The 144179-nt window shown below is 40.1% G+C and overlaps 1 protein-coding gene across 1 annotated transcript; it reads left to right on the top strand.

Annotated features, from left to right (window-relative positions):
- The first annotated feature begins 23959 nt into the window (after positions 1-23959).
- On the top strand, positions 23960-93107 carry HERC2 (HECT and RLD domain containing E3 ubiquitin protein ligase 2). The gene is made up of 93 exons (XM_053455196.1): positions 23960-24132; positions 29939-30032; positions 33677-33791; positions 34812-34949; positions 39653-39872; positions 40504-40604; positions 41842-41995; positions 42301-42411; positions 43033-43204; positions 43689-43862; positions 44028-44216; positions 44636-44787; positions 44916-45073; positions 45327-45440; positions 45953-46204; positions 46566-46759; positions 47048-47248; positions 47401-47629; positions 47942-48066; positions 48156-48334; positions 48629-48813; positions 48892-49047; positions 49163-49348; positions 49468-49638; positions 49768-49871; positions 50306-50456; positions 50714-50928; positions 53188-53320; positions 53403-53530; positions 53621-53816; positions 54315-54445; positions 54989-55162; positions 55718-55854; positions 55945-56096; positions 56210-56401; positions 57129-57316; positions 57498-57690; positions 57855-58037; positions 58283-58467; positions 59268-59415; positions 59503-59699; positions 60014-60244; positions 60777-60915; positions 61349-61492; positions 62054-62196; positions 62291-62561; positions 63025-63164; positions 63820-63918; positions 64223-64391; positions 64482-64607; positions 65549-65657; positions 65765-65904; positions 66018-66208; positions 66574-66679; positions 66766-66857; positions 66969-67144; positions 67540-67651; positions 68295-68376; positions 68545-68688; positions 68808-68898; positions 69544-69721; positions 70239-70320; positions 70401-70572; positions 70819-70963; positions 71046-71271; positions 71461-71638; positions 72344-72530; positions 72783-72920; positions 73367-73558; positions 73910-74063; positions 74445-74552; positions 75580-75711; positions 76601-76759; positions 76917-77035; positions 77699-77824; positions 78642-78797; positions 78903-79018; positions 79106-79304; positions 79399-79613; positions 79755-79932; positions 80829-80990; positions 82695-82786; positions 83295-83434; positions 83719-83906; positions 84276-84473; positions 85044-85127; positions 85520-85661; positions 86154-86348; positions 87110-87222; positions 87672-87862; positions 90559-90664; positions 91542-91754; positions 92256-93107. Exons 2-93 carry the CDS (start codon positions 29958-29960, stop codon positions 92526-92528), a joined length of 14520 nt encoding a protein of 4839 aa, XP_053311171.1. The 5' UTR covers positions 23960-24132; positions 29939-29957; the 3' UTR covers positions 92529-93107.
- Positions 93108-144179: the final 51072 nt, after the last annotated feature.

Raw genomic sequence — 144179 nt, 5'->3', positions numbered from 1 at the left:
GAAATGGCAGGTGACAGCAGACTGGGGGGGCAGGCAGGGGGTAGCAGCAGAAAGGTGGAAACCAGGCAGGTGAAAGTACACTTGGGATCATCAGGTAGGCAGCAGACTAGGAAGGAGAACAGGCAGGAAGTCGTAGGGGAAAAGGGGGAACAGTAGACTGGGGGGGTATAGGCATGCATAATCAGACTGGGAGGAACAGACAGGTAAAAACTGGGAGGCAGGAACAGACAGGCAGCGACAGACTAGGAGGAGAACAGGAAGGTGAGAAAAGGCAGGCAGCAAAATTGGTTGGCAGGAAGATGGCAAACTATCAGGGGAACTGGCAGACAGCAGAGTGAAGGGGGAATACAGGCAGGTGGCAGCAGAGTGAAGGGGAAGAATAGGGGACAGCAAAATGGTAGATGCAAGCATCAGACTCGGTAGGGGAACAGGCGGGTGGGAGTAGATGGGACGGGAGGCGACAGCAGTGTTGAGAGTTAAGTGGCAGCAGGATGGTGCAACTGGCAGGCAGCAGACTAGGAGGGGAAAGGGAAGGCAGGAACAGACGGCAGCAAACTGGGGAGGTTGCAAGCAGGCAGCAGACTGGGGAGACCATAAAGAAAGGAAAAGGCTGGCAGCAGATGGCGGTGAAACAGACAGGCAGCGGCAGGAGACTGAAGGGGAAACTGGCAGTAGGTATGAGCAGAAATGTGTGGAAGAGTCTGGGAGTACACTGTAGGGGGAACGGGCAGGCAAAAAATTGGGAAGAATAGGCAGCATAAAGGGAAGAAGAACAATAAGGCAGCATTAGACTGGGATTGAACTGGCAGGTGGCAGTAGATACAGAAAAAGGGGGAGGCAGCAGCAGACTGGGAAGGAGAACAGGAGTTGCGGTAGAAGTGGGGGAACAGTCAGGTTGCAGTACACTGGAGATGTATAGGCATGCGGACGCATACTGGGGAAGCAGGCAGGTAGCAGACTGGAAGAGGGGAACAGACAGTCAGCAGACTAGGAGGGAAACAGGAAGATGGCAATAGGCAGGCAGCAAATTACTAGGGGTCTTGGCAGAGAGAAGGGAGAACAGACAGTCAGGCATTAGCAGAGGGAAGGGGGAAATAGTCAGAGGACAGCAGACTGGAGGGAAGAGGCAAGAAGGTGGTAGCTGATGGTAAGGGAACAGGCAGGCAACATCAAACTTTACAGGGACATAGAGAATCAGATTTTGTGGGGAACAGGCAAGTGGCAGCCAGGGAGTGAACAGACAGGTGGCGTTAAACTGGGTAGGAGACAGGTGGCAGTAGACTGGGGTGGTAGTTGGTAGCAGACTAGGGAAGAGCAGTTATGTGGCACCATTGAGGGAGCAGGAATGCAGGTTACTGCAGACTCAAGCTGGAATAGGCAGTCCAGAGCAAACTGGGTAAGAGAACAAGCAGGGACAGCAGACAGAGGAACTGGCAGTGAGAAAAGGCAGATGGCAGTAGACTGGGGGCAACAGACTAGGGAAATAGCTAGGCAGCGATAGACCAGATCGATCATAGGCATGGGGCAGCACAAGAGGAACATGCAAGAATGGTCAGTAATCAAACAGGGGGATGAGTAGGCAGTCAGCAATTGGCTGGTGGAAGGGGGCAGCCAGCAGCAGCTTTGAAAGGGAAAACAAGCAGGCAATATCTGATTTAGAAAAGTACAGAAAGGTGACATTAAACTGAAGGATGTACAACCATGCAGCAACAGACATGGGGGAAGTTAGGCAGGAAGTAGCAGATTGAAATGGGGAACAGGCAGGCGGTATCACACTGGAAAGGGTAGAGGAAAGCGGTATTAAACTGAGGGAGGTAAAGGCAGGCAGCAGCCAACTGGTTTAGTAACAGGCAGGCAGCAGAGTGAAGGGTTTGAATAGTTAGGTGACAACCAACGGGTTGATAAGGCAGGTGGCAAAATATTGTGTGAAGTAACAGGCAACAACAGACTAGGGCATGGGACAGACACGCAGTAGTAGCAGTAGAGAGGACCAGGCTGGTAGCAGCAGACTACGGGAGAATAGAAAGGCAGCCGCAGACTGGGTGAGGGAACATGCAAGCAGTAGTAGCAGAAGGGGGGGCATGCAGGTAGCAGGAGGGAAGATAAAAGCATCAGCAGACTGGACAGGGGAACAGGCTGAAGGAACAGGCAGACAGGGGAAAACAGGCAGGTGGCATCACTGGGAGAGGGGAAAGACAGCAACAAAATAGCAAGGGGAAAGGTATGCAGGAATATTTATTCAGCAAAGTCCAGGAGGCAAGTAGCAGACTTGTGGGGTACATGTAGCAAAGAATAGGCAGGCAACAGATTGGGGACAGCCAGGCACCAAAAAGAGTGGAGCGGGAGAACAGGCAGCCAGCAGCAGACTGGGGTGGACAGTGCGATGGGAACAAACTTAGGAGATAGGCAGGTGGTAATAGAACAAAGGGGTTTTAGCCATGGGGCAGCATACTAGAGGGCAAACAAAATGTGGTAGCTTACTAGGGGGAGGAGGAGAGGGAGATAGCAGATTTGTGGGAACATGCAAGAAGAAATAGGCAATCAGCTGATTAAGTGGGAACATGCAGTAATAAATAGTCAGAGGGAAGCAGGCAGTCAGCCATAGATTGGGGGGATAGGCAGGCAACAAACTAGGGAGGAAGAAGGTCCCATCTAGGGTGAAAGCACAAAATAATACGCAGACAGGGAAGAGAACAAGCAGGCAGCAGAGTGAAGTGGAGAGAACATGTAGGTAGCAGCGGACTTGGAGGGGGAGGAGGCAGGCAGCAGCAAAATGGGTAGAACAGTTAAGCGGCTTCAGACGGGGAACAGGCAGTCAGCAACAGACTGAGGGAAAGGCTGGCAGCAGCAGACTAGGAAGGGAAACAAGCAGGCAGCAGCAGATAGGAAGGGTACAGGAATGTGGGATTAGAGAGAGGAAGGTACAGCCAGGCAGCAACAAACTGCCGTGGGGATTAGATAGGCATTATCAGACTAGGAAGGGGAATAGCGATGCAAGGAGGAATCCCGCTCCACAAAAATTGGAGTTTAAAATGTCACATTTTAATTAGATCAGTTAAAACATAATAAACAAAAGAAGAAAAAAATATTTGGATTAACCGGGAATATGGCTCGGCTTTCTATCCCGTGCTCCCTGGTGAGCTGAAGTTATTTTTGTTTCTTGTTACATGTTTAGGAAGGGGAATAAGCAGGTGATGTCAGACTGGGAAGGATAGAGGAAAGCAGCATTAGTCTGAAGAAAATTAAACCAGGCAACAGCAGTCTGCAGGGGGTTAATAGGCAGGTGACAACTGATAGTTTGATCTGAACTGTGGCAAAATATTGTGAGTTAGGTAGGTGGCAGCGGAGTGTGGGGGGGTAATTGTCAGCAGACTTTTGCAACTGGCAAGCAGCAGACTAGGAGGCGAAAAAGGTAGGTGGAAATAGGTAGAGAGCAAACAGGCGGCAGACTGGAGGGGGGCAGCCAGACAGTAACAGAATAAGGGGAAAGGGAAAGTGGCCACATGTATGTATGTGGAAGCAACAGAAAGGGGGATAGCATGTCACAGTTGACTAGGGGTAGCACACAAGTGGGAATATTCAGGCAGTTGATGGGGGGCAGTCAGGCTGTAGAGTGAAGGGGGAGATAACAAGCAGGTTGCACCAAACAGGGAGGGTTAGGAAGCAGGCAGCAGCAGACTGGGACCAGATAGGGAGGCAACAGACTGTGAGTGGAAGCAAGCAGAAAAAATAAGCAAACATAAAGAATGAAATAGCAAAAATGGCATGCAGCAAAGAAACAGACAGGGGGACACAGGCAGGTGTCAAAAGATTTGGCAGATGTCAATAGAAACAGGCAGGTGGAAGTAGACTGAAGGGGGAACAGTCAGGCAGCATGCTGGGTGGACTGGGAGGTGGGAATAGACAGGTGTTCGCAGACTAGGGAAGGGAACAGGCAGGCAGCAGCAGGCTAGAGTGGGGGCATCAGCATCCACATTATTCGGGGAACAGGCAGATGGCAGTAGACTGAGGGAGAACAGACAGGCAGCAGACTGGGGGGACTGGCAGATGGGAGCAGATTGGCAGGGGAAAAAGAGAGAGTCGCCATCAGAGTGAGGAGCAGGCAGACAGGAGCACCATAAAAGGGAGAAAGGCAGGAGGCCGGATATTGGGTCAGGCAGGTGAAAATAGGCAGGCAGGTGAAAACATGCAGAATGTAGAGTGAATTGAGGAGAAAGGGCAGTGGAAAGGTAGGGAACAGGCAGATGGCATTATGCTAGAAAAGGATTTTTCCTCTCATGAGTGCTGAAGGATAACTCCTCTTGAATCCAGAGGTAGCATTTTGTCGGAACTTGTAACTTAAAATATTTGAAATCTGTTTGAGCTTTGAAGGTTTTCGCTATGGAAGAAAATGGTTGTAGCTACTCCCATACCCTTTCTTGGAGATCGATGCTTCTACATGACTACCATCCTTGCATGCTGCTTTGAGAGCGACAGAAACAAGATGATAATTTATGTGTTAAAAGTAAGTATATTTATAGACTTTGTGTTTGCCTCTTAGTGCCCAGAGGGAGGGCAGTCCTTCAAACCATGGTCCCTTGGAGGTTTCCCCCTCAGGGGGTTTTTCCTCTCCTGAGTGCTGAAGGATGACTCTTCGTGAGTCCAGAGGTAACCTTTTGTCAACACTGTGATTATTATGTTAGGCGGAAGTCTCTGCACAAGGACAGGTTGTTACAGACAGACGGCAGCAGACTGGGGGGGCAAGCAGGCAGCATACTTTGGGGGAACATGCAGACAATGTGGGAAACAGGCAGGCAGCAGAATTAAGTAGGGAGAACGGGTAGGAGACAGCAGACTGGCAGGAAGAAGAGGCAGGGTGCAGACTAGGTAGGGTGAAAGTCAGACGGCAGCAGACAGGAGAACACGCAGGAAAGAATAATAGGGAGCAGACGGAAGAGGCAGGTGGGAGCAGATCGTGAGGGGGAGCAGGTGGGCAGCAGCAGACTGGGGCAACATGCAGAAAGGAATAGGCAGATAGCATGAGGAAATCATGCAAGTGTGGCAGGCAGAAGGCTTGTGGAAAACATGCAGGAAGGAATAGGCAAGCACCTAACATGGAGACACAGGCAAGCATGTGAGTGAAGTAAGCAGATCAAGTAGACAGCAGACTGTGTAATAGACAGGCATCAACAGACTGGGGGGTAGACTAGTGAAAATAGACCAAGGTGGGGCAATAAACAGGTGTCAGCAGATTTGGTGGGAACAGGCAGGTGCTAGCATACTGGTATGGAAAAAGAGGCAGCAAGCAAAAGACTGAGGAGACTGAGCAGCAAACTGGGATGGGCAATATGCAGGAAGTAATAGACAGGCAGCAGAAATGGAGGGGAACAGGCGGGTAGCAAACTTGGAGGCAGAACTGGGAGGCAGTGTAGTGGATAAGAGAAAAGTCAGACTGCAGAGGGGGGGCAGGCAGGTATCTGGGAGGGATAGGAAGGCAGGAATAGACAGGGGGAACAAGTTGGAACAAGTAGGTGCTAGCAGACTGTTAAAGGAAAACAGGCAGGTGCCAAAAGACTAGGGGATTATGTATTTGGTTATAAGAAGTCAGGAGCAGATGAGGGACCAGGCAAGCGGGTAGCACCAGATGGGGAACAGGCAGGTGGTGACAGACTGGGAGAATAGGCAGGAAGCAGTAGAATGGGAGTGGGAACAGACAGACAACAACTGACTAGGAGGGGAAAACCTAGGTGGGATTAGGCAAGCAGCAAACCTGGGACAGGCAGGCAACAGACTCAGGGGGCAGGCGGGAATACTCAGGTAGCAGAGTGAACAAGGAGAACAAGCAGGCAACAGCAGACTGGGTAGGAGAACAGTTAGGCTGCAGCAGATGGTGGCAACAGACTGGAGACATAGGGACACTGCAATAGACCTAGAAGGGTGGGGGATAGGCAGTTGGCAGCAGACTGGGATGAACATGCATGAAGTAATAGGCAGGCAGCAAATGTTAGAAACAGGCAAGCAGCAGAGTGAAAGAGGAGAACATGCAGGAAGCAGACTAGTAGGGTGAAAAAGCCAGCGGCAGCAGACTGGTTAGGGAAAAGCCTGGCCCATAGATCTCTTATCTCCCTATCCAAAACACGAAAGGGTTTGTGTATAGTGAGCTTTCTGGCCATATATAATAAAGTGAACATCTATTTTTATATACTGTATATTGCCTCATGGTTTTATTTTGTTTCATATGTTGTCTGAAACAGCATTTAAAAAAATTTAGGATGTTGTGTACAAGTGTGAAAGTGAGCATGTGTGTGATAATCTGAGTGTGTTTGCATAGAAACCCGGGTAAATCTTTGATACATTTAATTGAAAAAAAAGTGTAGTTGCTGGATATGAGAGAAAAATGTACAGCTAGCTATAGTCAATCCACCCCTGAGGGAACAACAACAATTTAGTATTTGGTAATTACCACATTGTATTTCAACTGGGAGATCCCTAATGGAAAAAAAATCAGTCCCCCAAAATAAGGAATGAGCAGGACTACTAAGGAAAGGAAATTGTAATTTAGAAGCTCAGTAGTAAGAGGCAGTGGCAGTTATTTAAGGTAGGCTTTGATCATGTCAGAAGTGCAAGTCTGACTAATGAACTTAGGTGGTATCCACCAAAGAATCAAGGACATCTGCCCTGGATCTAGGACTGCTGTCCTGCATGGGTGCCATTTGGCTTATCTCTCCAGCAACATCAACCCTGTTTCTTTGTGTCATCAGAAAAAAAGACATACCTTACCATCAAGACCTGATGCAATATCACTCATAAAATATTAAAGATACCGATTCCAACTTCATATCCCTGACGTATACCACTGGTAACAAGACCTTCTTCTGAATATACTTTATTGACTACAACCCTCTGTTGTCTCACTTAGCCACTGTGTAATCCATTCAACATTATTGGAGTCTAAACTCAAAGATTGCAGTATATTGTGGTCTTTTATGTGGGACAGTGTCAAAAGCCTCATTGAAATCTAGAAATGCAATATCTGCTGCACCACTTTGATCTATTATTTTAATCACCCAATAAAAAAGTCAATAAGATTAGTTTGGCACGATCTCACTAATTCTTTCTGATCTTGAAACCTATGTGATTTTAGATGTTCAACAATCTTATCCTTTAACATAGTTTCCATTTTTGTCAATGGGCACCACAACACAACAATAGTTTTGCCTGTGCAGCACTAAGCTATTTTAATAACTTTGTGTGTATTCCATCAGGTCCCATTGACTTATTTGTACTTACTTTAGACAGCTGAAGTAGAACCTCTTCCTCACATGTATCAAAGGACGGATTAGTCTTTTTTCCTGTGATCCCTTTTGTTTATTTTCGTGTGTAAAAAGAACAGACTACAACCATTCAGCAGCATCTTCCGAGTACAGTGATACCACCCATGCATGGCTCTGTCAGGGCTGTTTAGGAGGTAAAAGGGCACATTTGAGAAGTGCGTATTTTCACCTTGGAACATCTGGTCATCCTACCTGCATGTCCTATTTGGGACATCTTTGAAGCCAGCCAATTTAATTTATCCCATCTACCCCAACCATATATTTCTGTAAACTAGACAGACTAATTGTGGTGTTTTAACTCTTTTGAAGCACTAATTCTACTATGAGCCATTGCAAAGTTTGTGGTAGTCATTTTTTTTAACATACATTGTATTTTAGGTATGAATTGATAGCTTCTAGTATACTCCACAGCCAAACAACACCCCAAGATGTGCTCAGCAATATCACCTGAGTACAGTGATGCCACCCATGCATAGGTTTGACTGTTTGGTGTATAAAAGGCCACATTTGGGAGGTGGGCATTTTTCTTTTAGTTTTGACATCTGGTCAGTCTGTGCTTATGTCCAATTTGGGACATCTTTGAACCTGGCCAATTCAATTTACACCTTCAAACCATACAATGTTTTAAATTCGACACCCCATGTTTTTTTTTAAATTCTAGTATTTTAACTCTTCCCATGCCAGGATTTTTTGGAAGATACAGTTGCTCATAAAAATAAACTTGTTTATTTTAAACTATTTTTAATTTTTCTATTTTTATTATTATTTTTGTATATATTATAATTAGAAAGCTGAGCTCCATTGATTTTTTATGATTGAATCCAGTACCTGTATTCAACCTGCAGGGAGAGCCCAGCGTTCTCTTGGAAACTTTATTTTTGAATGGGTGCCACCATTAAATGTTTTAACATTTTTATTGCTTTTGCTGTTTTTTTTGACTAGATTAGATTATTTTTTTATGGAAGAGAACAGCACCTTCCTTTTTTTAAGAATGAATATTAGATAAGATATCAAGAAATGTATTCCAATATAGTGATTTAGATGCCTTCCCTAAATAGTGCAGCAAGCACAGTAAGTGTACTTCCCAGCTATATAGCTATATACCGTGACAATCATCCAGCTCTGTTAGACTTTATGGGTATAGAAAAAATTAAAACCCCCTGGAGAGGAGGAGACAAAGAAATACTTTTAGATCAAACTGGAGAGGAGGAGACAAAGAAATAATTTTAGATCAAACAGAAACATTAAATTAAGATTTTGATCATGTTTGATAAAAAAAAGTAGGGGAGACAGATATATTAAAAAATAGAATCGGACTATAAATAAAGCCAGCTTCAATTTCAAGGTCATTACTATAGAGTAGCCTAAGATTGGTGAAACGTGTTGTGCGTGAGTGAAGTGGGAGTATTCAGCTTGCTGTGACTGCCCTGAGATCCTGAGATAGAGGGCAACCTCGTAGCTTGAGCAAAACAGAATACTACTGACGAGACTCTCTCTCGTTTTGGACTATTTTAAAGTAAGCCTCACTATAGAGAGGCCAATAGATCGATAAAAACATATAAAATTGATAAGAGACTTTTGCTGGATAACAAAATAAAACATTTACATAATTGCAAAATGTATTTCTCCTGGACTCCATGCAAATATTTAATTACCTTAGACTTAAATCTTACCTTAACCCCTTAAGGACAATGGGCTGTCCTTAAACCCATTGAAAACAATGCATTTTGAGCCCGTACATGTACGGGCTTTGTCATTAAGGGGTTAAAGATCAAGAATCTATTTTTAATTTTTGTAATTCTATAAAATCTTTGATACCTGTACAAAAATAAAATTAACAAACAAATTAATCAAACTAAAGATATATTTCTTATGCATTATGTACAGTAACAAAAATAATTGGGTAGACAATTTGAGACTAAAGAACTCCTTAAGCTTATTTAAAAAAAAGTCCTTCATGTCATGCACAGCGAGGTTGGAGACACTGATGCAGGTAGGACACAAGGAGCAGACAGGTACAAGGTAAAGCCGAGGTCGGGGTACCAGAGGTCGGGAAATACGATAAACAAGCCGAGGCCAAGAATCCAGAAGCCAGAATAAACAGGAACAAGCCAAGGTCAAACACTGAAGACGAAAACCAGAACACGCACTGAGGAGTAGCACTATGAAATATAGGCACTGTGATGGAACCCTCCATCAATGGGGCCACTGGAGAGGCCTGACAGCCAGCCACTACCCTATTGGGCCCTTGCTTTGTAAACACTTCTGTGTCTACCCCAGCAGTATATCATCCTATCCCTTGCTGAGGGCATTATCTCTGGCAGACAGCCAGGATATGTAACCAGGGAGTGACTGCCATTATTTTAGTTTAATGTCAGACACCCCACCCCATGGTGCACTACAATGTTGTATAAGCCCCCCCCCCCCAGTTCTACCACTACAGACATTTACCCCAGCCATGCCATCCCTGGAACTGATTTTGTCCAGTAATATATAGTGGAGGTTGGGACCCCATTGTATTGTTAATCCCTTTACTGACCCTGATGTCTATGGGAGGCATATTAAGTGGGCGGTTGTGTACCTATTGTATCCCAATATCTTGATTTATGTTACTGTGTGCTTTGCAGGCTATATCAAGCCATGTGTGTGAAAAATAAAGTAGTCTTCATTTTAGTTATACCCTACACTGAGTCTCGGCTAGTGACTGGGAAACCGGGGAAAGAGTGTGTTGTTCCAGGCTAAGGGAGCACAAGTCAGCGGAGGTAGTGAGTCAGACTATCCAGCTCCGTGACAGGCATCACCATCAGAGGGCAAGGTCTTGATGTCCACTATGGGGTTTATAAAGGATGGGAAGTTACATAGACACCAATTAGAGGTTTTGGCACCAAAATATGAAAAGTCTGACGTCACTTCCCGTTTGGTGGAATCCGGCAGCCATCTTGAGTGTGGAAAGACCGTAGCCTATAAGTATAGGTGCTCTTACCACCATAGGGCGCACAGAGGTGAATGGAGGTCTTCCTCTCCTCCGTAACGGCTGCTGCGGCTGCTGGCTGATGGAGAGGGGGTCTCCCTCTCCTCCGTGGTGGCGGCTGTGGCTGCTGGCTGACGGAGGGAGATCTCCCTCTCATCCGTGGCGGCTGTGGTTGCTGATTGACGGAGGGAGGTCTCCCTCTCCTCAGTACCGGCAGTTAAGACTGCTGGCTGCTGGAGGGAGGTGTCCCTCTCCTCCGCGGCGGAAGCTGAGACTGCTGGCTGCCGGAGGGAGGTCTCCCTCTCTCCTCCATACCCGCGGCTGCCGATTCAGGTAGGTGACACTTCGTTGTCTAAATCTAGTCTAATTACATTATAAGATACTTAATAGTTGGCACCTAGTTTCAACTATTTTACATAGAATGTACCCCAAACATGTACAACAAATATATGTTGGCGATGCAATACCACAACTGTAAAAAAATATATATATTTTATATCATTGGAAATATTTGAGACAATCTGGAAACCTTGGAGAAAAAAATGAGAGCTGATTATCCCTATAACAAAAAATGTAAACAATATTTTTCCAATTTGGTTCCAATACACTCATTCTTAAAAAATCTTAACTAAGATTAATAAGTAGCCTAACTATCTTTTATGTTATGTATTTGATTTATGTTGTTTCGTGAATAAAGCATTCTTGTCGCTATTCGCTGGTCTCTAAGGGAGGTCTTCACCGCAGAAGTTCTTCTGCCCAAGCTACTGCTGCTGAGAGAGGAGCTCCCGGCAACAGTAGTCCAGGACTTAGATGATCCCAATAGTGGAAAACCTCCCGCCAGCTGGAGATAAGCTTTGAGCAAAAGCAGTAAGGCGCAGCACGCAACAGGAACACGATGCAGGTAGTCAGACGAGCCAGGAGTCAGGTACACGATACAGGTAGTCAGACGAGCCAGGGATCAGGTACACGATACAGGTAGTCAGACGAGCCAGGGGTCAGATTCACTAAGCGGATAGTCAGACGAGCCAGGGGTCAGATTCACTAAGCGGGTAGTCAGACGAGCCGGGACGGTAAACAGAAGTCACAGGCAACGGTACCAAATCGTGGAGCAAAGGAGTGTCAGGCAAGCAAGGGTCAAAACACAATAAGGGACAGCAAGAGCAGTAATACACAAACTGTAAAGACCACAACAGGGTGCCTGTGAGAAGCACAACCGGCGTTTTAAATCTGGCGCCATATCACAAGCCCCTCCCTGACAATAACCAAAACCACGCCCCCTGGCCGTCCAACAATTCCCCAGCAGCACGCAGCGTGCCCGAGAGGCAGACCGACGACCAGAGGACAGGTAAAAACTTAAGCTCCGGGAACTGCTGTTCCCTGAGCTGGTTCTCCCCTTCCTGGGACGACGATCCGGGGAACGGACCGATTCCCCAGATCGTCGTGTACCTCGGGCGGAGGGTTGTCCGCTGCCCAGGGAGATGGTTTCCTGGGACCTGCGGCCAACCCTCCTCCCGGTAATACCAAATGTGCCGCGGGCGGAGGACCGCCCACCGTCCCGAACAGCCGGCATTCGTGAACCGCGGCCGGTCCTCCTCTCGGCGGCATCAGGAGCCGGAGGAGTGACAATTCTTTATGTTTATGACAAAATTAGAAGAAGAAAAATTAACTTTACAGCTCCCTTAGCCAAGGATTGGTGACCAAATGGTTGCATGACAAGTATCGAAATTGTCTTCTCTTCAAAAATATGTACTTTAGTGGGGGTATTTTGAGCTGCTAAGCTGCTAAACAGTCCCAAACAAGATATAGGCTTCAGAAAATTTCAAGTTTGAAAAAAGGGAATGTGGGGTATTTCTGTGATCTAGAGATGCAGCTGAATATTTTTTTTTTGGGGGGGGGTTGCAGTTAAATGTAATCTATGCAAATAATCCTAAGAAATAGGGAAAATTTAGAGGAAAAAAAACAGCACAAAATAACATTATGACTCCCTTTCTCAGGGGTTGGTGACCGACTGGTTGCATGGCAAGTGTCCAAATGCTCCTAGTAAAATACTCTTGCATGTCTTCTCTCCAAAAACAGACAGTATCTCACAAAAGTGAGTACACCCCTCACGTTTTTGTAAATATTGTATTACATATTTTCATGTGACAACACTGAAGAAATAACACTCTGCTATAATGTAAAGTAGTGAGTGTACAGCCTCCAAATAACTCAACACACAGCCATTAATGTCTAAACCTTGGCAACAAAAGTGAGTACACCCCTAAGTGGAAATGTCCAAATTGGGCCCAGAGTGTCAACATTTTGTGTGGCCAGCATTATTTTCCAGCACTGCCTTAGCCCTCTTGGGCATGGAGTTCACCAGAGCTTCACAGGTTGCCACTGGAGTCGTCTTCCACTCCTCCATGACGACATCATGGTGGATGTTAGAGACCTTGCGCTCCCCCACCTTCCGTTTAAGGATACCCTACAGATGCTCAATAGGGTTTAGGTCTGGAGACATGCTTGGCCAGTCCATCACCTTTACCCTCAGCTTCTTTAGAAAGGCAGTGGTCGGCTTGGAGGTGTGTTTGAATTCATGTTGGAATACTGCCCTGCCGCCCAGTCTCCGAAGGGAGGGGATCATGCTCTACTTCAGTAAGTCACAGTACATGATGGGATTCATGGTTCCCTCAATGAACTGTAGCTCCCCAGTGCCGGGAGCACTCATGTAGGCCCAGACCATGACACTCCCACCACCATGCTTGACTGTAGACAAGACACACTTGTGTTTGTACTCTTCACCTGGTTGCCGCCACACATGCTTGACACCATCTGAACCAAATAAGTTTATCTTGGTCTCATCGGACCACAGGACATGGTTCCAGTAATCCATGTCTGTAGTCTGCTTGTCTTCAACAAACTGTTTGCAGACTTTCTTGTGCAGCATCTTTAGAAGAGGCTTCCTTCTGGGACCACAGCCCTGCAGACCAATTTGATGCAGTGTGCATATGGTCTGAGCACTGACAGGCTGACTCCCCACACCTTTAACCTCTGCAGCAATGCTGGCAGCACTCATATGTCTTTTTCCCAAAGACAACCTCTGGACACTGAGCACGTGCACTCAACTTCTTTGGTCGACCATGGCGAGGCCTGTTCTGAGTGGAACCTGTCCTGTGAAACTGCTGTATGGTCTTGCCCACCGTGCTGCAGCTCAGTTTCAATCTTCTTATAGCCTAGGCCATCTTTATGTAGAGCAACAATTCTTTTTTTCAGATCCTCAGAGAGTTCTTTGCAATTAGGTGCCATGTTGAACTTCCAGTGACCAGTATGAGAGAGTTTGAGAGCGATAACACCAAATTTATTCACACCTGAGACCTTGTAACACTAACGAGTCACATGAACTCCATGCCCAAGACGGTTAAGGCGCCGCTGGAAAATAATTCTGGCCACACAAAATGTTGACACTTTGGGCCCAATTTGGACATTTCCACTTTGGGATGTACTCACTTTTGTTGCCAAGGTTTAGACATTAATGGCTGTGTGTTGAGTTATTTTGAGGGAATAGCAAATTTACACTGTTATACAGGCTGTACACTCACTTCTTTACATTGTAGCAGAGTGTCATTTCTGCAGTGTTGTCACATGAAAAGAAAATTTTAATATTTATAAAAATATGAGGGGTGTACTCACTTTTGTGAGATACTGTATATACACCTGTTCTCCTCAGAGTCTCCAGCACCATTGAACAAAGTTGTGGAGAAATACAGATAAGGGTTGGGTTATAAAATAATTTACATAACTTTGAACATCCATGAAGCACCATTAAATCCATTATTAAGAAATGGAAAGAATGTGACACCACAACAAACCTGCCATGAGAGGGCCGCCCACCAAAGCTCATAGACCAGGTAAGTAGGGCATTAATCAGAGAGGCAAAAAGAGACCAAAAATGACTCTGAAGGAGCTGCAGAGCTCCACAGTGGAGATTGGATTATCTGTCCATATGACTGCTTTAAGCGATACACTCCATAGAGCTGGGCTTTACAGAAGAGTGGTCACGTCATTTCACATCATTTCACTAAACAAGCTTAGAAAGTGATCTATCGGCATCAAGGGCCATGTCTGGCCCCTCCCCATGGGCGTCAATCTCCGCCACACACTGTATGGCGGCAGACGCACGTTTTAAAAGTTTAGGAGGCGATCAGCAATCACCTCTTAAACTTCAATGGTGTTGCTGAAATGCTTTGATCACTAGGTATTCAGCGACACAGAACATTCACCCCAGGACGCGCCGGAGAGCAGTCATAACCGGCACTGCGAGTGATTTTGCCACTCGCAAGATGGCGGCGTTATTTTTACAAATAACAAAGTTGGAACGGTTCGTCAGAGGGTCTCCAGGTTGCAGGTTGAATATAGGTAAAACAAAAAAAAAACATAAAAACATTGGGTATTTCTGAACAAATAGTAGAATCTATTTTGCAGGTTTTTTGTTAGCTTTTTTGGATGAGTAAAATATTTTTTGGGTAAAAGAAAAGGTTTTTTTAAAAATTTTTCATCATATTTTGTCATTTTTTTAATGGAAAATTAGATACTATGATCAAAAAAATGGTATCAGAAGAAAGCCCTTCTTGTCCTGAAAGAACAACATATAACTTGCGTGGGTACACCAAATGAGTGAGGAGAAAATTACATCTAAACACGAGCCACGGAAAAGTGTTAAAACAGCCTTGGTCCCAAAGGGTACAAAAAGTAAAAAACAGCCTGGTCCTTGAGGGGTTAATTAGTATGATAGCTGCGTATAAAACAAATATCAAGCAGATCCCCAAACCAGTGGTTAGTTAAAGTACCGAAGCTATGTTTAACAAAGCCATAGAAATGGCTGTTGAAAGTAGAGAAATGTTTTTCAACAATCATTATTTACTCTTGCAGTGAGTAACAGAATTGATACAAGAGAGATACAGGGGAGCTCCCTACGCCTCTGACCATGTGTAAAGTACGGACTGTGATTTCCTACTCTTGGGTAAACCCCAAATTTGGGCCCATCATTTACTACACACCAACAATTCTGTTCTGAACTCATAGGCCATCTCTGCACAAGCTGCCATACGTGCTTCACGTCAGGGGAAGAGACCTGCGGAAGAATATGTTACTGAATTTCGAAGCCTGGCTTTTGAAAGCAAGTGGAACGAACCAGCACTTCTGGATCAATTTCGTCTAGGTCTCTCCGAGGGGTTGAAAGATAAACTGGCCCACGTGGGCATCCCTGACTCACTGGAAGACCTTATATATCTGGTCATACAGTTGGACCGCAGACTAAAAGGCGTCTGGAGCGCGCTGCCTCGTCCTTCCCTACCCCGAGGCGCCACTTCCCTACCGCCGTTCCAGTGATCCAACCTCCTGTTACCATGCCCACGGAAGAACCAAAGCAGATCGGGTTGGCACGTGGCCCACTGTCTGAGACCGAGAAAGAACAACTTGTGCCTTTACTGTGGTCAACCCGGGCATCTGATCTACTCCTGCCCAAGATGCCTTCCTAGGGGTAAGACCACATACAATAAAGTTTGCCTAAGTTAATTTCCTAAAACAAAGAAATAAAGTGCTGCGCAAAATTTACAAACAACACCACAATATGTGCGGAAATTAAATAATACTTAAATTCATTAAAGTGGATTCTTCGATAGGTTCCTCTGTTGGGAAGCCCATAGAGCCCCTTCTGGGGAATGGAGTTTCTTATATAAGAATACTTTAACGCTCCTGTGGAAAGGAGCGGAATAATGCTGTGTTGTAGCAGTAACAGCTTGGTTCTCACAAGATTCCTCTGTGTCCGCTTCCTCAATGGGCGTATTTAATTTCCTAAAGGCCGTTCTCCTTTCCATCTCCTTGTTTTTACAGTGGACCAATAACTCTACTAACGTTTCTGCCATCATCGACTCTGGAGACAGCAGTTGTTTTATTGATCAGGACTTCGCCAATCAACTGCACATTGACCAAGTCAGCTCCAATACATATTCAAGTGTTAGACGGTTCTCCTTTATCCTCCGGACCCATCACACAAGAAACATCATCACTTCATGCACTATTGGGGAATAATCATACGAAGCATCTGAACTTTGACCTGATCCCATCACCTATGTTTCCGATTATTCTTGGCCTACCCTGGCTAAGACTTCATTATCCTAGGATAGACTGGGCCAAGGGCATCCTCTCCTTCCAATCTCTTTTTTGTCGTAATCATTGTCTTTCCGATCATCCATCACTCCTGCTGCTTCCTGATAATTTGTCCTCTCCTCCTGATCCACGTCTTCCTAAACAATACGCAGAATTCAGTGATGTGTTCGACAAGAAGGGAGCTGACACTCTTCCTCCTCAAAGGACTTATGATTGCCCCATTGACCTTCTCCCAGGGGCTCCCATTCCTTTTGGCAGAATATTTCCACTATCCGAACCTGAATTGCGTCACCTCAAGGACTACATCCAGGAAAATATAGCCAAGGGTTTCATCCGGCCATCCACTTCTCCAGCAGGTGCAGGAATCTTCTTCGTGGAGAAAAAAGATGGAAGTTTACGCCCCTGCATAGACTATCGAGAACTAAATAAAATTACCATAAAAAACAGATACCCATTGCCTCTCATTCCCGAACTCTTGGATCGACTCCAAAATACGAGAATGCTTGTATTTTTACTAAAATTGATCTCCGGGGGCCTACAATCTAGTTCTCATATGTGAAGGAGACGAATGGAAGACCACTTTCCGAAGCCGTTACGGACACGTCGAGTACCTCATAATGCCCTTCGGGCTATGCAATGCCCCTGCTACGCTTTACGGGACGATAAAATAGATATCTCGATATCTTCCTGGTGGTCTATCTGGATGATATTCTCATATACTCTTCAACACTATCTGACCATCGTGATCAGGTCAGATTGGTCCTAGAACGCCTACGCACACACCACCCCTATGCTAAACTAGAGAAATCCTCTCGGGTGGGGTTCATCATCACGCCTGGAAATTTAAGAAGGTCCATCCTGAAACAAAACCTGATCAAGGCTCGTAAGGCCTATAAGCTTTATGCGGATCATCATCGGTCCAGTCCACCTACTTACCGCTGCAGTGACAAAGTCTGGTTGTCCACAAGTAATCTGCGTCTGCAGGTCTCATCGAAAAATAACTGGGACCTACGTTTATTGGCCCCTACAGCATCACAAGGATCATCAATCCAGTAACAGTACAGTTGAAACTGCCCACCACCACATGTATTCCATGTGTCGCTAGTCAAGCCATGGGTGGCTAACCCCTTTCCTGATCGGATACCTCCTCCACCTGCTCCAGTTGTCATCAACAGAGTTGAAGAATATGTGGTACAAAAAATCGTTGATTCCAGGATCTGTTGAGGGCATCTAGAATATCTAATACAATGGAAGGGGTATAGCCCGGAAGAAAGAACCTGGGAACATGCAAACCAAGTTCACGCCCCTATATGTGTTCAAAAGTTTCACAGACTGCATCCTCTCAAGCCAGGTCATCCACGCACCCGGAGGTCGCGTCTTGCGGGGGGATCCTGTAAGGCACTTACCTTAACCGATCCGCGGACGTCCTCTTCTTCCTCCCGGCAGAAACTCCAGCAGCGCTCGCTGTCACATGAAGCAGCCGATCGCATGCGCAGCCGCTTCATGAATATTTATGAGGCTGACCGCCGACTGGATTCCGCTGCATCACTATGGCGATGCAGGACGCGGTTACATCCCGGACGTCAGGGAACGCCCCCACCCGGGCCATTTAAACCTCGTTTCTCCCTTCTACCAGTGCTCAGTTATACTGGTGCTTCCTGTAGCTCATGAGCCCCTCCGTTTATCAAGTTATTTGTATCCTGTGTATCCTGGTATCTGACCCTGGTCTGCTTAACGGTTCTCGTGTATTTCTGACATCCTGACTCCGGCTATCCTAACTACTCTGAGTACCTCTGGTTTCCTGACCCCGGCTTCCTCAACGGCTCCTGTGTACCTCTGGCATCCTGACCCTGGTCTACTAAACGGCTCCGCCCTGACCACCCGTGATTACAGCTACACTGCCAAGCGCCCTGTTACCCTCATCAGGCCCCTTGTGCGTGTTCTGTACTGAGCAAGTGTGTTCCATTCCTGCGTTCCGGATTCCTCCTGGTAAGACAAACCTCACACAGTCCCAATGGACCCCCTGTACCTCCCTCACTCAAAAAGAACCCCTTCCAAGGCCAGGCCCCATAGTCTGAAAGAAGGAAGCTGGCCCTCAGGCCCCTCTAGGAGCCCACGGCATGTTGTCCACCACAAGCATAGTGTAACCCCAAAGGAGCGACGTGGTGGGACAACAGGTGTCCTTAGTAACGCAGTTGTAATTGTCGGCAGCATCTCCACGGTTCCTAGCCACCACACAGTTCCACGGATTTGCAGCAAGGTTTCGTCCAGGCGTATGAAGCATTTTCCGCCATGTAGAGCCCCCATAGCTGGCTAGTTCATGTGGTTTCCCGTTCACCCTGTGACCCCCAATGATAACTGGGTCACTTAAACCGAAGAGGGGGCTGGGCAGACAGGCAAGGAGTATCCCCCTCCCAAACTCAAATCTACCCTATGTGTCAGCCTCAGGGGGTTACCGTGACAATAATACTACACTATTACACTATTCCCTATCAGAGAACAGTGCACAATGTAAAGAGATCAACTTGGGGTCCTTTTATGATCCCAGAGATATCTATTAGCACAGGGGAACCACTGTGATGTTACTTGTGGCTTAACCTGTTAAGGTTTTCCAAAACAGCAATCAGGGGGTTTCCCTGTAGGGATTCCCTCTACAGCAGAGGCTTCCTCTGTGTAGTTTCCCTCTATAGGAGTCAAGGGAATCCTACACGGAACCCCTCTGTAAAGCCATGTGATAGCGATCAGTCAGTGATTTACAGTGGCAGGGGATCTGATCGAGGTCTTGAGTCCCTGCCACATCACGGGGATTCCCCAAACATCCATCAAATGGTTAATGGCTGTCAGGTACAGCGAGGTACCTGGAGTGTAAATGAGGGAGGAGTCCAACATGCAGGGGCGTATTGAGAAGAGTCCCACAAATAGAGAGAGAGCGTTGGTAGGCAAACCAAGGTCTAGGCAGGCGGCAATTAATAAGCAGGGTCAGAGAACAATCAGAGGTCAGGTCCAGGCAGCAAACAATAGGCAGGGTCAGAGAACAATCTGTGGTTAGGTTCAGGCAGTCTGCAATCAATAAGCAGGGTCAGACAATCTGTGATCAGGTAGGTAAAGCAGCAAAAAGGGTCACAGAAGGGATAGGACCGCAGAACAAGGGACGCACTGCAACAGACAGAGCGTCTCAGAATATCTGAGCACTGCTATGAGAGTGCTCAGAGGTTTTATAGGGATCTGGGACATGACGTAAGTGCTGCCCCTTCAACCAGACTCTGGGCTGTCCCTTCCTCCTTCCCCTTGAACGTACAGTCTGCAGGAGAAGGCAGCGCTGGAACAGCTTGGAGAAGCTGTTCCAGCTTGCCTATGTACCCCTCCTCCTCTTGCTCCTGACTCCGGCTCCCCGCATGGATGCAGGAAGCAAAGACCAGGACGACAAAGCGGGCGACGGATGGAGCCGCGAAGACGACCGGTGTCCCGTCGCGCCGCCACGTGCCCCCCCCCGCGGAGGAAGTAAGGTACGTGCCTGACAATGGCCGCTATAACCAGGGAGTAAACTGACCAAAGATGCTCTGACTGAACTGTATCTATCTATTAGATCTCTGTTAGGCCTGCTAATTTACTGCTGAGCAAATTCCCCAATACCTTTGTGTTTATTTTAACTTTTTGTTAACCTGTGAACTGTGCTTTTGTATTTAGAAAAATCTGTTTTAGCTTCATTAATACCTGAGGAAGGGACCTAACAACTCTTGAAAGCTTGCAATTAAACTCTCAGTTAGCCAATAAATGGTATCATTTGACTACACTTTTCTCCTGTTTTTCAAAGGCTACAAAGTACAAACATGTTTAATGTCATTTCTAGTAGTAAGCCACAGTATGAATGTCACAACCACATTTGTCAAGCTTTGTAGGTGTAAATATGCCGGAAAAAGTTACCTTGACACATGTGTACAATTTTACAGAAACCAGTTGTTAAAACTGTATTATGCAGCTGTATCCAATGTGCTGAACCTCATGACCTATCAGGGCCGTCATCAGATATTTTGGGGCCCCTTTCACAACAAATGGTCTGGCATCCCTCTCCCCAGATAAATTCGATCTGCACCACCAGGATTTTCTCTCCTAGTAATCTTTTTTGGTGGCAAAGACAAATCGTTTGGGGGTACTTACAAGCCATTTGTGGAGTTGGAAAGTCTCTCCTGAATGGCTGAGACCTACTTCACCTTAGTGAGGGCTCCTCCAGCCCACTCTAATTAGTGGTCCGGTGCAGAGTTTTTTTAAAGTTTTAAATGAAGGGAGACTGTCCCCCTATGCAAGCCCCCGGGAATGGCAGGCCCCTTACTGTAATGGTTGTATCCCCCTGATGGGAGCCCTGTGACCTAAAACAAAAGGCCATTACTCACTACTTATACTCTTGGACCTCTCAAGTATGCAAGGTTGTAGGGGCAACAATACACAAGAATGGGCTGCCTGAGCCATCGCATAAGCCAATACTGGGGGGGGGGTGTTATAAATACACAATGTGGGGCTGGTGGCATTAATACACAAGGGGACAGCTGCAGTCATCTCATAAATCAATACTGAATGGAGGAGCAGGCTGGGGGCGATACACAAGGGGCAAAAACACATAAAGGGGTGTGTGTATGTTTGGGTGTCGGTGTAGCAGAGCATGTCCTAGTGTGTGTTTAGGTGTTGGAGTCTGTGTGGCAGAGCCTGTCCTGGTGTGTGTGTTTGGGCGTTGGTGTGGCAGAGCCTGTCCTGGTGTGTGTTTGGTCATTGGTTTCATGGGACTTTACTTACTGTAGGAATAAATCTAGAGATAAAACACCCTCCTGAATTTATAGTCAATTCAGAGGACAACATTTTCTAGGCTCAGCGCACTGATGTACTCCCAATCCCATCACATAAGATTCTATCCTATATTATCTGCCTAGCACTGATGTCATCTTTATGCAGTACACATGGATGTTGAGGAGTTAAGATTCTGTCTATTTTATTTATTTCCATAAAAAGGCCCACCAAAATCCTCAAGAGCAGACCCATGATGCTCTTAATCCGCCCATACCACTATCTGATAGTGTTCCTCAGGGCTCAGTTATTGGGACTCTACTCTTCTCCATCTATACCTTTTAACTTGGACAACTCATATCTTTATTTGGTTTCAAATACCACCTATATGCAGATGACACCCTAACCTACACTCACTGGCCACTGGTACACACTGCTAGTCCCTGGTTGCACCCCCCTGCCTTCATTCTTCGCTGCATACTTTCTACAAGGTGCTGGAAACATTCCTTGGAGATTTTGGACCGTATGAACATGATGGCATCTGCACATCCATGATGCAAATCTCTCATTCCACCACATCCCAAAAGTGGATTTAGATCTGGTGCCATTGGAGTACAGTGATCTCATTATCATGTTCAAGAAATCAGTTTGAGATGATGTGAGCTTTGTGACATTGTGCATTATCCTGCTGGAAGTAGCCATCAGAAGATGAGTACACTGTGGTCATAAAGGGATGGACATGGTCAGCAACAATACTCAGGCTGTCACATTTAAACTATGGTCAGTTGATACTAAGGGGCCCAAAGTGTGCCAAGAAAATGTCCCCTACACCATTACACCACCAGCCTGATCCGTTGATACAAGGCAGGATGGATCCATGCTTTCATGTTGTTTATGGCAAAGTCTGACCTTGCCATCTGAATGTCGCAGCTCCCTCATGTGCAGATTAGGGCTGCAACTAATGATTATTTTCATAATCAATTAGTTGGCAGATTATTTTTTCGATTAATCGGAATAAAAAATAAATGTAATTTTTTTATTTATTTAAGATAATTTAATAAACAAACAGGCTGTTTAAAACAAACCGCAGAATAAAAAAACTTGAGAAAAATGCATTTCTTGTTTTTATTTCCCAGTTATGCACATTTGAGCCAGATATGCCTTATATAACCTAATATGCCTTATACCCCGTGATATGCCTTATACCCCCCATATGCCATAGTGCCCTCTGATATGCCTTATACCCCAGACATGCCACTGTGCCCCCCTGAATATGCCTTATACCCCTCATATGCCACTGTGCCCCCCTGATATGCAGTATAAACCCCTATATCCCACTCTGCCCCCAGATATGCCTTATACCCCAGATATGCCCCCCAAATATGCCACTGTGCCCCCTGATCTGCCACTCTCCCCCCAAATATGCCTTATAACCCCCTATATACCACTGTGCCCTTGATACCCCCCCCCCAGACTCCTTGGTGTCAAAGTAAGGGCAGCCGGTGAGCATCTGCGCGATGCACGTAGACAACCTCTGCTTCTGGCCGGTACATTCGCTGGTGCTTCTATGACTGAGCACCGGAAGGTCATGTGACACCAATGCTCCATGCCGGCCGGCAAACGTTACCCAATGCGCGCATACCACCTCGGCTGTCCTGGCCGATACTTCCGCCGGGGTTTCTATGGTGGAGCACCGGAAAGGTCACGTCACGTTGGTGCTCCATCATAGAAGCCCCGTGCAGAAGTGGAGAACAGTAGCGAAGAATGTCTGTGCGCATCGCACAGACACTGGCTGTCAGAGAGAAGGATCCGGGTCCCTTGCAGCGCTGCGTGGGATCTGGATCGTAGTGTTATTATACGACCTCTGTTTGAGGTCGGATTATAAAACGAGTGGTATTTTTCAGAGCATTTGCTCTAAAAAACCCTAGTCTTATAATTGATCAAATCGATTCAACTAATCGATAATGAAACTCATTGGCAACGATTTTCATTATCGATTATTATCGATTAGTTGTTGCAGCCCTAGTGCAAATTTAAAAAGCTCTCTGAAAACCCATCTATTTCGTAATGCATACAAACTGTCCTCATAACACTCAGCCAGCATCCTGTTTCAAGCCATCTGAACAACAAAGACAGCTCATCCAGACTCAACCAAATGACTAGATTGTAAGCTCCCAAGAGCAGGGCCCTTTTGTTTGTTATTGTTTGCAACTTCAAATTTATGCTACTGTCTCTGATTGTAAAGCTCTAGGTAATGTGCAAGACAAAGGGCCTCGCCGTGCTGGGGTCCTGACACCAACCACCATGTATGTTTATGATAAATCATATAGTGACAATATTTATCACAGATGCATACATTGCTGTTACTTTAAAGAGTTGCATTAGAATTAGTATTTCCGCCCTGGAAATTATTTTTATATTTTATAGAGCTTCTCCATCAATAGACTAAAGATTGTGCGGAATGAGCGACATTTATTTTCAGCTTATTGTTTAAAATAACGCATCTATTGCAGATACGATATAATCTATTTACCGCATGGACATGTACTGTAACAACATAATAAACAGCACATTGAATCGAGTGGAAGCGACACCCAGACCTCAGATCGGTACATAAAATCGGTCCCTGGCACGTCACGTGATCCCCTCTGATATGACATCACCCCCCCTTCTCCCGTTCCTTTGCATCCTAGCAAAACGAAAAGGATGTCCCGCCCCCTGGTTCGCTGGGATTTGCCGAGGTCAACGAAAGCTGCAAGCTGATTGGACACACAGCTAAAGGCTACATTTTGTGCTTCCTGTGTTGCCCGCAGCGGGCGTTTGATCCTGACGGGTGTATTGGTACCTGCAGTGCCCGGTTTTGTGTGTGTGACCCGCAGGGGGTGGGCGCTTCGCCCACAGTGGGCAGCTGCACGGTCGTAGCAGGTGAGAGGTGGTGTTATTACTACATAAAGGGGAGGGAGAGGCGTTCTGCTATTTCTGTGTGTGTTCGTTATGTGTACGAAAACACACACACATTGACAACCAACCGGGGTATGTGTAAATATATGCGCACGGGTCTGTTGTTAATTGTATTTGCCAAATATACCTACACATAACGGGCCTAGGGAGACGGCTTAATACATACACTTGATTATTAGACGCGGATATACGTTTATGTGTGTAACCAATAATAATAATAATTAATAAATAAAATGTTGATTTGGGTGTTACTAGAACTCGGTTTCTGTCCTGATCTACATGCTTTCCTTCCTATATCTAGTGTGCTGTAAAATGTAAGGATATGGAAGCAGGTGTAATGAGTATTATTATGTATGCTATCCTGTATATGTGTGAGTGCATGCTTATGCATGTATACAGTGCTTTAGCCATGCAAATTGTATACAATAGGGACGGTTGGGGTATCCTTTTGTATGTAAAATATACACATGATTTTTTAATACCTTGATTTATAGTCTGGCTGCTTTGTATTAGATTTATTTTGTTAAGTTGATTTAGTGTTAAAAGGATGTAACACACTATCTATATTTTATCTGTCTTTTGTATAACCTTGCAAGTAAAGGCATATAAATCTGTATTTTTCTGTATGTCTATATCAATTAGTGTGCCATAAATAAACGTACAGCTTTATATTGTGTCTGCTTATACAGGTCCTGCAGTCATTGGCTAGTTCATAGTTTTCGTGTCCCTTTTCTGGAATTAATCAGGTCCTTAGATTTTGTTTTTTCAGTTTATAACGTAAAAGTAACAAGTTTGTTTTGTCAAGGAAATCATTGTCGGGACCCTGTATTATTATTATTATTATTATTATTTATTATTATTTGTTTATTTAGCACCATTATATTCCATAGGGCTGACATGGCATTGCTTTCTAAATGTGTGTGCAACTATTGTTGCTTTGAATACGTATTAATTTACGGATTTATTTGCTTTATCTGTAGTTTGTTTTTGCATTGTTTACTTCTTTGTTGCATCCTAGTGTGTTTGTATACTGTACAATTATGATAGTCCTATTGTATGTGTCCAAGCTATACATTACAAGAGGCATCCCTGGCTCTCTCCTAGAAAACATTGATGTGCCCTTTCGTGATAATGAATAGAAAGAGTTGAAATTATATATTGCACTACATCACATTGTTTTAGTAATACAGGGTTAGCACTTTGTTTTATAACCAACTTTGTTACATAGTTTTGCTGTTTCGGTGGTCCCTGCACAGTTTCTGTAATGTTCTATACTAACGGTGAAGGTGAAATAGTTTCAGTAAGTTGCAATACTACTACTACTACATTATGAAAATATGTGCAAGTTACCGTATTTGCTCGATTATAAGACGACGACCCCCCAAATCTGAATATTAATTTAGGAAAAAAAGAAAAAGCCTTAATATAAGACGACCCTATAGGAAAAAAGTTTTACAAGTAAATGTTAATTCATGTAAACTATTTTTTTTTTTAACCCCTTAAGGACCGGGCTCATTTTTCGTTTTCTACCCTGTGGGACCGAGGCTGTTTTGACACTTTTGTGGTGCTTGTGTTCAGGTGTAATTTTCTCCTCACCCATTTAGTGTACCCACATAAGTTATATATTGTTTTTTTCAGGACAAGATGGGCTTTCTTCAGATACCATTATTTTGATCGTATCATCTTATTTACTATAAAAAAAAATAAAAAAAACATGGTGAAAAATTGAAAAAAAAGACATTTTATGACTTTTATTTGAAAAATCTTTTACTCACCTAAAAAAGCAAGTAAAAAAACTAGCTAAATAGATTCTACTACTTGTCCTGAGTTTAGAGATACCCAATGTTTTTATGTTTTTTTGCTGTTTTTTGTACGTTATAGGGCAATAAGTACAAGCAGCGTTTTATGATTTCCAAATCTTTTTTAACAAATCTGGTAATTCTGCCTCCATCTCCTCTTTGGAACATCTTTGAAGCCGGTTAACTCAATTTAACCCCCTCAAACCATATATTTTTGAAAACTAGACACCCCAGGGTATTCCAAATGCTGTTATTTTAACCCTTTCCATGCACCAATTATACAACTACACTTTGTCAAACTTTGTAATAGTAATTTTTTTTATTTTTTTTTTCCACACAAATTGTACTTTAGTTATAGATATACAGGTTCTGGTATATGTCACTATCAAACAACACCCCAATGTGTGTTCAGCAACATCTCCTGAGTACAGCGATACCCCACATGCATGGGTTTGTCAGATTGTTTGGCTGGTAAAAGGCTACTTTTGGGGCATGCGTAATCCAGGTGGTCATTTGGTCATTCTGCCTCCATCTCCTCTTTGGAATATCTTTGAAGCCGGTTAACTCAATTTAACCCATTCAAACCATATATTTTGGAAAACTAGACACCCCAGGGTATTCCGAATGCTGTTATTTTAACCCTTTCCATGCACCAATTATAGAACTACACTTTGTCAAACTTTGTAATAGTAATTTTTTTTCACACAAATTGTACTTTAGTTATAGATATACAGGTTCTGGTATATGTCACTGTCAAACAACCCCCCAATATGTGTTCAGGAACATCTCCTGAGTGCAGTGATACCCGACATGCATGGGTTTGTCGGGTTGTTTGAGATTTAAAATGCCACATTTGGGAAGTGGGCTTTTTTTCTCCATTTTGGTCAGTCTGTACCTATGCCCTATCTGTGAGCTAGGCCACTCCAATTTACCCCATCAGCCATTTTTTTTATATATTAGACACCCCTTGGGTATTTGAAGTGCTTTTATTTTAACTCTGAGATTTTTGAGAAATTTTAGCACTTGCTCAAAATAATAAACTTTATTTTTTTATTTTTTTTATTTTTTTAATACTTTTTTATATTTTTTTTACACATTGTGCTGGTACTGGATGGTTCATCTAGTGACATCACTGCATAATTATTTTTAAATGTTAGCACATTTTTTTTTTTTCCATTTTTTTATTTTTTATTTTTTTTTTGAATATTTTACTAATCACATAGTGATTAGAAAGCTGGGCTCCATTGACTTGCATGGTTGAATGCAGTACCTGTATTCAACCAGCAAGTGGAGCCAGTTCTCTAGAGGGTCTGGAGACCCTCTAGCGAACTTTTTCGTCTTTATTGTTGTAGTTCCCGGGCCGCCGCCATCTTACTTGATGGCGAAGATCACCGGCAGCTGCGGCTGTGACCGCTCTCCGGAGCGGTCACAGCCCACCTAAAGGTAAGTGTTTGGTGTCGCTGGATGCCTCCTGATCGAGGCATTCCAGCGACACCATTTAAGTTTAGGAGGCGATCGTTGATCGCCTCCTAAACGCTTTTAAAACGGGCGTCCGCCGCCATACAATGTATGGCGGCTGTTGACGCCCCGGGGAGGGGCCAGACATGGCCCCCGATGCCGATCTCGGCCTTGCTGAATGCCTCGACATCGAGGCATTGCAGCAAGGCCGTTTAAGCGAAGAAAGTGATCCTTGATCACTTTCTAAGCTTATTTAACTTTTTGACGGTTCAGGACCGTCAAAGGTCATTTAGTGACCTTCTTGTCATGACGGTCCTGAACCGGCAAAGGTCGCGAAGGGGTTAATACAAGCTATGATTGAGAAAAATATTTTGGTTTTATTTCCTTCTATTTTCCAACCTGTCCCCCCCCCCCTGTTATGCACATCTGCCCCAGAAATGCCTTATACCCCCTATATGCCACTGTGCCCTGTGATATGCCTTTTAACCCTATATGCCACTGTGCCCCACGATATGCCTTTTGATCCCCTATGTGCCACTCTGCCTCCAGAAATGCCTTATACCCCTATATGCCACTCTGGCATTAAGGGGGTTAAAAGGCATATTATGGGGCAGAGTGCCATATGTTTAAGGCATTTCAGGAGGCAGAGTGGCGTATAGAGGGTTAAAAAGGCATTTCTGGAGGCAGAGTGGCGTATAGAGGGTTAAAAAAGGCATTTCTGGAGGCAGAGTGGCATTAAGGGGGTTAAAAGGCATTTCATAGAACACTCTGCCTCCAGAAATGCCTTATGCCCCCCCATTTAACACTCCCCTGCCCCCCCCCAAACTTACCGGTGCTTCTGACTCCCCTGTCATGCAGCCGGGGCAGCGTGTAGATATCTACCCCTCGTCTTATAATTGGGGTCGTCTTATAATCAGACCTCAAATAGGTCTGACTATTACCAGTGCATCTGGGCCCCCGGTGTGCAGCCGGGGCAGCGTGTAGATGTCTACGCGATTCGCGCAGACAACTTACGCTGCAGCCGGAAGGAGGTGTGGCTAGCAGCAGGGTTGTCTGCGTCCATCGCGCCGACAACCCCCGACTGTCAGAGAGAATTCCCCGGGTGCGGGGAACTCTGATCTCTGACAGCCGGCTGCACACCGGGGACTCAGATGCACTGGTAAGTGGGGCCGGGGGACAGGAGGATCCAGGTCCCTTGCAGCTGCGGGGGATCTGGATCTTAGTCGTCTCATAGACGGACCTATTTGAGGTCTGATTATAAGACGACCCCAATTATATTTTGCTCTGAAAAAAACCTCGTCTTATAATCGAGCAAATACGGTATTTAATTAAATAAGATATGTTGGCTAGTATTTCACATCAAATCAGAGTAAAGCATTAGTAAAAATTATGTCCATGCAAACGTAGGTATGCTGGAGCATACCAAAAATATTAATTGTGTCGAATACCCAAAATGCTAACCTAATTTCTTTTTGTTCCTTTATGGGAAAAAAAAATATTTATGCAAGTTTAGCATCCGCAAAAAAAGTTATGTAGCTGCGAGGAGAACGGTGTGTGTGCCTGTGTGTTGGTGAGAGTAACCCGTCGATAAGAGTATTTGGAGGAGAGAAGGGAGGAAACAAAATGTTGGCTCTGCTCTAAGTATATAATTGCGCATCATTTAAAAATTGTTTAATTAAAAAAATATATATTTGCATTTACTGAAAGTGTAACTGTATGTGTAGGCCCTGGAGGCTTCTTACTTGAGAATGTGTATTGTGACTTTTTCTGATCAGCACTGGGACCCCTCAGCCTGATGTTTAATGAAATCTAGGGCAATCAGATTGTTGATGCTGTTGTGCTGATGTTAGAAATGCCTGTTGAGCAATTTACCATGGTTCTTTGCGTTTTGAAATATACACAAACTGGTACAATATTGCCATAATGTGCACAAACAAATCATTTGTTACAATTCAACTGTACCCATTGTGTCTAAATTCTGGGGTCTGTAACACACGTTACATATAATTTAGTAAGATCTCATTTCAGGCTTTGCGCATCTGGCAAGTGTGACCTCTTTGTATCTTATTTGACGTTCTGGTAATTGTTCCTGTCCAGTCTCTTCTTCCCTAGTAATGGTACATGGGTTGGCTTGTGGGAGAGAAACAGATGCACATATTGCTCTTGCATAATTAAATAGTGCTTTAAAGTACTCCATTTGGTTTGCAGTGAGGAGGATAAAAAGCATCATTTAAAAAAAAATGACTTTGCCCCTTACTGAAAGATTTGTATGTTGCAAGTACTTATATTTTATTGTAAAGTTATATTTACTGCAAATACCAGATTTATACAGATTTAACCTTATGGCCTTAGACAGGCTGACTACCAAGAATTAACAAAATGAATACACACATATGAAATCCGGGTATTGCTAACATGGAACATGTGTTTTTCTTTAGGAAACCATCAAACACCTGATCTTTAAAAGTGTTGTTGAAATTGTCTTATCCAAATCTTTCTTTTCTTAATTCTAGGCTGGCAACATCAAACAAAATGTCGTCTTCTGATACATTCAGCCTGGTTGCGCAATCAAGGTTTGATTCAAAATGGCTGAAAACAGACTTGCAGGTAAACATGAATTGTACATTTCTTAGTCATTTTTACTTCACATGGCTGTCTCCTCATGAAAACATTTCATGTATATTTACAGAAGCCTCTGAAGTTGATGTAAACATCACTTGCCACTTGCACTGTTGACATTCCAATAGCATTGAACTAGTTTTTTTGAAATATTAATATGATTTGGCAGAAATGTATAAGACTCTCTTCCTGTAGACTTGTATTATTACATTACTTGACCTCTAAACGATAAATCTTAATAGCTTGTTACGTTTTCTGTGGTTTTCACTTGTGGAAGATGTTGTGGTTGATGGCCTCTGGTTATTTTGCTAGGACTAAAATGATTTAATATTAAGTCCACCTGACTTGACTTTATACTGTGCCATCTTCAAGCTCCAGACATACCAAGGAGGCCACATTCGCTAAAGCGGATAATGATCTGTCCCCTGCTAAATAATAGGTTCACAGCTCTCAACTTTATTACCTAGCATCTCTTGGCTGCTTACGGCACTGTGCAACATTGACTTCATTAAATTATATTCCCTCTGTTTCTGGCACACATGTCTGCCATGCCATGCTGCTTTTTTATTCTTCTAATGCTTACCTCTTTTATCCGGGCTGCTAGAAGACGTTTTCTGTTGTCACAACTTTTAGACTAAGTAATTTTTTAAAATCTACTTATATTGGTGTTTTTTGTTTGTCAGTGCAGCTATTTTCCAATATATCAATATAAAGGTTCATTTAATGGAAGCTGAGATAGGTAGCAGCCTATGCGTTTAGGGAGAACTCACAGATCTGCTTTAATTATGGGGAAACAAGTTCCCTGTGTTACCTCAATAACAGGGCTGAGCCTAGGGTCACTGACGCCTGGGTGCAACCATTTTTTGGCACCACCCCTCTGTCGGTGTGGCAATATTCCTAACTCCTCACCTTAACAAACATAAACCCTCTAACCACATCCTTTTTCTACTCTACCACTTTGGGCCCCTGACTTCACCATGTAACATGTCACTCACTCACCACAGCTTTGTCGCTAAACAGCTTGTCAGTGCCATTTTGGGCCCAAACAGGTCATCAGTGATACCTTTACTTTCCAAACAGCATTACACTAAATTTGTAAAGAGGTAGCTGAGCAAGAGGGGCAAATCAGTAGCTAGCTCTTTTTGCGCAACTGTGCCCCCACTATATGTATACAGAGGTAATTTTGAGGAAAAAATGATATTAGCACCGCAGAGTAAAAAAAATAAATATAATAAATATGAAACATTCTTCCCCAAACACAGTCATTTATTCACATTTTGACACTGAGGGTGGTATAGCACAAATCCCATCAATGTACTGAGCCTGATATATATTATACTCTGAACCTGATGGTGATATACCTCAACAGTTTAGTTCCTATCATTATCGTTAGTGATCCAGACACCCAGGGGTGTACAGTGTATCATCATTATAGCAAGATAGATGGTGGTACTGCATATCTCCCATCACTATATACTGAGCCAGACACTGACGGTGGTGCAGCATAACTCCCAATACCACATCAGTATATAAATATTTTTAATTTTATGTGCTGGGTTATTTGTTCAAGCTTTCCTAATTTTTACACCAGTAGCTGTATTGTGTCCAATAATGAAACATTATGAAGGGTCAATTTAAGTATGTAAAAGAACCAGGTAGAAGAAACTATGAAAGGTTGGCCTTTCAGAATGCAGAATTAAGGTTATGAACATTGATTCATGGTATTAACAAAGAATAAAAAAACAAACAGAAAACTACCTGAGTGCAATCAAGTGACAATGCACATAATACCATGAGTACCATGGTTGCAAACCCAAGGCCAGCCGTAGCACCCATATTGCACTCACAGGACTTGCTCCAGCACCCAGATTGCACATATGGGAAATGCCACCTTTATTTCTCCTCCTCATTAAATCTCCCCTATATGTTTCTTTTTATTTCAATATTCTTACTACCTCCCTCCTCACTATCTACCCCCTCTCCTTGCTGAAAAAGTTAATGCTGATTCTGATAGAAAGGTGTCAGAACACGCAGTGCATTGTGGTTTATTGTGTATGGGGCTGCGTCGCTTACCTGGAGTATCCATGGATTCCCCACCTTGCAGCTTACAGGACTTAAAGGATCTGCTACTAGTGTCTTGGTGTCGGATACCACAGCACACCTTCACAGGTATAGGAACCATAAGCATTGAGTCTGTGTCATCCGGTATTCTTTTAAACTAAAAACTTGGAGTAGTAAAGCAATGAAAAGTTGAAATGAAATGTTTGATTATGGCTTAGTTACCCCCTTTGTCTGTTTATGGACTAAAAAAGGGTGTAAAAATGTCTGTAAAGACTTTTTTATGGTGCTAGTAAAGCACAAACATGCCATTGATCTGCATGGTAACTATACCGTGTTTATCATTTTGCACAAGGATTTCTATGTAATCACAGTTGGTCTGTAAGACTATCTAGCTTTGCTTAGCTTATAAAGATATCTAATGCTTATAGTGACCAGCGATATTGGTATCGGTTTTCCAAAACATACTACAAATAAAATTGTTTGGAAACCTAATATGCAGTGTTCCTTAAGTTTGTTTTGCTTCAGCTCAGCTAAGGAGTTTGTAAACAGTATTCTTAGTTACTTCCTTTTTACTTTCTTAGTTTTGTGCCAAGGGACCTTTGTTACAGGGGGTTGAAAGCACCCTGATATTCATTCGCAAGGCAATACCCTACCAGATGTTGATTTTTAATTTTTTTTACTTTACATAGATCTATAGTTCAGTTTGCTATAAGTTGTGCTTGTATTGTTGGTAAAAAAAAAACCCCCAAAAAATCATGTCTCGTTAGGAGCTTGTGATGTCTGCACTAAGTGCCTCTGTTTGTTGTGAATGTAGTTGAACGTATACATTAACGTTATCTTGTATTGAGGACCAATAGTTATACTATTTGCCGTGGCGTTGAAGAAGTGAGTTACATGATGCTTCTAAAGTACCGGCAGTGGCTTCATATTGAGAATGGACATGTGCAGCAGCTATAGCGGAACACTTTCTGATCTGTTATTCCTTCTTGGCAGAGAGATCAGTCGAAAAGTATTGATGTTTGAAAATGCTCTAGCTTTATACTAAGCCGTTCCTAACTGTTTTAAGGCCCACTGACACTTGATTCTTGACACTTATCCTGTCAATGCCAAGTTTGGAAAATGTCCCTTTGTTGGAACGTTACGTTAAGCAGAGTTCTTTTCTCTACGAGAGAAAGATAAATGGAAACTAATACTATATGTGATCTTAGTCTTTTAACTATTTTAGCTAGGTATCTTGGTTTCATAATATGTTGGTTGGCGGTGGTTTCTCTTTATAAAACACATAGTAACTTCTAGTTTTCTTCTTGTTGAACCTAGTTGCTAACATACAATATAAATAAATCTACAAAATAATGGGTCCCTCTCTGTTTTCCAAGAAGCTTTCACTTAGGAAGATGGCAATTGTGTATATTTGGTGATTTTACTAATATTTAATAAAACTGTTTTGCTTATAATGCATACGTATAATATATAAGGCTTATCAAGGACTATAAAAAGCCACATATTTTTCCAGGAAAAATGTACTTAATGCCATGCTTTTCATAGTTCACTTGGATTTTGTTTTCCCACAGCTTGCATTTACACGAGATGGGTTTTGCAGCCTATGGAACGAAATGGTGAAAGATGGTGAGATTGTTTATTCTGGGAACGACTTGTCACAAAGTGTAGAACCTGCTTCAAGGAAAGGTAAAGGCAGGCCTTCTTATTTGCTTTTTCTCCTATTTCTTAGAATTGTCCTCTTTATTTCTGAAACAGGATGTATTTGCTCATAACCCTTGATCCTTTTTTCACTTTGCAATCATGAAAGTTCTAGGCTTAGAAAAACAAAGCACAAACTTTTTTTTCCTGTTTGTAAAAGTTTGATGTAATGGTGGTCTCATACATAATGGAACTGGTATCACAGTTGTGAAAATCTCACAATCAATTTCCTCACAGGAAAAATAACTAAAACTGCCATAAGCACTCCTATCAACACACAGAAGGCAAACCTTTAGCAGGGTGGTATGGTCCCATGCTACTAGCACAACAGTAACAGGAAAAGACACTTAGAATATCGCATTCAGATCCAGGTGTGCAGATAAAGGCCATTTATTGGAGCAAAATGAACCAAAACCAAGTTAATCTGTTATTGTATGTTCTGCTTCTTCTATGGGATTTCACTTTTAAGGCATGAGCCTGTGTTTCGTACTGTCTCACATGTATGTGTTTCAACTTTTGCTTAGCCTTGAGTGCTATTTGGTTGAAAGTGATATGTGAGTGTCCATATTATCAACTTTTCTTAAGCTTGGTTGTTTTTGAGATTGTTTCAGTTTGACTGAAAGAGATCAGTGTGCCAGCTTATTTTCTGTCCTGGCATCATTACATGTGCTGTTCCTCTTTGGGTGTTTGCTAATACACATAGTGGTTTTAGCATCTATATATATCAAACTACTTGCTTTCATCAATATACTACACTCTTGATAAAAATATATCTCTAGTCAGCCCCCTTGTTAAGTGGACAAACAGCTGTTATCTCTTCTTACATGGAACAATATTTTTGCTTTTATTCCTTTTTTGTCTTCGTTTTCCTTTTATGTCCCTTTTGAGGAGCTGGCTTTGGAGCCTTAATTTTTTTTTTGTTAACATATGGACAATGGTGTGTGTCTTACTCTGTTGTTGGTAAATATGTAATCATCTTCATTGTGTATGTATGTATATGTTTTGTAGACGACATTAATGATCCTCAAAGCAGCACAAAAAAGGAAGATCAGAACGACAAAGAGAAAAAAGAGGAAGATGATGTACCAGCACCAAACTATAAGGCCAAAACTATTATGGACAGCTGGGTGTGGGGCAGACAACCAGGTAATCCACATGTTCTTTTTTTGGAAAAGCACTTCAAACCTTGTATATCAGTGGAGACATGCTGCCCTACACATACTCTAATAAAATAATAAACTTATACTGCTGAATTGCTCTGTTAATCCTTTTAAATTGTATCTGTCAATTTTCCAAAATCCCACACTTTACAACTCATTATAGAATGGCCACTTTAATACGCTTTTCATTGGAGCAACCATATTTACTCCTGTTCTCTGCATCTATGTGGTTATTCCTTGTCTTTAGGTTGCCTCTCCCCTATTGATAAGTAGCTAATTGTTGATATATAGGTTTTGGGTTGTGCTTGCTGATGAAGGGAAGAAGTGAGAATTCAAAAAAAACAAAAAACAAAAAGCAGCATTGCTGTTTTTTGCATTCGCTGTCACAGTACCATACTCACTTATAGGATTAAGCTGGCCATAAACACAGATCTGTTTAGCAATGCCAAACAGGCACAGGATATCCCTTTCATGTGGCACTTGAAATTATACCTAGACAGATGCTTGCTCAGCTGAAGAGAATCTTCACACTTTCTTCAGTTTGGAGAGTTATCAGACAGTTTCTGTGCAAAGTATCGAGCACACCCGGTGCAGTTGGCCTGTTATCAGTCTCCCAATATCCATTATCATTGTTACTATGATATTGAATGATGAGTTAATTTGTATTAAATTGTATACTGTATTAGATGTAAGAGAAATGCTATGTGTGCTATGATATTTAGGCCAACTCTTAATGGAAATTTTAATAATAATAGCTATCTGTGCATCATATGTGCTTAAATACAGGGTAATTATCAATGAAGGCAAAATACCATACTTGCATGTAGGTTTATGAGAAATTGTATAGACTGAAGATGAAGAAGAAAAAGCCAATGTGTTTTACACCAGAGCAATTACATTCCATTTATTTATAGAGCACCTAGAGATTTCCATAGTGAAAAATCACTATAACATGACAGGTGGCAGACTCGATGTGCCAAAATGTTCTTATCTGCCATCAAATTCTATGTTTCTATAAGGTTAGGTCTGCTGGTGCAAAAGAAGAAGAGGCCTAAGATCTTGCACACTTACAAGGTTAACGCTGGTGTAAGAAAGAGTGCTTTGGGTTTTTAGAGCGCTGGGCGGATTTTGCTTTGGGGTATATCTATAGTCATGATGGATTGCACCTGAATGCAAGAGGGTCAGCTTTGCTCAGGGAGAGAATGACCAGATGGTTGGAGGAAATTTTAAACTAGGACTGGGGGGGGGGTAAATACTGGGCTAGACGGTATAGAAGGGGAAGGTGCCTTAGTTAGTAACCAGGTGGGTGGATCTGGGGGCTTAGTCTGTACAGATATTAGATGTTTTGGCCCCCAAAACAAGGACAGAAAGCACTTGCAGCATGTGTGTTAAATGACAAGCTAAAGGTTATGTCTACAAATGCTTGCAGTTTAGGAAATAAGATCCATGAACTTGTAACAGTAGTGGCAACTGAGAATGTTGATATAGTGGCTGTTCCTGAGACATGGTTTACTGAGAAAAATGATTGGGACATAGCAATACCGGGGTACTCTTTTTATATAGAAAGGGCAAGGAAGGGGGGGTGGCCCTATATGTGAAAAATAACACAAAATCTAACCTAATGCAAGTTGGTGAGGAGAACATAGTCAGTTTGGGTTACATTATAACTTGGAAAAAGTACAGTGATTTATAGACCCCCAGGACAAGTAGAAGGGGTAGATAATCTACCAATTGAGGGAATAGCTAAAATGACTGTGAAAAGGGAAGTTATAGTTACGGGTGACTTTAATCTTCCTGATGTAAACTGTAAAACTAAAATAGCTGGTTGTGCCCGGAGAGCAGATCTTCTAAACTCCCTACTGGGATTATCTCTAAAACTAGTAGTTGTAGAGCCAACTCGTAAGGAGGCCATATTGGATTTAGTGTTAACTGATATTTCTGTAGGTGAAAGTTTGGGATCTAGTGATCATCAGTCTGTGTGGTTAAATATTGGTAACGGAAGTCGTCCCAGGGGATTGGAAATTAGAAAATGTTGTGCCCATTCACAAGAAAGGCGGTAGGAAGGAGCCGGGCAACTACAGGACCGTAAGTCCTACATCTGTAGTGGGGAAATTAATGGAAACTGTTAAAGGATATGATTATGGTACATCTAAGGTCACATGGATTTCAAGATCAAAAACAACATGGGTTTACCTCAGTAATTGATCAAGGTGGTGCAGTAGACATTGCGTATCTGTATACACATAGACTTATAAATAAACTGAGATCTCTGCAATCACAATATTGTTGAATGGATTAGGCAGTGACTGAGTGACAGTGGGTTGTAGTCAATGGAGTGTATTCGGAGCAAGGTCTTGTTACTAGTGGGGTACCTCAGAGATCCGTAAAACAAGAGGACATGGTCTTAAGCTAGAGGGGCAAAGGTTTAAAGGTCACATCAGGAAATATTACTTTACTGAAAGGATAGTGGATGCATAAAATAGCCTTCCAGTAGAATACAGTGCTTAAAAGTCTTCACTGTATTAACAAGCATGGGATAGGCATAAACTAAATGTAGGATAAGACCAGGGACTAAGGAAAGTATTCAGAAGTTGGGCAGACTGGATGGGCCGATTTGTTCTTATCTGCTGTCACTTTCTCTGTTTCGAAGTCTTACTAAAAACGATGCAAATAATAATGTAGGTTTTTTAGTTACATGCAAATAAAGACATAAGCATAATATACTCACAATGCGCTTAGTGGCTGATCTTGCAGCAGATCCCATACAATAAAATACAATAATGTAGTTACATGCATAATGAAGTGCACACTGTGCACGGATTTATTGTACACTACCATTACGCATTAAAATATTTTATATACTAAAGTCTGGTGTGATGAAAATGTTCGTTTGACATTTCTGTGTTACGGTGTGGATGCAAAGCAGTCTAGCATGTAGGTAGTTTAGACTTTCCCGATTTATAAGATTGATTGTAGTTACTGAAAGGTTCCTGCACAAACTGTTAAGTGATGCACTACTTTTGTAGGTCTCACTTGGACAATGTAGAGCTCTATGTAATGTAATGGCATGATGTAAATCAGTGATTAATAATAGTAACAGCCAAAATTGTAAGAAGCATGTTGTGTTTTATAGAATACACACCAACACTTTACATGCCCTAAAATAGAGGATTTGTTAGTATAATACTTTCAAATGTCTTGTTGACTGTGTGTTGTGCCATTGCTGTACTCTTTCCTGGAGGGCATTATTTATAGATCAGTGTGACGGGGTGCCACAACATGTCTTTTTATGTCTCTGGACCTTTGCCATATTTTTTCTCCCCGGAAGTCATTCTGAGATTTGCATGCCGATATTATTATGTCGGCTCGAACGATTCCTTACTAATTCATATGAATGATTATTCAGGCTGGATCAGCCATAAGATCAGTTTTGTTGTGTGATGTCTCAGATCTGTAGAGAGTAACTAACCTTTAATTACTTTACAATGGCCTTGATTAGCATCTTAATTATAAACTTTTTTGAGGAGCAGTGTATATAAGAACAATTATGCTACTTATGATTTGCTTATTTTTATATATTTGATTAGTTATATAGTTATAACGTATGTTGAAACTTGTAACAGATAGTGTTTAGAGAACTAGAGACTTATTTACGTCTGGTGTTGCCCACTCCACGTACGCCATCCTCCAACGCAGTGCTCCGTCTCTTAAAGGCACAGCACATGTGGCCATACTGTAACTGGGTCAGATGGTCAGGTTAAAGGTCTCCCCTGTAACAGGCCCAATTATGCTGTAGGGGATATGGGCCCCCATGGTCTTGCTTCCCTACATCAGAATACATTGCTGCATTCAACATTCTGCTGGATTTATGGCCAAAACTCTTGGTGAGTTTAACTCTATTGGTGAGACCTGTCTTACAATACTTTATGCAGCCCTGGAGACCATTGCTTCAGAAAGACATTAAATAAAATGGCCAACGCAGGTAAGCTCATCTGTCACGGCAACACACCTGCATGTGGCAGATGACCTTATGTGCTTTGATCCAAATAAAGTAGTACAGCCGCATGTTTATTTAAAGTATATATATCTAGGTTTGGATTTGATGGAATATATCAGTATCTCTACATCTAAATAGTGTCAACTGATTTAATGATTTCTGTGAGTTAAGAACTGTACAGGAAGCCTGTTTTTTACTTGAAAGGGTGTTCTGTCAGTGTGTGGTCATTGTAGAAAAATTCATAGAAATGCCATGTTATTGATGAGATGCTTTTAAGTAAAAGTGGGAAGGTTTATCCCTATAACTGTAATATGTGGAAGCATTGACTACGATCATGACACAGCACAACAGTCATTTATAAATTGATGTAAAAGAGTACAACGAAGCAACAATAGTCCTGACAGACAGCAAAAAAGTGAATGGAAGGGGAGTGAGACGAGAGCATTGTAACAGGTCTGGACATCTAGACACTGAACATTTATACTGAAAAAGTGCCTGGTGCAAATGTCTATATGTAACAAATTGTATGTAATTTACACTAATGAAGATGTATATGTGTGTGTGAAATATATATATAGTGCATACTATATATTAATGCGGTTATTTGCTTTGTGTTCCCAACTGTAATTTCTTTGTTACATTTTGGAAAATGGTTCTAATAAAGATTGATGTGTGTATCTCTTTAATTACAGATGTGAATGAGCTGAAAGAATGCCTCTCTGTACTTGTGAAGGAGCAACAATCGCTTGCAGTGCAGACAGCCACAACCACACTATCTGCAATTAGGTTAAAGCAAAGACTGGTGATTCTAGAACGCTATTTTATTGCACTGAACAGGACAGTATTTCAGTACAATGTCAAAGCAAAATGGAAAAGTACCAGTGTCCCTGTGCCTTCTGCTGAAAAGAAAAGGTAATGAAATTGAAAGGGAATTTTCCATATTGTCCGCTCCCAGACATCCTTTTTGTGCTGTAATTTTTTACTATGCTTAAATTTAGAAAGAGTTGTGACTCGTAATCAGCGGAAAACGCTAGGCCTGACCCAACTACTATTCTCTGGGTTCTGTACAGATACCACATGCTTTGCAGGCTAGACATAGCTCTCCATACATATGTATTAGGCCACTTACAAGTGAGGTCTCTGATCTCTTCAGCCGGGCCTTTAAGTAAGGAGTGCACTCTGATATTTGGGAACTGATTGTCGACCCCCCCCCTCCCTTGTTTTGTGCTGCCCTCTTGGACCTACCATCCTATGCTTAGTTGGCCTAGGCCAGCATAGGCCACTGCCTGTAATGCTGTTAATGAATTTCAAAATACAGAATAGCAATGCAAGTTCTATATTTTTAGTAGTTTAATATTAAGTGTAATCAACAATTCTATGCCATGATGTAGAAACATGCGGCTAGAGCCTTTATTGTTACCGTATATTGCGAGTGCCGTTGTCTCTCTTTCCAATTTTCTTGTCCCTTATCCTTTGTTTCTGAAATAAGTGACTTCATCCTTTGCAGTGAGGACAATTCTGAGCATACCTTTCATGTACACAGCTCACGTCCAGTTGGCCAGGGTGTTGAAGGACTTGCCAGGGTTGGCTCCAGAGCTGCGCTTTCCTTTGCATTTGCATTCCTGCGCAGGGCATGGAGATCTGGTAATGATTTTTTATTTTATTTTTAATATTCTTTGATACGGAACATTGCGTGGCAATAGATACTGTACAGTTATAGTATGTGATTACTGCAAAAACTAAAACCATGCTAACGTAGACTGAGAAATCCCAGCAAGCTAAGACGAAGCATGAGTTTGAAAACTTTTCTTCAAAAAGTGCTCTGTTCCTGGAAAATATTACTTTCATAGTACTGAGGTCTACACAATATCATCCCAACAGCGCAAAAAGATTTTCCCTTCATAAAATCTGTTTGTCTACCATATAACTATAGCTATAACATCTATGCATACTTGGGTAAGAAGAGTCCCTTGCATCCACCGGCAAATATTGCTTAGCAGCTCTGCTCCAAAAGACAGAATGACTATTGAATCAGATGAAAGTGATTCATTTTGTGTTTTCACATGAAATGGTCAATTTTAGTCTTTTTTATATATATATCTATATAACCAATTCAAAAAGTATATGCTTTTGTGTAACATGTTTGAGTACCCTGTAAATAGTTCAGGTGGAACAGCATCTTGCTTATTTGATTGGGTCATTTTACTTCTGAAAGGTCAATGAAACGTTTGTATAACTGATCTTGACAAGTGAGTGTTCATTGCCCTTGCAGCACAAGTGGAGCAAACATTAGATAATGTTTATCATGTTGCACCAGCAGTGTGTGCTGCACTGGGGATTAGGCACACATACACAGAGATGTCCATGTGTCCTTTGAGTTAAAAATTGGTCCTGAACATTTAACCATACAATTTTGTCTTAAGGTAGCAACCTTTATTCAGGATTAGTAATTTCCAAATTAACAGATAAGGGAATATTAACTCTTAAGGCTGCCATCTCATAAAAAATAAATTTGACGCCAGGTCAACCACGCCAGGTTGTAATTCAGATATGTTTGTAGCAAAACTTGTAAACTTGTTTATGTTTCGTCCATTACTTTGTCGTCTCCTCCCTGGCAAACATAATTTCAGGAAAGGAGATAAGAAATATTATCACAATTTAAATATGCATTAGAAAGGCATAAAGCTATCAATCTATGGCAAGACCAAGGACTGATTAAGGTTTGAGTCTTTACATCAGGAAAAGTGCCCAGACTAGATAGGCTGGTGGTTTCTTAATTCATGATATGGCATGATATGGCAACTATTGGCATGATATGTTCAGCTGTATTCTTGCATAATACTAGCGCTTATTCTTTCCATACTGATCTCTTGTTTACCAGGTGAGGATGCTGATCTTTGCAGTGAACTGTTACAAGAATCCCTTGATGCACTGAGAGCGCTTCCAGAGGCCACACTGTTTGATGAGGGCACCGTTTCATCTGTCTGGCTAGAAGTTGTAGAGAGGGCTACCAAATTTTTAAGGTCTGTTACAGGGTGAGTCGGTGTGTTTAAGGGTGTGATTGGATTAAAACTATTTTGCTTATGTGTTGGAAAACAATATGAAGCCGTTAAAGATTCAACGATCAAGATGTTTGTATGTAAAGTGTTTTTTTTTGTTTGTTTGTTAGCATTTCCTTATGTAATTTTATTTGAATATACATGTTCATGAACTATCCAGAGTATTGGTTTGTGGTCACAGCAGCCTAGGGACTGAATAACTAGTTGTCTATACATGTTACTTATGTTACCTGATCACATGTAGCAAACATCCTTCTTTGTAACTCCTGTCTTTACTACAGTGATGTCCATGGTGCTCAGAGCCCCCGGAGTCCTGGAAACATTCCACTGCAAGATCAGCACTTGGCACTTGCAATTTTACTTGAGCTAGCTGTCCAGAGGGGTACCTTAAGGTACGTATTTTCTGACCTTGAAGGTTATTGCTTTTGTCTATTAAATGTGTACTCCCTTGAGTATTTTCATGGTACTACCAGTTGCAGTAGGAAGTATTAACTGATAAAAAGATTCTAGGAAAATGGTCCTCACAAATCGTTTTGAATATGTTTTCTGACGTTTTTAACTGCATGTGTTAATGTACCAGACACTTTGGACTACCTAAATTTCTTCATACCTATATTTCTCTGCATTTATTTGTTATTCGTTTTACTAGTGGCCTCTGACATTGAGTGTTATGAAGTTTGTGTTATATGCACCAATGTAGCAGTTATGGTGCCAATTTAGCATGCATTTTGAGGGTGAAACCGGCACTCCTGGTAAGACAGGATTTCCTTCAGGAGTCCGAGTGCATTTTTTACCATAGATAAACGGCTTTATTGCATAGATAATTCTATATAGTGCTGTTCCGTTTTATGGAGCCAGATCGCTACAGCATCATATATGTTGCTGCTAGAAAAAAACTTTTTAAAACTCCAGTTGGCTCCTAAAATGTTGTCTGGTTCCTGAATACACACTTGTCCATCTGCAAATTTCCTTAAACGTTTGTGTAACTATTTCATGTATCTCTTGTTCGCTAGCCAAATGTTATCTGCTGTTATGCTGCTGCTTCAGCTTTGGGACAATGGAACTAGGGAGACTGACAATGAAAGGTCAGCCCAGGGAACCAGCGCTCCTCTCCTCCCATTGTTACAAAGGTTTCAGAGCATTGTGTGCAATAAAGAGACCCATAACCTGGAGAAAGAAGCACAGGTAATCGATAGATCATTTTAGAAACCCTTTGATTCCCTTTAGATGAACCATTTTCTCTTAGAATAAGAATTCTTAAAGCAAGATTATTAACCCCTTAAGGACAATGGGCAGTCCCAAAACCCATTGAAAACAATGCGTACATGTACGGGCTTTGTCATTAAGGGGTTAAACCTTTTTTATTTGTTTAGTTTGTTTAGGGGAACAATGTAGTTTTCTGATTTCTGCTATACAACTCTTTAAAAGGATAAACACCTCAATGTTAGTCTTAAACAGACAGACAAATGTCCCTGACACCCCAACTATAGAAGAATGCATATTAAAGTAATCTGTTTATTATTGGAAGGGAATTACATCCAAAAACAGTAAACATAACTTTATTAGCTAAAGATTAAAACAACAAAAAAAAATGAAATAAAAATGTGAGACCTGTCAGAGACTCACTGATCCACTTGTGCATTTCTATTCTTTCCTATGTGTGGTTTAGATACTGTCTTGCCCTCTGAGCCCAAATGAAAGCTTTCTGAGGTATCTGATCTTGCCTCAAGACAATGACCTGGCTATTGATTTGAGGCAAACAGCAGTTGTGGTCATGGCTCATCTGGACCGCTTGGCTGCTCCTTGTATGCCTCCTCAATGCAGCTCGCCAACATCACACAAGGTTTGTTTTCCTATGAACCCATTACCAGGTCAACTGGTGCTTGTAGTAAAATACATTCTTATGCTTGTTGGTTAGTGTTGTTTTGTAAGATTACCATATTTCCAACAAGTATGAAATTCCTTCTAAATAAATTACTTGTCAAACCTTGTTTTTTCTTTCCCGTAGGGTTCACTGCAGGAGGTGATCAGCTGGGGTTTATTAGGATGGAAATATTATGCCAATGTGAATGGCCCGATTCAATGTGAAGCTCTGGCTAATCTTGGAGTTACGCATATTGCCTGTGCTGAGAAATGCTTTCTCATACTCTCCAGGAATGGGAAAGTATACACTCAGGCTTACAATAATAATACACTGGTATGTTGACAGATGCATATATGCATTTAGAAATGTTATATTGTATTGTAAAATGTTTCCGGTCGTCACATGTGCTCTCTGAATGGCATCCGTCAGCTGTGTGTGCGCATTATGCTGCCTATGCTTATTAAATGAGTGATCGGACAATATTTCCGTGTATCTTTGCCCCCTCCTGACATGTATAGTTTGTTTTTGTGATTAATATTGCTTTTGACTTGTAGATTCTTACAGGCAATATTCTCAACAGAGATTGTAAGAAGTAATTGTAAAAGTATTCCTGCGTACTATAATATCCTTCTCTATCTTGATTCTAGGAAGCTGTGGCAACTATTTTTTTGCTGTTCATTTTCACTTTCTATGTTTCCTTATAATTTCACATCTATATATTTTACGCATTTATGGGCTTCCTCTTCTGCTAGGGACCACAGTTGGTGCAAGGTCTTGCTTCCCGCAATATTGTGAAGATTGCCTCACACTCTGATGGACAGCATTACCTGGCCTTATCTGCAGCTGGTGAGGTCTTTTCATGGGGCTGCGGTGATGGTGGGAGACTAGGCCATGGAGACACTGTGTAAGTTATACCATGAGTCATTGATTCTATTGTTTTCATAAATAACCTTCTATAATTTGTTTTCTTTCCTATCTTTTATTCCATATCTATTGCTTTGTGCTCAAAAAAGTCTGTATTCTCCCAATCAGGTCCATAGAAGAGCCCAAGTTAATATCTGCATTGTGTGGCAAGCAGACAGGAAAACATATTGTGCACATTGCATGTGGGAGCACATATAGCGCGGCTATCACTGCAGATGGAGAGCTGTATACATGGGGTCGTGGCAATTATGGGCGGCTGGGTCATGGTAAGTATACACAGTCCTAACGTTTTGTAAACTTGTACAGATGCCTCTATATCATCCTTTGGAAATAGCATGTCTGTTAGAGGATGCTGGTACACACGCAAGCAGAAATATTTATTTAAACGTTGTTTGAGAGCTCTGTGGCCAAAATTTTATTTTGTTAGGGTTATTCTTTAATTTGTCGAATGCATGTGAATGGTTAAATTAATCAGTTTTAATAGTATATTCCATATTTTTTAATTTTTACTTGCTTTAGGTTCTAGTGAAGATCAGACCGTCCCTATGATAGTAACAGGACTTAAAGGGCTTAAGGTTGTGGATGTATCATGTGGGAGTGGAGATGCTCAAACACTGGCAGTAACTGAGAATGGTGAGTGCAAGTGTCCGAGCTAATCCGGTACTAGTTGCATTTTTTTATGTGATTCTTGATGTTAATTATTGTTGTGTCTTCGTGTAAGACAAGTTTGTCCTGGTTGCCTTCACTCATACGTTACTTTTTGTAGGATAATTACCAGCGATATGGAGTGTTTTTTCTCTGATCTTGCATTTGTTTACTCTATATGCTAAATAATACTATGTAATGGTGTTAAAGTAGAAAAAGCAATACCCATCTTATAGGTATGCCACGAGAAAATGGATGTTAACATTCTGTTAGGGCAGGAAATTTCATACATTGTGCTAGATAAATACTTTTTTGGGCCCTTCTTTGGTTGCACTATTGATTCATATTTAGCCATATGTTTTAATGTAGGTTAGTTCACATACACACAATTCTATCAACTAAGGCAAATTTATCTAAGCGGTTTGAGAAGCTGTGGTTTATATAAATATATTGTATTATCCAGTATTTATTTATAATATGTGTTGCTCTTGTCTTTTAAGGTCAGGTATGGTCTTGGGGCGATGGCGACTATGGAAAATTAGGAAGAGGTGGCAGTGATGGCTGCAAAACCCCCAAACTCATTGACAAGTTGCAAGACCTGGATATTGTGAAAGTGCGATGTGGCAGTCAGTTTTCCATAGCCATTACCAAAGATGGACAGGTATACTCCTGGGGAAAAGGAGACAATCAGAGGCTGGGCCATGGAACAGAAGAGCATGTCAGATACCCCAAGATCTTGGATGGCTTACAAGGTCAGGGACGGATACCTTATGACAATTTAATTACATTACTTTGTTACATTGGTTTTATTAATTCAACCCTTTGATTTGTGTGTCATAGTTATCAAAGCTAATATGATTACAAGAAAATCTAAACATACAGTGTAACTTATACTTTACAAAAGGCCAACAATTGGCAGCATTCAGTTTCAGTGAAGCATCTGAATTTTGAAGAATTTTTGCCTGTCATTTTGACAGTATGTGACTGACAACACACCTTCAAATGAACAGAGCTGCACTTTAGATACCTGCGTTGTTCTTGAAGCCTGTATACCTTCATGTTTAGAACCAAAGTAGGGTCCCTGAAGTATTTGTGTTCTTTTGTATCCTTCAGGCAAAAAAGTGGTTGATGTAGCAGTGGGCTCCACGCATTGCTTAGCTTTAACGGAATCTGGTGAAGTCTATAGTTGGGGGAGCAATGACCAGTGCCAGCATTTTGACACCCTAAGAATTGCTAAACCTGAGCCTTCGGTGCTTCCAGGATTGGACTCCAAACACATAGTTGGAATTTCATGTGGCCCGGCACAGGTATGTATCCTGTATTCAGTTCTGCCATTCTCTTGTCTGACCCAGTTCTCACCAGTTTGAAGTGGTTTCATATGAATACATTATGTATTCTTATCACAGATACTAACTTTCTATAGTAAATACTGAAAATTGTCAGATTTTATGCAAAAGCACTAACTTAGGTGTTTATTATGTAAATTTTGAGCTATATGCGAGTTGTGATATTTCATTTCACAAAAACTGCGACTTAAAAGAAATATCCGCAGTTTTGGTAAAGAAAAAATATGTATTACTGTTTTTACAATGCAGAGTTTCACCTGGTCATCTTGTTCTGAATGGTCAATTGGTCTACGTGTGCCCTTTGTGGTCGACGTCTGCCCGATGACTTTTGAACAGCTTGACCTTTTGCTACGCCAAGTCAGTGAAGGAATGGATGGGAGTTCAGACTGGCCACCTCCGCAGGAGAAGGAGTGCATGGCAGTGGCAACGCTGAATCTGCTGCGGTTGCAGGTACTGCTCACAAGCCTCTGGGTTTTAGGTTTACTCTTTGTATTGTGAACCATTTCAAAATGTGGATTGTAATGTCACTGAGATACACTGTGTACTTGTTCTCACAACAGTAAATTCTAAATTATGCAACTTGTATCGCCTCTTCCATGTAGCTACATGCAGCCATTAGCCACCAAGTTGATCCAGAATGCCTGAGCCTTGGTCTTGGCAGTACCTTGTTAAATAGTTTGAAGCAGACAGTAGTCACATTGGCCAGCAATGCCGGGGTGCTCAATACAGTGCAGACAGCTGCCCAAGCTGTATTACAAAGTGGATGGTCTGTCCTCTTGCCAACGGCCGAAGAGAGAGCCAGGGCCCTCTCTGCCCTTCTTCCAAATGCAGGTATGACGTCTATCCCTACGTATTTATCAATATTACCAAAGCGATGTGTATGATCAGTGTGTTTAAGCTCAATAACTTTTAAACACATTTATTTGATTAGGTTACAACTGCAAATATAGGTCATCCACATGTTACATATGAAATGTATTAATTTATTTCAATATTTAGGCTCTAAAGGATGTTAGGTTTTGCAGGGTTCCTTTTAAAATTATACAAAGTTGACTAGGGCTTAATTTCATCTGTTTTACCAGATTTTGCCATTATTTTCACAAGTTCCCCTTTGGTATATTTCTTTTTGTATGTGCTGATCAGCTTCTGGAAATGAAATGACCATAAGCCCTGGCCGGCGCTTTATGATTGATCTGCTAGTGAGCAGTTTGATGGCAGATGGGGGCCTGGAGTGTGCTTTAAAAACTGCAATAACTGCTGAGATTCAGGTAATTAATATTTTAATTATGAAACCATTTTCATTTTTAGTTGGAAATGGTCACGCTCTTTTCATATTTTTTTAATTCACATTTTTTAGGATATAGAAGCCAAAAAGGAAGCACAGAAGGAGAAGGAAATTGATGAACAGGAAGCTAATGCATCAACGCTGCACAGGAGCAGCACCCCTCTGGATAAGGATTTAATTAATACTGGTATATATGAGTCAGCTGGGAAGCAGACTCTCCCTCTAGTGCAGCTCATACAGCAGTTACTAAGGTTAGTGCGGAGCTCGTACTACATGAATCATTGTTATTCCAGCGCTAAGCTTAAATTCCTCAGTTGTTTTAATAACAATTTTAGCATTTATCTTGGTTTATATTTGTTCTTTAAATAATTTGCATTGAGCTAGGAAAATGATTTTGCAAATATTTGAATGTCTGGCCTAAAGTGTATCACACGATAAGTGACGCAGCACTGATCTTGAAAAATGCAATGAAAACTTTGTATGCCGAGTTTTTTCTCTTTGTGTTGCTGTCATTACATTCTCCCATTACTTGTTTGCTTTCGCAGGAACATTGCTTCCCAAACAATCGCTAAACTGAAAGATATGGCCAGGCACCTTTCTTCTTGCCTGGAACAGGAGCTTTACAGTAAGGAGAGGTCAGCATCGATGGATCTGCTGTTACGTTTTCAGAGATTGCTTATCAGCAAGCTGTACCCTGGCACTGGCATTGACCAAACTACGAACACACATGGTATGTTGTTTTGGTGTATTTCAATGAACAATGGAGTTTTTTGTTTGTGCACTGATTTCTTCTTCTTTTTTTATTCAGCCCCTGAACTCCTAGGTGTTGGTTCCCTCTTAAAGAAGTACACAGCTTTGTTATGCACACACATTGGAGATATACTTCCTGTTGCAACTAACATTGCCTCAACCTCACACAGACATTTTGCAGAAGTGTCCCGTATTGTGGCAGGTGATCTAACAGGTAATGCTAGTATTGAGAGACAATTATAATGGTGATCGACTAGTGCATACTAGTCTAATAGTCTGAACACTTTGTGTGCCTGATTATTTTTCTTTTTTTGTTTTGCATCTGCAAGGTGTTCTTCTTCCAGAACTTGTGGCGTCAACAGTGCTGCTCCTCTCCAAAAATGCTTGGCTCATGCAGGAAGCTGGAGCTATCCCTCTTCTCGCCAGTCTTCTAGAGCCTCTCGATAGATTCAATCATTTGGCACCAGGAAAGGAAAGGGATGACAACGAGGACTTAGCCTGGCCAGGAATAATGAGTAATTTAGTTTTTTTTGGCGTGGTTACATTTTCTTAAGGACAGAAAAATCTCTTGTGTTGCAGATGATGCTTGTGTGTGTATTAAGTCATTCTGACATTGTTTCTCATTTGCAAAAAGACTCGTTTTTTAGTGGCCAGAGCTCTAGAAACAATGAGGAGGTGACATTGATACGTAAAGCTGATCTGGAGAACCACAACAAAGATGGAGGTTTCTGGACTGTAATAGATGGAAAAGTTTATGACATAAAGGATTTCCAAGCCCAGTCTCTGCATGCAAACACAATACTTGGTATGAATGCTTGCTTAAAAAATGTAACTACTAAATAAATCTTTTTGTGTAATTAGTCTTTAAGGGGTTAAATCAAGACTTGCTGCAACGATTTCTATTTGACACGTATTTTGTGTCTCTTCTATTAAGCTCATTTTGCTGGTGAGGACCCAGTAGTTGCTCTTGAGGCTGCCCTACAGTTTGAGGACACCAGAGAGTCAATGCAAGCATTCTGTGTTGGTCATTACATGGAGGTAAGATGCAATGCGGTCAGGTACTGAGTCAAAAACAATGAGATTTTCTGTAAGTTAATTTGAAAAGAAAAAAAAACAAATAAAGCACTCTTTGTGGAAACCATATCATTGTCCCTTTCTGTAAGCATGAAAGCCTTGTACTTACTATTTGCACAAGGCTCTGTTTGTTGTACAGAGAATGCTGCTGATCAGCCAAAGCTTCTCAATGTGTCTAATGGTATTAAAAATAACTAGGTTCCTTCAAGTACTGAAGCACCCACCCATCTATCTTACCAGCATTAAAATATATCTACAAATATTTACTTTGTATACCTCTGATCTAATAGGCTTTGTAGGCTTCCTCTTGATATTCTTGTCCCCAAAAAATAAATATCCAAATGCATTGTTTATGATGTAGGTTTAATTGACATGTTTTTTTATAATTGTACAAACAGCCAGATCAAGAAGTGATTACTGCGCCAGACCTTAGCACCTTGTCTTCCCCTCTCATGGACACAGAGAGAAATCTGGGCCTTCTTCTTGGACTTCATGCATCCTACCTCGCATTAAGTACACCCTTGTCTCCTGTGGAGGTTGAGTGTGCCAGTAAGCAGCTTTTTAAACCCTTATAGTATTTAAAATGTATGCTGGAATTAATTTTCACAATTTACATTTGATCCCACTTTGTAGTTTTTATAAACTGTTTTAGGTCCTTAGAAACTACACAAATCTGCAAACTGAATGCATGTCTCATAAGAGTATGGTATATTTTGTTGTAAAAGTTTTTGGTATTATCATTTTCACAGTAAAATATTGGGTTGAATTTGTTGCCAAATATGTGATATGACATATTTTGTTCTTAGAATGGTTGAAGTCCTCCATTTTTTCTGGGGGTCTGCAGACCAGTCAGATTCACTACAGTTACAACGAAGAGAAAGATGAGGACCATTGCAGCTCCCCTGGAAATGCAGCAGCCAACAAAGCCAAGCTTTACTCACATCGGCTCTCAATGAGTGATCATTCTCAGCCTTTCCTACAGGCAATTGCTGATAACAATATCCAAGACCACAATGTGAAGGTGGGTTCCTAGAGAAACAAGTCAAATTAGTTCTTATTTGGAAAGCTTTTTTGTGACTGTATGTAAAGTAACCAATCACAGTAAACTCTGATCTAAAATACTATTGAGGGTATGATAAGAATATTTTTCTACACCATTGGTCAATATACATCAGAGTAAGTTTGACAATTGTGGCCTAACATATTTTGGAGTACATCTATAATACATTCCTTACTATGGTCAAAATAGTGCAGGGTGGGGCTGTCAGGTTATAGTAAGATTTAGAAATTGCTTATCATTAGCATAAAATAAGCATTTCAAAGAGTTGACTATCCCAGACTACCTTTCAGACAACTATGGACTTCTACATCTCCCTTAAAGGTATAGAGTTGTACCGTGATAGCAATAGAAAGAGAGAAAGCATATTTAGTAAAGATCAATAAATAATACAAAGACGTGCTTTTTTTCCCCATAAAAAGTCAAGTTATTACTGATCAAGTATGTGATGTAGTCTGATATAAATATGAGTTTATATAATCTCTAATACTGTTCCTCAACTTCCTAACGATCATAATTTTGACGAGAAAAGTAATCCCAACAGGTTTTGAAATTTACAAACATTCTTATGGCTAGTTCAAAAGTATTTCTCCATGCTGCATACTTTGGGCATTGCCACCATAAATGCAACATCTTCCCAATTACCCTACATTGTCTCCAGCATTGGGTCTTATTGCACAATTTGTGTATTCTTGACAGTGTTTAATACCATTGAAATATCTGGTGATTTGCTTACCTTGTCGTTTCCACAAGATAAAATAAAGCCTTATCCCAGGTGTCTTGTGGGAATTTCTTTTGTAATTCTGCTTCCTATTTTAAAATATACATATGTTTAGGTAGATGCTTAATTTGTTAAATATGATTCTAACACATAAAAATAGCCCCGTATTGCAATCATAGTAATGAAAACTGCCCTTAAAGAGAAAACGTCAGCCCGCCATTGCTGACTCTTAAGTGTAGAGACATTGTATATTACAAAGTAGTTACTTGTGACACCTTCCAGTGTGTGGGAAAATCCTTTAAGAGAATCCGGAGGAAATAAAATAGATAAATAACCCTCCCAAGGCTTCCTCAAGAAAATGATGTGGGTCTGATAATGGTACCCCTCGGAGAGTCCCTCTTTAATCCTTAAGGTTTAAGGAGCCTGTGTGTTTGATCTAACACACAATCTCATCTGCAGTTGCATCTCGTAATAGGCAGGCAGATCCGCTATTGTGACATCCTCAGGTATACCAGAGATCTTAACTATTATTTCACCTGGTGCAATCCTCAAGAATCCATTAGCTTTCCTGATAGTTGCTGGACTTCATTTTTAAGAGAGATATGCTGGTCGGCTAAATCATTGTAGGGTCCCACTTATCTTGTCCACCTTGTGATCCACCGCGCCCAGTCTCTCCTCAAGGCTGCAAAGTTCTTGCTTGATCTCCAGTGTGGATGATTCAATATCCATCTTGATTTGATCATGCAGCTTGTGGTGTTTTCTTAATTTCATTTATTGAAGACTTTGGGATGGTAACCACTGCCAAGTCTTCTCCACTCCTCAGGTTTAGATTTTCCAGGCTTCAGGAGGGCTAACAGGCAGTGACACCTCTCACTCACCAAGGCACTCCACTTGCCTCTGTTTGGGGGTGAAGTATCGCCTTCCTTGATCTTTGGGAAGTCATTTTAGCTTAACTTAGTTGTCGACAGCAGTGTTTTTGGCTAAGAATTTCCCCACCGTCAGGTCAGACTCAGTCCTTCTATTTGTTAAAACAATTTAGCCGCAAGACTGGTTCTTTAGAAGGCACTATAGGCATAAAAAAGTATTAAATTTAAAAATATAATTTTACTATAGTGTTAATTTATTGGGGTTGCTTGAGCCTAGTGCAAAGGAGCAAATCAAAAATGTTTGTATGGGAGTTTTAAGTTATTAGAAACTTACCTGTTAGGGACAGAAAATGCAAAATTTTATGTTCTAGGAAGACTTAAGCCAATTAAATCTTCAAAAATAACTATTTTAGTAATGTATGGGTGCTGTTTATTGTGTTTACAAGCGGAAGAAATTAGGGTTAATTCATAATGCCATCAAAAGTGGATACAAGAAAAACATTCACCAGACAATGAGCTTTTCCTAGGTTCTCTTATAAAAATTCAATATCCTGAAAATGTTTTTTACTAATCTGTATAAATGCTTATTGGTCTCCTGTTTTGTGCATGCGACTTATATTTTTCCCCCATTCACAGGACTTCTTGTGTCAAATAGAAAGGTATTGTAAGCAGTGTCACTTGATCACGCCAATAACATTTCCCCCAGAGCATCCTGTGGAAGAGGTTGGGCGCTTGTTGCTGTGTTGTCTTTTGAAACATGAGGATTTAGGTATGTTTTCCATGCACGTCAGATAAAAGAGTAAAATGTTTGTGAAAGTGGTTTATAGTAACCCTATTCCTCTCTCCTTTAGGTACCATAGCTCTTTCTCTGGTTCACCATGCCGCTCTGAATGTGGATCACATTAAACAAAAAGCGCTTCCCAAATCTGTAGCGGATGTTTGTCGTGTTGTTTACCAAGCCAAATGCTCTCTTATTAAGGTTAGTGTTAAATTCCTAGTTTAGTATCTGGAGGAAAACTGAATCTAGTACCTGTCTAATTGCATTTTGTTGTTTGACCGCTGTCTATAGACTCATCAGGAACAAGGACGCTCCTACAAGGAAGTGTGCGCCCCTGTCATTGAGCGCTTGAGGTTTTTGTTCAATGAACTTCGCCCTGCAGTATGCAATGACTTGTCTATCTTGTCAAAGCTAAAACTCTTGAGCTCAGCACCTCGCTGGAAGAGAGTTGTTCAAAAAATCATCCGCGAGAAAAGGAAAAAGAAAGGTATGGTTTATTTAATTTGCCTAATTGTTCAGTACAAGGGACCAGTGTAAATGTTGGATAACGTTTAAAGTCTTATTCTGTTTGAAAAATATTGGCCAGCTAAATAGTTCAGTGACAATCTGCATGGCCTTATCCCCCGTAAGTTGTTGTTAATGTTATGTTTTATTAAGCACCAACACGTTATGCAGCACGTTAAGTAGGACAGGTAACACGCATAACAAATATACATTAATGCATCAGGAGAAGAGAACCCTGCCTGTGAGGTTGCCATCTAGCCTTATGGTAGTTCCAGTCAGGAATGGTGGGCTTTTTGAGGGCCCTGCTCGGAAGCTTACAATCTAAAGTAAAATTTTACTTTGACTTAATAAGCTCTGTCCTCCCCAAAATAATTTATCTATGCAGCAGAACAGCACCCAAAAAAGTTACTAAGGACAATAACAATTTATAAATGTATTTTGTCTTTACACACTCATTTTAACGCTGATCTTTTTTTTTTAGTATCCAAAAAATCTTCAGATGTCGAAGACACAAAAATTGTAAACGAAGAAGGTGAATTGGAGGAGCCTTGTGTCCTCCCATCCAGCCCTGTGTCTCTGGATAAGAAACCCATAACTCTGAAATCTCCTAAGGTAAACACCTGTTGTTTCTCCAACTTGTGCCATGCTCTGTGCATTTTTGAAACAATTCTGTGTATTTGGCTTCTGCTACAACATCAAATGGAAATTAGTAACTCCAAGTTGGTAGTATTTTTTTTTATTTTTGCTTTCTGTATGTCACCATAAGGCCTGCATCCTGTGCAGATGTGTATTTTTATTTACATTAGTCTTGTGCATTCGTGTTCGGGCGAACATGAAAACGATAACGAAGGGTCCGTTTCCGTTGTTCAGCCCCAATACCGAAGAAACAAGTTCCGCGCCAGGAGTTAAAGATCTGTACGAGCCACTCCCATTGGCTGCTAGCAGGGGGCTCCTCTGCCAGATCAAAAATATTAGCTGTTTCTCAGTGTACATTTTTAATGTGTAATAATTGTACTGGATATTTTGAATGGCTGATATATGTTTAGGGTGGTTCTACAGTCTTCTTGGTAGTAGACGGCATATGGATTGTTGGCCAACAAATAATGTGTTATGATTATTCGGAAGGTTAAACAATTTTTTGTTTGTCCCCCACAGGATAAATTGCAGCCTATTTTGAGTACTGTCACTGGGGTTCACAAATATAAGTGGCTAAAACATACCGTGCAGGGCACTTATCCACAGTCTGCATTGTTATCCACCATTGTTGAATTTGCATTAAAGGAAGAACCAGTTGATGTGGAGAAAATGAGGAAATGCTTGTTAAAACAGGTAATATACAACTTGCCTGTGTTACATTTTCTTGCTGTAATGACTGCTTGCCGACTGGCAAGAAACACACGGCCAAGCAGTGTGTTGTACATCCTCAAGACGTTTCTTGAGGACTGATTTGTTTATCATTTTATGAACCACATTTACCACTTTTGTCAACAACCTTTTAAATGCCTACTTTTGTGTCACATGACAATTGAAAAAAATATTTATGGAAATACAGCAGTGTAATCAATTATGTTTCCAATACTATTATTATGACAGCACATTTATTAGGGCAGCACATTTATGATTATTGGCAATCCATTACTGTCCTCTTTTTATAAATCCTGTGCATTAACTATTACTCAGTGTATTTATGTGAAATATACCTGGATATAAGAAAATTGCCATCACCATCTCCTGGTCTAGAGAGTGTGCTGCACTGATTGTATTTTGGAGAAACTGAAATTAAAGGAAAGAGTAGTTTGTTTTTTAAATCTAAGAGGGGCGGTTGAACTTGAATAATTATTTAAGCTATCGTTAATCTGCTCCAATGACATATTGTTTTTCCAGTTGGAAAGAGCAGAGGTTCGCTTGGAAGGAATTGACACTATGCTAAAACTGGCTACAAAAACCTTCTTGCTCCCATCAGTGCAATATGCCATGTTTTGTGGATGGCAGAGACTTGTCCCTGAGGGAACCAGCCTAAGGTACAATGGGTTCTTGTTTTTATTATTTTAATGTGTTCTGTATATTCCATCACCTTTTTGTACTAATATAAACCCTTTCTATTGTTTCAGTGAGCCTCTGACGGACTGTTTAAAAGAGATTGATCTCATACCACCTTTTAACCGAATGCTTCTTGAGGTGACCTTTGGAAAACTGTATGCATGGGCTATTCAAAATATTAGGAACATATTACTGGATGCCATTAGCAGGTTCAAGGAAATGGGTGAGCGGCTTCTTTTCCAGGAAAATGTTGCTATGTCTTAGCAATTCCTGTTTATGCCGTATTGCTGCAGTAAATGTTAAAATATCACACTTTGATTGTATATTTTCTATTAGGTGTTCAGCCTGTTCCTCTTCAGATGATAACTAATGAAAATCCATCAGGACCAAGCCTGGGGACAATCCCACAAGCACGCTTCTTGCTTGTAATGTTAAACATGCTGACACGCCAACATGGAGCAAACAGCCTCAACCTGCTTCTCAATTCCGGCATGCTGGCTCTGACTCAGACTATCCTGCGTCTCATTGGTAGGCACAAAATTTAGGGCAAATTTCTTAGCTCTAAATGGAGGCTTGTGCGTTCAACTTCCTGAATTCACTATGCATTAGAAAGAGCCATCCAATTTGGAAAATTAATTTGCAAGAAGGTGTGAACTTGCCCAACGTAATGTATAGTTCAGTTAATGAGGTGCCTCAGATTTATAATGCTTTGTCATCAAATGTATTCTTGTAGCTGAAGCTCAATGGTCTTTGGGTCTTCATAATCTAAAATTGGGGAGATAAAACTGCAAACCTCCTGCCAACTCTCCCTAGTGTATAGATCCCAAACCCTTGGTCAATAATTATTTTGTTATTTTAAAACTAGTTCTAAGCAACTAATTTATACATGTCAATCATAATACAGTGTCATCAAGGCCGGTTTTTCCACTTAATTTTTAATTATTCAAGCATTGAAACCATGATTACCCCTTTTAATATTGTATTTTGTGCTATTAGAGTTAACGATTAGAAACCTTATTTCGGTTTCACCGAATATTATATTTTTTGTTACAGATGTGGTCTGTATATTTGGAATGGCACATTCTCTTCAATTTTCTTTTTTTACATGATTTTAAAAATCACAAATATTTCCTAAAGTGTGAACCAGGAGAAAAGGACACTACTGTGCAGACATCTAAAGACTGTAACATGATTTTTGTTTATCTTTTTAATCACAAATGAACTTCTTATTTACCCATTGTCTTTTGCAACACAGGTCCTAGTTCTGATAACATTGAAGATGAATCTGGCACTTTTGTCCTGGGAGCCTCAGCCACAGTATTGGAAGAGTCAAGAAAAGAGACCACGCCGGTTCAGCTCCCAGCATCTGGCCCAGAACTAGCAGCTATGATGAAAATTGGAACCAGAGTGATGAGAGGTGTTGATTGGAAATGGGGGGACCAGGTGAGAAAGTTGATTAAACTACTATTAGCGTATACAACAGGGCTACCTGTAAACTGTATATATTCCACCATTTATTTAAGATATATATATATATATATTATTTTCTGATGTAATTCTGTATCTACATATCTGCCTAAAATACTGGTAATAAAAAGTTGTTGTTTTTTTCTTATATCTGAAGGATGGACCACCCCCTGGCTTGGGTCGTGTTATTGGAGAACTTGGAGAGGACGGCTGGATTAGAGTACAGTGGGATACTGGTAGCACAAACTCTTACCGAATGGGAAAAGAAGGAAAGTATGACCTGAAGCTCACTGAGCCTCCCCCAGCTACTCAGCCTATGGCAGATGACTCTGACACAGAGGATGATTCAGGTTCGTTGCGCTATTTGGGGAAAACTGTTATTGTTGTCATTGTTGCCCCTTATTGTTGTAGTTACAAAGTGATATCTGTCTTTGCTATAACCCACTTATCATAAGGGGCTTCAGGCAACTGTTTCCGCAATCTTCACACCACATTGTCTTCTCTATGATTTCAGAGGGAGACCAGCTTGAGCGGAATTTGCATCCCACCTCAATGATGTTGATGAGCACGGTAAACCTCCTTCAGAACTTGTGCCTTTCAGCAGGTGTCAATGCTGAGGTCATGCAAAGTGAAGCCACTAGAACTTTGTGTGGGTTGTTGCGCATGTTGGTGGAAAGTGGCACACAGGATAAGACTGGTGAGTGTGGGTCTCTTCTACTTTTTGCTTACCTTTTGTATGAAATACAGAAGCTTTCGTATGTACTACCCCATGTAGTAACCTCACGTGTATAGTGGGGCATTGTATGCAAACTTAAATTGTAAAACATTTTTGAATGGCTGGCTTTTTGTATCATTATTGATGTGCCTACTGCAGGGGAAAAAAAACAGAAAAATAGTTATTCTTGGCATTTAACGTGCAGCCTTTTTTTTTGTTTTCCCCAGTGACCTCATCCAGTAAGATGGTGTACAAAGAGCAGCATAAAAACTGGTGCTCTCTGGGATTTATTCGTAATATTGCCCTTATGCCCCAGATGTGTAGTACACTCAGCATGTCACAGTGGATATCACTTCTAATGAAAATTGTGGAGGGACCAGAATCTTTCACAGCTGCTTCTCTGCAGAGACAGGTAATCAGACCTATTTTTGTTTTGTTTTTATTTTTTAAGGAGAAGTGTAAATTAAATTAGTTTGCTGTACAGCATTTTAGAAATTAACATTTAGGAAGCCTCTGTGAAATAATTTATCACGTTACTTGTCTCTACATATGGTGTTTCAGTGTGAACTTAGCAGTTTATGTCATTGATGGCCAGTCAATTGCTAATAATTGCTTCTTTATATTATATACTTCTTTGTATATAAAGGCAGTGTCAAGAGCGATGGAGTTAAACTGCTTTTCACATACACGGTGCAATACATTGTAGTAGAACCTGTGTTGCTCGCTGGGTTTAAGTCTGGCTCCTTGTTAGAATTGGAGACCGAATGTATTAAAATTCTTCAACTTCTAAATCCTTCTTATTTTTCTTCAAGTCTTTACATTTTGCAAGTTAGGATAATTCAGGTTTTCTTGTGTTCGAAAGTGTAAAGGGAAACATTTTATTTAACTTTTTATTTTTATAAGCAAGCAAGCAAGCATTGAGAGGAACACGATACATTATTTGGACTATAAAATAGTCCCAAACATTTCACTTGATTCGCTTTCTCTGCCAGAAGAGTCATTTACTGTAGTGTTGGTATTGATTTTCCTTTCTGTCAATGCAAGTCTACGGATGTAACTCGCACCTTTCCTTAGAAGTTTCATGTATAGGTGAATATTTCTGGCATTAACCATATATGTCAGATCATTATTCGTGCAGGACCCATAGCCAAAAACATTTAATATTTTTTATGGATTTACTTCATGTTGTATTGCTCTTCCCATCTTTTGCAGATTCTTGCTGTCCGACTACTACAGGCAGTGCTTCCATCTTGGGACAAAACAGAAAGGTTATGTGACATGAAACTTCTTGTTGAAAAGCTGTTTGGTTTTCTTGGGAGTCTGCTGAGTACTTGCTCCTCTGACATCCCCCTGCTCCGAGGTAGGTTGCTATACCACAGCTCACTGGACTGGACATCGATATGTTCAGTTCATGGAACTCTGTTAAAGATGGTAATTTTCCTTCTAGAGTCCACCTTGCGGAGGAGAAAGGCACGTCCCCAGGCATCGTTGACTGCCACCCACAGCAGTACGTTGGCGGAAGAGATTGTGGCTTTACTGCGCACTCTCCATTCCCTGAACCAGTGGAACAACCTCATCAACAAATACATAAACTCCCAGCTTAACTCTGTAACCAGCATCTTTGAAGGAAAACGTGCTGATATGGTAAGATTAGTTTTTTCTGTAATTATTGAAACGGTTTTTAAAATGCCAGCTGTATTTGCAATTCCAAGAATGATGTTTAAGAATAGATAAATGACCAAAAAAGAAATAGGCATTCCAATACACATAATATTTGAACATATGTTGCCTGTAGTGGTAACTCTTTTCCAGCTTGACAATTAAAAAAGGATATAATATTCAAGTTGGTAGTAGGAAGCACTTCTGGCTTCTAAAACTCATGTTCTATTCTTTTTATATAACAAAGGTTTTTTCATTTAAAACAGTGTAGCTTTGCACATAATTTGTCCTTTCAATAGGCTGTTTTAGAAGACTACTTTCCGGATTCAGAGAGTCCAGATGTGGGCAGCCTAATGGCTGTCTTGGCAGTTATTGGTGGTATAGACAGCCGATTGCGTCTGGGTGGTCACGTAGTGCACGATGAATTTGGCGAGGGAACTGTTACACGGATCACTCCAAAAGGAAAAATCACAGTACAGTTCCATGAAATGAGAAACAGTCGGGTTTGCCCTTTGAATCAGCTCCACCCGGTAAGTTGGCTTATGTGAATTTTCAATACTGTTGTTTTGGCCAGGACTGTCTGTTCTTAGAAGTGATGTGCTGTATCAAATTCTATTTATTTAATACATTGTCCTTCCACTAGCAGGCACCATAGCAATATATATCATAGAAGCAAGTCATAGAACGTCACTGCATAGCGAACGCAAAAAATGCCTCCAATAGATGAATACAGAACTGATACGTAATTAGAATTCTCATAAGAGGAATTTGATGGGATGTATTTTAGCCTAATCCAGCAGTTTGGCTATTATTCTGTTGAGGTGCCCTGTTTTATCAAAATACTAGATGGGTTCTTTCAATGTAACACACGTGTGCTTTTCTAGTTCAGTGGATTATTATTAAAATTATACAGCTTCCATATTTTCATTTTATTTTTCTTGCCAAAATATGACAGTTTTCATGCTCAGGTGCAAGACTGTGGAGCATTTTTTCATAGGATTCCTATTATGTGTACATCAATACCGCTGTTTATTTTATATTCTTCTTTTTGTATCATTTTAGTTACCAGTGGTTCCATTTAGTGTGAACAACTTGCCCTTTACTGAGCCGATGCTGTCTGTCTGGGCTCAGCTGGTGAATTTGGCAGGGTGCAAGGTAGACAAACACAAGCTGAAGAAGTCTCTTAGCCATGGACTAGTAGGTATGTTCCCGGGTGAAGCCACAAACTATTGGGCATGCAGTGCATAACTTTCATATATTCTCTTTACCACCGTGAACATGTAATTATAGATTATTATCAGGCATTTAAATTTTCTCTTAACTCTTGTTTTATATTGCTGATCTTGCAGCGTTAATATTATCTGCCATTAGATTTACATTTTAAAAGCAATGATTTTCTTAGTAAATGAAAACCAATTTTAAAATCATGAACAATGTTAGGTAAAATTAACAGGCTCTTCTAAGAACTTTGGGGAGGTAGCCACTTGCTTTGCTGTGGAAGTGTTCTGCTTGTATTAGTCAGAGCGTTGTTTTGATTTGTGTTACAAACATTTTTATTAACCTCATGGTGTTTAGGAACCCTTTATTACCTTTATTCCTCTTTAATGTATGTATATATGCATTGTTTTTAACAGACCAAGTGGACTTGGACAGGTTGAGGTGCCAGCAGTTGAAGCTGTACATACTGAAAGCTGGCTGGGCCCTTCTCTCTCACCAGGACAGATTGAGACAGATCTTATCCCAGCCATCACTTCAAGAGGCAGGCATCATTCCAACTGGTATGGACAAGTGCATTTGATGAAACCCTTAATGAAAATGGTCTATGTTGTAGTTTTCCTATTGACTTAGTTATAGGCTGACTTCTGGCATGATTTTCATCAATGACTCTTATCTCACCAATTCCATTTTTCCTCAAAACCTGCTTTGTCCTTGCTCTTTCTCTCTTTTGTATACCTTATTTAGTGCCATAGATTAGAACAAAAATATACACAAAATATATCGGTGTGGATCCTTTGAAATTCTTTTGGATTTCACTTTTCCCTCATAATGCATATTAAGGCCCCTTCAAATAAACATTTTCTCCTCCCTTGCAAATACATGGAGGGGCTACACCAGTGCCTTGCCCTCCCACAAGCAATTTTGCTTGTTTGAGCACAGCTCCTGCTTGTCTTCCGCAGCCCTAGACTTGTGTAACGGTTCTTGGGTGTCTGATGAAAGAAGAGTTCTGCTGCAATAATAAATTGATTTAATAAAAAGTCTTTGTGCAGCTGAATTGAACATTGAACTATCTTTGGTACGTTAGGCTGAAATATGAAATCTGTCTGGGTTTTATTTTCCAGATGAAGGTGCTGCAGCATCACCTGACATTGGTGATATGTCTCCTGATGGACCTCAGCCACCAATGATACTTCTGCAGCAGTTACTAACAGCAGCTACTCAGCCTTCTCCAGTGAAAGCCATATTTGACAAACAAGAACTGGAGGTATTTTGTCAGGTTCACTGCAAGAAAATTAACATGCCATTTTTATATATTAAATATATTACACAAACACAATTATTTTATGCTTTTTGTGTAGGCTGCTGCTTTGGCCGTCTGTCAGTATTTAGCGGTGGAGTCTACACATCCATCCACTCCCCTCTTTGAGGACTTTTGTAGCTCCAGTGAGATATCTTCGCCTGTCACAGTGCAACACATCCGTCCGCCAAAAGTAAAGAAGCGCAAGCAGTCTCCTGTCCCACCCGTTCCCATTGTAGTTCAACTGATGGACATGGGATTTCAGAGAAAAAACATTGAGTTTGCACTCAAGTCCCTCTCTGGAGCATCCGGAACAGCATCAAGTTCCCCAGGTAGTTCAAATGATGTTTAAATAAAACTTTCTACATGTTTTTATTAGTAACAATATGCAAATATATCAGAAAACTAAATCACAGCCCTGATCTGCCTGAGAGTCAATGAGTGTGTCATTCAGTCGGCTCCTGATGTCTTAATGTTTTAATACACACATTTTGAAGGTGTGGGACAATTTCTGGTGTTTACAATAATTTCAGTGCAGTTTGTACAAGTAGTTCACAGTAGTAAAGAATGAACTTGGCCTAATCATGGCCAGCCACCCAGTCAGATGTGGGACCAAAAATAAATCACACACTTCAACCTAAGAGGAGATAAATACATTTAAAAAAATAATGCGTATATGGTTTTCCAATGATAAAACGTTTGGTTCTTCTTTGTCTAGAAAGTGATTAATATTGCCAACAGATAATCAATATGCAACTTCGTTGATCGATAACTCATATGGACTTGTTTTTGTAGGAGTGGAGGCTTTAGTAGGGTGGCTGGTGGATCACCCCGACATCCAGGTCACCGAATTGTCTGATGTTGACACAGCTTCAGAAGAGTCAGATGATGAAGTGGTAGAAGAAGTCGAAGAGCTGGAAGCCACATACCCAGTGGTTGGTTTTACTGTTATTAATGTGAATTTAATCAGTTAAATCACCCTCAAAACAGCAGCTTATGGTATTTTTAATTCATAGTATGTAGACTATTTGTTTAAGCAATACAACTTGTTTTAAGTCATAAAATCATATTTCAATGAGCTTTAGTTCGTTGCAAATCCATTCTACAGACACGGATATTTAAAAAACTCCCCCCTTCTGCAAATCAGTGAAGTGATATTATAGTACTTTTTTCTTTAAAAAATTTATATTGAAATTGTGACATTAACTTTATCTGCATACAAAGGGCTTGGTTGTATACATCTTGCAGCCCAATCATGCTTGAAAACTCCATTGATATCATGCTGTAAACTGCTCACGAGTGGTAGAATTTCAGTGCATTTCTGAAAAATAATGAACTGTGTGTTTTTATATGTTGATGTAATGGCTCGTGACTTTCTCTCGTAAATTTGTTATATAAAATGCAAGTATTTTTTCCCCTCTTCAAAAGCTGATCATTTGGTTAGAATCGGAGAGTTTAAAGGCAGAAAACCCGCCACTTGATCTTGCCTAGGCATATGATATCCAGATTTATCACATGCTCATCTAATTCCCTCGCTGTATTACAAAAAACTTTAACTGCGGTTGATTCGTGATGTTCTTTCTGTTGTAGCCCAGTGGTGCAGTTGTGACAGAAAGCCAAACTTATAAGAAAAGAGCTGATTTCTTAAGCAACGATGATTATGCAGTGTATGTGAGGGAGAATATCCAGGTACGTGTTATTGTCTTGGCATACCCTTGTTTCAGTAATTTGAAATGTTGTTGTAAACAATGTTGCATTATTCCTTCTCTTAGATACTAACAAACCGAAAAACTCACAAATCTATATCTAGTAGGATGAACCCAGATGAAGTATGCCTACAGTTGCTACTTAAGATCGGAGTTTTAAGACAGTAAAGCTGTCTGGACTGTTATATTTATCTCAATTCTCTTTTTTTCTTTTAGGCAAATATCAAAAATATGAAGTTTGATTATTTGAAGGTTTCTTCTTAATAGTATTGCATTGTTGGTTCTAGGTTGGTATGATGGTACGATGTTGCCGAACATATGAAGAAGTTTGCGAGGGCGATGTAGGGAAAGTTATTAAGTTGGACCGAGATGGTCTTCATGACCTTAACGTTCAGTGTGATTGGCAGCAGAAAGGTGGCACCTATTGGGTACGGTACATCCATGTGGAACTATTAGGTGAGTCTGCTTCCATTGTGGTGCGTTTTTCTAGGTATAGTTAATGTGTGGTAGAATTAAGACACGTATATCTGTCGTTGAAATCTCCAGGTTTCCCACCACAGAGTTCTCCGTCACACATCAAAATTGGTGACAAAGTGCGGGTGAAGGCCTCAGTTACAACACCAAAATACAAATGGGGATCCGTAACTCATAGAAGCGTGGGGGTTGTAAAAGGTAATGAATGCCAACATCACTAGTTTGTACCATTCATCTCCTTGGGAATGTAGTAGTTTTAATGTTTCCATACTTTGGACCAGAACTCTTATTCAAGATGAATGCTGCGAAAAAAGTAATTCCCACTGGTGTATTTTTATTGTTTGTATTATAAACCTACAAACTGCTTTACTGAATTGGATTAATATGTAGCTAGCCTTCTGCTTATTCATCAGTCGTGAAACAAATGTTGGTAGCTTTCGTACAGACTCCGTCAGCGGCCGCAGATGGTGTACAGCACTGTACACTACTAGTGAATTAGTTGAAGGGAAAATGCTCCTTTATTTGGGGTATGAGATTTTCCCATATAGTGGTTATAGTAATGAAATAACATCACCTGGTTTTTAATTGGGTATGGGAAGACGCACCATAGTATTTTACATGATGGTGGCCTTTTATTTCCATTTTGCTCTGATATGGTACATGACCCAAAAACAAAAAAGGCCTGTAGCATCCAATCACTGGCAGGAAAGTAATGCCATTGAACTCTCATAAGAGCCAGTGCTGGGACTGGCTGTCAATGTGTTGTGAGCAGTGATAAACAGGAGAAGCTTTTGGCTAAGTCCATCTACAAACCAAGTAGGAACATAGTGTGAATGCAAAAAGTGGTTTCGGATGAATCCCTCCTTGCATTTTGCTCTGGTGGAAAAACATGCATTTAACTAAAAAAAAGGCTATTCTGGTTCAGTTTGTTAGTGGACATAGTGCAACTCTTGTTTGTCTTACTTTCATCACCAGTTTGAATTTAAATCATTTTCTTTTTGCTTGTTGCATTGTTTCCTTTGAAGATGCTTGGCACTTATAACAGGGCCTGGCATTCTCTTTAATAGAGATTTATATTTTAAAGACTTATTCTTTTCTGGATGTTTTAAGTTATTTTTAAGTTATCTTTTGTTCTGTAGCTTTCAGTGCCAATGGAAAAGATGTTATTGTAGATTTCCCTCAGCAGTCTCATTGGACAGGATTGCTGTCGGAAATGGAGCTGGTCCCGAGCATTCACCCTGGAGTAACGTAAGGATTACATTTCAACGTTCTTTTTTGTGAATTACTATAAGCAGTATGCTTGTTTTTGAGAAGTGATGTTTGGACAAAGTAATATGGCTGTTTGGTCTCAACAGCTGCGATGGCTGCCAGATGTTCCCTATTCATGGACCAAGGTTCAAATGTCGCAACTGTGATGACTTTGATTTCTGTGAAACGTGCTTCAAAAACAGAAAACATAATACAAGACACACGTTTGGCAGGATAAATGAACCAGGTAATAAGTTTTTATGTGTTAACATACGCTTGCTTTTGTGTATTTATATGTTGTGTGGGTGTGACTCCAATTGCATATAAATGTATTTATGCATATTTTGCATCTTGTTACAGGCCAGTCCCCCGTGTTTTGTGGACGCTCCGGCAGACAGCTGAAGCGGCGCCATAGTGGACAGCGGGGAATGCTCCTTGATGACTGGTCAAGGATTGTAAAAAACCTAAATGTTTCCTCATCTGTGAATCAAGCCTCACGTCTTATTGACAGTAGTGATCAGTGCTGGCAATCATCTGGGTCACAAGGAAAGGCAAGTCACAGCAGTGTGTATGTAAAGAGCAGCAATGGCTTTATAAATTAAATTAAATTGTAGCTTTTCAGTGTATTAGCTAATGGCTTTTGGAAGGCTGCTGCCTAAGAGAAGGCTATTGTCATGTTTTGAATCAAACTAACCTCACAAAGCAGTCATGATTGAAATTTTAAAAATAGATTTCCAATTTGTTTATACCATATTGGAAAAATATAAATTCACTTTGCGCACTTTCTACAAAACCAAAATTGTGCTGTGATTCTTATAAGTAAACTTACTGTTTTTTTTTTTTTATCCACTATGTAAGAAGATTTTGTGGTTTCTGTAATTGTCTATAACATGGGTTCATTTGTTTCCTTGTTTAGCACTGGATCCGTTTGGAGATCTTCCCCGATGTGTTGGTTCATAGACTGATGATGATTGTGGATCCCGCAGACAGCAGCTATATGCCTTCTCTCGTTGTTGTTTCAGGTTGGGTATTCCATTTCTGATTTATGTAAAATAACTACACAGGCATAATAGAAAACCCACAGACTCATTGTTTCATTTTACCCCAGGTGGCAATTCCCTCAATAACTTGATAGAATTGAAGACAATCAACATCAACCCAACAGATATGAGCGTGCTGCTCCTCAGTGACTCTACAGAAGTAAGAAAATAATTTGTGTATGTTTTTGGGTGCAATCTAAACACCATTTTAAAGCTTTTACAGCTGCCACAACTTGGTTTCTAATAGCTAATGTTTTTTTGCCAAATAAAGTATCACAGGTATATAGAAATTGCAATAAAGCAATGCCGAAGCTCTGGCATAGACTGTAAAATCCATGAGCTGAGCATCATTGGACAGATTCGGGCAGAAGATGAGGACTTGGCCACTGTTCCTTTCCTTGCTTCAGATAATGAGGAAGAAGATGATGATAAAGCCAGCACTGGCAGGTGAGTGATGGTGAAAATAGATCCAGGAGATTTTAGATGCTTTTAATCAGTAACAGAATGTGAGTGCGGAGAAAACCATCAGATACATTACACCTTCTGGATCACCATCTTTTCCCTAACAATATTTTGTTTCATAAGTATCACTTTGATTTATATAGGGTTGTAAACCACTTGGCATTAGAGCACACATCTATAAAGCACCTTATAATTAAATAGATATCGTTATTTTAAATTGGATTATTCTGTGATATCTTCAGATTGTATAAAATTGTTTTATAACTTTGAGTAATTATAAAACTCTGTCCTGTAATGAAAATGAGCTTTGTTTAGAATTCATGGTCATATCTTTGAGTGAAGGAAGCCTTAGTAATAGTTTTATTATTGTCTCTTATTAGCTTCGTGAGGAAAAAGACAGCTGGCTTAGAATCGACAGCATCGATCAGGACCAAGGTTTTTGTGTGGGGTCTAAATGACAAAGATCAGCTAGGAGGACTAAAGGGTTCCAAGGTAAGGCCTAATCTGCATCTGTCCATTGATGTAGAATAAGTCACACATACTGTACACATGAAGGGGACAGCTTCTGTTATCCAAGTATTGTGCGTATAGTACATCAAAGCTGCTTTGTACACCCTCCGGAATTGCTGACAAACACATAAAGAGATTTGTTTATTGTTTGCCCACACTTGGGTTATGTGAAAAGGACAATTCTTGTGCCATATAAGAGTGAGCTGGAATGTTCCACTGGATGTTTTACTTTGCCACAGAATTGCAAGTGCTATATTGCATGCAAACCAGCTGTTTCAACTTAGCTGCATAATATCTCATCAAAGTGGATGGAGATGGTTTTAAAACACCTATTTTCTATGCAGGTTTTGTAATTGTGCTTAACCTTTGCATACCTATATGTTGCCTTTTACCGGTTCCTTTTGTAGTTCATTTTAATACTTTAATAAGCTTTATCATGATATAGATATTTAGGCTATTACTCCTAAAGCCCGAGGTAATTTCCTTGTATATGAAAGTCTGATGAAAAAGCCAATCTAATAAAACAAATGGCAAGTTTGTACCAATGCTACAGGAAGACACAGCCTTATTCCTACTGCATGTCATGCTATGAAATTACTCATAAGAATGTGTTTTTCTAATGCAGATCAAAGTTCCTTCGTTTTCTGAGACACTCTCAGCTCTTAATGTTGTACAGGTTGCTGGTGGATCAAAAAGTCTTTTTGCAGGTACTATTTAATGACGCAACGCAAGCTTTGTGTGCTGCGTTGTTGCCTGTTTTCTCACTGTTTTCTCACTGTTTTCTCACTGTTTTCTCACTGTTTTCTCACTGTTTTCTCACTGTTTTCTCACTGTTTTCTCACTGTTTTCTCACTGTTTTCTCACTGTTTTCTCAGTTACTGCAGAGGGTAAAGTGTATGCATGTGGAGAGGCCACGAATGGAAGATTGGGTCTTGGCCTTTCCAGTGGCACTGTGCCCATTCCGCGCCAAACCACGGCTCTTAGTAACTATGTAGTGAAGAAAGTTGCTGTTCATTCAGGTAATGGAGTAATATGTGTGCACGTACATCAATAATTCAGCATTGTTTCAATGTGTAAATATTTGCCCCCTCTCCATCTCTTCAAATAATGCAAATAAAACAGCAAAAAATATTTTCAGGTGGAAGGCACGCGATGGCTTTAACAGTGGATGGAAAGATTTTCTCCTGGGGTGAGGGTGATGATGGGAAGCTTGGACATTTTAGCAGAATGTAAGTAAATTATAATATTTTCTGCAAATGCTTCAACAAAGACTGTTTAGTTGAAAGTACGCTTAGCACACGGACATTGTCACCCTATGCGTTTGGGAATTTACTCGTTGTAAATTGTTTCATTATTTTAAATTGACTTTTTATTGAAGACATGTCATTTTCAGGTTTAAGAGCACCTATGACCTTTGTTTGACTTTGACAGTGTACAGCACCAAAGTGCTGGTAAAGTGACTTATATAAATATGTGAAATTTAACTACACGTTGATGACATAACTGATCAATTGTCACTTGGAGGGTGACAATGTGAAAATATATTAAAAAATAAACAAACAAAATGATACTTCTGCATCTTCCAAGATCAATCAGCAATGTCCTCCAGATGAATTTATATGAAAAAATAAAAACCAACTAGTGCTTTCTGTTATACTGTATATTTGTTAATCTTAAATGGATAAAAAAAAGGATGTCCACTTACATTTAGTGGTCCACTCAGTAATTGTGCGATATAATTTGTGGTAAATAAATCATGAATAGAATTTGGCAATGGGATGATTAATCTGGATTATCGGAGCAGACCGGTGGTACTCATTTTAAATCATGAAATCTCTGGGAAAAAAGCTTCATTAAGTATTTCTTTTCTTTAGGAACTGTGATAAACCTCGTCTGGTAGAGGCGCTGAAAACTAAACGCATTCGGGACATTGCGTGTGGCAGCTCTCATAGCGCGGCGATTACATCTAGCGGTGAATTGTACACATGGGGCCTTGGAGAATATGGTCGCCTTGGACATGGGGACAACACAACACAGCTAAAACCTAAAATGGTGAGGCAAAAAAAAAAGCGTAAATAGGTGTATTAAACCATCATGTTGAGGCAAGAGCCAGGCGAATATAGAAGCCATACCTAGATTATTTGCCATGCATAGTGTAACATGTTTTGCATGCATTGTGTGTATGTGGAAAAGTATGTTTCAAATGTGCCATTTACAAAATCATATTGTCTTTGGCATGCTTTGTGCATAGATTACATGTGTTATTATCCTCCATTAGATTTTACTTATTTTCATGGTTCAATGTAAAATATTCACAGAAAAAAGCCTCATGCAGTATCCAAGTAATTTTACTTTGTATGTTTCCTTCAGGGTGCATTAAGATAGCATGCCTGTGCATAAGCAGTAAGGGTAGCCCTAATCATGCTATTCTAATAAGCAACTGTGTTACTAATAATTACTTGCCTTGCTCCTCTTGATAAGTCTTCATATTTATTCTGTTCCAGGGCACCCTGCTTGTAGGTATTCACACAGGATTTCAACTGTTTTATTTACTAACTTTTCTCTTCAGGTAAAGGTACTTCTGGGACATAGGGTGATACAGGTGGCGTGCGGAAGTAGGGATGCACAGACTCTGGCGTTGACAGATGAGGGTATGTGAATTTTAAGGTACACAGATGCGGTGCTGCAGAATTATTGTGATCTGTACTAAAGCGGGATTTCTTGGTTTCAGGACTGGTATTTTCCTGGGGTGATGGAGATTTTGGAAAGCTAGGTCGTGGAGGCAGCGAAGGCTGCAATATTCCTCAGAATATCGAGAGACTGAATGGACAAGGAGTTTGCCAGATTGAATGTGGAGCTCAGTTTTCTTTGGCACTCACAAAGTCCGGAGTTGTGTGGACATGGTAAGGTCAAAATAAGTACAGCTAATTTTATATTTTACTGGAAGACACATGTTAAAGATGATCAAAATCCTACAGTATAATGTGTCTTAATCCTAATTTCTAATGTATAGAAGCATGTAGACCCATTCTTTAAAATTCCTAAACCGATTAGTGAAAAGACCATTTATTTCAGTGGTGTATCAAGCACTGTTTCACGTTTGAATTTCCAGTGTAAACATATTAATTAATGTCAACTGTCCATTTTAGGGGAAAAGGTGACTACTTCCGGCTTGGTCATGGTACTGATGTCCATGTAAGAAAACCACAAGTGGTGGAAGGGCTCAGAGGAAAGAAGATTGTTCATGTAGCAGTTGGTGCTCTCCATTGCCTTGCAGTTACTGACACAGGACAGGTAATGCATTGTGTTGGAGTGATTTCTTCACACAGCAAGCTATTGGGCTCAGCATGAAGTGACCAATTTATTAATCTTCTAGGTTTATGCATGGGGTGACAATGATCATGGCCAACAAGGCAACGGGACAACTACTGTCAACAGAAAACCTACACTTGTTCATGGGTTGGAAGGGCAGAAGATAACACGTGTGGCTTGTGGGTCCTCTCACAGTGTGGCTTGGACAACTGTGGATGTAGCCACGCCTTCTGTCCATGAACCTGTCCTTTTCCAAACAGCCAGGGACCCCCTTGGAGCTTCCTATCTTGGTAAAATACAATTTCCACTATTACATGATTACATGGCTATATGGGCCCCAATGAGCATGTGTCTTGTGTACCAAATGGAAACTACAGGCTGTTTATTCACCTAGGATAGTCATATTTTAGAGTAGACGTGCTTAAGCAATGGACTGGATTTTGTTTGGTCTTATCATGCACATTTTCTTTTTTCTGAAGGTGTTCCATCAGATTCAGAGTCATCTTCCACCTCCTCCAGCAATAAAATAAGTGGAGTGAATAACTTCAAACCTAACCGACCGTCCCTAGCCAAAATACTTCTGTCTATTGATGGCAGCCTTGCTAAACAACAAGCACTCTCTCACCTACTAACAGCACTGCAGATAATGTTTGCAAGGTACGAAACACAGGATCGCACCAATCATTATATATGTATATATAATTTGTATTTGCTATAGGCCAAGGCACATGTTAGCTAATCAGGTGTGTTTGAGTTTTTGTACACAGTTAACCATAGGACTCAGGATTAGGGGCACAGAGCCATTCGCTAACTTGGGTTAGTAGTTGGACCATACACCTGTGATCAGAAACTTAATGTTAATTATGCAGGTGTTCTATAAACCATGGTGTGTTTACAGTATGTCAAAATAATGTGTCACTAGCCACTGTCCACTTTTGATGTGCAGAAACAAAAATCAAAAGTATGTTATTTAAGTGGATAATGATTTATGGAATCCAAACAAATAAGTCAATGTTTATAGGCACCTTAGTATTCCAACCAAATACAGAGACACCTGAATGTTGATGATTCATTCGCATTTTTGTGATCCAAAGCATGATTCTTATAACAAAACGAATTTGTCCACCAGGTATCAAACAAACCAAAGTAAATTTGTTTGGCTTACTTATTGTTTTATAAACGTTTGTAGCATTTACAGTATGTGATGAAAGATATGTTGCTTTCCTGACAACTGCAGACTCAATGATATACATGTGACAGCTTCCTCTGCTTTACACACTTTGTAGATGCCTTCATTTGTTTATGCTGAATTGGTTAAATATTTGTATGGGCCTCAGTCTCAGTGTGCTTGTATTTTTGCAGGGATGCTGTGGTTGCAGCATTGATGCCAGCCAGTATGATTGCACCAGTGGAGTGTCCATCTTTATCCACAGCTCCACCATCGGATATGTCTGGAACATCCAGTCCTATTAACAGTGATGATGTGGGGTTGGCTATGGATTTAGAGGAACGATTGAGCCCAAGTCCTTGGCAAGACAGACGAGGGGAGGTATGATTTAAATATACTGAAATGTTCACACTAAATGCGTGTGTTGCAGTACAACATTTTATGTATAATTAGCCAGTACAGAAACGGCATATTAGGAGAAGTGTCTCTTTACTTGAATTAACTCAACTCTTAACTAATCAGTATTTAATCATATCGCATATATGGGCAAGCGTTTCCTCAACTGATCTCCAAATCATTGGTGTTTTAAACTTCTTAAGCTCTGATCTTCACCAAGTGTCCCATTTTGTACAGGTTCCTTCTGAAGATGCTGTTACACCATCTGCTGTTACTCCCTCTGCTTCTGCGGCCTCGTCCCGCCCTTTCATTCCGGTCACAGATGATCCAGGAGCAGCAAGTATCATTGCAGAGACCATGACAAAAACAAAAGAAGTGAGTAGTCTCTGCTGTGAAGGGCCACATAGTTTCATAATTCACAATTTTTCATAAAATATGATTTATGCTTCCCCTTGTTGCTAACCTCATGAATAATTTGTGTTTGACTTCAGTGTTCCATCTTTTCTATTTGAAGGAGGTTGAAAGCTATATTCAGTTTTACACGGTTTGTTAAAAAAAGTTAAATTATTTAATAAGTGTGCTTGTTAGAATTAAAGTGTAAAAAAAAAAAGGCTTACGTTGAATTTTTCTTCATGTTAAATGTCTGCATATCAGCGTAAATTGAGAGCAAACAAAAAATGCTCACCATTGTATTGCTAGAGGCCATGTTAGACACGGCACATCGCCTTTTTTGTCCTTCTATGGTAATTGTGGAAAAAGTGTCCTTATATTGTCCCCTGAAATATTTCTTAATTTAAAATAAATGTCATCTATTTGCTTAGGATGTGGAAAGCCAAAGCAAAGTATCAGGCCCTGAACCTCAGTGCTTGGATGAATTCACAAGTTTGCTTATCCCTGATGACACGCGAGTCATGGTTGACCTTCTGAAACTGGCTGTCTCTAACAGGGCTGGTGAGAAGGGGAAAGATGTTCTTTCTGCTGTGCTATCTGGTATGGGCACAGCATATCCACAGGTCAGTACTCACACCCCCATGCACATGCTGAAACTCAGGAAAATGAAAATAAGCATTCTTACCAAGAAATGTTTATATATATATATATATATTATATTATATTATATTATTATACACACACCAGTGACTTGATCACAGAAATGTGGACTCGGCCAGAAACGGGAAAGACAAGCAATTTTCATGTCAAGGGCTGGCTAGTATTTAAATTCAGTTCCCGTGCATCCTCCGCTTGTTAAATGTAATATTTTCAGTTCCGCAAGCATTTTGTGCAGGTTCATACCCCAATGTGTTCTGTCGTTCAGCCTTCTTGCTGTTGAGTGTTAATTGTATGTTGCGTTACCTGTCATTCAGGTGGCTGACATGCTGTTGGAGCTATGTGTCACAGAGCTGGAAGATGTGGCCACAGACTCCCAGAGTGGTCGCCTCTCCTCACAGCCTGTTGTGGTGGAAAGCAGCCATCCATATACAGATGACACTTCCACAAGCGGAACGGTAAAAATACCAGGTACGTCACGTAGCTGTTTCATATTAATGGAATACACTCGTGTTTTATGTGGAAACATTTTGATGTGGTTAATGCTCTGTCCAAGATAAATGGTCAGAATTAGGTGTAAATTGATTGCATCATGATATAGGGTTCTTGCTGCTTTAAATGTAAAATATAATAGAATTGCTATTGTAACTTTATCTTGACAAAATTACACATTTTGTGACACATTTCATTTTTCCCCGGGTTATTTTAGATATTTTTTCCCCCCCAATCTTTATACTTGGCTTAATGCAATGCAATGTGTAACTGGCATTTATTATTCCAGTGTTTATTCCTGAAGCATGCAAATGATTGTTTGTACTTTAAAACAAGCAATTCTCTTTTGTGGCTTTTTAGGTGCCGAGGGCCTTAGGGTAGAGTTTGACCGCCAATGTTCTACAGAGCGGCGTCACGACCCACTCACCGTTATGGATGGGGCCAACAGGATAGTTTCAGTCCGATCAGGTGATGAAATTATTATTTATTGATTTATAGAGCGCTATTGTATTCCTCGGTGCTGTGCCGTCATAATATATATATTTCAATTTGTCATGTTTTTACTATTTTTATTTTCATATTTTTGCGCAGCTTAAATTAACAGTTGGCCTCCTTGAGCATTATGAGAGATGCTCACAGACAAAGTGTTCTTGCTTTGTTTTAGCTGTTCAGACATATGTAACATTATGTGAAGCATTTAGTATGGCTTATGACAATGCATGATTTTTATACCACTTTCAATATTGGGATACAGTTATTTGTTACTATTAATCTAGTGCCAACAGTTTATACAGTAATAGAATTTAACTTAGTATGCCATTCAGGGGAACTCATTATTGATGCTGATTTTTCTAGTCCTGCTTAGGAGTGTTGTCATGAAAGACTTGAACTCAAATTTTGTGTGAATTGTATGTTTTAAACATTTGAATACTTGTATGATATGAAACTGGAGATTTCCATTCATCCCAAACCCTCTGCTTTTATCATTGTCTCATCTTTATTGGTAAAGAACATTATAAACCCCTAAACCCACAAACACCCTCAACATCATCTGTTTAATCACATCCTTACCTCAGTCCTGCTCCTTATCGTCTTTAACCCTTCCGGTCTCCACCCAACGTTCTTGGCTTAATTATCTATCCAAACATCATTCTTTTTCCCCACATTGTCCTAAAAACCTATATTTCCTATTATGCTTGCCATTAAGAAATGTATTGACTCTTTTCCGTTGCCTTTATATTTTCGTTCTTTCTACCCAATCCTTAGCCCAATTCTTTTTTTCTCCCTACCCACACATTCTCACAAGCTTCTAGTCATTTCAACAATGGAAAATAAAAAAACATGCATCAAACTATAAAACTGTGCTTCCTGGTCAATTTAATTTCACAATTCCAGTTATTTTCATCTAACAGTTCTTAGCAGCTGTGTGTAAGAAAATTCTATACATGTACAGGAACACTTAAGAATATATTACTGTTTTTTTTCTTATAAATAGGCCGAGAGTGGTCTGACTGGTCCAGTGAGCTGCGGATTTCTGGTGACGAGTTAAAGTGGAAGTTTATTAGTGATGGTTCAGTCAATGGTTGGGGCTGGCGCTTCACAGTATATCCTATAATGCCTGCCGCAGGTAACTTGTGATTCATGCGGTTGCTGTTTAAATCGGTGCTCCATTGAAAATGCAAACTCATTCTTTGCCAGCGTAGTTAAGCCAGACTATTTAAAGGGTATTCGTGTAGCTACTTCTCGCAACCTGGAAGCCTCTTGTCGAACAGGGCAGTGAGTGCCTTATGCATGAATCGGCGTGCAACATAATCTTTAAATATTTATTCCGCAAATGGAGTCAAACATTGTCTCAAAAATAGCAAAATGCTTCTATTTGTGGCAATACTCTTGCTCCATAGTGCCCAAAGTTTTGTTATGAAGGGCAGCCAAGAATTATAGTGAACACTGCACATGAACTAAGGAACACCCGGGCAAAACTTTGTTTTCCTTTTCTATTGCTTCAATAATAAAACAAAAAAAAAACTCTTTTAGCAGGGTACACTAATCACAGTATAGATATGCCATATACACAAAAAACAAACAATGAATTTAAAGAAAGAACTCAGGGCAAAGAGTGAAAATCTGATTAGTGTTAACAATGTGTTGTAGCATAGGATTTCTTTTGTTAGAACCAGAGCAGAAGCAATGTGTGGATGGGACTATACTCTGTAGTCCACAGCTTGTTGAGTTTATATAACTAAGGAGAAAGGTATTGGAAATGAGAGATGGAACAGAAATGCTGAACTAGGTTACATTCTGCTCATCTTTCCACTACTCTCTTTTCCAGTCTATGTCCCTAATGAATGAATTCATGTGAAATGTACACAGAACTGTGGTGAAATACAAAATGTTTAGTGATAAGTGGTTTACTATGTAGTGTTCCAAAGAAACAGGGTTGTTTTCTCATCAGTGTTTTATCTAATTTTACGTATTCAATACCTTTTTTTTTTTTTTTTTTTTTTTTTTATCTTCAGGTCCGAAAGACCTCCTGTCGGATCGTTGCATCCTGTCATGCCCATCCATGGATCTGGTCACTTGCCTTCTTGATTTCCGACTTAACTTTGCAGCCAACAGGGGTATTGTTCCTCGTCTTGCAGCTTCCCTTGCTGCATGTGCTCAATTAAGTGCCCTGGGTAAATATTTTACTTTTTCTTCTACAGTTCATTTATTTAACAAGAGTATGCTTGGTGTTCGAAACTTTGGTCTGCAACTTTGTTAATATCAGTTTCACGCATAAAGCCCCCTACATTTATCTGTGACACACATGACATTTTCAAATGTACATTTTAGCTGCAGGTCACAGAATGTGGGCCCTTCAGAGGCTAAGGAAACTTCTAACCACCGAGTTCGGGCAATCGATAAACATCAATAGGCTCCTGGGAGATGCTGATGCAGAAGCTCGGACATTGGTGAGAGGCAGATTCTATCCTTTATAGGTTTATCATCAGATATATAGATGATTGTAAATGCAAGGAAAACCCTGTATGCATTGAACAATGTTTGAAATGTCGTGACTGATTATGATACTTTTATTTCAAGCCTGTTCCAGTTATACAATGTATGCAATTTTAAATAGTTTCTTTATGTAGATTGCAGCATGCAAAATCAAACATGCTTAACCAATGTGTATGTTTGCTAGCCTTAGTTATGTCCACATCATATGTCATGTTTTGACTCCTCAACAGTGGTTACATGGGCTCCCTCTTTTGCCCCCTGTTTTAAACACCACTTAAGAGAACAGCACAGGGTTAGAACTAAGCACAATGCAAAGTCATCCACTTACAGACAGATATGTCAGTCTTATGATAGGACCAACTCTGGTTCAAGCAGGTAAATCTGAAAACAGCAACAAGCCACAGGCAGGAAATTGAGGGAGCCCATGTAATATGGGTAAGGAATAAAAAAAATGGCATACCCAGTGTCCTTATCTACATACCCGTTTGCTCAAGTATACTGAACCGATAAAGTGGGCTTATCCAATAATTTAAACAAACAAAATGATGTTTGCTTTTGAGGTTTTGTAATATCTCTGGCAGCGTGTATATGATGATTTTTTAACATCCTGGTCTTAGAGTTTCACTGGAAGTGCTTTAGCAGCTCTGGTCAAAGGTCTTCCTGAAGCTTTGCAGAGGCAATTTGAATACGAAGATCCAGTTGTAAGAGGGGGCAAGCAGCTTCTTCACAGCCCATTCTTCAAGGTAATGTGTTAATGATGTGAAGAACCTATGATGCATAATGCATTTTACCTTTTGTGTCGCTATGATGCCATGTTCAAACAGGTAAACATCATTAAGTTGGGCTGACACTAGTGGACTTTTGACAAGCTGGCCGTGCACATGTATAGTTAAATTAGTGAGAGAGGGTGGTCGTTCGTGTGTTTCAGATTCAGGATAGCCATATGCCTATCCTATGTTTAAATTGCCTCACTGTATTAGTTTTTACCACTCCTCCATGCAGGTGCTTCCGGTAATCTAGTACCCTTTCAGTAAGGTAAAATAGCATAGATGTTTCACTCTACATCACATTTAAAATTCCTCTTTAACATTCCTCTTGCAGCTCTATTGTATATAACCATAAGCAGAGAGAGACATTTTTCCTCCTCCTGGTGTGCACTTCCAATGTACTAAAGGATTTTTTAAAATGAACCTTTCACTAAAACAAAATGCCATTTAGGAGTAAAACAAAAGCTATATATGTGGAACCCGTCAAGAACAGGGATGTACTGGTCAATGCTAATTAATGTTGGCTGCACAGTGGATAGGCCACACAGACTTCCCTCACTGGTTAATCCACTTCCAATCCCTTTTATGTCTAACTGGGGGCAAACCACACCTCCAGGAGAGTGGGCCTCTCGGCAGCCAACGCTATTGGGTGTTTTTAGGTATGCAACAATGTCAAGAGCTCCTAGTAGTTTTTTATTGTTTTAAATACATGTTCCTTAACAAGGCTGGGAGAAATGACTTGCTCCAATTGTTTTTTTTCTTCCTTTTGTTTATTGGTCTACTCAATTTTCAGGTTTTGGTGGCCCTTGCTTGTGACCTTGAGTTGGATACACTTCCCTGCTGTGCAGAGACCCACAAATGGGCATGGTTTAGAAGATACTGCATGGCTTCCAGAGTTGCTGTTGCACTTGACAAAAGAACACCTCTTCCGCGTATATTTCTAGATGAGGTACTGCTTTTAGAAGTAAATTAGTACATGTATTTTATGGTACATCTTAATCTTGACTAGGTTCTTTTCATATCAGGCTGTATGTAACCTTTTTGTGTGATATAGGTGAGCAAAAAAATCCGTGAATTAATGGGAGACAATGAGAGCATGAATACCGTACATGAAAGCCATGATGTGTTTAAAAGAGAACAAGACGAACAACTTGTCCAATGGATGAACAGGTCTGTGCAAAGCTGTCTGTTTTGGAAATCACAGCAAATATGGCAGATTTGAGTGTTTATTTAATTCTATCTTTTTCTTCACTAAAGGCGGCCTGATGATTGGACTCTGTCAGCTGGTGGAAGTGGAACTATATATGGTTGGGGTCATAATCATAGAGGGCAACTTGGAGGTATTGAAGGTGCAAAAGTCAAAGTGCCTACACCATGTGAAGCTTTAGCGACACTCAGACCAATACAGTTAATCGGTGGAGAACAAACGCTATTTGCTGTTACTGCCGACGGAAAGGTGAATCATTGAAGGGAGGGTCAGTGATTTGGTTTATGCATTTAAATGTCATAATTTTCCGCTTATATGATGACTTTGCATTGTGTTTTTGTAGTTGTATGCCACTGGATATGGTGCAGGAGGGAGGCTGGGTATCGGTGGCACAGAATCTGTATCCACACCCACACTACTGGAATCTATTCAACACGTCTTCATAAAGAAGGTGGCTGTCAACTCAGGTGGGAAGCACTGTCTTGCCCTGTCTTCTGAAGGGGAGGTCTATTCTTGGGGAGAAGCAGAAGATGGAAAACTTGGCCATGGAAACAGAAGGTAAAATGAAAACAATAGCACATCCCAATAGTTTTCTTTTTCCAATTTAAAATGTAGTGTCAAAAACTACAGAGATCCATTCATTCAGGTGTAGCTTGGTGGAACTTCTTTCGAGGAGGATTAATTTTGGTTCTATTTTAGCTCTTGTGACCGTCCCCGTGTTATTGAATCTTTAAGAGGAACAGAAGTAATAGACATTGCTGCAGGAGGTGCACACAGTGCCTGTATTACTGCTGCAGGAGAGTTGTATACTTGGGGCAAGGGAAGATATGGACGACTTGGTCATGGAGACAGCGAGGATCAACTGAAGCCAAAATTGGTAAGTTTAATGGAGAGTTTTCTAAAGTTCCCATATAAATTGATTTTGATTATGTACCTAGCTGCTGACATCAGGTTCTGTGTATGCAAATGGGGTAGTCCTGCTGCCTTATTTCCTGCATCATGGAGAACTGGAACACTCACTGGTCCTAAAGGCCTGCTATTGCATTGAATAAAGCCTTAATGAGCCCGGAATTTTTTTTTTTTTTGCCTCCGTAATAGTTATGGTAGAAACAGATTTCACAAACCATAACATTTTTTGGTGTATGTGCAAAAAAGTTAGTTTTTTATATATATAGCGCCACAGCCACACCGATGTTCTTGGTTGACAAAAGCACACCAATTCCTCCAAGCAATCTTGCCACGCTACAGATTAAGTTATATATTTTATTCATTATTACCATCTAAATTATAAAGATAGAACTACATTTTTATCAATGACTAATAACAAATAGTCCATACATAAATATGCACAAAACACAATAATAGCAGCAACTGTTATATGGAACCATGTCTGTCCCATTGGCAAAATAAATAACAATGATTTAGTATGAATCTAAGAGACCAGCGTAGAGCCATTGTCATTATGCTACTCAAACAGCTTAGTTTATAACCCCATTCCGTCAGTGATAACATCAGTTATCAGTTCTCCAGCTACACTGTGAGTGGATTACACTCTGATCTCAATCTCCATTATATGTGTAGAAGATAATGTTTCATGGTTTTCAAAGAATAAAAGAAAAGCAAAAATGTCTTTCCAGAGAATTGATTATTAAAATAACATCAAATGGATAAGAAATAGTGTAAAAATTGTTCAAGTTGTAAATCGCAGTTGTAGCTGAGAATAGACATGCAGAGGCCCGTTATCAGGTAACCCATTTTGTTTTCTTTTTGTAGGTGGAAGCCCTGCAGGGATATCGTGTTATAGATATCGCTTGCGGCAGCGGAGATGCACAAACCCTTTGCCTGACTGACGATGATACGGTCTGGTCCTGGGGAGATGGAGACTATGGAAAATTAGGAAGAGGTGGCAGTGATGGCTGCAAAGTACCCATGAAAGTATGTGGCCTTCTCAATCCCTTTTTGCAGTTATTTACATTTCCCATTTTGTAAGCAAAAAAGAAAACTGAGAAATCCTTCTTAGACGATGCACCCGTGTGGGCAGTCTTTTTCAAACACATACAAAAACACAGCGTTCCTACTTGGCTTTAGACAACATGCAGTCTAGACATGTTCTGCTAATAGTAATATATACATGAGGATGTTTTTCATTTTGCCTTTTTCTAGTGTGAAAAGTCCTCAGTAGGACAAAAAAATGTATAAAACAATGTAATATAATACTATGAGAACTTACCATGGACATTTGCTTTGAGGGTAAACCTATTTCAGTCAGACATGCATGAAAAGGTAGGTGGGAAAGACCTTTGGAATCTTGTATTGGATGACTCATGTATCAAGGGATAAAGGAATAGATTTTAGGAGTGTAAAACACGACTACGTTGTTGCTCTGAAGCACTTATCACACATTTTATCTATTGCTAAAAACTGCTTCAGGAATCCAAGGTTACTTAGCAATGCAGTGTAAGGTAATTGAACATGTTTATCTCAAGTGCATGGCTTCACTGAATGATGTGACAGTCCAAGGAGAGAAACCAAATTAATATTTTTGATAAATGGGCTTTAAATTCAGGGACTTACACACAAGGTTTCTTGAAGGAAATTATTATTTTTTTTTTGTTAAAATATATGCGGTGAAAGAAAATAGAACCCCATGCAAGTTTATTTTGTTGTTTTTGTTCATATGTTTACACAGTAATTTGTATACTGTACATGTGGTCATAGAAACTGACAGGTGAACAGGCAAGTAAAGTAAATAGCTGGCAAGTCTAAAATCAATAGCAACCAATATTTAATATTTATGTTGTCAGTTAAGCAGGCCTCAGTGGTGGTTTGGGCAAAAAAGTTGTAAGCTTGGGCAAAAATACAAACACAAACCTAAAAAGAACTGAAACTGCTATAAGACTTTATTACTGTATTATGGCTAAAAGGGGCAGTTTCACTTGCCAGAAGCAAAGCGCATGCTATGACAAAAGCAAAAATGGTAGCTGATAACTTGACCTTAAAGTGCAGAACATGGAGAGATACTAAGCCCATGTTCAATCCCGTTACTAAGGAGTGAATCTTAAATGGTTGAATTTTTGTATATGTAAGCAAAGGAGCAGTTTGCTGGAGCTCATTACATCAAATAGGAGTGGAGGTTTAGTACTGTATTGCAGCCAAAACAACACTCTTCTAATATTCTTGCGCTCAGACTTAACATAAAAAAATGAACATATATCTAGCCTATGTGCAACTTCATCAACAATAAGTAAGTATCCTGAGAACAAGGCACTCATGGGTTATAAAACTGAAAATCATAAATTTTTTGGTAGTACAAATGCAGATTGACATTTCATTCCACATAGTGGAGTTTTATCAAGAGAATGCTACAGCATATAAAAATATAATTATCTGGGGTCCAGCCTGTCTGTTTTTAAGATACCTTTTAAAATTAACCCAAAATAAACATATGCCATGCTGGTTCAGAAGCCAGTAAAGGTGCTTATGTGAATGCAGTCCATGTAGATGGTAAGTGGCTTGGTAAGCAATGTGTAGTTTTACACATACTATTTTTGAAAATATTTCTATTTTTAATACCAATTTTATACATTTTGTATTTGGCAGCCATGTTCATTACAACCCCATTTTCTATTTTTCCGATAGATCGACTCTCTAACAGGGCTTGGAGTAACAAAAGTGGAATGTGGATCTCAGTTTTCTGTGGCCCTGACAAAGTCTGGTGCTGTGTACACATGGTATGTTCATCTTGGTAATGTAAACTGTTCTAGTTCTGCACAGTTATGGCAAACTTTTGTCATGTGCTTAAGGAATGACCATGTTTCTTGCTGCCTTTCAATAATGTCCATTGTATAGAGCTATGGGATATGAGGGTGCTGTATAAAACAATCAATAATGATTATATCAACTTCTTTTTAGCTTTTATTGCTTTTGTTAAATTCTGCCTTATCTTTTACTTGTGTGTTATCCTTTAGTACTTTTCTGATTCTAGCATTGTAGCATCCAGCCATCCATTCTAGCATCCAGCATTGTAGCAGACTACAATATGGCATCTCTTCTATGAAGTGCACTACATAATGTATGCACAAAATAAAAAAAAAAAAAAATTTGAGTAATTCAAAAAATACAAACATCATTCTGCCATTAATCCTCATGCTGTGATATAGAATATAGTTCTCTGCATTAAATTGAATATTACCTGTCTTCGTTGATGGCTAATGTTCTTTTTGTTTTATATATATATAGGGGCAAAGGAGATTATCACCGGTTAGGCCATGGTTCTGATGACCACGTGAGACGACCCAGACAAGTACAGGGTCTTCAGGGGAAGAAAGTTATAGCCATCGCCACCGGATCATTGCATTGTGTATGCTGCACAGAAGATGGTAAATAGCTAAAGTATCCCCAAAATAACACGGCAAAAGCATATTTATGAAATGTTATGTTTCCTAGGACCAGCTTTTTAAAATAAGATATCTTAGAAATAAGATGCCTGGTTAGTAATAACAAGCAACCTCTAAAATGTTTTTTGTATTTTTTTAGGCAAGTTCCTTCATATTCATCCATTTACCACCTGAAGTTATTACAGAAATCTTTGTAGGGGACAGAGAAATGCACTCGGAATGTAAAGCTTTTGTGAAACTAATAAGGAAATGTTTCCTTTTTCCAGGTGAAGTTTACACATGGGGTGATAATGATGAGGGCCAGCTTGGAGATGGGACCACCAATGCTATTCAAAGACCCAGACTTGTCGCTGCACTTCAGGGTAAAAAGATTAACAGAGTTGCTTGTGGATCTGCGCACACTTTAGCCTGGTCTACTAGCAAACCTGCTAATGCAGGCAAACTTCCCACCCAGGTATGTGCTCAGCAGCATTTATTAATTTACAATGTGACTTTTTTTACTGTTTAAATTAACCCTGATATGCAGATAGTTTTATTTTTTATTTTTGTGAAATCATTGGACTTTACTTGTGTTTTGTGATTACTCATTATCTTAATTATGCATAAAACAATTTAGTTTTTATTCATTTAAACACGCTTAATAGTTTTGCAGTACCACCTATGACTACAGGTCAGTATAACATATACAGCAATACATAATTAGAACAAGATGGAACAATTTCAAATTTGTTGTTTTGGCTTTTATTTTCATATACTGTATAACTCTGCTCCTTTAAAATGATTTATTCATCATCTTTTCTATAATGTTTTCGACTTTATGTAGGTCCCAATGGAATATAACCACCTCCAAGAGATTATGATTGTTGGGTTGAGAAATAGGTTGCTGTTGCTGCATCATATTTCCGAGTTATTTTGCCCGTGCATCCCCATGTTTGATCTAGAGGGACGCCTTGATGAGACCGGCCAGGGTCCCTCTGTTGGCTTTGACACTTTACGTGGGATTCTCATTTCACAAGGAAAGGTATGTTTCCTGTTTACAGTAATATTTGAAAAGGTGTGTGTGTATGTAGAGATGTCATACCCTGAAATTAAATGTATGGAAGTATTAACATCACCATGGGAATGATGGATGCATTGGCTGACCTTTTAACTGATTGGGGATATGCCTGCATGATGCTATCATTACCGTAATGTCAGATGAAACATAGGAGCAGACAATTTAGGGCAAAACCATTCTCCCCTTCCAGAGTAGTAATGGTGCATACCATTGATTGCTATGATATCTATCAAATTCTGTTTCATGATTCTTAGTTATTCACGACTTCAGTGTCTGACAATTTCAGGTTTTTTTTTAATCAATTGTTTACCATATTTTTATATTTTGTACTTTACATGTTGTAGAGCTAAATTACCTATGAACATAAAGATGCTTAAAATGTTAACCGAACAGTTGAAATATTTTTTTTTAAAGTAGGTTGTAGCTAAAGTAGTGTTTAACTTACATCAGTTCATAACAATGGTCAATAAAATGGCTAAATATGTGATTACACCAGGAATATAGATTTTTTAAAATTGTTTTGTGTGTTTCTAGGAGGCTGCATTCCGCAAAGTTGTCCAAGCTACCATGGTGCGAGACAGACAGCATGGCCCAGTGGTGGAATTGAACAGGATACAAGTGTGTTTGTTTTCTGTTTCATATGCTGGCATTTTACATAGAAATCAGATCGGCCTCATTTTAATTGCGGGTTACCTGGGAAAAACCAAGCCTTTGCGGCAGAAACTTATCCATTTGTAATGTGCTGTGACGTCAAGGGGGTGAACGCACACCTCTCATGCCAACTCCAGATTTAGTGAATAAATCCCTTTGTGTTATCACAATCCATTAATTGTTTACATAATACCAACAGGGTCTTGTTTCCTTGAGGCATGTTATAAAAATGTAATGCTTAGAACGTACACTTAGCTTTCATATAAATCACTGAAACGGATTGCAATACTAGCCACATTCTGCTGAAAGTCATTAAAACTCCAGCTGGTGTCATTTTTTTTGTTGGTTACTTCATTTAGGTTAAACGCTCAAGGAGTAAAGGTGGTTTGGCGGGCCCAGATGGCACCAAATCTGTTTTTGGCCAGATGTGTGCAAAAATGACTTCCTTCAGCCCTGACAGCCTTCTGCTACCTCATCGTGTTTGGAAGGTCAAGTTTGTTGGTAATTGATTCATTGAATCTTTCGAGAGTCGTTCTGTTTCCACGGTACACTTGGATAGGTTGTAAGCATATTGTAGCATAAATGATACTTTCAGCTTGCCAGCCAGGTGTGAACAATATAATTTGTAGTTTACAATCCCTATCTGTTTACTGTTCTGTATTACTCAAGTGCCAGTAGAGTCATGGAAGAGAATGTAGAATCTCTATAGAAATTATATATACGAACCTACTAAGGTATTCTAGTTTTTACCAGATTTACAGATACAGAGATGTTCGTAGTTTTATTCTACATAATTTTTTCTTACCTTCCTTTTATTCATAACAATTACATCAATTATAACACTTTTCCTCATTTAACCCTAAATGCGCATAAAACATGAATAAAACTGAATATTACTTCTTACTATCCCCCAACTGTTTTTTTTTCTTTCTTATTCTACTGAAATTTCCACTTTTAATATTACACATCTAACAATTTTTATTTTATTCGTAGGTGAGTCAGTGGATGACTGTGGTGGGGGTTACAGTGAATCTATCGCTGAGATGTGTGAGGAACTTCAGAATGGGCTGACACCGTTACTTATTGTGACACCAAATGGTCGAGATGAGTCTGGTGCTAACAGGGACTGCTTCCTGCTAAACCCAGCTGCTAAAACCCCGCTGCACATGAACATGTTCAGATTCTTGGGTGAGTTCTTCACTGGCATAAAGACCTATGATATAGAGTCAGTACTTTAATGTAGAAACCCATACAGCCTTTGTCAAAATGATGACGTCCTTGTTTAATCATTGATTATTTGTAAAGAATTTGTACAATACCAATACTTGGTAATAAATCTGGGAATGGTTAGAATAACATAGTTTGTATTCTGCAATGCTTTTGAGTGTGCCCTCTGCGTAAGAGAAAATATCTGTTTTCTCCAAGACTTCTGTGTGCATTATTGTATGTGTGAAGTTACACTGGAGTTACTAGCTCTCCCACAAGTCCAGATTCTATGATTCTGTTTTTTGGTACCTAACTACACTGCTTATATAGGCACTCGTAACAGAGCAGCCTTAATTTGTTGTAATTTAGTGGTACCTCTTGCACATACTGCTTTTTTGCTGGAAAAGTCAGTTGATCAATACAGAAGCAATAGATATTTTGATTAAGTCGACTACAGTGTTAATGTAATCAAGCCTTTATAAAACCGGCTTACTCACGATACCTGTTCCTTAATACCAAAAAACTGTTTGTCAAACATAACGCAATTTGGTAAATATTAAATGTTTGTACTTCTGGTGAACAGTAATTAGGTTTGATTCCTGTTTATAAACCATTTCATGCACTCAAGGTTTGCTTCGTCTGATTAAACGATTTGGATGTCAGTGCCATAGGATGAAATGATCTCCCTTTGTGTTGGATTAATGACTCTGTTGCTAAAGTAAGCGTGTTCTTTTTCTGTCCAGGTGTGCTTCTTGGAATTGCCATTCGAACAGGGAGTCCTCTGAGCCTTAATCTTGCCGAACCAGTATGGAAGCAGCTGGCAGGCATGAATTTAACAATTGCTGACCTTAGTGAAGTAAGCATTGTACTAATAGCATATACAAATTGATTTGACATGGTGAAATGATTTTAAATCATTCATCCATGTTCATTAATATAGGTTTGTATAGGCATTATAGTGGTGTCTGGGTAGGGTTACAGCATGTATAAAGATTTTGTCACATTAATTTCCTTCTATAATGCATATCAACGCATAAAACATAATAATAGTGCTCTAATAAGACATATGGTGGATTAAATTATCTTCTGGCTGCTGTTATTAGAATCAGTTTGTGCTGGAATAAAGCTTTTGGTTGCAACACATTACTACAGAGGTTCACAATGCTTGTAATAACAAAAATAGTAAATATTTCAGTAATCCTGGTGTATCTTATTGAATTGTATCAGATTGTTTTATTCAGAGGAAAAACTAAACAGAGATGTATCCGTAAAAAATACCAAGTCTGGTTGTTTCCATGTTTAAAGGTGGATAAAGATTTTATTCCTGGACTTATGTACATACGAGACAATGAGGCCACTTCAGAAGAATTTGAAGCGATGATTCTTCCGTTTACTGTGCCAAGTGCAAGTGGTCAGGACATACAGCTGAGCTCCAAGCATACCCACATTACCCTTGAGAATCGGGCAGAGTATGTGAGACTTGCAATCGGCTACAGGTTTGTACCAACGCGTTACCTTTTCTTCTTTACATGCAACTGTAGTTGGTACGAAAAAATCATTGTTACATGTCTTTGCAAAGAAAACGGTTATTCTTTTATTTATTTATTTATAATTCCTTTGAGCTTGGGTAAGGATTTATCTTTAGAAAACCACTACATAAAGCCTATTTCTTAAGGTAGTCATCCAAGCTAGTTCAGCAAGCTTTACATGCTTTGAGTATCCTGTTTACCTGATTTTATTCATTAAAAATGCATGTAGAGTGTATGTATATGCACTTACCACAAAGTGGTTTTACCAAATATTTATTTAATGGTCAGGTTCTCAAAAGAATACTTTCTAGGGCCTTGAAGCAGGAACCATGTTTACTTCAATGTAAATGAAGATAAAACACATCTTTAGCCAGTATCGGCCCATAAATAGGAAGTCCCCAACCCTCTGTCTTAGGCAGAGGTGAGGGGATGTGTGCATACCTTGTAAAAAAGCACGGCTAAATCCTTTTCCCTTTGTGGCCAGCTGTCTGTATGGATTTATGAAACGTGTTTCGCTTTCTGAATTTTCCGTTCGGAGAATAGGATATCTGAAAATTGCTCACCGTAGGGGGAGGATTTGCTGAATAGGAGGCATACTGAGCAGTTTGGTACAAATGAGCATTTAGCTTCTCTGGATGAAACAAATTAACTAGATTATTCTCATTTTCCTTTAAAAAAAAAATATATTTTAAATTAACTTTAATGGTGGACATCATGATCTAATACCCTTTTTCAGAGCTGAGATTAATGTGAAAAGGCAAGAATGTATGCAAGGCCCATCGTATTGTTTTTTTCAATCATTTTTCAAGGGACCAATTACCAGAGTACATTGCCAGCACTTTGATATTTTGGGTTTAAAACTCCACACTGAGCCGATTCTTTATGGCAATGCTAACAAAATCCTCGTCATAAATTTCATTAGGCAGTGTCCTGCTTGGTGATTTATACTTAACTGCTATAATGTTTACAATAGGCCATGTCCGGCTGCTTGTCTATTAGATACATACAAATGGCTAAGATGAAGCTCCTTGAAGACGTTTTTTACAAAGAAACATGAACTGGTTTTTTTTTTATGAAAACATTTTTATTTTAATACTAGTAATAAAACATTTGGTAGGTGTTCCCCCTGTTCTTGAAAAACATATTTTTATTTTGATACTAGTAATAAAATATTTGGCAGGTGTTGTAATCTCGTACTGGGTTATGTCCCTGTAAATCCTGGCTAGTAACTTTCCATTTATCAGAATAGAGTATTTTATATGCAGCCATTTCCAGGTCTAATACGCATTCGCTTCTTGATTTGCAACTGCTTGTCTGCCTAAATACTGAAGTGGAAATTAAATCGTAATGCTGTAAAGGTCATCGCTCTTGTGGTGTGTCCCTGATACATTCTTAATCCTCCATAGGGGGCATTTCTGACTATTTTTCATCATTTAATCTTACAAATGTGAATTCTCTGGTAGATCGAAGGCTAGATACTGGCAAGATAATAAAGTTGCATGAAAATTGAAGAAAGCTGGAATTTGTAACAGGTCACCACTTGGTAGTAAAAGAGTAAAACTGCAGTGCAATGGGCCCCATTTCCTGCTCTAGAATGAGAAAAGCAGCTCAGCCTATGGAATTAACAGGAATATGCAGACTTTCTCCCACAGTGCTTTCCATTGATTTTTAAAGCAGGCTGTAGATGCTATTTTACAGTGACAGCCAAGGGAATTACACAAATGGTGTCTTAAATCTGCCCTGTCTGTGCATTTGAATGAGCCGGAATCTTCCCAAACTAATCTCCCGCATGGAAAATAGCTTGAGGGCGGCCAGAGGGGCAAATGCGGCTATCATGTGCATTAAATTGCGTATGATGGCTGGAATGTCTCTTTAGAAGCAGACAATGCCAATTTTGTTTGTATTAGTTTTCAGGAATCACGAGAAGAAAATGGCATCGCTGGCCCTATCTTTCAGCAAACTGGGCAGCATTTCTCAGTGGTGTTAGGCAGTTGTAAAGCATATGTGCCCTTCCTCTCCATCTGAGTTTATCATTGCACCCAGCAAAGCTCTGTTTTGCTATTGGTACAGATTCCTCTTCTATATACTGGGATGTTGGGGGCAACTAAGGGCAGGGGCTTAGCAGCTCAGAGCTGTGTGTCTTGCACTTCAGGCCATAAGTAACTAATGGAAAACACGCTGGGGGGAAAATGTAATTTTGTTAAATGTCCTGACCAGATAATACAGTCACTCACAGCATCTCGTCCTCTGGTTTGTGGGGTTTCTTTTTTTAAAAAAAAAAAAATGCCCAAACCAACATGTTATGCAATCTTTTATAGAAAAAGGAACATTATTTTAAGAAAGCATTATTCAGCCTGTGTTTAAGTAGTGACTTTGTTACTTAATAAACCAAACAGGTTTTATTTTTTGGTGCAGTACAATGTGACGATACATACCTTCCAGTAACTTCATTATATGATACAATGGAGTAATCTCCATTGTAATCTGGGTTATGTGTAGAAAGTGATTCTGATACAGTGTTTAAAAAGTGGTCATAACACCACTAACCAAGAATGGCAGTGTTTTTGTGATTTTAATAATTCAGTTATATTGTTAGCTAAAGCTATTTATTTGGAAACATTTGTTTTCACTGAATTCCTTATTCTCCTCTTCTGCATTCACAGACTGCATGAGTTTGATGAGCAGGTTGCTGCGGTACGCGAAGGAATGGCACGTGTGGTTCCTGTGCCCCTTCTGTCTCTCTTTACTGGCTATGAACTGGAAACTATGGTATTGTTACTGTTTTATGTTAACTGTATGTGGCTACTGTGGGTATCTACTGGTAGCGGAACAGTGATGTCAAAGAGATATTCTGTGTCATTTAAATGGGGTTTAGACATGGTATGTTCTGTATTGCATAAATTCTAGAGATTTGCACAAATCCCAGATGTCTGTATAATGTAATCTCCACAGAGCTATAAGCGGATGCTTAAAATGTCATTCAGTGAAGTACTTAAGTCCATATTATGCTTTTACAGTATACTTCAAGGCTTGTATACACTGAAATGGTTACTTTAAAGTGCCCATAGTATCAAATGTTAATGTCTGTAGACAGTTCAAGTAACACAAACTTGTTTTGAATTCCTGCAATGTTTTACACAATGGCTATGATATGTTATGTAAGACGTTCCTGATCCATTACTTAAGGGTGATGCCTTTACAATTTTTCTTCATATAGCCCCAGCAGGTTGTGTAGCACTATTACAATAGAGGACAGTGAAAATATTTAACAAAGACAAGAATGCTCCTTGGAACTTACAATCTACTGGGCGGTCAAGAGCAAACTGAAACCATAGGAGAGGCGTATGTCTCCCCAAAAGATCACTTGATTATTCAAAAAGTTCTGTTTCCACAAATAGGAATCCATGCACCCCCAGAAAATATTCTGTAACTTATAGCTTGTCTGTAATATTGCCCATTAATTCGTAACCATGTGATGACCGTTAAGATTAGGTTTTTAGTGACATAAGTTATTAAACTCTCATAGTTTAGTCATAACCTTGAATCCTACATTTTCTTTACAATATGACATGAGGGACAGCTGTATTTGTTTTAATTTCGGTTTTTCTGTATGTGACCTTTACATTGCATATTTATCTTCATTCAGGTGTGTGGCAGCCCAGATATTCCCCTACACCTTCTGAAGTCTGTAGCCACCTACAAAGGAATTGAGCCAACTGCATCACTCATCCAGTGGTTCTGGGAGGTAATGGAGTCTTTCTCCAATACAGAACGATCCCTGTTCCTTCGGTTTGTATGGGGCAGGACCAGGCTCCCCAGGACTATAGCAGACTTCAGAGGCAGAGACTTTGTCATTCAGGTATTTGGATCTGTTGTTCTCTTGTATTACATAAACCAAATTAAGATTTCATTCACAACATCACACAATATTTTATGCAATTTGAATCTAATTATCCGAAAAAATTTTTTTTACTTATATTACATTATATTATAATGTGTGTCTGTTTTTAATTATTTTATATGCCTTAAAATGCTCTACCATTGTGTATACCCATATTAGATGAAATTAAGGAGAACCAAAGATGCTGCACTGAGTGACTGCAGCTGAATGGATACTGAAAATATTAGCAGAGCAACAAGCTGACACTAGCTTAATATCAAAGCAATTTCATTTTATTAGAGAAACTAATACAAATTATTACAATGGCCAATCGACAGACTGTTCTTTTGCAGAAATGATTCATAGAACCAGTCTAAGCAGACTGGATTAAATCCCTACAGGTAGAATCTAATTTGCTTTTCTGAGTGAAATGAGCGGTCTAATGTATTGCTTGTATTTTTTTCCCCTTCATGTTAATAGGTTTTGGATAAGTACAACCCTGCGGATCATTTCCTTCCAGAATCCTATACTTGCTTCTTTCTGTTGAAGCTGCCCAGGTATTCCTGCAAGCAGGTACTTGAAGAGAAATTAAAATACGCCATTCACTTCTGCAAGTCCATAGATACTGATGACTATGCACGGATTGCACTAACTGGAGAGCCAGCAGCAGATGACAGCAGTGACGACTCTGATAATGAAGATGCTGATTCTTTTGCTTCGGACTCCACACAGGACTACCTAACAGGGCACTGAATGGAGAAGAAGCCAGCAAAGCCTAGTCTCCTCTATCGCACTGAACACCCTAGCATTAGAATGGAAGCCAGCAATCCAAAGCTTGCAGTGGACTTTACAGGGTCATAGAGAGCGAGACTTCTAAACATTTTTGCATTGTATTTGAAGAGATGAGAGGGTGCCTATTCCTAATTACGCTGCACTGCACCTATATTGTGTTTTTATTAAACGTGTTGTAATGTTTATTAAAGAGTGCAGTGTCCAGAAACAAACTTAAGGCAGCACTGCCTTTTACATGTAAGTGCAATAGTTCCCTAATCCCCTTATTTGGTGTTGTACTTTCTCGATGGTTGCAAATTACAGTGCTGTGCAGAACAGAATAGTATTAATCACTTTCATTTTACTCTGCTAATGTTCAGCTTATTAAAATGTGTTTTCAAAGGCATTTCAAAGTCACTAAAGAGTTATATTTGCATAGGACAAGGGGATTATTCCCATTCCTAACACTTGTCTTGTCTGTATATTTTAGCTCCTACATAATGCCACTATATATATATATGCAAACCATTTCTCACTCTCCAAATAAAACATCACAAAACATTTTGCCTGTTTTCTGGTGGATTGGGCTGTTGGGTGCCCAGCAAACATTCTTCATCAGGAATAAAAGTAAGTGGTTCTTGGGGATTAAATACACAGCACTGGGTAGATTTAATAGTATGTATTGCTATTTAAAAATATAACTTAATAGTTTTTCATATATATATATATTATAACCTATACAAAATATTTAGCTGTTTATAACCAATGTTCACTGTTTCAGGCATGCCAGAACTGCAACTTTCCCTCGGGTTAGGTTAAATGTAATATTACATAACCTGTATAGTTGGTTACATAATCGGCTGCTGGATTTTGGTGTTCCTTAGGGTACAGAGGAACTCCAGAAGCTTGTGACGCGGTTTTCTTTCTACTGCAGCCTGGTTTCCTGGACTGGGCGTCCAAGTATAATGTTCTTGTATTTGGGATTGGAATTTGAGATTTATTATTAATACTTGTCTGCTGTCAAAACATTTGAGCCTGAGTTAGGGCAAGATAAGCTTAAAAGGCCTAATCTAAATCTAAGCATGCTGCCTCTGCTTTTTGTAAAAATATGCTGAGTGACCTTTCTAAATGCTTGTTCTAGGACCCAACTAAAGCTGTGCATTCAACTCTCAGTTTGGAGGATGCATTAGAGGATACTTAGGTTGTTCTCCTGTTCATGTACTTTTTCTGGAAGCACTGGAAATATCCTGAGAAAACAGTCTGCATCTAGAGATTTCTGGAGTCTAGCACTGACTCTGAATTAATCTGTGCTGCTGTTGATTTTATATGTGATACAGCCATGGGATCAGTATGTATGTCTGCCAGAGCTGCGGTCTTATCAACTCCTTTCAGGGCCCTATTTCAAAAATCATTGAAACGTCAGTGCAGAGACATTGAGATTGTTGAGTCAGAGTATGCCTCTTTGCCCCTACAGAGGTTTCTTTCACAACTTATTGCAGATCACCCCATATAGGAGGCGTTGTCTCTGCTGATTCAAGTTTTGTTACCGGAGAAGGTCCTAGTGCAGGTTCCTCCAGAAGAGTACAGAGGCACTTATTCTCTGGCCTTTGTGGTTCCAAAGGCCTTGTGAGGTTTTTGACTCATTATGAATTTGGGATTGGTCAATCTCTTTTTCATCGATCCAAGATTAAACATGGAGTCCTTTAACTCCACCTGTTAAAGGACTCCATGAGATTCTGTCACCAGGGATTTGCAAGACACCTACCTCCATATTCCCATCAGGGAGTCTCATCAGAAGTTCCTAGGTTTGCCCCTCTCTTCTTCAAGAGTGATCCTGCATCTTTAATTTACTTCACTTCCATTTCACCTTGCTTATGCTCCATGGATTTTTAAAAAGATTATGGCAGTAGTGGTCGCCTTTTTTGGCAGGCCCAACATCAAGGTGCTCCCCTACCTAGATGACTGGCTCCTGGTGACACTATAAGAATATGTTCTTAATGATCACATTATCCAAGTACTTTAGTTGTTAAGAGAGCTTGACTGGCTGGTCAAGCTCAAGAAATCTCCTCTAGTGACATGCCAAAGACTGTCTTTTCTGGACATGATCAAAAATATTGTGCTATGCTCTGCCTTCCTTCCATCAGACCAGAAGGTTTGAATTCAGCGTTTGATCAGGGGCTTTCTCCATGCCTGAAAAAAAGCAGTTGATTGGGCTCTAGCTCACATGAGGCCATTTCCAACATTTCTCCTAGGATTTTGGAATGTCTCTGCCATGGCTTTGGAGATGAGGATTACGGTGTAAAAGATGGTGGCTGAGACCATCTTTGTCCAGAGAGCTCCAGTGGCACATGCAGAACCTAGTAGTCATCTCCACGGATGTAAGTCTGACCAGTTGAGTATCTACACTTCTAGGGTGCTCAGTCCAAGGACTATGGAGTATGTCAAAAGTGTGCAGATACATCAATTCCCTAGAACCTTTAGAAGTCTCTTAACAATTGAAGACAATCCATCTTTCAAGAAAAGAGAGCATTGTCTAGCTGGTCATTGTCTCCTTGCATCTGCTGTTTTCTTTCAGCAACCTCTAGGATTCGGCCTCAGAGGTTGCTGAGATTTCCTGCCTGGGATCTAGATGTTTTGTTCCAGATGGTGTCGGCTCCATTTGAACCTTTTCAAGAAATCTCCCTCTGTTTCCTCACTTGAAGGCAATATTGTTGGTTGCCAATCATCAAATCGGTGAGCTCCAGGTTCTTTCCATGTCCCAGCTATTTCTGTAGTTTCATGATGGTGTTTCCCTGTGTCTACCTCCAGACATTAGACTGAAGGTGGAGCCTTCATTTCATTTAAATCATATTTGCCCACCTTCTGTCCTCAACCAACTAACAGTAAGAAAGAGCATCTTCATTCTTTGGACATCAACAGATCTCTCTAAATAAATGGAGAGACATCTAGTTCCTGGAGAATATATTCTCCAACCATTAGCCACTGGATGTCATTGCTATAAGGGAAGCTTATATAGCAACTTGTCTTAACCTACTCTTGCTCTGAAGGCTCTCTTTTGTTTCCACATCCTGAGCTGAATCATCAGATGTTCTGTCTAGTGCTATTTATGAAGCTGTAGTCTGCAAGAGTTTCTGGACCTTCAGCGGACATTACCGATTGTCATCCTTGCCCTCTACATATGTGCTTCCAGGAATTCCAGGAATACATTTCTTTATTTGTTTTTTTTGCGTTTGTCAGGCTGTGTTTTTTTACTGAGTGAGTAAGGGGAGATCTGGGATATTTGTTGTTTCTGCCCTGCCTATGTGACATTGGATGAAAAACAAGGGACGGAAATTCATAGTATCAACTCTGTTTCCTATGATACTTCTATATCTTTCGTCAATTTATGGCAAGTAACTGCTAAAAACTATTTGTTTTATGAAGGCAGCCCTTACTCAATCTTTCTGTCCCCTATACAGCCATTTACTGTGCCAAATATTAAAAACTTGTCTTTCTACCAAGTCTTACTCCTTTCTGAATGTCTTCCTTGATCTGTATGATCTCTGCTTGCTGCTTTGTTTGCCCGCCCTTTTTGCTTTTCTTTCAGTCTGCTCTTACGTCCTCTGTTCTGACACTTAATTAGTGAAGATTAGCAGGGCTAAAGGGCCACACTTTACCTGTCCCCTTTTACAGTTTTTTTTATGTCATTGTCATTACTGCTTTGATACAAATTTGAGTAGAATCACATGCTCTTTGGAGATGCCTTGATGATTCAAGTTTGGTAGCCAGCAAATAGGGTCTGTACAGCTTCTAGAGCAGTGATGTATTCTGTTAGGTCCAGGGGGCTTGTAGTCAAACCACGGGGCAGACTGCTCTTTTGATAGATCAACCTGTCCAGTATTTCACTCTTTAATCTGCCGGTTACAGAGGAGATCTTTGATCTCTGGCCAATCTACTGTATAGAGGCTGCCCTCGGTCGGACCCAGGGCAGCACAGAAGTTGTAATGCATTGCTGCTCTAGAGTATACTTTTGTGCAGTCTTAAGAGAATAGGACATCTATTTTTTGACCTGAATGCTTTGATGCAACTCATTAGGATAGAGGCCCAATGCATCACATTGGTTATCATAAGGTACTAAAACACTTTTGTATAAATTCACAAGGTTTGAGTTAGCCTTCCTGTGTAATGCAGAACATTATGAAATGAATACCTAACCTACATGACAAATGCAATTCATCAGTCTAAGAACAATAAATCTGAAAACATATAATCTTCTATTACCAAGAGGGAATATAAATGCTCAAGATGTCAGATCTTGTAACAGAAATCACAGCACCTATGAATAAGGTATTCACTTGTCATGAAACAATGTTCTGACAACTCGATTATGTGAACTAGAGCAGCAAGAGTTGGTTATCAGGCGCTCATGTATGAACCATCAAAGAGGGGAAAACATAATTTAAGGAGCAGCCTCAGTAAGATACCTGTCATTTAGGTTTATTTAAGTTATGGTTATTTTTAAGACTGAAGGGTATGGAAAGCTTGTGTAATAAGAGAACAAGGAAAAAACGGGTTTTCCCTATGAATATGAACATAGGTGTATTTGTTTCCCCTTAACACAAAACAAGCACCCTATGTGCAAATTTGATCGGTGTCTCTTAATTCTCTTTATTTAGACACTTACTAAGTCTTGCATTCTTGTCCAAAAAATGGTATTTTAATAATTCCTTTGAAACCAATGGTTCTGTATATCTATATTTTTCCCCTTTGAATAGAATCTGTTTGGTAGGAAACAAAGCAATGTTTAAATGTATCCTACATGAACTGAAGTAATTAGATGCTTGACAGTGCCCACCAGTGGTTTATAAAGTGGTTTTATAAAATTGTGGTGGCTTTGTCTGACTCGCTTACGCCTCCCGGCTAATGCTGCATCATCTGTACAATGTCTAGATACAATCTAGATTCTATGGTTGGTGGGTGTCAACGACTACTTTAACCATCCTTCTCAGTTAGCTCCCTTATGGAATATGAGGTCCCTTCCTTCCTGCAAAAGGTCTTCTGGAGTGCTAGACTGGCTTGATCACTGAGGGAAACCACTGAGATCTTAAAGCTGAGGCTATGACCTGTGCACAAAAGTGCAATGCGCATTAATAAAAATTAAAATGTTCCTTAGTGCCCCAGTCCAAGGCTGATGCTATTATAAAAATTAAAAAAAAAAAAAAGTATCCTTCACCTGCCAGCCATAGGTCATGTCAGTGAAATAAATAAAAATGTACACAGAAGAGTCCAGGTGTAATTGATGCCCTGTTAACACAAACTAAGCGCTTCACAGTGATGAGCACTCAGATTGACCTAAATTACACTCTGGTCTTAAAGCCGAGAATGCAGTGAAAGCCAGAGGATCATGCTCTCACCACAGGTACTCATTTAATGATGGTGGAAAATTATTAAAAAATATGAAAGTCTGGTTGTGTTATACCAAGGAGCTCAACTAAGTATGCAATAAATCGATTAATGCACCTTTACACAGATCAGCCATAATATTATGAGCACATTTCTAATATTGTGCAGGTCTACCCTTTGCTACCAGAACAGTCCTCTGAAGGTGTGCTGCGGTATCTGACACCAAGACATTAGCAGAAGATTCTTTAAGTCTTGTAAATTGGGGCCTCCATGCATGCATCCTGGTGCATGGCTTCACCACCCATGTGCATCAATGAGCCTTGGCTGCCTATGACCATGTGGCTGGTTCTTCGCTTTTGCTTTCTTGGACCACTTTTGATTGGTACTGATCGCTGCAGACTGGAAATACCCCACCATGTTCTGACATCTCCACAACTGCAGCTCTTGTGGGGTCTAGCCATCACATGGCTAGCTGTCGTCTAGCCATCACAATTTGGCCCATGTCAAAGTCCCTCGGATCCTTACCCTTGCCCATTTTTCCTGCTCCTAAAATGTCAACTTTGAGGGTGAAAGGTTCACTTGCTGCCTAATATCCTGTCACTTATCAGTGGGTGGGATATAACAAGATTGTCAGTGGTTGTAATATTATGGCTGATCAGTGTATATGCACATAGTTTATAAACATACACCCAAAATTATTGCCCCTTAATGGTGGAAACAATATCTCATCATCCTATGCATACATTTGTTAACATTTACATGCTTAACTAAAAAGCTACCATATATACTTTGCTCTGTTTTTTTATTAAAATACAAAGTCTACCTCATCTTAAATGCAACACTTATAAAATTGTCTGCATTGGAATAGTCGTGAGAAAAGCACATGACTAAAAACGTTAATGCATATAAACGGGACTAAGATAAATTGGCAATCAGTCTTTTCCCTACAATCAACTTTAGACTTGCAATTGGCTTTAAACTAAATGGCAATTTCTAAATTGCTCCCAGAGCTACAAGTATGATTAATAATACTGATTTTAAAATGATGGCACACAAGATAAGGTTTCATAAGCGTATTTTTTTTAAGTCTCCAAGCTAACTAAATTGTGGTGATATTTAAATGTACAAAGGTGTTAAGTCTTCTGTCTCCTGTGACATCCTACACAAATGGAAAATGAGCTACAGCAATCATGTAATGACCTTGGCCCTCTTTTTTTCTAAAGGAAATGTGACTTCTCTTGTGCACCACATTGCCAAGCTGCAGAATAATAAAAAAAAACAACTTTTCAACAAAAGTTAAATTATAAACCATAAACTGTACAATTTAACAGGGAAATTAATTTTGGCATTAACAAAAGCTTTTTGCCATTGCATTATACTAAAATGTGGTACATAATGTATTCTGAAAATGTAGGTTTACAATCTGTTTGTGTTCACATTGATCTGATAAAGACCCATTATTTCTCTTTTATTTTAACAAAACACTTTAAAAATTAACAGTAGAATGGGTTCTACTGAAGAGCTCAGTGATACCTCAGTGAAGTCAGTTTGTGATATTTCAGTCTTGCTAGATCTACCTCTGCCCACTATGCTATATTTGTTAAGTGTAACAGCTGACAGTGCCGGACTGGGAATGAAAAGCAGCCCTGGAAACATTTGGAGACCATGTTTTGAGCTCTTATACCCACACGCACCCCCTAATACCCCTTATACATTATTTGTATAAAAATGCCAGAAAGTAAAAGTGTTAAAAGGCCCTAATAAATTAAATACATTAGACGTAATGGAATAAAACATTTGCTACTGCAAACATTTTTAGATGAAAAAGTTCAATTTTATTCAGTGGAACAAAACAGTGATCACATTATTCTTCACGATATTCTTGTAAGAAACTTGTATTTCTTTGTTAATTCATGTAAACTACTTTTTCATATTTAAAAAAAACTATGATTGAGAAAATATTATTTTGTTTTTATTTCCTTTTATTTGCTAACCTGCCCCCCAGTTATGCACATCTGCACAGACTTGCCACTGTCCCCAAAAATGCCTTATACCCCCCTATATGCCAAAACAAAAAACACCTTGTGCTTTAACTACCCCAACGCCTCTGCATCTTTGGGTAAGGGAGCAATTGTCAAGCCATTGTCATCATTATGAACCTATTTTACTGTCTATTACCGTCTACTATTTTTACTTTCTTTTTTATCTCTCTTTTTCCTTTGATGCCCATTATGTCTCCTCATTTTATATCTCATCTCATCATGCAAAAAATAATAATTGTTATTGCTTTTTTCCCACTTTCTTAGAATTTCATCTACACTTTAGGGGTCACCGTTGAACAATGACCTAGGGCGCCTACTTTGTCTATAGGTGGTGCTGGCCCTGTCTGTAATTAGGGGAAGTTGTCAAACATAAAGTTGGTCATTGTTCAACGGTGACCCCTAAAGTGTAGATGAAATTCTAAGAAAGTGGAAAACATAGCGATAACAATTATTATTGTTTGCATGTTTCTATGGTTTCAAATGAAAGCCCTATTTGTTCTGAAAGAAGGATGTGTAATTTGTGTGGGTGCATCCTACATGGAAAAGGGGAATCTTAATTAAACCCACATATGGTAAACATGACAAAAAGCCCAGGGACTGAAGGGGTTAAGTGTCCCTTCACAATGTCTGCTGATCCCAATCTCCTCATTAGGGCTGTCCCACAACCATTAACAGCCGCCAATCTGCACAAGTGCACCCCCAAGGGCCCAACAGGCCCCCAGGAGCCAGATCTGCACCCCAAGGGCCCAATCTAAACTTACTGGCAGGTCCAACTAGAGGGCATTAAGAGTTCTGTCGCTACCATGTTGGGTTCTATGGGCTGTGTTAGTCCTAAACTGGGTGGAATGGGTACCCTCAGCGAGGTGAATTGTTTAGTGTAGGACTCGCCTAAGAGGTTTGCCGTGACGTGGCAGACGAGCTTCCATTTTAATGGCCATCGGAGTGAAACTAAAAACCTCCATTTGTCTAAATAAGCACAGGTGTTTGGGATAGTGCTACTACTAGCATGGTCATATAATTTCTTCCTATTAATAGGAAACTTTTAAGGAAATATCCCTTGTGATATTATTTCATCAAGACTAGGTATATGGTAACTATTGTTTTGTAAGGCAGAGACCCTGTCCCTTTCATTTTTATTTTTTGCCGGTAAGGTAATCTTAAAAGATCCCTTACAAGCAGATGCTATGTTCCAGCATAAGAAACAGATTTAAATTCTGAGTTTCTCTATGCCCTTATAAATCTTTTGTCTAAAAACCCAGAGCCACCGCTAATTACAAACCATGTTGCTGGTATGTTTTGGCTCTAGTTTATCACCCTAACTGACGAACGATCATAGTAAATTATATTGTCAATCACACAGAATTGAGTTGAACTGTCTGAAAATAACCAGTAAAATCTATTTATTTAATCCATATTTATCTTTTCAGATACCTCAAAAACACATTACAAAGTCAGATGTGCTTATTTTATGAGTGACAAGTTCAGATTCAGGGAAATTAAACATTTCAACTTGACAACATAATAGTTCACATTATCAGAGACATTGGTTGAAAAATGTTGTCACTGAGTCTGTTCACAGTGAAATCATATTTCGCTATTGTGGTTACTATGATAAATAGATGGAAAAGGAGTAAACAACCAAAATCGAAGATAACATTAGTTAAAGAATAAGGATGAATTGTAACCCGGTCTGTCTACCTGGAGTTGTTTAATCTTGGTGTATGCGTGAGGGTGCATTTATATATATGGGGTGGGGTTAGGACATGTTTGTGGTACATTCTTCTACCCCTTGCACACACAGTTTTCATCTGCTTTAGCATGGATCTCTCTTGTAACTATATGGAACCACCTGCGGACATTATAATGACATCCATTAAATACCGTATTGGACTGAATATAGGCTGCACTCCCCCCCACACTTTAAGGCTTTAAAGTGGGGGTGCAGCCCATAATCGCAATTCGTATTGCCCGACGCCGAGGACATGCAGCAGCAGAGTTAGAATCCAGATCCCCCACAGCGCTCCAGGGGAACTGGATCCTACTCTCCGGCAACCAGCCGACGTCTGCGTGATACACAGTGCTGGCAGGGGAGGTTGTCGAAGCGCATCGCGCAGACGTTCACCGGCTGAAGTGATGCGCGTAAAAACCTCCACAGCCGGCTTTTCCACCAGTGCTTCTCTGTCATAGAAGCCCCGGTGGAACTGCCAACAGCGGAGGTTGTCTACCACCCTTGTCGGTGCTGGAAGTTGTCTACGCGTATTACGCAGACGTCCACCGCCGGCCCCGCTAGACACCAGGAGACTGCATTGGTCTGGGGGGCAGAGTAGCAGAATATCTGGGGCAGTCAGAGTAGCAGCATATCTGGGGGCAGTCAGAGTAGCAGCATATCTGGGGGCAGTCAGAGTAGCAGCATATCTGGGGCAGTCAGAGTGGCAGCATATCTGGGGGGGGGGCAGAGTGAGACTTCCCAGGAGTTGCCAGCCAATCAAAATTCATCCAATACTGCATTGATAACTCATGACGGAGGTCACAAAAGAACCCACACTAACAAGTAACAAACTGCACACCTCACTTGCCTTGTCAGTGTTCACAATTCCATAATAAGAAAGAACAAAAGCTAATCTCACATTTGCCCAAAGCAACACTTTTGGAATAATATTATTTGGACTGATGAGTGAAAAGTGGAACTTTTTGGAAGGCATGGGTCTTGTTACAGTGCTGTGAAAAAGTATTTGCCGCTTCCCGATTTTGTTTGTTTTTGTATATTTCTCACGCTTAAATGTTTTAAATCCTCAAACTAATTTTAATACTAGACAACGATAACTCACGTAAACATAAAATGCAGTTCTTAAATGAAAATTACATGTATAGATGGAAAAAAGCTATCCAACCCTACCTGGCACCATGTGAATGAGTAATTGCCCCTTGTCATGCAAGGTATAGTTTTTAAGGTTCAGATCCACAATGCAGAGCTGTGGAAGGTCAGCTGTTCACCTGGACAGCCACGGTCCTCCAGAGGCTGTGCCCCAAGGGTCAAGATGACCACAAGGACTAACATGAGAACCAGCTATCCCTATCTGAAGAGTAGAATCACCTGATGGGCAAAACATGGCACATGAACAGCAGGACCGCAGACAGAAGTAACGACCGGAGCGGTACTCCAGGTTTAGTAGCTGGTCTCAGAAAAGTAGCCAAGACAAGCTGTGAGTTGGCACATAGTTCTGGAACGAAGTGCAGAAGGGCAATGGAGAATCTCAGGCAAGCTGAGGTTGGTGGTTTGCTGCTTCAGGATGACCTTCCATAACTGATGGGACCATGAATTCTGCTCTTTAACAGAAAATCCTGAAGGAAAATGTGCAGCTGATGTCATATAGTGTTTGATTAAATCTTTATCTTTAATAAATAAAATTATCATTTAAAAGCTGCATTTTGTGTTTCCTCGTGTTGTCTTTGTCTTATTCTAAAAGTATTTGGATTATCTAAAATAATTAAATGCAAAAATAGAAGAAATCAGGACTTTACAGCACTGTACTAGATATATTATTCTATATTGCTTATAATAAAAATAATGTATATAATTTGTGACACAAGGTCTGGTAAAGTGGTAGATGGCAGGTATATTAGACCAGCCTTGGTCAATAGTAGTCTGCTTTAACCCCTTCGCGACCTTTGCCGGTTCAGGACCGTCATAACAAGAAGGTCACTAAATGACCTTTGACGGTCCTGAACCGTCAAAAAGTTAAATAAGCTTAGAAAGTGATCAAGGATCACTTTCTTCGCTTAAACGGCCTTGCTGCAATGCCTCGATGTCGAGGCATTCAGCAAGGCCGAGATCGGCATCGGGGGCCATGTCTGGCCCCTCCCCGGGGCGTCAACAGCCGCCATACATTGTATGGCGGCGGACGCCCGTTTTAAAAGCGTTTAGGAGGCGATCAACGATCGCCTCCTAAACTTAAATGGTGTCGCTGGAATGCCTCGATCAGGAGGCATCCAGCGACACCAAACACTTACCTTTAGGTGGGCTGTGACCGCTCCGGAGAGCGGTCACAGCCGCAGCTGCCGGTGATCTTCGCCATCAAGTAAGATGGCCGCCGCTCTGTAAAAAAAACAAACAAGAAAAAGTTTGCTAGATGGTCTCCAGACCCTCTAGAGAACTGGCTCCACTTGCTGGTTGAATACAGGTACTGCATTCAACCATGCAAGTCAATGGAGCCCAGCTTTCTAATCACTATGTGATTAGTAAAATATTCAAAAAAAAAATAAAAAAAAAAAAAAAAAATGGAAAAAAAAAAAAATGTGCTAACATTTAAAAATAATTATGCAGTGATGTCACTAGATGAACCATCCAGTACCAGCAAAATGTGTAAAAAAAATATAAAAAAAGTATTAAAAAAATAAAAAAAATAAAAAAATAAAGTTTATTATTTTGAGCAAGTGCTAAAATTTCTCAAAAATCTCAAAGAGTTAAAATAAAAGCACTTCAAATACCCAAGGGGTGTCTAATATATAAAAAAATGGCTGATGGGGTAAATTGGAGTGGCCTAGCTCACAGATAGGGCATAGGTACAGACTGACCAAAATGGAGAAAAAAAGCGCACTTCCCAAATGTGGCATTTTAAATCTGAAACAACCCGACAAACCCATGCATGTCGGGTATCGCTGTACTCAGGAGATGTTCCTGAACACATATTGGGGGGTTGTTTGACAGTGACATATACCAGAACCTGTATATCTATAACTAAAGTACAATTTGTGTGAAAAAAATTACTATTACAAAGTTTGACAAAGTGTAGTTCTATAATTGGTGCATGGAAAGGGTTAAAATAACAGCATTCGGAATACCCTGGGGTGTCTAGTTTTCCAAAATATATGGTTTGAATGGGTTAAATTGAGTTAACCTGCTTCAAAGATATTCCAAAGAGGAGATGGAGGCAGAATGACCAAATGACCACCTGAATTACGCATGCCCCAAAAGTAGCCTTTTACCAGCCAAACAATCTGACAAACCCATGCATGTGGGGTATCGCTGTACTCAGGAGATGTTGCTGAACACACATTGGGGTGTTGTTTGATAGTGACATATACCAGAACCTGTATATCTATAACTAAAGTACAATTTGTGTGGAAAAAAAAATAAAAAAAATTACTATTACAAAGTTTGACAAAGTGTAGTTGTATAATTGGTGCATGGAAAGGGTTAAAATAACAGCATTTGGAATACCCTGGGGTGTCTAGTTTTCAAAAATATATGGTTTGAATGGGTTAAATTGAGTTAACCGGCTTCAAAGATGTTCCAAAGAGGAGATGTAGGCAGACTGACCAGATTTGTTAAAAAAGATTTGGAAATCATAAAACGCTGCTTGTACTTATTGCCCTATAACGTACAAAAAACAGCAAAAAAACATAAAAACATTGGGTATCTCTAAACTCAGGACAAGTAGTAGAATCTATTTAGCTAGTTTTTTTACTTGCTTTTTTAGGTGAGTAAAAATTTTTCAAATAAAAGTCATAAAATGTCTTTTTTTTCAATTTTTCACCATGTTTTTTTTATTTTTTTTATAGTACATAAGATGATACGATCAAAATAATGGTATCTGAAGAAAGCCCATCTTGTCCTGAAAAAAACAATATATAACTTATGTGGGTACACTAAATGGGTGAGGAGAAAATTACACCTGAACACAAGCACCACAAAAGTGTCAAAACAGCCTCGGTCCCACAGGGTAGAAAACGAAAAATGAGCCCGGTCCTTAAGGGGTTAAAATATGTCCCAGGGAAATATGTTTGTTTACAAACTGCACTACTGGCAGTTTGCAAAACATGGTAAGGGTCCCTGGGGCGGAGCATCTGGAAGAGCAGGGTGGGCCAGTGCTCCAACAGCACTAATTGCTGTTTTGATCCAGTCCAGAGCCTGCATTCTGGACAGGAGCTCCACAGGTGTGGGCTAAGTAACAGCTCACCTGTGGCTAATTAATTAGCAGGCAGAAGGTAAAAGGGTTTGAGCCTGATTCAGAGAGGAAGCCACTGTTATGCCAGCTAGGAGAGCTGAAAAACTGAGGGGTGGTTTCTCTCTGCAAAGCCATATTGATGGTAAATTGTGACCTGTTTTGTTCTAAGCAAAGACTGTTATTCTGCTTACAACCGCTGCTGTTTATTCCTTTACAATAAACATTGAAGCTGAGCTGGATGTGTCCTGGACTTCATTTACCCTAGAAGACTGTGGTTACACCCAAGATCCTTGACAAAAATCCCAAGGAAAAGGGAGGCCTGTCACATATGGTGGAGAATGCGGGCATCCACGTAAGTCTGTGGGTAGAAGTCAGTTACAGCTCAACATGGAGGATATTATCAAGGCGTTGATCCAATCCACCACTGTGCAACAGGAGGCTAACAGGAGAGCTACAGAAAACAGTGCAGTTCTGCAGCAATTGGTACTGACCCAGGCAGAGAATGCTAAACTCCTGGCCAAAGCACAAATAGAAAGCACTGAATCCTTAGTGCAACAGATTGCAGTGGCACAACTTGAGGCATTTAAAGTAACCCGTGAAGAGCAGCAAAATGCTACCCGTGTGCTACAGCAGGAGATCCAAGCTATTTCTGAAAAGCTGGACTTGGACCCTGAGGCGAGATCCCCAGGACCAAAGGTGATTCGGGCAAGCCACTACCTCCAAAAGATGACTGCATCAGATGATGTTGAAGCCTACCTTCTGGCATTTGAACGCACAGCAGAGAGAGAGAAGTGGCCGGCTACCGAGTGGGCAAGTGTACTGGCACCGTTCCTGAGCGGAGAGCCGCAGAAGGCATACTATGACCTAGAGCCTGCAGAAGCAAGCGACTACCGAAAATTGAAAGCTGAGATCCTGGCACGTCTAGGGGTAACCTCTGCAGTACGTGCCCAAAGATTCCACTCATGGGCATTTTCCCAGGACAAAGCTGCAAGATCCCAAATGTTTGACCTCATACATCTGGCCCGGAAATGGTTACAACCTGAAGTCAATTCACCTAGCCACATTGTGGAAATCCTAGTGATGGATCGATTTTTGCGTGGTTTACCAGCAGCCCTGCGTCGGTGGGTCAGCCAGAGTGATCCACATACAGCAGATCAGCTAATTGCCTTGGTGGAAAGATATGTGGCTGCAGGAGAACTGTTGAGCCCTGCTTCACCAGATAAACCCCGCAGTTATAAGCTCAAGGATTCTGCAAGACTTGGTAAGACTGTTCTGGGTTTAAGGGGGGCGGAAGAACCACAACTATATTCTCAGGACACCAGGGACAATACTCCAGGACTCAGAGGGTTAACCAGACGTAATAGGCCTGGGAGAGGAACTAATTGGGGGTCAGACTATGTTGTGAAGTGCTTTAGATGCAATGAGGCTGGTCATATGGCTAAGGAATGCCCCTTGAAGGATGAACCTATGGAGTGCAATATGGGTGAAAATGAGGGAATGCATTCATTTTTGTTTAATTGTGTTGCGTCTATTAACAATGACTATGATAACCCTTATTGGTGCTATGTTAATGTGAATGGAAAAATGTCTAAAGCATTACTTGATTCAGGCAGTATGGTCACATTAATAGCAGAATCTGTAATACCCTATGTGAAGTCTGATCATGTGCAAAAGGTGGGAATTATCTGTGTTCATGGGGATAAGAGAGAGTATCCCACAGCAGAGGTAGATATTGGAACCCCGTATGGTTCTCTAAAATACAGAGTGGGTGTAGTACCCAGACTATCCCAGCAGGTGGTAATAGGTAGAGATTTTCCCCATTTTCTAGAATTATGGGCCTCTGCAGAAAAGAAAGGCCAAAGCTCATCAGAATTTAACCAAGCTGATGAGGATTATGTGTTTCCTTTTGCCAATACCGAATTGGATTTTGACCATCGGGAGAGACACCAGGGCAAATCTTACTACCCTAAACCAGTACTAGTGGGGGATAACCCAGTACAAACTAGTGAGGAGCCGGCTAATACTGCAGAGAATGATGAGTTATTAGACATAGGGATCAGTTCTGGTAACTTTAAAAGCGCCCAGTGGGAAGATCCCACTTTAGTTGCAGCCCGAAACAATATAAAGGTTGTAAATGGGGTTGCTGCTCAGCCAGGAGAAGCACTGTCATTCCCTTATTTTGAAACGTTAAATGACCTAATCTACCGTGTAGAAAAGAAAGCTGCAGATACTATTAAGCAGCTGTTGGTTCCACAGGCTTTCCGTAATATAGTGTTGAAGTTGGCTCACAGCCACATACTAGGAGGACACCTTGGAGTTGAGAAAACCAGAGAGAGAGTCCTTAAACGTTTTTACTGGCCTGGAGTGCTTGCTGCTATAGCAAACTATTGCTCTTCATGCCCTGAATGCCAGCACAGGGCCCCGTTCAAGGCTTTTCGTAGTCCACTAGTTCCCCTACCTATCATAGATGTGCCCTTTGAAAGGATCGCTATGGACTTAGTAGGGCCACTGATAAAATCCGCTAGAGGACATCAGTATATACTAGTCGTTCTGGACTATGCAACGCGATACCCTGAAGCCATACCCTTACGTAATTCTTCTGCAAAGTCAATAGCAAAGGAGCTAATGCTGATGTTTAGCAGAGTGGGTATCCCCAAAGAAATCCTGACGGACCAAGGGACCCCTTTTATGTCCAGGGTCACCAAAGAGCTATGCAGATTCCTGCAGGTTAAACACCTTAAGACCTCAGTATATCACCCACAGACTGATGGTTTAGTAGAAAGGTTTAATAAAACCCTTAAGAGTATGTTACGTAAAGTAATTGACACTGACGGGAAAAACTGGGACTTTTTATTGCCATATCTAATGTTCTCCATTAGGGAAGTTCCGCAGGCCTCCACAGGCTTCTCTCCTTTTGAATTGTTGTATGGGAGGCATCCCCGTGGAATGCTGGATATAGCTAAAGAGACCTGGGAGCAGGAGAGCACACCCCACCGGAGTGTAATTGAGCACATAGCTCAAATGCAGGATAGAATGGCTACTATTCTACCTATTGTCAGGGAACACATGCAGAAAGCTCAGCAGGCTCAGAAAAACAGTTATAATCGTAATGCTCGAATCAGAGTGTTTCAGCCTGGAGACAGGGTATTGGTACTGGTCCCTACAGTAGAGAATAAGTTCCTGGCAACTTGGCATGGACCATACGAGATAATTGAGAAAGTGAGTGACGTCAATTATAAAGTTAGGCAACCAGGTAGAAGAAAGCCTGAGCAGTTGTATCATGTAAATCTGCTGAAACCTTGGAAAGACAGAGAGGTCTTGGTGGCTTTAAAGCCTTCAGAGCCTCCTAAGGCCGAGCCAGAGGTAAATATAGCCGAGACGCTATCTATGCATCAGAAGCAAGAGGTCAGGGATTTTATCAGAAGAAATAAGGATGTTTTCTCTGTAGTCCCAGGAAAGACTAATGTTATCAAACATGACATAGTGACAGAACCAGGGAAGAGGGTTAATCTCAAACCCTATAGAATACCTGAGGCCCGGCGGGAGGCTATAAACTTAGAGGTCGAAAGAATGCTAAAACTTGGAGTCATTGAGGAATCCCAGAGTGACTGGAGCAGTCCTATTGTATTGGTGCCAAAACCTGATGGCACATGGAGATTCTGTAATGACTATCGGAAGTTGAATGGCATCTCAAAATTTGACGCCTACCCAATGCCAAGGGTTGATGAGTTAATAGAAAGACTGGGTAAAGCACGGTATCTGACAACTCTAGACCTGACAAAAGGTTACTGGCAAGTCCCTCTCACGGACCGGGCCAAAGAAATAACAGCCTTTTCAACACCCAGTGGCCTGTTTCAGTACACTGTATTGCCATTTGGGTTACATGGTGCGCCTGCCACATTCCAACGAATGATGGACAGAATTCTTAAACCTCATACTCGCTATGCCGCTGCTTATTTGGATGATGTTGTCATCCACAGTACAGACTGGGAATCCCATCTTCCCAAAGTTCAAGCAGTGCTTGATTCTATCCGCTCGGCAGGTTTAACTGCCAATCCTTCCAAATGTACTATTGGTTTAGAAGAGGCTAAGTACTTAGGATATTCAATTGGGAGGGGATTGGTTAAACCGCAAACTGCAAAAGTGGAAGCCATACAAAAATGGCCACAGCCACTTACGAAAAAACAAGTAAGGGCATTTTTGGGTTTGACTGGTTACTATAGGAGGTTTATTCCAGATTTTGCTACCATTGCTGCTCCTCTAACTGACCTTACTAAGGCGAGGTACCCAGTTATGGTTAAGTGGAGCCCTGAAGCAGACAAAGCTTTTAAAAGACTGAAGGAGGCTATCTGTGCCCAGCCAGTCTTAGTAACTCCGGACTTCTCCAGAAGCTTCATAGTTCAGACAGATGCTTCTGATGTGGGCTTAGGAGCTGTCCTTTCCCAGGAATATCAGGGTGAAGAACATCCTGTGTTCTTTTTGAGCAGGAAACTAAATCCACAAGAGAAAAACTACTCTATTGTAGAAAAGGAGTGTCTCGCTATTAAATGGGCATTAGAGTCACTTAAATACTACCTGCTAGGTCGGAAATTCCGGTTGATAACAGATCACGCACCTTTGACTTGGATGTGTCACAACAAAGAGAAAAACTCCAGAATTACCAGATGGCTTTTAAGTTTGCAATCCTTTAATTTCACAGTGGAACACAGGGCAGGCCTCAAACAGGGAAATGCTGATGGCCTTTCCAGGGTACATGCTCTGATGTCCATGGTCGCTCAACCCCTTAGGTCTGAGCTGGGGGGGAGGATATGTGACACAAGGTCTGGTAAAGTGGTAGATGGCAGGTATATTAGACCAGCCTTGCTTTAAAATATGTCCCAGGGAAATATGTTTGTTTACAAACTGCACTACTGGCAGTTTGCAAAACATGGTAAGGGTCCCTGGGGCGGAGCATCTGGAAGAGCAGGGTGGGCCAGTGCTCCAACAGCACTAATTGCTGTTTTGATCCAGTCCAGAGCCTGCATTCTGGACAGGAGCTCCACAGGTGTGGGCTAAGTAACAGCTCACCTGTGGCTAATTAATTAGCAGGCAGAAGGTAAAAGGGTTTGAGCCTGATTCAGAGAGGAAGCCACTGTTATGCCAGCTAGGAGAGCTGAAAAACTGAGGGGTGGTTTCTCTCTGCAAAGCCATATTGATGGTAAATTGTGACCTGTTTTGTTCTAAGCAAAGACTGTTATTCTGCTTACAACCGCTGCTGTTTATTCCTTTACAATAAACATTGAAGCTGAGCTGGATGTGTCCTGGACTTCATTTACCCTAGAAGACTGTGGTTACACCCAAGATCCTTGACAAAAATCCCAAGGAAAAGGGAGGCCTGTCACAAATTATACATTCATGATTATTACTTTGTTCAAAATCTAAGCATACATAGACCATGAATCCTTTAGGTAAAATTATTAACTGCATTTTAGTAAAGGCACATACATTATGTGTACTAAATAATATGTTTATATATGCATATATCAAAAATGTGGTAATTGCATTAATAGCACATTTGTTAAAGAGAATAGAGAGGCAATTATTTCAGCAGAAAAAATCTACTGCATTTTAATAATGTAAATTCTTTGCTTGCATTAAATATTAGAATTATTTGCATAGAACTTGCTTGCATTAATAATAGCCATGCCTGGAAAAGAACACAAGAGGGCACTGAATTCTTTTGCTTAATAGCTTTGTTCAAAAATTCCATAAATTCGCTATCAATGCTTCTAAATAAGGTAAAAATAATTAGAAAGCAAAACCATCCAGTAATTCCAATCAGTGATTCTTTTTCTGGTGGTAAATTGTTGCAGTTATGACTTTCATTGGTTAGGGTGCTTGGCAAAATTATTCTGTTGGCCTGCTGGTTTCTGTAACATAGATATGAATAAATAATTGCAGGTATTTATACTTGGCAGCATGTTGATAACCTAAGAATAGTCCATGAATTGGACAGTTTTTTGAAAAAAAAGGTTTATATATCGTTGAAGTGCATGAGATCACACACACATGTGTTTATATATATATATATATATATATATATATATATATATATATATACACATGCATTTTTAACTACATAATATGTACTTATCTCTTTGAAGTTAAGACCGTGATTGAAACAGGATTTCAAAACAACAGCTGAACTGGCAGTTTCTTTAATATTAGAGCCTGCAGACAATATATATATATATATATATATATATATATATATATATATATATATATATATATATATATATATATATATATATATATATATTAGACCCTGCTGCTGATATTATTAGCCCCTGCTGCCGATATATATATTAATATTAGCCCCTGCTGCCGATGTATATATAACCATATTTGCTCGATTATAAAACAAGTTTTTTTCCAGAGCAAATGCTCTGAAAAATACCCATCGTCTCATAATCGGGGTCATCTTATAATCAGACCTCAAATAGGTCTGACTATGAGACTACACAATACACACAAACACGTTTACACTAATTCACTCACTAATTCACACAATCATTTATTATCTCAATCATTCACACAAATCATTTACATATATTAATTAATGTATTCTCACAAATTAATTCTCTCCCTCATTGAGACAATTCATTCACACATTAATTCATACTCTCCCCCATTGAGACAATTCATTCACACATTAATTCTTTCATTCTCTCACTTATTCTCACTCTCTATTTATTTCAATATTATTACTACCCTCCCTTCTCAATATCTACCCCCTCTCTTCTCAATTTCTACCCCCTCTCCCTCCCTTCTCACTATCTACCATCTGCCCCCATTGTAGTTCACTTACCTTCCAGATGTCCTGAGGTGGGAGGGAGAGGCCTCTGTCTCCCTGCTCTGCCACGGTGCACGCTGCTTCACTGCTGAGCGCCAGAATATGACGTCATATTCCGGCGCTCAGCATGACATGCCGGCACCCCGACTGAGCTAGAGGCCTTGCAGAGGAGACTGAGGGGCCCTAGCGGTTGCTGAAAACTTCATGAGCGACCGCTCGGCGCCCCTCTCTCTCCTCCGCGTCAAAAAAAAGAAGGCATTTCAATTCCTGGACAATGCATTGTCCCGGATTGAGGCTGCAAGGGACCCGGGACTTAAAGTCCCGTTGCGGGATTTTCCCGGGCAATCTGGGACATGTGGTCACCCTACCCCATTTCTGCTGGCATCACAGGAAACACATTTAAATGGGAAATGGGTGGGGAGTGGGGCATGTCAACCACTCATGGGCTTACTTCCTGAAAGAATTATATGAGTACGTGAGACAAAAAGAAGATAAAAAGAGGCAATTGTTGCAATGTGAAACAGTAATTAGTGGCTGCAGTGTGTCAAATAGAATCGATTAAGAACAAAGGAGTGGATGAGTATGGGGAGAAGGGAAGTTTAGAACTTGTGGCAAGATGGTGGCTTGCATAGAGCCTGACATGTTACATGTTACATTAAGCAATAACACAGGCAGCAGGAGATTTGACCACCTTATACACATGCTACAAGTATTACCAGTTTCTGTGATTTTGAAATAGTATAATGGTATAAATTGTGCAGGAACAATAGTGCAGTTTTTAAGTGACACGATATAAGTGGAAATGGATGACATTGTTTGAATGTTATCTTTTGAATTTAATTCATGCAATAAACTTACTTTTTATTAATGGGGCCACCATCTGCCCCCATTGTAGTTCACTTACCTTCCTGAAGTCCTGAGGTGGGAGGGAGAGGCCTCTGTCTCCCTGCTCTGCCACGGTGCACGCTGCTTCACTGCTGAGCGCCAGAATATGACGTCATATTCCGGCGCTCAGCATGACATGCCGGCACCCCGACTGAGCTAGAGGCCTTGCAGAGGAGACTGAGGGGCCCTAGCAGTTGCTGAAAACTTCATGAGCGACCGCTCGGCGCCCCTCTCTCTCCTCCGCGTAAAAAAAAAAAGGCATTTCAATTCCTGGACAATGCATTGTCCCGGATTGAGGCTGCAAGGGACCCGGGACTTAAAGTCCCGTTGCGGGACTTTCCCGGGCAATCTGGGACATGTGGTCACCCTACACCATTTCTGCTGATATCACAGGAAACACATTTAAATGGGAAATGGGTGGGGAGTGGGGCATGTCAACCACTCATGGGCTTACTTCCTGAAAGAATTATATGAGTACTTGAGACAAAAAGAAGATAAAAAGAGGCAATTGTTGCAATGTGAAACAGTAATTAGTGGCTGCAGGGTGTCAAATAGAATCGATTAAGAACAAAGGAGTGGATGAGTATGGGGAGAAGGGAAGTTTAGAACTTGTGGCAAGATGGTGGCTTGCATAGAGCCTGACATGTTACATGTTACATTAAGCAATAACACAGGCAGCAGGAGATTTGACCACCTTATACACATGCTACAAGTATTACCAGTTTCTGTGATTTTGAAATAGTATAATGGTATAAATTGTGCAAGAACAATAGTGCAGTTTTTAAGTGACACGATATAAGTGGAAATGGATGACATTGTTTGAATGTTATCTTTTGAATTTAATTCATGCAATAAACTTACTTTTTATTAATTCTTGTTTCAAGTATTTGTTTCACATATCAAAAATATGGTCTGTAGTGGTACATAGTTGCATATGCTTTATTACAATAAAAAGTAAGATTGTACAACAAATTGTGTCTTGTTTTCATTACTGTTCCCTCATCTGACTTTTGACGGCCAGCTCCAGATAATCAATTGTTTGTCAATCTACATGAAAGCTAAGGCCAAAGATCCGTACTTTCATCCTATACATAGTTCAAGAGGAAGAAGAGAAAGAACTGGGCTACCAGTCACTTTGCATGTATAAAGGATAAATAGTTTGTGCATGGAGACAATGTGTGACAAAAAGATTAAAACAAATGAACCAAACACTAAACTCAAGGGCAACCAACTTTCCCTTTGTACACATCAGAGGCCACTCAACCTGGGTATTTTAAACATGAAAGGTAGCATTAATGAACCACCATGTCATTGTGTCACCACGGTCAGGGCTGGCCCAAGACATAATGTCGCCTGGGGCAAAGTTTAAAATGCTGCCCCCCCATTATCTACCCTTCCTCTGCCCCCCCATTATCTACCCTTCCTCTAATCCCTCCCTCCCTATTATCTACCCTTCCTCTCCCTCCCTATTATCTATCCTTCCTCTGCCACCCCCCCCATTATCTGCCCTTCCTCTAATCCCTCCCTCCCTATTATCTACCCTATCCCCGCAAGTGGTATATTGCGATGTTAAATATACGTCATGTGCTGTCTTATAAAAAAAATTTGTGTAAGATGCCATGGGAAGCACCCTAACTGCATCAGAAACTGCTTTAAAGGTGTCATTTTTATCTGTATCAGCAGAAGGTCCAAGGAGTCAAACTGAGTTCTAATAAGTTTGTATAATTTGCTGACTTAGCCCCCAACCTTCTATGTATGAAGCTTTAAAGATCATTATCCCAATCTTGTTGCATAAAGTGTTTTGTCACAGATGTTGTATAACTTTGAATTTGCAGATAACTGAACCATGGGATTTGCAGGCTCAGGAATTTCTCCCCTGCATTGTTGTAAGGAGAGCATTGAATCAAGAAGCTCCCAAGAATGCAGGTATATTCAGGGCCAGGTTTACCCCCCCCCAGACTCCCCTAAGTGGTCAAGCTGCCACTATTTTACATAAACGCCTCCTAATTGTTTTATTGAATCATAGGCAGCCTACTTTAAGCAGAATGTTGAGCCGTATCTTTTGTAAACAAAACCTGACTCTTAGTACGAGTGTTGCTCTCTAATTAGTTAGTAATTTCAACTGCATCAGGATTTAGCTGTGCCCTCAAAGGCAGGAAACACCAAATAAACCATTCATACTTTGCATTCCTGGCAAACGCTGGTACTACCCTGTGTATTAATTTAACAAACTTCTTTCACATCAGCACAAGATCAAGGGATATTCATGATAATCTGCTGATTTTTGTGATTAAGGTATTTTAAAGCTGTTGCTTCATTTAACAACAGTTATTTGTTTTCTACTAATTTGCTGTCATGGTTTTTTTTTAACTTAAACTGGTATATACTTGATCTTTCTGCATATGGTACATTTCCCAAGCAGTTTTTTTACACCACTATGTAATTCTAGTTATTTTAAAAAGGTAATGAACAGATGATTTGAACTTGTGCTAATTAAATTAATTATGGTAAGACATTTTCCAGGACATTTCATTTTAATTAAAGGAAAGCCGATTTGGACGAGCAACTATGAATACGAAAAATATCTATCTGTACAATCGCACATTTCAGACTTGTGAGTATAGGATAGAATTGCCCTATGTCTTGAATACTTGACCTGTCGTGAATACTTGAATGGAAGCTGACAGACTGACTCATAGTACAGTAAGTGATAATTTCCAGATTCTGCAGCAGTCAATCTAACATTTCCAGATGAAATATATGTGGTTGCGCCAGACAAATTACTCTTTTTTTTTTAGTCAAGCCTTGCAGCAACAAAAAAAAGTTCTCACAATCATCTGTATGAATGCCCCCATGAACCACCATGCTCAACAAGAGGAGTTCAAGCTGGCTTGGACACTTGCTTATATTCCTCTGTTTTTTAGGAGACCTCTTTAATTGGTGGTAGGTACCACTTACTGACTCTAATTTGGAACATAAAATAAACTTCTTAGATCATATTTCCTTGTTTATTCACACACATGCAATCACCCATTACTGACTCAAATTTGCGTAGGGTGGTCCTTGTGGCCTTTTGTCAAGACAATTCTCCTTTTCGTAGCTTAGTCTCAAATGAATTGGTTTGTTGATAGCATATTACTCAGGTCACCCCCTCAGCAAACATATGTTATGTTAACTGTTCATATTGTAAAATATACAATTTGTTAAATAACCACTACAAAAGGAACTACCGTATTCCCCCATGTATAAGATGCACCTTAATTTTCGGGCCTGAAAATTATACTTCTATCATGCCCAGGTTCCAGGATGAGTGTGATGTTAGCTGTGCTGGAATCTGGGTGATTGCTATATTAAATATACATGATTGCTAACAGCAATAACACTCATCTCATGCCCAGGCATATTTAATATAGCAATCACACTCCTATCATGCACAAGCAGCCAACACACGCACATTACTTTCAGCCTCCCTGTGCCCTGCCCCCCCACTTACACATCCATGCTATCACACACACATATTCATATATTCATTCATTCATTCTCCCATTCATGCAGACTCATACACCCTCCCCCACCCTTACCTGAACTGCAGATCTTCCAGTTCCGATCGCAGATTATCTTTCCCTCTGTGTTGCTTGAACTCTGAGTGAACTTCTCTTGTCCAGCCAAGGGGAGCAGGAAAGGAGTGGAGTCATGTGATGTACATTCATGTGACTCCACTGGATTCCTGTGTCTCCTGGACCGAACAAGAGACGCTGCTGAGCAACACAGAGGTAAGCCGGAAAAAAAAAAAATCGACAACCACTGTATAAGACGCGCCCTGTTTTTACACCCCAAATCTTTTGAAAAAGGTGCATCTTATACATGGGGAAATACGGTAATACCCTTTTTTGAAATTCTTTTTCTTAAAGCAATATAAATTATATTTATATATATTTCACAATTGCACAATGACTGTGAAATCTTTTATAATAAAATTTGCACATCATAATATTATTATACTGGTACAACAATAGCGGTGACACAAGAACAATGGTCATAATACAGGAATAACATTTTAAAATTACATTTGTCCCTGGTTCACAAAGAAGTGGTTTTGTTTTGTGTTTTAACTAATTAAATGTCCCAGTAAGGTTTTGCAGCCTACATTCATCAAACACTCCTGGGATTCGTACCAAATTTCCCCTGATATCCCCTGAGGCTGTTGCATTGCAACACTCATGTGGGATATTGTCTGTCTCAGCTGTCTTTCCCAATTCAAAGCTGATTTTTTTGCTTTTCTTGGGACAGTTATACTGCACTGTCCTCTTCCACCCCACTGTGAGGTATTAGGTTGTTGTTGTGAAGAAGTATCTGGCATGGACCAATTTTCATGATACAGAATCACTTTTATATACCATTGAGAACCATCATTATGAATACTTTGATTGCTGACCTAAAGTCTGTGAATTTTACTTTCATCTTTACTGTTACATAAAATTATAGATAGCAAGCATGGAGCAGTGTAAGACAATCATAAATCAGTGTATAAGTATGAGCAGTTATGGATCACCAACCTGAGGACTGAGGTAGCTAAGTATAGACTATTATGTATAATTACACCTATTGCAAACCCAACCATTGTAAACAATGTTAAATAAAACATGTTTATTGTAATAACTAAAGAACACTTGTCTATTTTGTATCTTACATAATAATATACGGAATGTTTTTAATATGAAAGAAAACCAGGAACAAAAAAAAAACAAAAAAAAAAACAATGTATAAAAGTACAGGACATCTGCTTCATCCAACAGCATTCAGAGAAAGGTAGACTAAAGTGCAGTGAACCAGACACATCTCTTTTCTCTTCTCCTTCTTTGGCTCTCATTTTGATAACATAATACTATATAAAGAGAATGCAAGGCCAATAGATTTAGCTTAATGTAGCTTTTAAGCTAGTTTCTTATTTAATAAAATGCCAAGACAGCCTTAGACCTTTCACAACTCCCTAAAATCTCCCTGCTACACATATGACCGGATTTGCTACCAGAGATCATAGTTGTTAATGGGTCATATCTTAATAGCAGCCAAAACTCTGAAAACTAGAAATTGGAAGTCATATGTCTTTCCATCAGTTACCCAATTATAATTTATTTTATAGATCACATCTTAAGAATACAAAACTCAATTATAGCTCCACAGGGTCTATTCTAACATTTGAAAAGCTGTGGTATTTCTGGAAAAGCTTACTTAGACTGAACTTTCTCCCCCTGTTGGGATCCCAAGATACAATTAGCCGCTTGCAGGCCTGCAAATCCCTAGCATCAGCGAGGAAGATCATACTCTGAAGCAAACAATTAAAGACACAGTTCCAACCACAATTGAGGAATCTCCTCTACTTTTCTCCTTTCTTCACCACTCGTATCGCTCATTCTTCTTATCTATTCTCTTATCTTATGGTCTCTGATTTCTTCTCAGTTGGTATTGTTACAACAAAAAAGGACCGCCAGGAGAGTACTGGTCAGCCCTGTAGCTTTTACGTGTGCCCTTAAAATGTTGTGCAACACACCCACTTGATGTCATTATCAGCATACCTGGGAACTCTCCAGGTCTGACCCGGAGATTGTCGGGTGAAGCACCGCTCCCCACCAATTTTCCCTTCAAATGGGGTTATTTTCGCAGGGACATCCCACGGACGTCACGTAACCACCCACTGACGTCAGTGGGATCTCCAACGATGTCACGGGACCGCCCACCGACATCAGCGGGACCGCCCGCCGACATCAGTGGGCAGTCCTGGCCGCGTCCCGCAAGGGAAGGCTCCGGGTAGCCGGAGCCCAGAAGTTCCCAGGTATGATTATCACTTCCTGGTGTAGCTACCACTGATGCGGTAGATGTTAACTCCACCTACAGGCTCAAGTTACTGTCAGAATTCTATCCTGACTGCAGGATAGTTAAAGTTTTACCCTTCGTTTGCTATAATGAATGTGCTGTGTATTTCTGTAAATCAATCCTGTAAATCCTATTTTTGACCTAAAAGATACTCCGGTCTCTAAAACACTAGGGCCTACGTAAGTCACACTTAACCAAAGACTGCTTTAGACTGATTAAGGCTAGTACTTGGTAAGATGTCCTGACTGGTTCAAAAGATTTGCTAATTCACTGATAACAAAAGGAGAAACTTTATATTGATTGTTCCCTACATTGGAATTGAATCTGACTTGCCTGCTGAACAAATTGATGGTCTACACCCTAATGGCTAGCCTGTCGATGGTTGCTGGAACTTTCTGCAAATGTAATTTGGTATAGATTTGTTTCTATATTTACTTATAATGCCTTTAAAACATTGTTGGCCCCCAAAACTAATGAAACTCTAAAAATACTTTATTATGGAATTCCGTACTGTTAATTTGTTGAATATGTATTGCAATTTTGAGCATGCACAAAGGTTTTCCTAAGTAAATACATTGAGTGTATACAGTACTTCTGTGCAGCCATATTAGGTTTCTGTATAATTTATATCTCCATCAATTCACACAATTTGTATGTTAATTTAGCATATTTTACATGCATAGCCTTTAATGTTCATTCTTCAGATAAAGCGCTATGACATCATCAGGTTGGAATTAGCTTTACTTCCTGTAGCATTACAATGGAATGAAGTATGCAAGTTAATTATAATAATAATAAAAAAAACTTTGGATTTGAAGTTAATGAAGAACTGAAAAGTTGCAAAATGTCACTTCCTAGTGAAATCTCTGGAGGTAGTTACATTGAATATATAAAGCTAATTCATTAGTCCTTTGGCCAAGCGATTGTTCATTGTCAACATGTCATCTGACATAGAGATTGCAGCCTTTCAGCACATGATTACAGCCTGCTCATTTTCACTGCGTGAGCTTTCCAGATTGCCTGCCAGGTATGATGCTTGTGAATCAAACTTATAAACTTCTGTCTCTATGGACATCACATGAAATGAAACAAATGAAAGAATGAGTTGTCTGAAATGTTTTTTTTATTTTCATTGAGAGTTTGAACTTATATAAAGAAACCCTAGGGCCAATTCCACTCTTTTACAGAAGAATTGTTAGAGGCTAAAATGGTTAATTATTAGTTTTATTAGTTTCTAAAACTAGATGTTGTGAAGATTCAGGAAGACTTCACAATGTTGAAACCCAAAGTTTCAAAAATAATCTGTATTCTTCCCAAAGAATTGCACTGTTTGGATCCACACGTTTTCAAAACCAGCAACCGTATTACAATTTCAGTGCCAACAACTGGACAAATAATAATGAATATAATGCTTCAAAATGTTGCATTTCCTTCTACTTTATTCTGTAGACCATGTGCACTTAATTGACACAGATTTTACATTTAAACTTGTATAGACTGGACAAACATAATAAGAACAATGAGTTATGTAGCATTAAACAGTACACACATCCCACAGAAAAATACAGAAACAGGAAAATGTTCCATTTGAAATGTTGGGAAGTGTAGAACCGATTAGGGAGTGGGTTACTGGTAGGTTATATGTCCGCTCAGTGAGCAGAGATGGGTTTGCTGTAAAGGGCCAATCTTACTGCCTGGTTAGTCAGGCAGCTACCTGGTGGTGTAGACAGTCACCCAAGCAACTGCCCCAATGTGTAGAAGTTGGTTTGGTACCTTGCAGGGGTGCATTAGAAACCTTGATAATATGTGAACAATCAATCCATGCTTACACTGTAATTTAAAAGACATGAATGTACTGGTGTGGGACAACAAAAAGCTTCTTGCCTGGGGTGAGATTTGGCCTAGGACTGGCCCTGTTGCTCTTGTATGTAAAGCAGCGCTTATTGTAGCAGAAAAAAAAAATAAATTAAATCTTTACATGCATTCATTTGTGCCCTTTGTGATAGATATATCATATACATAGAATGTCATTTTTGTGTGCCTGTGTGTGCCTAGCTCTTATTAGGCATATTCATATGAATGCTTAAACACATTAAGACATACAGTATACTTTCATTTTGCATTAAATATCATGTTTATGACATTCCTTGAGGCCAAATTCAAATGGAAGTTTTTCCCTAGCTCTTAAATGGAGACTAGCCATAAAGACTATTAAGTTACAGATGCTGCCAGGCAACCCATAAGTGGTAGTATATGACGAAAAGGCAGAAACCCAGCTTCGTATTGAGATTAAATGAGTCCCTAACCGCTAGAAGGAAAACTGCAAATTAAAAATAACAAACCTGGCATTTATAACCAGTATGGGCTAAATAGCCTTAGAGTAAATTTAACCATTTGAATGACAGAGAGTAGAAATATAATTTTGACATCCCTTTGCAATTGGAGCATAATAAGTACAGATCATAAAGACAATTTCCTTAAAAAATGAAAAGGCAAATGCCTTTAACCGTTCAATGAATCTGTACATAAAATCGTGAGAATTCCAGCAAAAATAGCTGTTCTGAAATAAGAACATTTAAAAAAATCCTGAATGCGTACCCTCCTATATGTGAATTCCTGCAGTTTTAATAACTGCATTGGAATGACGGTGGAAAAAAATCCTTGTTATAATATGTCCTGAAATTTATGTATCCCTAATCAACAATTTGATATAAAATGATATTATTAAATATTGTGGGCTTACATTGCTTTATCTGCAAAAGTAAATTATGAAATAGTGTAATTGTATGCAATCACGTATGTGGAGGTAATGCTTTTGATTCCACCATGCAGGGATTTCAAATACTGTAATTTGTTAATGTTTAATTATTTTATCACCCATCAATTTGAGATGTTTTAATAAAGCAAATGTAGCACCCCATGTGTTACAAGCATTTTTCTGTGTATTGCATTGCATAGGATTTATTTTTTTCAATTAAAGCAGCAACACATATTACTCTCAGTCACTCAGATACTATACATTTCTAGGACTGTGGCCTCTAGTACAGTGTAGACAGTAGAGGGTGTGGCATAACCAACTCCTGAGCTGGGGGTCAGGTGACCCAAATCCATTAGTAGGGCGAGAAGCTGTGCAAGGCCTGAGGTTGCACGAGGCATACTTGGAGACATTGATCCTGCAGGCTGGAGCAGACCTGGATGGAGGTTGTGAAATACCTTCAGTGGGGTTTCCCAGGAGCTGCGAAACTGTGGAGTTTAATCAGCCAGCCAGAGTAACTGAAGGAAGAACCCAGAGAGTAAGAGGCTTCCCTTCCTAAGTGACTGATCACCATAGTGGTAAGGTGGAAACTCTGTCCCCCTGTACTGCAGACAGAGTGCCTGCATTCACGCTTAAAAAACGTTGCATGAACACTGTCACATGTGAGATAAACCTTAACTGATTTCAGCACTCTTAAACAATTATTACTCAACTTTAGCCTGTTTGGGAGTTTATGACTCACTATTACATCAGAAGGTAAGTGGCCATATTTGCCTTTTTAGCGTCGAGAAAACAACTGCAGAGGATAACGGTTTGAAATAAAACCGCTGGAACCGCTGGAAATAACATAACGAAAAACATTAATAAAACTGTAAAATTTCTCAGAAGAAAAAAAAGTTCTGCTATAAAATTCGGAGGGGCCTAATGGGGATCAACCTGTCATCCTACACACCAAGAGGACCAGGTTTTCCATGCTGCTCGATAAGATTTATGGGTACCGGGTGCCCAGGAATCTCACAGCAAATCTCTAGCGTCCTGCGATAGATCAAGGACTGGAGAAGATATTCCAACATTTTCCAGGCAACTAAAGAGAAATGGCCGTTGAAGATAAGCGGATGAAGCTGACCCTCTGGACCTAACAGGAGAGAGGGGGAAATAAGGAGCGCCAGAGGATCCTGAACTGATAGCTCCAGTAGAGCCGGGAACCATGGTTGTAAGCACCATAGAAGAGTCACCAGACCCTCCATTGTCCGAGAATTGAGGAGATATTTAACGACACTGGGAATGAAAGTGAAAGGGGGGAATGCATAAGCTCCTGACACCAGTCATTTTTTAAGAAACACATCCATTGCAAATGTGTCCGGATCTGGAAGCCAGCTTGAGATCTTTAAAGACCTTCCGGTTAAGTCTCCAATTGCATCCATCCAGTGTCTGGAGAACCAATCTGCCAACTGATTCTCTACTCCCGGACCGTACTCTGACTGGAGCGAGATGTTCTGGTCGAAACAGAACGGAAATATTTCTTTCTTCAGTTCTGTAAGTTTCTTGTATTTTGTGCTGCCGGGACGGTTGTTATAACGAACTGCTGAAAAATTGTCCATTCATATTAAGAAGCAGCAATCTGATCAGTCTTTGGCTAAACTGCGGATGGCAAAAGAGGCTGTGATAAGCTCCAAGGAATTGATGTGATTGTGTTCTCGTAATGACCAACGACCTCCGGTGGCCTCTCTAGAAGATACTTCTTCTCATCCTAACATGCTGGCGTCGGATTCCAGAATTGAAACTGGTTGAGACCCGAAAATTGCAGTTCTTGATGTATATCCTTGGTGAGATCGACCGGCTGGTCATAGGATGGGAGATGTGTCAGAAAATTGCCTTTGAGACATTGTAGTGCACGGTAACAATGGGGACCTGGAAAAATTGCCTGGATGTTGGAAGATAGAAGTGGACACGCCTGTAGATAAAGTAAGGAGCGAATCTCCTTGTTGGCCACAGTCTTTGAAGACGTAGATGGAGAAGAGCCAACACTGAATTGATTTTGAATGCCAAAATCCATATTTTTTTGTGGAGGAGAAAGTTCTGACTTTGGGATGTTGACTAAGAAGCCTAATTAATGGAGAGTATTCACTACAAAGCGAGGTTTGGTTTTGAAGAAGAATCGGATCATGCGAAAACAGAAGGATGTCGTCAAGGTAAATGATGGATCGAATACCCCTGGATCCATCACCGGTTTCAAGGAGTGTGGTGAAGCACCAAGGGGCCGAACTGAGACTAAACGACAGGCATTTGAACTGCCAGAGCTGACAACCCTATCAAAACTGACGAAACTTCCGATGATCTGGATGAATGGGAACGGTCAAATGTGCATCTTTTAGATCCAGCCTTGTAAACCAATCCAATGTGGAAAAAGAGGGAACAACAAATATATGGCAACGTAGGAAATAATGAAAATGATGACGGAATAATGAAATAGAGAAATCACAGATAAAACAAAGATCAAATAACAATAAAATGTATGATTAAATATTAAAGATTAAATAGATATATATGCAGAAGTGACATATTAATGACAAACAAATACCAGTAACATAATTGAGCTGACTGGAGCCATGGTGAGCAGCAAAGAAAGAGGAGGAAGGAATAGCTGCATCCAGCTACATTCTGTTGAGTCTTTATATGGATTGGTTCAGACTGTTTCTATTTTTGTCTTTGCTGCTATCGTGACAGTAAAGGAAGATAAGTAAATATGAGCCTCCTGTCTTGCCTTAAAATTAAATTAAAACTCCTCATACTAACATGCAAAGCTCTGCATGGTACTGCTACCCCATACATTTCTGCACTCTTAATCTGCCTTGCTTGAGCTCTTCTACCTGTGGACTAAGGTTTACCTCTTCCCTTAATACCCTTTCCTTTTCACACTTACAAGCCTTTGTTTGTGCTGATTCATACTTATAGAACTCACTTCCAGCTAACCTCCAGCTCTTATCCTCGTTCTCAATAATAAAAAAAACTAAAACTCAAAACCCCAGCTAGAACCTTGTTTGATCTTATCTGCCACTAATACAACTCATCTGTCCCTCTTTCTCTATACCTTGAACAGGGGCGTAACTAGAAATCACAGGGCCTGGTGTGAAAATTGTCCTGGGGCCCCAACTCCACAAAGCAACATGTCCCACAGTACAATCTTTGACCCCAAACAGCTTGTGAGTGCCACCTTTGTCCACAAGCAGCTTATTAGTGCCATCCTAACCTCCAAACAGCCTGTCTGTGCCATTTTTGCCCCTTACCCCCCTCCAACATACACTCTAGCACTAGGCATCTATGCTCGCACTCAAACGCCTATGCATCTGTCCCTGCACACAAACGCCTACGAATCTGTGCTTGCACACACTCATACATAGGGATCTATGCGTGGACTCACTTATCCATGCTCACATACAAATACACATATACATAGGCAGCCGTGCTCACATACACATATACATAGGCAGCCGTGCTCACATACACATATACATAGACAGACACGCTCACATACTCTTATACAAACACATTCATGCTCACACATCCTTATACATAGGCAGCTATGCACGCGTACCCTTAGACATAGGCAGCCATACTCGCATACCCTTAGACATACACATTAATGCTCACATACATATAAACATACATCCTAGACGTGCCAATGGACCAAAAATTATTTAGACACATTTTTTGGTTCTTTTTTGGCCCATCAGGCAACAAATAACACTCCCTGCCCATTCGGTTTGGCTGAAGATTTGGGAACATTTTTAATTCAGGAACAAAGTGCGTTGCCCGGTGCCCACATTCACTAACTCTCTCTAAATGTCCATCACTTCTGCCGACCACTTCTGCTTCGGCATCTTCATTATCTTCTATCTTCTTTATCTTCTCCATTTTATTCTCGCTACAATCTTCTATCTCTGTGGTGTCCTCTCCCCTCTCTAACTTTGTTGATTATTTTCTGTTTTTTTTTGTTAAGGAGAGGGAAATTCTTTTCACTGTGATCTGTAAGCAGGGCGCTATAGTATGAGCACCAGTGATCAACCTGCATGGAGGGCTTTAGTGGTCCCTGCAGGGTCTGGATTGATCATCTGAGAAATATTTTACTTTGTTTTTTTTCTGGCAATGTTCATATTGGCACCACCGGGAAAGAATTTCCTGAACTGATATTCAGCTTCATTTAAGTATAAAGGGTGACCGTTACACTTTATTGTCAGTGAGACGTTAGCAGTTTTGGCTCTTGCTGACAGAGGAGACTCTAGGATGTCAACATGGAAATGTCTTCCCAGGTGTAAAAACATATCAGTACATCCTCATGGTCACCTAGCACATGATCCATCGGGCAGACTAGATGGGCCAAATGGTTCTTATCTGCCGTCATTTTCTATGTTTCTATGTCTGTTTCTATAATATGTTTTACTGTTGTTAAATCTTTACTGGAAGTCATTACCTCACCTGTTGCTGGTGATTCTAGTCCAATAAAAATTAATAAAAAATGAATGTGTGGTCACTTACAGCTGGAATCACACTTATTATGATTAAATACTGTAGAAAGCTGCTTATAGACAAGTGATGCTTGTAAATTAACCTTTGTCAGTGATTTGCTGGCTGCTCAAATATAATTAAAACGGTTGTAGCTTTATGCGTACAGAACAGCCAAAAATCTGACATAGCTCATTACTGTTATTATGACTTTAATGACTACACATGTAAACTCAGTTGGATAGAATCCTCACAAGCATGCACAGAATTCTAAAATGTGGGACCTAGTACCTTCAGTCTACTTCCAGGTAGTTTAGCAGGGAGAATCCATGAACTGTGTGACAACCTTTTACTTGAATTGACATTAATATCACAGCGTAAACTTCGCCTAACCCTAAAGGATCATATGAAAATGAAGGCAAACTTGCTTTAAATGTCTTGGGGAATTCAGAGCTTGAAAATATAAAGCTAAAATATTAACCTTTATGACTTTTCCACAGGAGTTTTTGTGATATGTGATATGATATGTTAGAATTTCTTGTTCAGGGATCCATGAAGACACCACCTGAAGGCTGATCACTGGTTCTATGATCAACAAGGCAGGGCTGTAAAGCGCTGCTTGCTGATCACTCTACAGTGGAGATGAAAGCAAAATAAACGAAAAAGTTAACAGACCCCAGTGATGTCAACATGTCATAGGAGGCACTGTCTTGTTATGGTAGAGATCTCTGAGGACTAAAAAATCTCTAAAAAGTAAGTTCCCAAACATCTTATACCCCACTATAAATGTTTTTTAAAAATCTTTGTCTGATCCGCAACCAACTTCAGACTCCAGAAGTAAAAAAAAATACAAAACATATACCAAAGTGCGCGGTAACCGAAGAGCCCATTGGTATTAGGATGTGTTTTGGTGTTAGCGTGAATGTGCATGTTATTTTATATAGTGCCATAAAATTCCATAGCACTGTACAATGGGTCAACAAGACATGACAAGTAGTATATAACTTTTTATGTCTTGTTATGCCACTAACCCTAGGCTTACCACCTACATCAGGGGCGTCCAACGTGCGGCCCTCCAGCTGCTGCAGGACTACATCTCCCATAACGCTCTTTCAGCTAAGGGGCAGGCTGAGGAGTATGGGAAATGTAGTCCTGCAGCAGCTGGAGGGCCGCACGTTGGACGCCCCTGACCTACATGGTTTCAACAGAAATCCCTATGTGTTCTTGAGAAAAAAACTATATACATTTAAGTAAGCATAAAAAATGTAGTAATAAAGGGCAAAAAGCTTAAAAAAAAGAGCTGCTCATTATGAAGGGCTAATGAACTTTTTATCACCACATTTTATGGGATTCCAGCCCACCAGTTCTGAGATCCCAGTTCTATACATGTTATTATACATAAACGTATTGCTTTTCTGAGTTTAGTGTGTTCCTTTCAAGGGTTTCACTGTACTTTGCAGCAATTGTCGTTTTCTGTATACAAATAAGTTTCTTATTAAAATTATTGACTAGAAATGTCATATGCTAAGAACCAACTGAATGAGGAGATGAGGGAACATATACTGTCATGTCTTTGAGAAAAGCTGCCACATGGCTTCATAAGTTCAGTGAATAAACTTGTAAGTCAGGAGAGCAATTGTTATCAGTACAAGCACTGGGGAGCGAGCCCACCTAATGAACTTGTGTCTCAGACACTGTATGGATTTGTTAGATTCATAAAATGACACTGCTGTTGCTTTAATCATTTTCCTCAAATCTCTAACACGGTCATAAGATTTTATCCTTTTTTTGTTTCATTGAAGAATGTAAGGATATTACACCAAAATACAATTTTACTTGAAGGTCAGTGGTTTAGCAATAAACATACGACTATGTAGAGAAATATAGACTTATTTGAAGGCCATGCTTTTAAATTAATAGACAATTTATTTCACTCACGGCCTAGATGAGCTTTGACTTTAATGATAATTCATCACTACACTACTGTATAATTCTATCATACCTTAAATGAAAATTCATTCATTTATAAATAAACGGGCATGCCCTAATCAACTAAGTCTAACATTAGTGTTGCATTATTTGGTTTAATTTTAATACTATGTGGGTATGAAAAGTGATTGTGGTGCAGAAAAAGGTAAGGTTGAATATTTAATCAATTCTGTTTTATTGACAATAAAAAGGCATATCTCACATCATCATAAGTACATTGTGTGTGTCGGCAATTTTAAGACAAAAGAGAATTTGAGATACAATGAGACAATACAGATGACTTCTATCAAGATATACACAGGTATAGACTCTCATCGAAGCAATATGCAGGCGCAATGTAACACAAATGAACCTAAAGTGAGAATGTGATGGTATCCATGAATCATCATATAATGATCAGAAAGTTGGACACAGAACAGAAGGAGATGAGTTAGCCCAGGAATTAGCATTCAGATAACTCCAAGACTCATGTCCTCAAGTGTTCTTCTTGCATGACACTGTCAGCACTGAAGCCACACCCCACTGTCCCTTTAATCACAGATGTCCATTGATCACCATGCACAGATCCCACGTTTCCCGTTTTCTATGAAAATAACTCTATTATGTCATAGTGGAAACCAAGTAACCAAGGTCTGAATTCATAATAAAGCAAAATAGATATTGTAAAAGCTCTTTATTGCTAAATATGTAAAGTGTGTGGGTTCACTGCAAATGCCCAAGTTATGTTCAGTTTTTCAATATTCTACCAATTTTGCATGCATATCCCAACTATGACTACCTTCAAAGCATTTTATTTTGTATATGGCAGCAGCAGGACTCAATGAACATCGGACCATAAATTTTATCTGAATCCTGCACTTCTTTATCTAGTTGGGTTTCAGCAGGCTTAACAATCTACCTAGCTCTTTCTTTGATTTACTGTTGTTTAGAATCCAGCACTAGCTTAACACTTAACTCATAGTTCCTGTATAACTCCCTCGCTCGTAGTGTGGACGTGTTTGGGGGAAGAAGCACTCCCTTGGATGCTCCCATTTCAAAATTGTGGGTCACTACCACAAGCCTTTTTGTGGAGGGGAGGATTCATCAGCTTTTTATAGTGGTATTTCGTTAGAGTAGGGGAATATTCAGAGTATTTTTTTAAACTGTTTTTTGGTAATACCATTAGTTTTGGTTTTCTGTTTTAACAAAAACTAAAAATATAAAAATATATAAGGGATAGCAACCAAAGAAAACCCACAGTCAAACTGGACTTAGAAAAGGATGCGGGGCTTAGAAGGGGGGTGCAAACATATCAGTTTAATGCTTAGCCTTCTATTATGTAAGTGATTTTTGCCTGTGGTCACATACATCTACAGCTAAGCCTTCATTTAACCATGGCATTCTGAGATCTGCTTTTTATTTTCTAAATCGTTGTTTGCAGTGCAAAACATTATCCAACTGCTTTAAGAGAAGGCAGAGGCAGCTGGACACATGCATCTATTCAATGCAGCTGTGACCTCTACTGGCACTAGACAAACAGAAAGCATGGGTTATTCAGACATAAATATCCTCTGAATTCAGCCCTGTGGATCTTTTGTTAATACCAGGCACATTTAATAGGAAGCTTCAGTTTTATCTTTTCAGCTTTAGTTTATGTCTTGTGAGAACATCAGGTAACTAGGGAAGTCAACAGCTTGCACACCAATCTTCTATCAAGTTTTTTTTAAAAGCAAGTTGATTAGATTTTGCAGGCTGACCTTGCGATCTTCAAAACACAGCTTTATATTTCTTATGAATTCATTAATTCAGCTATGCTAATATATCTTTCTATGCCAAATAACATTTGATTCAGCAGTTTTGAATATTTAAAAAGCAGCTATATACAATACAATGTACTGTATATATATATATATATATATATATATATATATTTGTAAAATATGTATCTTAAGTACTCTTGAAACAGTACACATTATTATAATTATATTTTTTTCTGTAACAAATACTTTGGGCGGTCCCATTGACGTTAATGGGAGTTCCCGCTGACATCGGGGAGTTCCTGCTGACATGGGGGGCGTTTCCACTAACGCCAGGGGCGTTCCCGTTAACGTCGGGGGCGTTCCCACTGACGTCGGTGGGTGATTCCATTGACGTTGATGGGGAGTTCCCGCAGACGTGGGGGGCGTTCTCGCTGACGGCAGCAGGAAACACCCCCATTTAAAGGAAAAAAGGGGCGGGTTAAACCTGGAGAGTTCCCAGGTATGGACATTATATTCTAAATACAAAGACATTAATATGTAGTTGGTCGTCCCCTTTGTAGCTATAACAGCTTCCACTCTTCTGGAAAGGCTTTCCACAATTCGGTGTGTTTCTGTGAGAATTTTTGCCCATTCATCCAGTAGAGCATTTGTGAGATCAGGCACTGATGTTGAATGAGAAGGCCTGGCTCGCAAACTTTGTTCCAGTTCATCTCAAAGGTGTTCGATGGGATTGAGGTCAGGGCTCTGTGCGGGCCAGTCACGTTTTTCCACACCAAACTCATCCAACCATGTCTTTGTGGACCTTAATTAGTCAAAATTTCTTGGTATGTCCCCTTCAGCATTTGGTGTGGAAGAACTTGACTGGCCTGCACAGAGGCCTGACCTCAACCCATCAAACTCATTTGGGATGAACCGGAAGAGAGATTTGTTAATAAATCTTTCTAAAAAGATTTACCAAGAAAAAAAAAAGCTTCTTCATTTTGTTTACTTATGCCATGAAAATTCATATTACAAAAAATATAAAAAGAAATGGAAATAGTAGTAAAGTAAGTGTTACATAGAATTAGATGAAAAAAGTCAAAGCTTATGTTTAGCTGTAATTTTCTTCTCTCTGATTAAATGAACCCCCACAAATTATTTATTTTTTCAGGGCAATTGGGGCGTTCTTGAGATACTATTATTCTGATCATATATACCGTATTTGCTCGATTATAAGACGAGGTTTTTTCCAGAGCAAATGCTCTGAAAAATACCCCTCGTCTTATAATCAGGGTCGTCTTATAATCAGACCTCAAATAGGTCTGATTGTGAGACTAAGATCCAGATCCCCCGCGGCGATGCAGAGGACCTGGATCCTCCTCTGTTAACCCCCCCCAACTTACCTCTACACGCTTCCCGGACTAAGCACTGGGGACCCAGATGCAGGGGACCTGGATCCTCCTGTGTTAACCCCCGACCCAACTTACCGGTGCATCTGAGTCCCCGGTGCGATTCGCGTGGAGCTCTACATGCTGCCCGGACTAAGCACCTGGGGCTCAGATGCAGGGGACCTGGACCCTCCTGTGTTATGCGCCCCCCCAACTCAGAAGCACCGGTAAGTTTGGAGGAGGGAGGGGGGAGTGTTAAATGGGGGGTGTAAGGCATTTCTGGAGGCAGAGTGCTCTGTGAAATGCCTTTTAGCCCCTTTAATGCCACTCTGCCTCCTGAAATGCCTTAAACCTCCCTATATGCCACTCTTCCCCATAATATGCCTTTTAACCCTCTAAGTGTCAGAGTGGCATATAGGGTTAAAAGGCATATCATGGGGCACAGTGGCATATAGGGTTAAAAGGCATATCATGGGGCACTGTGACATTTAGAGGGTTAAAAGGCATATCATGGGGCACAGTGGCATATAGGGGGTATAAGGCACTTCTGGGGCAGATGTGCATAACTGGGGGGCAGGTTGGAAAATAGAAGGAAATAAAACCAAAATATTTTTCTCAAGCATAGCTTTTATTAAAAAAAAGTGTTTAAATGAATTAACATTTACTGGTAAAACTTTTTTCCTATAGGGTCGTCTTATATTCAGGCTTTTTCTTTTTTTCCTAAATTAATATTAAGATTTGGGGGGTCGTCTTATAATCAGGGTCGTCTTATAATCGAGCAAATACGGTAATTTACTAAACAATTATAAAATAAAAAAATATAAAATTATAAAAAGCACGATGTGCTTTAACAATCTCCCTTGCCGGGACTCCCCCCGTGGGAATTCCCGGCAAGGGAGATTGTTAAAGCACATCGTGCAGACGTGCCGGGAGCGGAGGCTGTTTACCCGCATCGCCTCAGCCGGTGACGGTCCGCACGATGCGCTTAGACAACCTCCCGTGCCAGCACCCCCCCCCGTGGAAAGTGCTGGCAGGGGAGGCTGTCTGAGCGTATCAGAGAGTAGGATACAGGTCCCCTGCAGCGCTGCGGGGGATCTGTATCCTAACCCCGCTGCCTGCCCGGCGCCCAGGACTGCATGTCCCCGAATATAGGCCGCACCCCCACTTTAAAGACTTAAAGTGGGGGAAAAAGTACGGGCTATATTCGAGCCAGTACGGTATATAGACACACCAGGGTATTTTAACTTTTTCCATGCACATATTTTACCCAGCACCAGCCTTTATAAAGGTTTGTGGTATAATTTTTTAACTATTTTTGTTAAGCAATACAACAACGTTGTTTAGGAGGGGAAAGCAATGTTTTTCTGTGACGTGCCTGGCACATGGCTGCTAACAGTGACAACAGCTTTACAAACATTGATATCCTTTGCCCCAAAAATTATACATATTTATGGCAAAAAAGATACCACATGGGGTCCTGTTTGGAGTCCAACAGTCTGGTTGCAAACCAAGAAGGATGCATTAGTTTGTTATTCTATTACACCAGGAATGCACTAGCTCTAGAGAGTTGCAAAGAAGTCAGAGTTGTTGGATATCCCACCTTGAATACAGGTATCTCAAAAAATAAACTTCCTCAAACTGGTGCCAGAAAGTTGAAAGCATACAATCGTCTAAAATATTTTTGTATGCTGTAGTATTAACATTAAGCCTAGCCTAAATCCTGAAAAACAACCCCAGACCATTATCCCTCCTCCGCCAAACTTTACAGTAGGAACTATGCATTCCGGTAGGTAGCATTCTCCTGGCTTTCCAAACCCAGATGCGTCAATCATCTTCATCTTCCATTCCAGCCGACACTTGGAATTACGCATAATGACCATCAACTTGTGTGCAACTGAATATTTCCACCCACAGTGCTTGTGGTGATGTTGCTTCCAGAGCTACATGTTTGTCTATGGAGATGGCATGGGTGGGGCGTACATATATTTTTATTCACATAGCGTCTTATAAATATATTCTTAGTTAATAAATGCTGTAATTTTAAGAACATGTAACTTGATACCTTTACCAAATAACATTTATTGGCAGCTAATTTAAAGATGTACATAAAGAAAAATGTACAAAATATAATAAGTATAAATATAATATATAATATATAATTTATAACAAGTTAAAAGTATAATTCAAAGGTGTTTACTGTGTAAATGCAAGATCTTCTTGCATTTTGTCTTGTAGATACATTTCTTCTTCGATATTCCATTGCTAATGTATAACGTCAATTTCCTTCATCTAATAAATGCATTGACTGACCCATATTCTGGTTGCTATGACAATACTGTCATATTCAGTTCAAAAGAAAGAGTCACATAAAGACTGTTATCGTGACACAAAAAGCCGCATCCTTTTATTGACTGTTATAGTGGCTCTGCCTCCTTCAGCTGCATTGTGGTTCAGAAGGGCAGTTAAATACTTTATTTTGTGTTGAATTTTATTTTAATATATCTGTTAGAATTTTCCCTACTTCCATGTTCTAATATGATTCAACATAATATAGCACCCTTCATTGCCTAACAATAAACATGATGGACCCTTGATCCTGTTCTCCTTATTGAACTTTTGCATAGCTGTATGCACAGGAAACTGAGGATATTGTAATGGTTTTTTTTGAAAATATAATTTTCAACAGAAATCCATGATCAAATCTCATCCAAAAACAAACTCAACCGTCTTCAGTGTGCCACACATTACTAAAACTTCAAATGGGATCAAGTTCTATGGTCAGGTAGAACCAAAATAGAGCTTTTTGGCAATAGACATCAGAGGTGGGTTTGGCGCACACAGAGAGGTAGCCATATGGAAAAGTACCTCACATGCCCATGGTAAATATGGTGGTGGATCTTTAATGTCAAGGGGCTGTTGTTCTGCCAGAGGACCTGCGCATTTTGGCATCATGGATTCTATCAAATATCAACAGATATTAAATGAACACCTGACTCCCTCTGCCAGAAAGCTTAAAATGGGCCATGGTTGGATCTCCCAGCAGAACAATGATCCAAAACATATCAAAATCAACTGACTACAAAATCAAGGTCCACCTGACTTGAACCCCTTTAGAAAACTTGTGGGTGAACTGAAGAGAAGTGTCCACCTGTGCCAGCCTCAAAATTTGAAGGATCTGGAGAGATTTTGTATGGAGGAATGGGTTCAGATTCCTTGCCACATGTTCTCCAACCTCATCAGGCATTGCAGGAGAAGACGAGTTGTTCGCAAATAATGGTAGCACAAAGTATTGACTGAAAGATTCGACAAAAAGGAAGCATGAGTACATCGAATAACATACATGAATGCATACATCGGTGTCATGATATCATAAAGGAATTACATACATCCGTCAAATCACAAAGGAGCAATTACATAGGACCATGCCTAGACAACAGTTGACAGAACGGTGTCCTTGAATGTCCAGCGTCCCAAAAGTACGTTATCGACACGACCATAGCCAAGAAGTACGGAGAAATGTTAACCTATAACCAGAAAACCAAAGAAAAGAAAGGCGCACCGGCATATAATAAAAATAAAAGGAGATAAAGGAAAGAGATCACATAATGTGACCTAGCGTATGATGACTCCCAGAGCAGGGATGTTTAGGGCAGTGATATCTCTCAGGGCTCAATCAGGACAAGATCATAAGGTAAATGGAGACGCAACAGCACAGTCTAATCGGGGAGGGAGTCAAAGGTAGGTAACAGTATCGTAGTGAGGGAAGCAGAGTGGAGAAACTCTTGCCACGGGAGCCACTTAAGTCCATTTTTGTAAGCTAGACCTCTGGATGACATGAGTAGGTCTTCCATGTGGCATACAAATATCATTTTCTGTAACCAAGCCCCTACGGGGGGGGCCTAGGTTATTTCCAAAACCTTGGGATGATGGACTTGGCCATACTAATGATATGGAAAGTCAAGGATCTTTTATATTTCCTGTAAGGGATCTCGTTATGGTGGAGAAGGAATGCCTCGCTTGGAAAATTTTTAATTTATTTGGATAAACTTGTGTTGTACAAATGTTTGATATCCATAAGAACAGTGTATTTTGTGTATTTCTTTAAAGAATAAATTAAGAAGAGAACAATAAAGACAATTTTTCACAGCTGTATTTGATCGATTATAAGATGACCCTCCCCAAAATGTGAATATTAATTTAGGAAAAAAAGAAAAAGCCTGAATATAAAACTACCCTTAGTCTTGTAGTCAGACCTTCATTTGAGGTCTGATTATAAGATGACATTGAACATAAGACCTTGTCTTATAATCAAGCAAAATGGTATTTACCAAGGATGCCAATATTAGTGGAGGATGCTGTACATTATGCAAACCGGTTACTTACAGTTAAACAGTGTTAGGATCAGTTATCAATGAGAGCACTGTTTATTTTGTAATGCACAAAAGTACTTTGCTGCATTCATTCTCAGTTCTACTTGATTTGCATTAATTCACTTAGAACTTTTCATCTACATATTCACATAGTAAATTTGTTTAACTGCTTAATATATTTATATGGTTTGCTCAACTTTTTTTTTTAAATGCCATGATGCATAGATATGATAGATTTAATTGCTAACCCAAGTAAACAAAAAAGTATAGAGTATTCTCACTGAATAATGATTGGAAGCTGTTCAAGTGCTCTTTCTCTTTGGAAGGACATGGTACATATCGGTGAAATAATCTGCCAAATGGTTCTGTTATATCATAATTAATTTTTCCTCAAAGCTAATCAATATCCATTTTGGCATTATCTAATGGGACATGATGTTCACACAATTCAATAATTTAGCAAGTACCAACCTCCTTTACAAAGCACCACTATGGATAATGATTATTAACATGGACATAGGATTCCACCTAATTCTTTTATTTTTCTTGTAGTTTTGAGAGCTATATATAGCGAACATCACCACGTAATCAATCTCTGCCATACAAATAACTAGGTTACACAAGTAAATCCAGATTAGAGTTTTAAAGTGCAGTCAGTTTATCTCGAGAATGAATAGTGCCCTGTTCCTGACCTATAATTGTTCCATACATTTACACAGCTATAATTTCATGGCTGAATGGGAAGAATGGCTTAAAATATGCAATCTTTAAGAAACACATAGCCTTTGGAATTTTATAAATCGAATATGTCATTAAGATGAGAATAACATTTAATTTTAAATAACATACTGAGTAAATACATGTTATTTTGTGTAAATATATAATTAAAATCATTCAAATATATCATTAAAAAGAAAATACATCATTTGTATATCAAATTCACACTCGTAATATGCCATGATGGAGGTTTTCTATATTGTTGCAGGCCCCTGGGAAATAGCATAGCTTAGTGACATGTATGAGTCTGAGTGAGTGCTGTGGTAATTGGTTGTTTTATGTTGGGGAAGTGTGTTCCCTGAGAATACTTGATGCTCTTTTAGAACCTTAGTCAGAGCCACTTTTGAAAGCCAGCTAGCATCAAAGTATTTGGGACCAAAGTAGGGGAGGTAATTATAAAACATTACATATACACTATGGCACTTTCAAGGCCAGTGGGTGACAAATTATCTATGTGTGGCCACTGTCTGGATTCCATTTTCAAACTCACGCAATGGCGAACTCACGCTGCAGGACCCAATCTATCAGTACCAGCACACTAGACATTTGCTTGATGTGCCAGATGGCTAGTGCAGGCCTGCTTAAAATGACAGAATACTTCTTGAGTGGTAGAACAATAATTTTTTTTTGTTTCTCAAATATATAAAGTCAATCCCATATTTTACTGTAAATCTCACTTACTACCTTATTGAATTAGAATTTTATATTTTGTTAGAAACATAGCCACAGTGGTTTATTTATCTTCTCTCTCTCTCTCTTTTTTAATAACACATTTCTTTGTTTAAAGTAGGCTTGGGAAACTGTATTTAGATTTGGTAGGGTAGGAAGAAACACTGAATATATTTGTGCCCTTCTATGTGTAGTGCTCTATTTTTTCTTATTTCTCCTGGGAAACCTATATCCTTAAGGTAAAACTTTAATTCTTTATAACAGAAAGAAGACTGTGAATCAAAATTTAATTTTTTTATTAAAATAGAAGGAAATTCATAATGTGAAAAATATACTTTTGTGCATGTAATTGTGGAAAAAAGTACTAAAGTACATTCAGTCATGTAAAAGATTTGCCCATCACTCCATTCTTATTGGGATTTTTATAGAGTTTTTTGATATGAGAGGTTCCCCATGAAGTAAATGGATAAAAGGACACTGTGAATCGATGGATAAATATTTGAGCATACCTCTAAATTTTCCAGCATTCCCCTCCTTCTGAGAGAATGACTTTGAGTGGAAGCATGCCTGCCCCTGAGTATCTTCTGTGGGAGGGCATCTAGGTGGGGAGTAGGCAGAAGATGAGAGAGAGGACTGCGCATGCCTTGAAAATCAAGAAACTGACCAGGAGACTGGTCCCCAGGGCTTCAATCGGAGACACCAGCTCAAACTTGGGAGGTTCCCAGCTATGCACATGAGTCAAAGCTGAATGGAAATATTTCTTGAATATCATTTTACTGAATATTCTATACAATGCGCAGTTCAAATAAGCCCATCTATATGGAAAAAAGTGTCCCTCACAAAAGCATAGTGAAGTAAATGTGTTAAAATAGTTCATCGCACCACAACACTTTTTGTGAATACATTTTAGTGAATAAATTCAACTGGGCTGGAAAAACAGTGAAAGTGCTACAAAAGTTTGGAACAATTTACTGTCATAATGACGGAGAGAATGACAAAATATTACTAATATACTATTATACACATTCAAAACCACATCACTAATTTGTGCCTCTTATTTCTTTTAAAAAACCAAGCACTTATTTCTTTTAAAAAACCAAGCACAACTGGTTTAATTTGTTTTCACTGTCCAAACACTAAAAGAAGCATCATTACCAATGACAAAGCTATTTTATGTGCTGGCAGAGTTAATATCCTGTGGTGGGTTGTTGACATATGATAGCATCTTAAAATGCAATCAATAAACGGTGAGCTGCGCTACACAGCTATCAGCTAAAGTTCTGCACAATCGCAAGTCTTTCTGATTTATTCATTTGTTCACTGTTTTGTTGGTGGCATTTTGAGATTGTTATAACCTTTGCAAGCTATAATAAAAGGAAAAATTGTTTCTATTTTCGAACTTAGTATCTACTGATTTATTTACCACCCTCATATTCTTCCATTTTTAACTACACATATCTCTGCATGATATATAAAAAATGAGTACTCTTTCATGCTTTTAGCATTTTCAGGTAATGGAAAATGAGAATTTTGTCTTACCTGTAAATTTCGTCATGAGAAGATTGAAACCCCCCCCCACACACACACAGTACAAAGTGTTAGTACAAAGGCAACTCACAACTAGATTATGATTCAAAGCTTGAAAAATGGGGGGGGGTTCAGTCATCCTAAGTACCCTAAAAAATTGCATGGTATGGGGTGATCTCTTTCTGGATACCATTTTTTTCTGTAAGAAGGGGGCAAATGCCTAAAGAACTTAACAGACTGCAATTAGCTCTTTGAAGTTCATAGATTGCGATTGAAGCCCAAAGTTATTTAGACCCTGACATATAGAATTTTTACAACAAACTTTCTTTTTTTCTAGCCAGCCAAGAAAGAAGCTCACTCTTAAGGTTGAGGGTGAATACTCTTCTCCTTTGTGTCATAAAACAGACTAAATAAACAAGATAAAGATTATTTTGTGGGGAATAATGTAGGCCCACCTCTTGACTTACAAAAAAGGAAGTTAGCTTAAGGAATTTCTTTGCCATCAAGGTAGCACTTCATGGAGATATACAGAAGAAAAAGTTTTAAATGAGTCTTGAGAATACTGATTGCCCAAATGATACCTCATCTAGCGCTAAAGGCAGCCCTGGAGACACATAGGCACAGATGCAGCATGACTGGGCAAGGCAGACCGAGAAAGGGGTTAATGTTTCTAGTGAGGTACAGGAAGGGAGCAGGGTCAAAGATCTGACTAGGGGATATATGTGAGACATCTGAGGTTTACTGACTGTCTGTTGCAAGACAATCACTGAAGTCGTCTGCCCTTGTCTTGGTGGGTTTTCTGATTGTCACAGCTGCGGAGTGAGTGGATAGTAGGAGGTGATCCAAGCCCCTAATGGTACATGGGAGTGATGGGTTGCCTCACAGGATTAGTTAGCTAGAAGGTAAAGTCATAGGTCAAAGATGGGGGGTGACCGGCAGCTAGAGGATTCATTATGGTCTGTGATCTATCCACTGAGCTGCATGTATTATGTAACTTTTTGTTTAGCCGTAATAAAGCTGTGGGCTCCTCTATCCAACTTTGGTGTCTTGTGTCTTATTTGGCGTACATAAAGGGGAGGGGGAATTACATGGGTACGCCCTAGTCCACACCATTTTTTTGGTTTGACATTTTTTTCATTCATAAAAAGATACAAAATTTACAGCAGATAAGAACCATTCAGAGTAGAGCCCTGCGCGGGACGGCTTTTTTAATCCCGCTGATTTTTTGCCCGCTCCCGTAATATCTGAAAAATCACAAGAAAAGATTGAGTACGTATATGTGAGTTGAAAGGAGGGCAAGGGGCAAATAGGGCACAGACAAGTTGTTTGGGAGCAGGGCAATTCTCACACCAGGGCCCTGTGGTTTCTAGTTACACCCCTGGCACTATACTGCATAGTTTCCTGTTTCTTTTCCCACAAAGTAAATGATGGCATTGGAGATGATGCACTCATACCATCCCACTAAGTCCACAGGTTTATCTGGCATTGTTGTGACATATTTTTAATTCAACTACATGTCCCATGACCGTCAACCAGCATTCAGTTGTGCACAGCATGATTGAAAATCATGGGATTTTTTGTAACAGAATTCTGCTATATATAGACAGCTACTTGTTGCTTATACATTTGCGAAAAGGTAATAAACTCATTCCTTTCCGGACCTCAGGCCACAGGACTAGCACAATTTGATGGTCCAGCACAATGGAAGTTCATTGACGCTGGCACAAGATTCTATGGAGGTCAGCTAAAGGGGAACTCTCATAGAAGACATGTCGGGTTATGGCAGTATTATAGTAAAGGTGCCTCCAACATGTCTAAAATGAATGAGGTTTTGCAGATACACACAGACCAAAATAGTTTTCTGTGCGAGTAGGGTGAAGTAATCTTTTCCATGAGAAAGAGTCGTTGACCCTTTTAAGAGCACAGGGGACCATTAATAGAATTTGAAATATATACACGTATTAATATGCATATTGTCTTTTTCTATCAGCAATCTAGGACTTCACTACCACACATCCCTCACAATGACAAACTACTCTTGTCTTACCTTCATCATAGCACCTGCCACTTATCCCACTGCACTCAATGCAGCTCTGGTCACCCCTACCAGTTTGTATTCATCTTACAACTATCCTCACTCAGTATTTCATACAAAACTATTTCTCATGCTGCATATAAAAAAATGTACAGTTGGTGAAGCTGATATTGTGCATGTAGGTCAGTAAGACTTCTTGACGTTATCAGTATTGTTTGTAATTAAAAACAAAAACGTTGTATGCACATCTCATTTAAAGGGTTACTTTTTAATGGTGTTGTGCCACCTATTCTTCTGAAAGCGACACTTAACTAAATGCAGCATTAGAAATCTCATCTTTACAGCTAGTGAACACCTAAAACATTTGCAGAAAAGATTGTTTAATCAATTACTGCCTCATTGATAACTTTCTGGAGAATGCTTAATTTATGTGACAAAAACATGTTGTAATAGGATGTTGAAGTAAAAAGTAAAAAGGCTTTTAAAAGTTTGTGTGGTTTTATATGATTAAACTTGGAGAGAAAAGAATAAAATTACAGATCTGCTTATACTATGTTAAAGAGCTTGGTGGAACAGCACCTTTAATCACATGAAAATGCATACAAGATTAATCATGCCATTGTGATTGTACATCAGAAAAATATATTCATAATACATGCTAAAAAAAAAAGAAAACACAGCTGGAACATACTTATCACATGGCTGTGCTCATCACCTAAACCTTTAATCTCATATGGTTTTTGAAATCTCTAATGCACAATACTATGATCTGTTAAACACATGAGTGCCTGGAAAAAATCCATAACTGCATGTGACATGTGAAATTCTAAGGGAGTAATTTCTTTCATCCACACGGTGCTATTAACCTTAAAGCTGTTGAATAAGACCCTCAGACTTAATCTTTGCCCTGCTTCATCTGCTTCACTGGCACCATTATCTCCACAAGACAGCCCTTCTGGTTACAAAAGCATTTCCCACTGCCTACTATTGCCCCATTCAAGTTCATTATGAACATATGACTTTCTGCACCAAATCTGAATATCCATCTTAGTAAAATGATTACACCCATGTAAAAATTCTGCAAATTAAATAATAATATAAGCCACCAATGGTACATAATTTCCTCCATAAATCAAACAAGAGCATATGGATATTTAATTAATTCTGACTATATATTGTGTATATATGTGTCATATGTGTTACATTGTGTTTCCTAAATCTTTGTCGGCAGTCAATGGAGCAACTGGTGACAGGATAACATCAGCAGAGTGGTCTAGATTAGGTCTAGGCCGAAACAGATTAGATGACTGACAAGCTCAGCCAAGATCCAAAAAAGATACTCACGGCCACATCAAGGTATCAAGTTGCAAACAATCAAAATCCCAAGAGCAAATCAGGAACAGGCTGGGTCAAACCAGGTAATCAATAAAAGTCCAAAGAGTGAAATCAGAAGAATACAGGTAGCACACAGGCAGCTGAGCAACCTGCTAAGGTCATTTGGTGAGTTTTGTACCATCAATGGAGAATGCCTGCCAGCCAGTTACAGAGGGATTGTGTGACTAGCTGTAACATCAAGGGACTGGTTACAAAAATCATGTTTCAATAATAAAGTCACTGTGTCATGCCCACAACCACTCAGGAATGTTCCCAACTGCATGCCCCATTGTGCCCCACTGGAAACTAGGCAATACATCTACAATGTGGGAGAGACTGGCCAGGTATATGCTCATTTGCAAATGCCAGCAGCACATCCTTGAGCATGCCATAAGCTCAAAATTGCACAAGATAAAGCGTTCCACCTAGTTGTTTTTTCATCTTGCAAGATGTCATCTGTGCTAGATCACAATAACTGATTCATGCAGGTAAATCTAAGAATATCAGCAAGCCCCAGATTCAGTATGTGTATGGTCAGCAAAAAGTGACAAAAACAAGTCACTGTACGGAAAGCAGTCAGAAAATTGCATCCCTTACGAAAAATTACTGCAGTTTTTTCTGAAGTAATACTGCACTTTGTTTGTAGAAAACTGCAGTTTTTTGGACATGAAAAAACTGCAATACTGCACTTTTACTGCAGTATTACTGCACATTTACTACAGTATTACTGCACATTAGGTCCAATGCCAGATTCAGCCTGTGCCCTGGCCAGATTTCTGTTATGTAGGAGTACAGTGGGGTCACATAACATTGTGTTACGCCCTTCTGCAGAAGCAAAGCAGTAGCTTGCACAGTGCACATGATAGGGTCCAGGTAAATGTAACTAAGAGTGTAAATGAGTCTGTGTGTGATAAAGTGAGAGCGTGTGTGTGTGTGTGTGTGCGCACATACATGTTGGGGAAGGAGTCAGGGGGCAATTTACCGGTAACTTTGTTTGTGTCTCAGAGTCAAAAGATGGCAGCCCTCATCTGACAGCATTGAATATAAAGACATGTTTTTTTCCCCTACACTAGGCTTATTAGCATGGGTGTCAGGCCCAGTATCACCGTATGCCAGGCAAACTTACCTGCAGAAGGAGGCATCAGAAGTCACGGCAGGGTCCCACCACCACAAGGTAGGCCGCATCTCTGATCTGGATTTCGGGATGCCAGGAGGTACGCATGTCCAGAGAGAGGGCTCCTGTAGCCCTGATGGCTATTGTGAGGCCACCTCCTGCACAGATCAGCACAGAGGAAGAAAAGGGGCAGAGTCTGGGTACTTCACTCACTTAAAGGCACACTGAAATGACCCACAGGTGCAAAAGGGAGGGAAGCTAATCTGCAGCCTTATAAATGCCCCACAAACCCTCAGGTCAGTGCTTGTTTGTCCCAGCTGTTGTGTCTGCATCTTGACATATGCCATTCCCTACTGTTCCTGTTTGTCCTATTCTTTCAGTTTTGTATTGTGACCTACCTGTTATTGACCCCGGCTTGATACGCTAGTTGCCTCTGGCCACTATTGTT

The sequence above is a fragment of the Spea bombifrons genome, chromosome 2 (genome assembly GCF_027358695.1).
Source record: "Spea bombifrons isolate aSpeBom1 chromosome 2, aSpeBom1.2.pri, whole genome shotgun sequence".
NCBI lineage: Eukaryota > Metazoa > Chordata > Amphibia > Anura > Pelobatidae > Spea > Spea bombifrons.
Note: the sequence above shows the minus strand (reverse complement) of the source record. Positions and strands in the feature narration are given on the sequence as shown.

Bases quoted from the DNA above. Each gene is read 5' to 3' on its own strand.
- HERC2 (XM_053455196.1), top strand. From the start codon at position 29,958: ATGTCGTCTTCTGATACATTCAGCCTGGTTGCGCAATCAAGGTTTGAT. The intron at 30,033-33,676 runs GTAAACATGAAT...GTTTTCCCACAG, and splicing joins GGCTGAAAACAGACTTGCAG to CTTGCATTTACACGAGATGG. The intron at 91,755-92,255 runs GTATTTGGATCT...TCATGTTAATAG, and splicing joins GCAGAGACTTTGTCATTCAG to GTTTTGGATAAGTACAACCC.